Consider the following 143,726-nt stretch of genomic DNA (forward strand, 5'->3'; position numbering starts at 1 on the left):
CTTCCTTGTTAAGGTCATGCAAAGGTCATAAGTAGGGTCGTTGTCTAGGTTTAAGATGCCACCCGTGACATGAGCCAGTGTTAGAGAGATCTTAAAACGAATGCTCCTAATGAAAGATTAATGAAATGATATAACCCTCCGATTAAGGATGGAGAAATTTAGAATTGGACTAATAGACCGTGATAATTTATTCATTTGGTGGAGTTATAATTGAACACATGGTTGTCAATTGGAAAAAGATTTGAGAACTATGGATTGTATTGGGGTTAATATAAAGAAGCACGTGTAATAATGGTAATAAGGGGCACAATTTGGTTAGAATGAATAGTGATGGTTGTAATTCACTTGGAGTGTATAAATTAAGTATTGAGGTAAGAGTAAGCCTATACTTATGTGCATGAAGATAAGAACACTATATTAATTGAGCTTGTTATGCCAATATATAAGTGGTGTTGAGATTTTGAAATATTTTATAGGTGAATATGTGTTGAATAGGTACAGCAGCTTAGAGGGAACTGATGTTGATTTCAATTAAGCGATTGCGAGATTTCAAGAATTAATTAGACCTATTATAGTTCATGGATATAAGCAGGTGAATTAACTCGAGAATGAGTATCAATGATTACTATAATTGATGTGTGGTCATGAAGTAAGATGTTAGTAAACAAATCTGCTCTAAGGATGAGCTTGAACTTTGTTATGCATAGCAAAAGGGGGAGCTAAGGGATTAAAGAACTAGATGTGGAATTGGCAGCTTGAGGTTAAATGACTTGGAAATGTCAAATCCAGTCTAAGTGCCATATGAAGTTCTATAATTGAGATTAATATACGAATTACTTGAAAGATCAATTTAAAAGTTTATTCGATTCAAAGTGTGGCCTATGATACGAATGATCAGTCTTGAAGGTGATCTCCCCAAAGTAAGGAATTTAGAAAATGCTGATGTTTGGATATACTTTAAGAGAGAGAACTTCTACATCCTAAGTTTAGGACAACTTTGATTTTATGATCGCAAAGGCAAGGTGAAATAACTAAGTAAATTATTTACTTAATAAATGTGATTGGTTATTGATGAATAAAGTCAATATCTTAACATTTAGTGGTGTACAATTTGATAATTATGTATTTAAGAGTTATTTGGAGACAATTCCTTCATCAAATTTGCACTAAATGCTATGGTAAAGGCATATCAATGTTAATATGAAAATGTATCTAGGAATGATCTTAACATATCACCAAAGGAGAATTAAACATGTTGAAATTAATGTTCTAATAGTGTGCATATGATTGAAAGCTAGTTTGTAAGTTGTAGTTTTCATGATTATGAAATATATAAAGATTATCAATATATGGGCATACACTTGGAGTTATAATTTACAAGTTTGGAGTATTTAAGATATGATTAAATGGAATTAGCATTAGTTAAGGTACGTAAATCTTTTAATTAATTTCTGTGGAGTATGCATGATAGTAAAATGGAGGAACATAGTGTCGTGATACTATATGGTGAAGTTACTATACAATATGGAAAGAGTATTCTAAAGTGGGATTTATTGATTGTTGACAAGTGTTATAGGATGAGATGAATTTGAAAATATTGACTTTACCTATTATATGTGATGAGCACAAGAGGATATAAATGGTTATGAAACACATGATATATGTCTAGAAGGGAAAGCCACTGCTTGAGAATGATTGATGTGGTGACTTTGAATGTAGACAAATAGCTTTGATGAGGATTTTTCTAATAGTTACAGCGCCGCAGCACTGACTGTCCAACGCTGTAATGCTCTGAATACCTCATGCCTATGATGCATGAGTATGATGGAAGTGGCACAATAATAAACTTACAAATTGAATTTTGGCTATTGGTCATTGAGCTTTATTATTTGGGAGTTTTAAAAATTCTGGAGAATGTTTACCTAAATAAATTAAAAAGCTTCTTTATTGCCTCATGTGTGAGCATATAATAAAAAAAAATTCTTGAGATGGCTACCATGAGATAAGATACCAAGAGATGAAAGTATGAATGAAGAATTACGAGACCGATATAGAAAACCAGTTTATATAGAGTATCATTATGAGAACTTGCAATTTCTATCTTGATTCAGTTAAATGACAAGGGTTAGTAACAACATGAGGCCAATTGTGTGGCACCCTAGAAACCTATGAAGATGAGTTAGGGATTGAATGGATGAGTACGTATTTATATACCTTTAAGATTAAGTGTTTTAAGAATACATAAACATCTTTGAGAAGAAATTTCTAGTCATACATGGCAAGTACGAAATGTGATATTTTTAAAACTTGTTGAGGAGCCTAACGGCTAAGTCACAAGTTAAGTGATCATATGCTGTGAGACATAAGTTTAAGGTAGATATTCCCAAGGAAATACTCAAGAAGAGTTTTGCTACGGATTTTGTGGAAGCTAGCATTAAGTTATGTGGCTGTAAAAAGGAAGCTTTAAGTTGGAAGTGAAATTCATATTGACATTGAAAAGTACGTAGAAGGACTTTATTTCAAGTCTTACAATTTTAAGTACAAACTGCAGATTGGTCTAGGGAGAATGATATCACATTATTATGGAAGAACAGAACAAAGGATGAATGAAGATAATTTGGATAATGAAGCTTGATAATGAAAATTTCCTAAGGTAGTATGGAAACTGGAATTTGAAAATGCATAAGGCATGCATGATTAGAAACAGTCTTAGTTTTTAAGTGACATTTAGTAGGTGAGATGTGATTAATGACATTGTGATGTGAGGACATAGCATGATAAAACTCAAGCATATGGTTGGAAATGATATAAATGATATGAAGTTATACGCAAGTATAATAAGAAGGTTGACATGCACTATAAGAATTATTATATTGAAACTAAGATTGGGATGTGGATGAATAAAGGGGAATGTAGTCCAAGGCATGTGAACACATGGATCCCTATACATAATGAGAGATGTTGACATTTGAAAATGCATGTACATATGTATATATGAAATTGATAATTTGACTAACTAAGGTGAAGAATGGTTCTCAGTAATTGGGAGATTTTGAAATAATGTCTAGAGAGGTCAGTGAGCTAAAGTGTTAACGGGCATGCAATGAACGATTAAAGTTATGAGTAACTTTGAAGGTAAGCCTTGGATTGTTTAAGTTCTTAATGGAACTCTGTTAAAGGAAGGGTATGGACCAATATAAGATGAATGAATCAAGGTTGAGAAATTTGGCGTGGAGCAAATTAATAAAATGATAATTAGGTATACATAAGTAAGTATAATAGGTAATCAAAATCGGTATAATTGAGATGAAGTTATGGTTCAAATTTAATAAGGGTAATAAAGGCATGCTTGGTGACTCAATATAAGAAATCATGATTGTGAAAAGTACTGCTGATCTGGCTTCAAAGGATGATAATTGCCATAAATAAAGCATTTAACTGAACTGAAGGAGAACGAGGTAAATAAATTGAATGTCCCTATAGAAGGAAAAAGGAATAGGATCATAGAAGGAGATTGATAACGTAACATTGACGTGAATTCGAGGACGAATTCTATTTAAGTGGGGGAGATTGAAATGCCCCATACTTTGATATGGTGATAAATAAAGTTGGTCAGATATGAATTGAGGCATAATAAGGTATTTTGGGAACTAAGGAGATAAGATAAAATTTTTGAAATAAAATAATATCTTATTAATAAAATAATAGTAAAATATTAATATTTAACCGAATGTCGAAATCAGTCATGAAAAAAGATCATATGGTTGATCCGAGTAGGGGAGAAGATGTCAAGCCTGACTCTATAAAATACTTGTCATGACATATATGTGATGGGTAGCATGTTTGCATGCTAGGAGAGTCTTGAAAAATTTACAAAAGTCAATATTGTACCCAGAGGTACAACAAAGTTGATTTAAACCTCGAACTAGATCAAACATAGATTTTAGGGTGAAATTAAGAGTTTCACAGTTCAGGGATAACTCAAAATGGTAATTCGGACTTCAAGGATCAATTTGGAGTCAAACCGAAATTTTCACTATCTAGGGCCAAAATGGTCATTTGCCACCTGAGGACAAAATGGAAATTTTTACAAAAGATTTTTTTGGCCCCATTTGACTTATTGGACTATGATTTGAGGCTTATAAGTGAAAATTTTTAATTTCGGTAATTTTCATAGCATATGGGTAAAATTGTAATTTTACCACCCTAAAGGCAAAACAGTAATTTTCCACCACCAGAACACTTGTCCAGCATATGGATTTTATCCAATTTTATCATTGATAATTGAAGGAATTTATATGGTGGAGAGAGAAAGCTTAATAGTTAAGAAATAAAAATAGACCAATGAAATGGTGACACATGGCATATTTATAACCATTAAATATTTAGCTTTAAAATTAATACAAAATCAGCCCATTTCTCATTCATATGGCCGGCCAAAGAAGAACAAAGGAGGAAAGGAAAAAAAACAAGAACCCTATGCGGGAAAATTGAAGAAAAGTGTGGGATTTCAAGGGATTAAGCTAATAAAGGTAAAATTTCTTGATTTTGACTTGTGATTTACACTACCATGCTTTCTTGTTCATTTTCCATACTTAGATTTCATGTTTTTATGGTGAATTCATGGCTGGTTGGAATGGGTATGGAGAGAGAATGAAGTTGGATTGATTTGATTCTAAGTTATGTTAGTGTTTTTAGTTAGTTTATCATGTCTAGAAACAAACCAACAAGAAAAATTTATTTTCTCCCATTACCCATCATTGGTCGAATTTTCTAGGGAGGATATTGCGGNGTGTTTTTAGTTAGTTTATCATGTCTAGGAACAAACCAACAAGAAAAATTTATTTTCTCCCATTACCCATCATTGGTCGAATTTTCTAGGGAGGATATTGCGGTTGAAATTGATGATATTTTATGATATTTTGGTGATATTTGATGTTTGGTGAGGCTAGAAATTAAATGAGAAATTTTGGTGTGAAAATCTAAATTTTTGCTCAACGTATAGACATGTGTGATTATTGACCCGAAACTGATAAATTGAATCTCATTCACAGTCACTGAGGTAATTTAGGTATAATTGGAGTGTAAAAAGTGAGAAGAATTGATTTAGAGTTAAATTGAAGATTTTAGCTGATTAGACCGAGTATAGTGTGACTTAAGTCGAATATCACATGTAAGCAATTAATCGGACATTTTGCATTCCATATCATGCATTAGTAGTCTAAATTAGTTTAATTTTGATTTAGTACCAATGTAATAAGTTTCTCGATTTTGTATTGTGTCAAGGTGGTGAGTTCTCTGACAAGGGTAAGGAAATTGTACCCGATGATCGATAATCGGAGTACTTTAGAAATTAGACTCCTGAAATAGTGAGTAACCTTACCATCAATTTAATTATCTAAAGTATGTTTTTAATCGGTTTTGGTGAAATTTTATGAAAATGAGTTTAAATGGTAAATCTTTGTGTTTTACAAACAAAATGTGTTTACATGAAAAGATTTTATAAATTGTCTTGAAATTGAATAATGATTTTGAAAAATAGAGTAATTGGAGACCACTTGTTATGTTGTAAAATTTATAATTTGAATCGAATGGCTTATGACAATATTTGCATGAATGGCTGAATTGATATTTATGTTGAAATATATGAAATGTGCATTTAGCCTTGGAAGGCTGTGAATTACAATAATTGCCATATCATGTTATTAAATTTTATTGATTGGTGAAAAAATTATTAGCTTACTACAGAAGGCGGGTTTTCGTGGACTAGCCTATTAGAGGGGCACGGTAAACCCCATTATATTTTACCTCAGTTGGAGAAGCAAGTAAGGTAACTTCCGAGGTATAACTTTTAGAGTTCACTTTACGCCAAACCACCACATGAGGTGGAACTTGGCCAACGCCAAGGAACGGCTATATTTTTAAAATAAAAACATGTTTATGTGTACGTAACTTTTTAATAGCCTTGGTGGACTCGATTTGGGATAGCCTTCGGCCAAGGTATCCCTGATAACTGAGTATGAGAATAATTTTTGGTATGAGCCAAGCTTTTAAGAAATTCATAAGCCATATTGATTACTTGATTTAAATAAATTGATTTCATTTGGTTGAAATAAGTTGAAAGATGATAAATTACAGTTTGATGAAATGTTTTAATAGTCTCCTTTTACTCGACTTTAGATATTTTGAATGATGTTTGTTTACTCACTGGGATTTCATAATCTCACCACCCTCCTTTCCACCCATTTCAAGCTCAGAATAGATTGTAGATAACTGATATCGGTGATGACTACAATTGGACTTGCCACATCCAAAAACAGTAAGTTCATTTCTTTTGATACTTTTAGTCATTCGCGAGCTCATGCGTCGCTGTAAATTAAATTTTATACTTTGGTTATCTGTATTATAGTATGAATGAATCTATTTTGCTTTTACGCTGTAAAAATTATTTACGCAGTGTTCTAAAAATATTGTTTTATAAGAAAATAGAATATTTTGCTTAATATTTCTTTTATTTTCTTATTATATCCAAATAATCATAATTTCGTTTTAAATGAAGACTTTAGACTTTTAAACTCATTTTGAGTATGAACTATGTGTTTTGTACTTGTAAATTACAATTTTTGCCAGTTTCGAAATATTTGAGAAAAATGACCAATATATCCCTGTGGGACGAAAATTATTATTTTATTTATTTTAAGTTGAAAATAGCTTAAAATCTCTTAAAACGTGATATTTGGCAACGGTTACTCACAGGGGAAATGAGAAGCTGATATTAAAGCCTTGCGAGATTTCGGTTGACATTCCGGGTAATGAATGTCGATCGGGACGTCGCAGCGGTTGTCACAGGCTCCATGGGATTTCCGGGTCGTGACAAGTGAAATCCGTAAAAGTTGTATGCAAAAGGATTTTTAACAACACAAGTTAAAGAAAAAAGTTCAAAGGAAGATTTGATTTCAATTGCAACCACAGAAATAATTAACAAAGCAATGAAGATAACATTATCCTAACTCTTATTTAATCTTTCTTGTTAAACTTTTTTATATTTTACTAATCTTTGAGCAAAAATTATATATCAATCACTGAATTAAATATTTAAATGCATGATATAAATTTTTGTTACATTAGCAAAATTTTAAAATTTAAATATTAGTATAAAATTATTATAAAAAGTAATTATTATTAAATGCTTAATTTTATTACTAAATTGTTAAAAGAGAGTTGAGGTTTGAGGATGGAAGCTACTTTTTTAGCCACTTAGCCTTTTCTATATGTAACAAAAGAAGATGTAAAATATGGACTCAAATGTGTTTCTTGTGAGGCCATCTTGTTTTTTATGGTACTGTTGGATCATATTAACCTCAAAGCTTTTGTACAGTTTTAATTGATGAGTTAAATGTTAAATATATTCACATGTACATGTATATACACATACATGAATAATGAATAGTAATGAAAACTAAATATAAGCAAATATCAACTATTATTTGATAATAATAGTGTATCTTTCTTAAATAATCCACTAAATAAATAATTTCTATAAGAATCACGATACTAACCTGTAGTTATAGCAAATGTCAAGTTTCTTTCTTTACAAGCTCATCTTTAGAGTTCTTTAGACTTTTTTTAATGAGTTCTTCCAACCCAAATGGTAATTTTACAATGATGGTAATATGGTATTTATTTTAAAAAAAAATTACCTTCAGTGGGGACCTATATGTTTATTTAATAAATAGAATCTCTTTCATCAAGAAGATGCCACTATATCAAAATTAAAAAATTTCAAAAATAATGAATAATTATCATAATTTTATTTCAATAATAAATAACTATCACAATTTCATTAAAACTGTATCACTTATTATGAAAATTAAATATTAAAACCATTCAAAATTGAAAATTCCAATTTAGTTGTCAATTTGAACACAAATTTTCTTCTTTCTTGTTTGAGTGGTCCTACTCATCCTACCTGTATTCAAAAGTAAGAAGAAAAACATTTAAAGACCTTGTGACATTTTGGTATCAATTGCTGACACTTTGACATTAGTTGACTGAGTTTTCAGCCACAAATTGATTGGCTGCACAGTGATCAGATAAGTGACCTTCCCAGCTTCTTCACTTGCCTGATTTGAAGTTAAAACTATAGCCACTCAGCCTTCTTCTTCTCACCAAATTTCAAGATATGCTAGAGCAAACCTTCCACTATTCGGCCTCCTGGCCCTTGCTTTATCAAATTTCCCTAATTTTTGCATTGCTAGAGGCAAGCACTACGACTCTTCTTTCTGTGGAAACATTAACATCAGTTATCCTTTTCGATTAGAAACCCAGCCTCGTAGTTGTGGTTATAATAGGTTTGAACTAGTGTGCTAGAATAACCGCACCATTTTCCCCATGAAAAATGGGAATTTCTATGTCCAACACATCTCTTATAGTGACGAAATCACTCAACTTTTAGATGTGAGTCTTGGCAATGATAACTACTCCATTCCTCATAGATCTTATCCTTGGTACACCCTTTTTAGGAAAGAACTGTTGAAAGGTAATTCATAATCTGACAACAGCAGCATGTGAAGAACAAGTGAAGAGCTTCAACTTATAGTGCAAAACGATGGCGTTTCTTCATCAGAAGTTCTAAGTTTTCAAAGTGTGCCATTTTACTTCTTTTATGTTTTAAGTTTGTAGTACTCAAAACGATGTTGCTCATAACGTTTTTAGCTCTGCTTAGTTAAATCCTATACGCTTCATTATAGTGTCGTTTTTGAGTCTATTTTAAGGCTTAACAACCATGGCTTTCTGTTTCAACTTTTTACTGTTGGTGGTCATTAGTTTGTCTGTAGTTTGTTGCTGTGATCCAATTTATCAAGAAATGTTTTTGAATTGTTAGAGTATATATACAAGAAATGAAATAAAATGATTAGCTTCTTCTAGTAAGAAATTTTCTATTCATATTCTCTGTTTTTAAGCTTTGTTTTTTCGTTGCTTAGCTTTGCAACTTAGCTTTTAATTTTCTTTAATTGGTATCAGAGCTATCAGTGATCTTAAGGGCCTAGGATTTGATCAGTTTGTGTAAATATGACCTCTGGATTCAATGCATCAGCTCCACCAAAGTTCACCGGAGAGAACTATTCATTCTCGAGTGTGAAAATGGAGGTTTATCTCAGAACCTTCATGTTGTGGGAAGCAATGGAGACTGATGAGGAACCAGTGCAAAGGAGAGTTAATCCGACGATAGCTCAGATCAGGCAATTTGAGGAAGACAAAGCTAAAAGGTACAAAGCTCTGTCTTGCCTTCACTCAGCTTTATCTGATGAAATTTTTGCTCGGGTTATGCATTTGAAATCTCCTAAGCAAGTTTGGGATTATTTGAGAGAAGAGTTTTTTGGGAGTGAATGAACTAGGCAGATTCAAGCATTTAATCTTACTCAGAAATTTGAAATGTTAAGAATGGAGGACAATGAAAACATAAGGGATTTTTCTGGGAAGATAATGGGATTAGTGAACCAATTGAGGCTACTAGGGAAAGCGGTTACAGAAGAGAGACTGGTAAGCAAAATGTTAGTGAGTTTACTTGAGAAATATGAGACTAAGGTGTCCTCATTAGAAGATTCCAAGGATCTAGCTCAGATTACTTTTAAGGAGTTAGTTAATGCTTTGAAAGGTCTAGAACAAAGAAGGGCTTTTAGACAAAAGAGTGCATCAGATTTTGCCTTAGTAGCTAAAGCTAAAAATGTGAAAATGAGAGGTAATGGCTCGAAGAACAGTTTAATTGATAAGAAAAACAAAGGAAGGAAGAGTGAAGATACTCAACAGGAGGATCAGAAGAAGGAATTTCCACCATGCAAGCATTGTAAGAAGACTAGTCATACTGAAAAATACTGCTGGTTTAGGCCCAATGTTAAATGCAGGGCTTGCAATCAACAGGATCATGTGGAAAAGGTATGTAAAAATTAGGCGAAAGCACCTGAGAAAGCTGCTGTTGTAGAGCATGCAAATGAAGATGTTGATGAAGTTCTTTTTACGGCTACAATTGATGAAAATTCAAGCAATGTAACAGCTGGTGAGAATTCAAGGAGATCTAATGTTTGGCTTTTAGACAGTGCTTGCTCCCATCACTGGACAGGTAATAAATCTCTTTTCTCTACCCTTGACACAAGCTTTAAGTCAAAGGTTAAGATAGGAGATGGAAATTATCTGAATATTTTAAGAGTAGGAACTGTTGACATTGAAACTGCTTCAGGCAAAACAAGTATCTCTAGTGTGCACTATGTTCCTACTGTTGATTATTATCTGTTGAGTGTGGGACAACTAGCTAAAGAGCATTACAGTATTTTGTTTAAGGGTGATAGTTGTATAGTTTTTAATTCTCAGGGTAAAGAATTGATTACAGTATCTATGAAAAACAATTGCTATCCTTTGAATTTGGCTAATGCTGCTCACTTAGCTTTATATAACGAACTGGATGTGTTTGAAGTATGGCATCAAAGGATTGGCCATGTTAATTACAATACTTTGATTCTGATGTCTTCTAGAAACTTCGTGAAAGGATTGCTTGTTATTTTAAAATCGGATAAGATATGCCAAACTTGTCAGTTTGGTAAACAAACAAAAAAATCATTTCCTATAGAAAGTAGATGGAAGGCTACTAGGAAGCTGGAATTGGTACATACTAATTTGAGTGGTCCCATGAAGACTACTTCACTTAGTGGAAGCAAATACTACATCATCTTTATTGATGATTATTCAAAGTTTTGCTGGATATTCTTCTTGAAGCAGAAGTCTGAAGCTTTGAGCTATTTCAAGAAGTTCAAAACTACTGCTGAAAATTTCTCAGGACAATGTGTAAGAACCTTGAGGATTGATAGTGGTAAGAAGTATACATCTGCTGAATTTGAGCAGTATCTAGAGTCTTGTGGAATACAACATCAGTTAACTATTCCATATAGTCTTCAGCAGAATGGGAAAGTTGAAAGAATGAATAGAACCTTGACAGAGATGGGGAAGTGCTTATTGTACTAGATGAAGAAGCTAGGGGCATTTTGGGCAGAAGCTGTGAATACAGCTAACTATCTTTTAAACAGAGTTTCCCATATGAAATGTGGTTTGATCATAAACCAGATGTTTCCCATTTAAAAATATTTGGCTTCATTTGCTATGATAAGGTACCAAATGTTAAGAGGACTAAGTTTGATCCAAAATCTGTGGCAGCAGTTCTGGTTGGCTACAGTGAAGTCTCTAAAGGCTACAGATTGTTTGATCCTAAACTGAAGAAGATTTTTGTAAGTAAAGATGTGGTATTTGATGAGGGGCAAAGTTGAAACTGGCCTAATAGTGGTGCTGGACAGGTTGATTTTACCAAAACAGCTGATGTAGAGGCTCAACAAACTGTAGCTGATGATGATTCTGATCTGGAGGATGAAAGTAAAGCAGTTAGAGGTACAATAAGCTTAGCTGACATTTATAATAGATGCAATGTTACAGTAACTGAACCAGCAACTTTCAAGCAAGCTCAGCTTGATGACAATTGGAAATTAGCTATGGATGCTGAAATGGAGATGATATCTAAGAATGGGATATGGATTCTTATTGACAAACCAGTTGACAAAAACATCATAAGAGTGAAGTGGATTTACAGAGCCAAATTTAATCCAGATGGTTTTGTAAATAAGTACAAGGCTCGGTTGGTGGTCAAAGGATATGCTTAAGTTTATGGGGTTGACTACATGGAAACATATGCTCTAGTAGCCAAACATGACACTATAAGGATGCTTGCTGCTTTGTCATCCAGGGAGGCATGGACAATTTATCATTTGGATGTCAAATCAGCTTTCTTTAATGGCATTCTTACTGAAGACATTTATATTGAGCAACCTGAAGGTTATGTGCAGCAGGGGTCTAAGATGAAGGTATGCAAGCTTATCAAGGCATTGCATGGCTTGAAATAGGCTCCAAGAGCCTGGTACACCAGAATTGATAAATACTTCAAGAATTAGGGGTTTATGAGGAGCATAAATGAATCCACTTTGTATGTGAAGCATGAGCATAATACTGTGGAACTTATAGTAGCATTATATGTGGATGATCTTCTGGTTACTGGACCAGAAAGCAAGTATGTGTCTGAATTTAAATCTCGGATGAAGGAAGAATTTAAGATGACTGACTTGGGAATTATGACTTATTTTCTTGGCATGGAAGTGGTGCAAGCTACTGGTAAAGTCATACTGCATCAAGGTAAATATGCTCAGGATTTATTAAAGAAGTTTAATATGAGTATGTGCAAGGTAGTCAATACTCCATTGTGCATTGGTGCTAAATTTAGTGTAGCAGATGGTGCTGAGATGGCTAATGGACATTTATATAGAAGCATTATTGGTTCTTTACTCTATTTGGCAGCTACCAGGCCAAGTATAATGTTTGCAACAAGCTTGCTGTCAAGGTTCATGCAAAATCCTTCAGAAGTACACCTTGCTGTAGCTAAAAGAATTCTAAGATATGTTAGAGGGACTGTGAATTATGGACTAGTGTACATGAAACAGGAAAGTAGTCAACTGATAGGTTTTTTTTATAGTGACTAGACAGGTTCATTGGATGATTCTAAGAGCACAGGAGGTTTTTGTTTCTCATTTGGAAGTGTTGTGTTTGCTTGGAGTTCCAAGAAACAGCCACTAGTAGCTCAGTCAACAGTAGAAGCAGAGTACATAGCATGTGCAGCTGCTACCAATCATGCTTTATGGTTGAGGAAGCTATTAGATGAGTTTGGGTTTAAGCAGGAGAAAGGAACATTGATTAATTTTGACAACTTGTCAGCAATTGCCATATCGAAGAATCCTGTTCAACATGGGAGAACTAAGCACATTAGAGTTAAGTACCATGCTCTTAGAGAAGCTGTAAAAGAGGAAGAGATTGAATTGATTCATTGCTCAACAAGTGATCAGCTTGCTTATATATTTACTAAGAGTTTGGGAAGAGAAAGATTTGAATGTTTGAGACAATGTCTTGGTGTTCATCAGATTATGAATTAAGGGGTTGTGTTGAAAGGTAATTCATAATCTGATAGTAGCAGCATGTGAAGAACAAGTGAAGAGCTTCAGCTTATAGTGCAAAACGATGGCGTTTCTTCATCAGAAGTTCTAAGTTTTCAAAGTGTGTCGTTTTACTTCTTTTATGTTTTAAGTTTGTAGTACTCAAAATGATGTTGCTCATCTCGTTTTTAGCTCTGCTTAGTTAAGTCCTATACGCTTCATTATAGTGTCGTTTTTGAGTCTGTTTTAAGGCTTAACAGCCATGGCTTTCTATTTCAATTTTTTAGTGTTGGTGGTCATTGGTTTGTGTGTAGTTTGTTGTTGTGATCCGATTTATCAGGAAATGTTTTTGAATTGTTAAAGTATATATACAGGAAATAAAATGAAATGAATAGCTTCTTCCAGTAAGAAATTTTCTGTTCATATTCTCTGTTTTTAAGCTTTGTTTTTTTGTTGCTTGGCTTTATAGCTTAGCTTTTAATTTTCTTCAAGAACTATATCTCTATCGAACTACCACTGAATACAGCATCATGTATCTCGTAAATTGCACGATGCAGATCAACTGCTCTTCCGTTTATATCGATGCTTTTCGTTGTACCAATACCCTTTCCTCTGGACCTCCTTACTTTTACTTTTTGGATGAAAATATAGCAAAGTCTGATTTCCATGAGTCATGCAGAATTGAAGCCAGGTTCCAATCATGGTTGCCAATATCACTGGCCTCTCTACTTTTGATATTTACACAAAGTTGTTAACGGGATTCCAACTCTCATGGTCAACTTTCTATTATGAGGGGTCAAGGTGAGACTCAATTGTTAACGTGTCAGGATTTTTAAGAATTCCTAAATATTTGGTGCATTTTGGTTTTAGAAAAGTATTTATTACGGATTCAACGGTTTTGACGTGCTTTCTTGAATATTAATTATAGATTGCTATTGTTGCGTCTGCGGGTTATATCTATTCTAAACATCATGGTTGAAACAGATAATTTCCTTGCACCTTATAAAGGTATTCTTTCTTTTGTTGAGTTCAATAATAATTTGATTATTATTGGATTGCCTTTAATTTCCTATAGAGTAGCTATTAACACTTAATTTTCCAATTGGTAATATCTTACCAGGAATCCAAATTTTTTGTCATGCAATTACAGGTACTAAATTCTACACTTTTATTTACTCTTCAATTCTAGAATTATTTTTTTTAAAAGGCTAAATTCTAGAATTATTATGTAGTAGGAATCTAATTAAGATTTAGCTTTACATTTATATTTTCAACCCATAGGAAGTGACTATCGCATTGACTTGAAACTTTACATGCATGATGAGTATAAGTAAATTGTTAAATTTAATGGTTGGTTTATTAAAATATTAATAGTATATGAAATTATAAAAAAATTGTAAAAATTAATTAATTTTATAGTGGTGTATGAGTACCGCATACATGTATACGTGCGTCTCCAAGAGACCACATAAAAGAAGATCCATCATAAATGATTCATAAATAATTTTGAACTACATTAATTGGGTTTTTTTTAATTAGGTATTTTTATGATATTGTGATGTTTCTTGGTCAAAATAAAACTTACATGGAATAAGGTCTAAATTTACCATTCTATTTTGAGTAATGGATCACACTTATCACCATCTTTGAACGAGTGTAATTTTGCCGCTACACTTTTAAATTAGTTAAAAATATGATCAAAAGTTAAAACTAGTGTTAATTTTTGACCATTTTTGAAGTAAATTAAAATGTATAATGGTAAAAATTGCACTTGTTTAAAAATAAAATAATAAATTTGATCCATCACCTTAAATAAACTAGCGTGTGTAAATTTAAATTTTATCCCAAATTATGCTATGAATTTTGTTGGTGAAAATATGGCAGCACATACCCAAGTTAAATTAGTAAATGACATATGTATAACATATAATCATGTTGTCCAACTAATTAATTTATATATTGTTATGTAATTTTTTTTTTGTGAAACAGGAATTATAGGAATTATATTGCTAAGAACACTTTTCACGATAATTTGCTTGATTATATTGGTTATACGCAAATTAAAAAGGAGGCATTTATCAATGGATGACATGATTGAGAATTTTCTTCAGAGTCAAAATAATTTAATGCCTATAAGATATTCTTATTTTGAAATAAAAAGAATGACGGAAGGTTTCAAGAATAAGCTAGGACAAGGAGGATATGGCTCTGTGTTTAAAGGAAAACTTAGAAGTGGTCAACTTGTTGTGATAAAATTGTTAAACAAATCAAAAGCTAATGGCCAAGATTTCATCAATAAAGTTGCAACTATTGGAAGAATTCATCATGTCAATGTCGTAAGACTCATTGGATTTTGTGTGAAGGGATCAAAACAAGCTCTTGTATATGACTTCATGCAAAACAGGTCCTTAGTTAAAATAATATTTTCGACTGAAAGTAACACTTTGAGTTAACAAAAAATGTTTGAGATTGCATTGGGAGTGGCTCGAGGTATTGAATATTTACATAGAGGATGTGAAATGCAAATTTTACATTTCGATATCAAGCCACATAACATTCTCCTATATGAGAACTTTATCCCAAAAGTTTCAGATTTTGGCCTTGCAAAGTTGTATTCAGTGGATGACAGTATTGTCTCTCTCACAGCTGCAAGAGGTACATTAGTATATATGGCTCTTGAATTGTTTTATAAAAATATTGGAAGCATCTCATATAAAGCCGATGTTTATAGTTTTGGAATGATGTTAATGGAAATTGTCAGAACGAGAAAAAATGTGAATGTCTCTGCTGAACATTCAAATCAAATTTATTTTCCATCATGGATTTATGATCGACTCGAAGAAGGAGATATCATAGAGCTTGGAGATGTAACAGAGAATGAAAACAAAATTATGAGGAAAATGGTAATAGTAGCCTTTTGGTGCATACAGATGAAGCCCACAGATCGTCCTTTAATGAGCAAAGTCTTGGAGATGCTTGAAAGTGAAGTTAAGCTCCTTGAAATGCCTCCCAAGCCTGCTTTCTCTTGAAATGTCAACCAAATCATTTAGTGTTGTATTATAAGTAATATTTAATATTGTATGTTAAGCAATGTTTCACTACTTTATTATATTGCTTTTATAATTTTTATAGTAGAAACCTTAAGCTTCGGGCATAATCTTCTCTCTTCCTAAAAAAACAAAAAAAACAAAAACAATATAGAATGGTGATGAAGAAACTATATCAAGGAAAAGAAGGATACTGAGTTGGAGTTTTGAGCGTGCGAACATTTTAGGAGAGTTGTAATGGTATCTTGTAAGTATTTTGTCTATATAAAAAGTCTTTGGGGCATTTTAAAAAATAACCCTCAAAGATAATATGTTTTCAAAAATAACTCTTTTTATAATTTTAACTATTTTTAGTTAAGTTGGATAAAATTATCCTTAATGAAATTACNGGTCAATTTTCTAATGGACTCCAAACTGGACCTTGAACTCCAAATCACTATTCTAAGTCATTCTGTTGGTTTTAAAATTTTCAAATTCCTCTTAGAATTTCTATTTGAACTAGTTCAAGGCTCGATTTAACTTAGTTGTACCACTTGGTACAATACCGTCTTTTAATCGAGCTTGACAGGGTCTCACATTAGTTTTATCCAAAATACCTAAAAATCGAATTTCTCAAGTAGCCACTCACCCAAGCACGTCAAAACTATTGCTTGGTGTCTTGAAAGTACAAGAAAGAGAAATATGAAAATGCGAGAGAAAGAAATCGGAAGCATAGCAGACGAATGTCGAAGAGAGAAATCGATAAAATTTAAAAGAGTGGGATGGTGAGACAGAAAAATCCAAAACACAAATAGGGAGAAATTGTGATGAATTGTTTAATTTATTTGAAATAGTTTAAAGGGTATTTTTATCAAATCATAACTAAATATGAATAAAAATAGTTAAATTTATTTTGATAATTATTTTTAAAATGTCTCTATCAAGAAAGACCATATCTCACAATTTTCTCAAAATCTTTTATTCATGTAAAGGATAAAGGCTTTAAATAGTATTATCTATACAATCATTATATTATTGCAAATAATTAACTTACTTTTTAAAAAAATTAAAAATATTTCTCAGCCATGTTTGGAATTTTAATTTTTTTATTTAAAACATATAAATTATTTGAGCTTTCTCTCTTAATTAAAAAAGTCAAATTGTATTCAATTTAAAAATTTATTTAAAATGATTCGAAATCAAATTCAGTTTAGTTCAAATTACATGGTAAAAATTAAAAATTTGAATCTAAAAATATGTAAATTTAAAATGATATTAATCCAACACTATCTAAGTTCAACATGACTTGAATCTAAAACGAACCGAGCTCATAATGATTCAAAACCCAAGATATATCCAAAACTTATAAAAACTTAAATTTATAACTGCAAAAAATCCCAATTATAATTAAATAATTTTATTTAATAACTAAATGAGTAAATGATTATTTTTTAAGTGAAAATTTTAAGACACACAGGAACCTTTTTCTCGTCAATGCTTCTTCTTTACTCAGAAACAGCTCATAGGAATGGCATGGTCAACTACTCTGCTTCACCTTCACTTCAAATTCCCTCCGGTTTCTTTTCACCAATTGCCACATTCCCTCCCCAAAAAATCCCTAATCTTCCTAAACCCTAACCCTATAATTGCCAATTCCAAACCGGCCAAAATGCAATTCCTTCACAGACCCAACGCGTTTCCAGGCCACGGCGCAGTATCAAGAGCCATGGACATCATCCAATCCTCGCCGCCCACGTGGCTATCGGCCTTCCTCAGCAACCTCGTGATCTTCGTCGTCGGAACCCCACTTTTAGTAGCGGGGCTATCTCTCTCCGGAATTTGCGCTGCCTTCTTGCTTGGCACTCTCACTTGGCGCGCTTTTGGGTCTTCTGGGTTCCTCCTCGTTGCTTCTTACTTCGTTATTGTGAGTAATTAAAAAGCCTATGAATTTTATTTGAATTATGGGATTTAAGTTGTAATTGGAAATGGGGTTCTGATTTTTGTTCCCATTTTTTATAAAGTTTATGCTTTGGAGCACAACTTTTATTGTTTGGTAATATGGCAAAGGAAAAGAATTTTGTTTATGTCAAAAGGATTTCATGTGAAGTAGTTAGTTATTTAAGTGTGATTTGTTTTATTTAAAGAATTGGATTGCACTATGTGAAATAACGTCAAAACTGTAACCAAAATATTATTCCAAAATTTCTTTATTTTCATTTGTTTTCCTCTTGATGGGGGGCAGGTGGAGTCAAAGAGATTTTATGGGTTCTCGCATTTTTAGACTTGTTTGAAATGATATAGTATGGTTTTTCCCTGCCTTCCTGATTATCGCTTGTTTTACTTGCAAAATGAATCTTGAATTAGTTCCTCCTTCCCTCTTCTCATTTTTCCTACCCATATAACCATGCTTGAAAACTATATTACAAAATTCTTGATATAACAAACGGTAATGTGTGACTTTCGAGTTTCTAATTTGAATGGAGAGATAGTTTGGGATGGAAGTGGCATTAGCGTTGGAGGAAAAAAACCTGAATGCCTTTGCATAAAGTAGAACCTATAAAGGAAAGAAAAAAAACCTAGTACAAAACTTCAGAAGATGCTTGATTATAAGGTGCTGGGCTTTTGAGGACCTGAGACTCCATAATACTTTATATTTCTCTAAATCTCTATACAATCTTACAGCTCTTTGTCATGCCTCGAAAACATATTTGGTAAAACCATGCTCAATTGTTCTAATTATTATGCTCAACTTTTGGTATAATCATATGTAATTGTTTATTCCCCCTTGCTTCAAAGAGAAAAAATCTCCCTTCTTGAGCAATTATACTTTCTAGAAATAAATTGCTAAGGCCTTTTTATTAGACTATGATTTTTGTAAGTGATTGTGATTTTCAGCTCTTCTGTTTGACAGTTGAAACATTTATATTTGTTAGGGCACAGCAGTTACAAAAGTCAAAATGGCTCAAAAAGAAGCTCAAGGGGTTGCTGAGAAGAGGAAAGGAAGAAGGGGACCCGGGAGTGTAATTGGGTCAAGTGCTGCTGGTTGTGTATGTGCTTTTCTCACTATATATGGAGTTGGCGGAGAGGCATTTATTCGGCTTTGGCGACTTGGTTTTGTCGCTAGTTTCTGTACTAAGTTGAGCGATACGGTCTCAAGTGAGATTGGGAAAGCATATGGCAAAACGACGTAAGTAATGCATCTCTGTTTGTTAAGGTTTAGGCACTTGAAATTATTTTATTAATGCTTCTCTGTTATTCACTCTAAAGAAAAGGCTATTTTGAAACAAGTGGAATTCGGATCCCTTATGGTTCTTGCTATATTTGAGTGCTATTAATGTCATTGTCATTTATGCTGTTTATAAAGGCCTCTCTGACATTTTATATAGAAATAAAATTTGTAGAGTGTCAAGCTTTGATGGCTTCTTCTTTTTTTTTTTTAATGTTTATATTCATTGCTATTTACTAGTTTTTTTTTTTTTTGTTTAAACCACTCTTTCATGGTTGCAAATTTAGATTTGTGATGTGTAAAAATGAGCAGGTACCTAGTCACAAACTTTAAGATTGTTCCTAGGGGAACGGAAGGGGCTGTCAGTGTTGAAGGAACCTTTGCTGGACTTTTAGCATCGATACTTCTTGCCTTTATTGGTTGTCTCTTGGGTGAGGTAGTAATTGCTATTTTACTTATACTATGTAGATATCTTGTTCTGTTATTCAGGGATGCCTTTTTGTTTAATATTTTCACTTCTTTGGCATAAGACCTGCATTCATTATGAGCATTATTGAATGATCCTCTTAAAAGATGTTTTTACCTCAGAAGAACCTGGAATATATTTCTTTTCTACAACAATAGATTAGTCGGGTAGCAACATGTCAAGATAGGAATACTGGTGGGCTAGTGCCAGGCTGGACTAGTTTTGCACACAAAATTGGTTGAATGGGTATTTAAGAGAGTTAAAGCTATTTTTCTAAGGGCATTCTTAAGAAAAATAGCAGATCCTGATTTTTTTTAAATTGAATTTGACGTTTCAGTAGTTAGGTGTGTACTTGGTTCTTTTTTAAACATTATTTTGCTGGGAACTTAAGTTTCAATTAATATAGTTCAGGTATTATAATTTGGAAAATAGGCTATTATTTTTTAGAGGTTATATTATTCCCAAGAAGCGAAAAAAGAGAATTGAAGTATTTTGAAACTGACTTTTAATGTTAGTGATTCTTTGGGTGTGAGTTGATCAGATTGTCATTCCCTAGATTTGGTTAATCTTTATCAAGGGTTTTCCAAATGCTTATATGTACCCTGAGATTATGCTATTTAATAATATCATTGATGCCACAACCTTAATAAACTTATCAGATTGAGTGATGATAAATTGCATCTAGAAAATGCATAAATTAAAGATGGCCATTTGAATTTACAAAGTTCTACTAAGCTTCTTCTCTTTATTCCTTTTCTTTTCTTCTTTTTTAATCTTTGCAAGTAGATAAATGTACCTGAGGTGGTGATATGCGTAGTAGCTTCCCAGATTGCTAATCTTGGTGAGAGCATAATTGGTGCTGAATTCCAAGGGAAGGAAGGATTTCGATGGGTAAGAAATCATTTGAATAATAGGATGGTGTCTATCAACCTGTTTTCTTTTTGGTTTTTATTTTTAATCTACTGCCTGTGTATCTTCTGGTTTGAACTGTTGTGCAATGAATGGGGTTTGATTTGGATATGATTGTATAGTTTTACGTGGCATCTCAAGTCGATGATTGCATGTATATCATTTTGCTGGGCTCCAAGTATATTTGGGTTAGGCCACACAACATAAAGCTGGTAGTGAGGAAGAAGTATATACCCACACTTTGGGGATAAGAGAAGGTCAAAGAGGAAATTCAGAGAGATCAACCTGTTATTGAACTGCCTGCCAAAAGTTAGCTTGAATTTTAATTTTCATTGGATTAAAATGTAGTGAAATTGTCCATGTACTGGGCTAGTCATAAATAATCCTTTTAATATCTATTATCTAAATATCTTTTATTTGCTCTTCAATTCATAAGGGTGAAACATGATATCTTTCACTGTCATGATTTTTGGCTTTGTGCTTGCAGCTGAACAATGATGCTGTTAATGTCATCAACATATCCATAGGCAGCATTTTGGCCGTCTTAATCCAACAAATACTCCAAAATTGGTGTATGTAAGTTCACCAGATCCTCTCTCTGGAGCTCAGGTAATCTAATGCAGCATTCATCCATACTGCTATCAACATCTGGCAATGTGAAAAAAAAATGAAAAATAAAAGGAAATCTTCAGTGCCATACAGGAGATGAGTACAAGGGGCAATGATAGCAATGATTTGGTTATGTGCAGTTAAGCTTGCAACTAACCACAAAAGATTGTCAATGATGTGGAGCATCATTCCCAAAATCAAGTGTTCCACTCTATATTTGAAGCTTCATAATGCATATCTCTTATATACTTACGATATTCAACAATGTATTCTTTTACATTAATCTCCAACCAGAAATCAAATTAGATGTTGTTATACACATACAGTGATCTTATTGCATTTTCAATTTCGAAGATAACCTTTGGAAACTTCTTTATTTTATTATTACTTGCATTGGATGGAGCAATAGTATGTTAGAGTTTGTGGCTTATTTGAATTTGAATAAAATTCATGAACTAGTTCACTCGCAAATGAAGCTTGTGAGTAGCTAATTTATGAATGATTAATTTCAAGCTCATGAGCAGGTTTCAGACTGGCTTTTCTTAAGTAAATGACTGAAGCGTCAAGCTCAATGAAAGATTTAGCTGGACATTGCTTTTTCCATTTGAACAAGTTGCTATCCATATGAAGGGAAGAGCTTGGCATATATCTGCTTCAGAAAATGGGGAAGTGCATATTTGGGAAATTAAAACAGGTCAAGTCATTATGGGGCCTGGCGATGATATGGGATGCATTAGTGATATGGTGGTGGCTAATGGTATAGCGCAAAGGTTTGAAAGTTGGTAAAAGGGCTAACAGTTCTTGTGATGGATATGTGGTGGATGGGATTATAAGGAGTGGAGCTAATTTTTACCAAAAAAGAGAAAGAATTGTTGATTTGTACCACAGCAAACATCTGCCTTTTGTATTATATCCAAAGGAGGAAAGATTACAAGCAATCATTTACAGTACAAAATACAGTAATAGTAAGAAGATTCTGGTAGTAAGATAGGGTGGATCTTAGTCTATAATAAACGACACTTTATTAAGACACATTGCCAAAGAATTACAGAAAAACCTTATACTTTCTTGACCTTGTTCAGGCTGTGAGTATGAATTATACACAACTGGTGGTGCTAAGAGTTGCATTTTGTCTTCTTAAGCTGTTCTTTCATGCGGCGATGGTAATAAGGCTAAAAATCATACCAAAGCGTAATGCTTATAGCAATCAGATTTCAATTAGAGCCAAACTCCTGGTTCCACCGTTCAAGTTCTTCCCATTTGCTTTTGCTTAAGCTGGGCCTAATAACAGCCATTGCCTTCTGAAAGTCTTCATATCTTAGTGGTCTCACCTGGAATAATGAACACTGGTTAGTAGGTGACCAACGAACAAACTCATGAGATGAACTAAATCTAATGTGAGAAAGATAATTCAAAATCTGAATCTGTCATTCTCATGACAGCAAAATCCTAATCTACAATCCAAGGTTAATTCAATTTTGGCATAAGATAATACAGCCATCTCTTTAATTCATAATCATTTGCCAAAAAAACAATCTTCGGTATCATCTCATGGGAGCAACTTATATTCAATACCTTTTCAACCAATAATTCTCAACGGATCTGTTACTGCTTAGGATCATTCTCTTCCTGTGTGAGGGACTGGGGGTCCATGATACAAGAGCGGGCTCTGAGTGTAGGTGTCATGATGGGTGTGTTCAACATTATTGGACATAGTAGTGGGGAGGAGGGGGGGACATCTAGACTCCTAATTATAGACGTGATTGCTTCAATATTTAGAATATAGTAGAGGAAATATTTATGAACATAGAAACCGAAATACAGCAAATTCATTTACCAAATGAAGCCTTTCCAACATTTTGCTTCTGTATCAAAATAATTCCTATAAACCAGTAGATCCACAATAAAACTGCAATATCTAACTTGAAAGTTGTTGCAGGATCTACAAAACTAATTACTTAGGCATACGATGAGAGCTAACTGTTGTCTTGCTAAACTACCTGATTTGCCTTGACAGTAAGGATATTTGAACCAAGCTCTCTAATTGGCATCATAGCGGCCTCTTCACATAATGCTTGCAGATCACTTCCAGAATATCCTATTCACAAAGAGAAGCCAAAGGATTAAGTTCTTACATTATTCGAGACTGCACCATAAGTACATTGGCTGCAACGTAGCAACCACCACGAGGACCAAGTTGAAGACAGAATATAAAATGCCTTAGCATTGGCCGAAGTCTTAAATGCTAATCAAATATGTCATTTAGATAAACCACTGCCATCCACGAAGCACTGTGCTCAAAAGAATACATGGAGAATTATCTTACCATCTGTCTCTCTCACAAGTCGTTCTACGTCCCGACCTATCACAAACAATGGAAATTGAATTGTCATCTAAGGGCCATGGTTGTGCAGTTAAAAGGGACAGATGACCACTTTGGTTAAATATAATTTAAATATGAATTTGTTACCTCAATTGAGAGAGAGAGAGAGAATAAAAGCACCAAATATATAAGCTCATAGAAATAAAAAGGCATTTTTTACCAAATATTCGTACAAATTACATAACAAGAGCATCTCTCACCAGGTAAGGAAAATGCTTGACCCTTGAGTTTGTGTTTTAGAAGAAGTCTCCTAACATTTTCATCTGGAAGAGGTACATATATCCTCTTAACCTGGTCCAGTGTTTCACAACAGAGTTGCGTAAGTAAATAAAAAAGTTATGTTTATAATGGATCATAACATATACATCATTTAAAGAAATCTCATTGAAATGCCATATCTTTGAGTTACTGGGAAAATCAAGTTGCACCAAGTTCATGCAACAGAATACTAACCAATCTTCTAAGAACAGCATCATCCAATTCCTGAGGCTTATTAGTGGCACCTGCAAATTAACATGTGAACAAGCAATTATATAATACAGATATGCAATTGCTAATGTAAGCCAAGCACATTAGATTAAGCAAAAAAAAAAAAAAGCAGAAGGTTTATAGATTTCATAGTCAAATAGTCACTTGACAAGTTCGGTATTGCACAAAATCCAATTATTTTCTTCTCAATAATTTTTATCTTATGTACCAGAAAATAAATCAATGAATAAATAAAACTTACCAATGACAATTACTAAATCATTAGAATTGGAGGTCACCCCATCGAACTGGATTAAAAACTCTGACTTCAACCGTCTGCTAGCATCATTTTCATTTGCCAACCTGGTTGACATGACACTATCAATCTGTAAACCACAAAAAAAGTTAAAAGAAAATATCAATAATGTCTAAGCAGACACAACATTTAACTGGCTACCATCAGTTAAAATCAAGGATTTAACGCATACAATAAAAGAGGAAATAATAGTATAAAAATAGAGATAGTACTGATGCTAATGATGCCAGTCAAAGGAAATACATAAAATATCATTGAATGTAACATAGGCTCCGTTTAGTAACAGTAAAATAACTTGTTGAAAGAAACTCGTGTAAAACATTTTACTTAGGAAATCTGATATTTACTATTATTTGGATAAACTGTCAAAAATATTTTTGTTATTTGGATCATCCTGTAGAAAATATTTTCCATCATGATCCATCTTCAAAAAATTTTCCATCTTCAGCAATTTTCTGCCATGACACCATAAAAATATCAATATTCAACAATTATGCAAGACATCTAAGATATTTTTTAACATTAAAAATATTATATATAACTAATTGTTAAAAAAATATTATATAACTAATAATATTTATTTAACCCTTATTTATTTCTCATCATATTGTTATACTGGGTAGTTTGCTAAGTAAATAAATCATGAATTTAAAAATAAAAGAAAGGAGAAATTTTCATGTCTGAAAATTTTATTTCCTATTCAGATAAAATTTTTCTTAATTGACCTTAATTATTTTGTATTGCATTAAAGATTGTAGTATTTTCATAAAAATAATTATTGGTGAAAAAAAATAATGAATAAAGAGATGAAAAAAAGGAAAATAGTTGAATAATTAAATAATGCTCTGTTGAGAAATAGTTGAATAAAATAATAATACTTTGCAGGATCCATCCCACAAGGAGGGAAGGCAATATGTGGGATTGATCTGAAAGTTTATGAGATCGACTCCAAAGGGAGGGGAAGTCAAATGGAAAATGCCATACGCCCTCTAAAGGCATAAGACATTTTTCCTCTGGTCAACCAGATTTTTTTGTTGACCTGAAAATATATTACTTCTTGTAAATATTTTCAGGGTAGGAAAATGATGAAAAAATTTTCATCCTTACAAAACAGAGCCATAGATATAATATCACTTTATGAACATCAAAATATGTGTAGAGTGTGCTGAAGATAAACGAACTGATGAATAGTCAGAAGCAACAGAATCCCGACAGGCCCTAATAATTCATCTTTAGTTCAGCATCTTTTATGGCAGAAACGCAAAAACCTAAGATTGACCCAGAGATTGTGGATGTTCAATACCATACAAATGCTGAAAAGCAATAAAAATTATTCACACCAGCAGCAACATAGCCAACCAAGTAAAATTAACAAATTAATCTTAAAAAAAAGTTTTCTTAGCAGTGATCAGCAAATTGAGAGGCAGTGATAGGAAACAAGGAATAATAAACCAGCAAAATGTTCAATCTTGAAGCAGTTTTAAAACATGATAATGGCAAGGGGGGGATGGCTATAAACCATAATGCCATAACAGAAATATAAATCCAATGAGAGATGGGAGAGAACAGCATACTTCATCCATAAAAATTACAGAAGGCTGTTTGGATATAGCAACCATGAAGAGAGTCCGAACAAGCTTTTCACCCTCTCCTACCTAATTGATTATTAAAGAACTGATCAAGAGCACATGATGGAGGAGGAAAGAAAATTGAAGAACATATATTTTTTGTTTTCAAAAGTAAAAGAAGGATATAATAGCGAGGATGGAGACAAACCCATTTAGATGTTAGAGAGGATGCAGAAACATTGAAGAATGTTGCCTGTGATTCTGATGCAACTGCTTTGGCAAGCATTGTCTTCCCATTACCAGGTGGACCAAAAAGAACCAGACCTAGAGATCAACTGTCCAGCAGTTTAGTTCATTAAACTAAGTTTACTGCAAATTTATCTTCCTAATTATGATAATCTTGCAAGAGGAGACTACCTCTAGCTGGCCTTCTAAGGCCAGTGAACAAATCTCGTCTTCTAGTTGGCAGAATAACCATTTCCATTAATGCTTGCTTAGCCTTCTCTAGGCCAGCTGCAAACAATTGAGATAAGTGCATAACTTCAGTGCAAGTGGTATACATAAAATAAAAAAGACGGCAAGCATTAGAGAGCAGAAACAAAAAGAAGGGAAAAATGTACAGCATCTTACCAACATCTTCCCATTTAATGGAAGGACTTCTATCCACTATTGCAGTATTTATCATTTCAATTAACTTCGATTCATAACCATTAGTAGATTCTTGTGCTGGTTTTGAAGTTCCAACTTTATCTGCTTGATTTCTCACCACTGGATTACGGGAAGACTTTTGCAACACATCTCTCCTAGAATTTGATGTTCTCGGTGAAACTGCAGCAGTTTGTGCATGAATTGAGGTGCTCTGCAAATATTTTATATATATTATTAAAAAAAAAGATAAAACAACATTGCTAACTCACAACTACATAAATTTCCAACTAATCAGTGACAGAATAACAATGCCAATTAATGCAATTGCCATCCAATAAAAATAATTAAGTTATCATTTAAAAAATATGTATTGAACTAAGCATGCCATACCTTGTTCACGGATGTACCACCTGAAAAAAGAAGTTGAAAAGATAAGAGAAAAAAAATGAATAGGCTTTTTAACATCCTAAAATACAAGGATTAATTAAAATTTACAAGTATCAAATGCTATTATGCTAACCTACTCGGTGACTTAAAACTTGTAGTCTCTCAGATACTTGGCCTTGCCATTTCGATATCTTTTGCCTATACGATTTCACTTTTTCTTGTTCACTACCACAAAAAGTTGAAAAATCATATCATCATTCATCAACATCAAGATTATGACGCAACAAAAAGAAATAAAAATTCAAATCTAATTACCAAAATTGAAATACCTAGAGCTGATATATGAAGGTGCTGGAGTGGAGCTAGCCTCGACCAATATTCGCTGGGCGTTTCTATAGTGAATTACAGCGTCATCAACTAAACCCCACTCTTCTGATCGAACTGCCTTGTCAATCTCTTCTTTAGCCAAATCGAAGTATCCTTTGAGCTTATATGCAGTGCGTTCGTTTCCAGCTATTCCCTCCATGTTCTGATACGTGGATGAGCTAGGGTTTTCTGTTGATTCATATGGTGAGCTATCATTAGTTGACAGGATTGAGCTTAAAGAGTCCATTATACCTTTGAGGAAACTCATATCTACAAAATAGAAAAAGAAATTGATTAATTCTCCAACAAGATATTAAAATATTTTAAAGAGGATGACCTTTGAGAAAAGAAAAAGCAGATTGCTAATGTGGCTAACCATTTATGAAAACATGAGGGAGTTTTCTAAAGAAGAAGAAAATTCCACCTCTTAGATCGAAATTGGATTTGTTTCAAATTGTATAAGGAATTTTCCAAAATTTAATTGGTGAGAGCGAGAGAGAGGAAAAGAAGAAAAAAGAAAAAGGAAAACTCATGCTGCTTTGTTTACAAGATTCTCCAGGTAGGGAATTGCATTCTACAGCAAAAGCATACTAGACTATTAGATTGCAACCAAAGAAAAAGGAAAAGCATTTTAGGTTTTTAACTAGTTGGCCCTAAAGGTGTTGATTTTTGTTTATTTGTAGTACTTATCCTTACATGATGTTACTTACAACTATTCAACAAAAAGGACGCAAATAAATGTAACCATATAACTCTAGCATTTGAGGGGTTTATGTATGGTTGGGAAATGCAACACGCTAAGAATCATGGTATGAGTTGGATGAAATTCTTTTTTACGAGTGCAGCCTTTTCTATTTCTTATTTCCTTCTATTTTGTTTGAAAATTAGATGACATTTTTTCCAAATTTACTATTAAAAGTTTTTAAATTCTTTTTGTCTCTTAGCAATTTCGATATACCATATCACATGTGACAAAAACTCTACAATTTTGTTTTTTTAATGAAAACTTCAAATTAATTCTGAATGCCAAATAACCAAAATAATTTGCTTGTTTGAAATAATTTAAGGACAAATTTATCACCTTGTTTTTGAAGCCAATAATGGCAAGCTCTTTACAGTAAGGGCCTGAATGAAGCTTGCCTTAAGCCAACTCAAATCCGACCTATGAACACCTTTACGGCCACCGTGGTCTAAACCTTAAAACTGTTGCAATCATATACAAAGTTTAGTTTCAACTTAAGTTTAGGGTCTTTTACCCAATCTAACTAGAGAAAAAAGAAAACTGATATATAAAACTACGTACCATCTCACATAAATTAGATGATCAGTTTGGTTCCTTTCATTATTTTTTGAATCATCTTTAACCGTCATTCACATATTAGAATCCATAATTTATAATAGCATCTCACACTTACGAACAGTTATCATATATATTCAAAAGTAAATGGAAACGATTTCAATTCATAAACACGAATGTATCCATACCTTTTGCCCAACCAATTAGCAGTCAAATAATTTCTTCCAAAACTCCAATATTTGGAGGGAGTTTCGGTCCACGAAAGAATCACTGCCTACGGCGGCAGTGAAGGCGGCGCAAGGACAGAGAACAAGTGAAGGAAGTTTCGGATGTAAGGTTCCGTGAAGAAAGGAGGTGAATTTTGAGGTAACAATCGGTGAAAAGATACAGGGGAGGCAGAGGAAGAGGAAGCTGGGGCCGGCGGACTGGGCTCGATCTAGGTTTTTTCGAAAGGAGGAAAAAGAGAGGGTTTTAGGAAAAACTAAACTGATTAAAATATAGAAGAGGATAAGCTGTTTTTCGAGTCCCGGTGGTCAGCGGTGGCCGGTGGCGGAAGGCGGCTGCCGGTGCCGTATTCTGGGGTTTAAAAGGGGGGGGGGGGGGGGGGGCGGCAAGATCTATTGAGAGAAGGAGAGGGAAATTGAAAGAAAAAAGGTTTTATAATTGAGGTTAAGATAGTTTTTATATATATTTCAAAACTACATCGTTTGATAATACATAGAAGCAAAAATTAAAATATCATTATGGATGGAATTTTTCCATCCCAACGAGTCAATTCCGAAATATTTTTCTGCTAAAAATTCTATCCAAATAAATTTCCTAATAAAAAAATATAAAAAATTAATTTTTTGTTACAATTTTTCACTAAAAACTATTACAAGAACAGCATTTTACACGAAAAATTCTCACGTTATTGAATTCAAATAGACACAAAATGTATTTTCAATTTTATTTTGGATAGAAATAAATTCATCAAAAATCTATAGATAAAGGTGTATTTTCAAGTTATACTAATTTTTTTTTATTCATTAGTTATTTTTCATAAATTCCAAACCTAATTTTATTTTTAGTATTTTTACGATTCCATTTTTTTAATGTGTAATAACAAAAATAAATTGTAAATAAAAAATTACTAAAATTTAAACATTAATTAGACAAAGTGATTATAAGATTTTTTTTATTACAGTTTTATTTTAATAATTTATAGTTTTTATATTTTTATGTAAAAAAAATGAAAAGTATTTTCTTTTCCTATTACATGCAGGATTTACTACAACTAGCATTTCACCGGTAAACTCCTACTTATTTGCTTGGCGGGCAAGCAACTAACTCCCTTCTCTTTATAACTACCACTGAGTTCCAGTTCTTGTTCAGTTGTTCTGATAGTTCAAAAGAAAACCTTTCCTCTCAGCAATTTTTCTCCAATGGCTTCCTCCACTTACCGTTGCAGGGACCTGCAACACATTGTTTATCAGCCTCGGGCTGATCCTGAAATCTCTTACCCCGCTCTCGGTTTCCTTCAAATTGAATTAACCGTCACCCTTCAACTCCAACGCAGGCTCCACTATTGCGTAACCGATCAGTTCATCGATCTTGACGACCAACCCCCTATATTCTCCCAAGAAACCATTCGTTTTGATCTCCGTGCTTTGGATAGCTATGATCGGACTTTCCGAATCCTTGCTCCCATGCTAGTGCGACTCAGAATCAACCCCAACCCCCAGTTCATTGATGAAATCATCCGACAAGGACTAAGCATCGGAACCTCGGAGTCCAATAAGGGACGTGAAGTCTTTCCTTTGCAAGCAGATCTATGGGGAACGTCTGTGGAACACGTACCGGACGAGGAAGAGGAGGATTTGACTGAAAGAGCTCTGGAAGAATCCGCATCGGAGTTTGAAACAAGCAACTATAACATGGTTCCAGCCAAGGAGTCATCGGTGAAGAAGATGCTGAAGAGAGTGCGAGTGGAACCTGCAAAGCGTGGTAAAAAACAGGAAAAAACTATCAAGAAAAGGCGTTTGGAAGCTGAAAACTGTGTTATTTGTTTGGAGGAACTCAAGGTTGGATCAGATGCTTTTCAGATGCCATGTTCCCATACTTTTCATGGCGAATGCATTAAAAAGTGGTTGAAGCAAAGCCACTATTGCCCTGTTTGCCGGTTTGAGATGCCCACAGAGTGAAGTGTTTTGCCTTTTTTGTTTTTCTTGATAAACCTCTTCTACTTTTGGTAACTTGTAAATTGCTTTTGAAGAGGTTTTTTCTTTTCACTAGTTTTAGTTATTTTGTTTCTGTAACAATCCATGGCTTAATGAACTTAAGCTTTCTGTACATGGTGGAAGTCTGCAATACATGGAAAGAATATATTATTTTCTTCTTTTTATTAGTTTTTTGTGTTTGCTTTTCAGTTATTTTAATTGTTCTATTTAGTTTTGATCTGGTTTTGGTATATTTCTTTTACTTCTCTGATGTATTACCAGGTGTTAGCTTCCTCCAGTCTGTGTACTTCTACGTTTTGTTTGATCTAACCCTACATTTGAATGTAAAAAATATTTGCCTGTCCGATGACACTCCAATTTATTGTTTGGGTTTGCAAATACTGAAATATATGCTTAATTTAGATCCTGATTTCCTGTATGTATAGTTGCAATACAGAATAGATTTGGTTCCCAAGTTTTTTACATATATAAAAATAGGGAATTTCTTTCATTTTTATTTTTACTTGATATTTCAATAAAGTGGACAACAATGTTGCATCCACTTTGTGTAATCATGATACGATTGTATCCATTTCCATCTATAGAGTGATAATGCAATGAAAAATGTGAAGAGCTTTTCAGCGTTCCCTTCGTTGATGTCATTTCGTGTTGGATGCAAGAAATAATGTTTGGGATTGAGGAGCAACTTAGAGCTTGAAGCTGTTTTACCGTGTCATTGACTTGTCTGAACTTTGTTTAAGATGTCTAGTGTCATGTTTAACAGACTGCTAGGTCGTTTCCAGCAGAGAGAAATTGTTGGATCCAGGTGTCCCATGTGCAATCTGAGATGTGGGAACCTTTTCCTAGCTAGTTTTAGATACCCTTCTCCGGTTTTGGATAACAGATTTTCACCGCTGCTTTCAGTCTCCCTGTGAGTGGATGATTATAACACAAAGGCAATTGGATGTCGATATCCTTGTAACTGGTCACACCCATCAGTTCAAAGCATATCATAGGGACGCTGACAAGGTCTCAATTTCTGTTGTAATAGCTAACAGGTGGAATGCCATCAGAGGATTAAGTATCGTGAAATATGCAGTTGCATCGATTCACTATGAATAAAATGGCTAACATCTTTCAGGTAGTGAGAAACAATATGATGATCTTATTTCTTTCTGTAATGTAATAAGTAGTTCTTTCTGCAGTTTTCTTATGCATTCATTTTTTCCATGAGAATTGCTATGCTGTATATAATTGACAGAGATGAAATCAACTGGCAAAGTTTGTCTACAATATTTGCAGCTAGTGGACGTTCTTACTATGGTGTGCTTCTGTTCCCATGAGGTGATTTTGTTGATAGCTGCAGGAGTGATAAAGGTCTCACACCCTGAATGCTTTCTCATTCCATATTGTAAATTCATTGACAATAAAGTAACTGGTGCAGAGTTGGCATATAGCTTTCAAGCAACAAGAACACTCTAACAATTGATACACAGCATGTACTTTGACCTCTTGAGACCTTGACTATGGTGATTGCTCGGTTAAACTACTGTTCTTATTGTGAATGGAAGGTAAGTCTAGATTGAAGGAAAGCTATGTATATTGGTTGTGAAGATAATCGTCATTGCTGACTGACAAATTTTCCTTTTTGTTAAATTTCCAAGGGCATACAGTTTGTAGAACAACGGGTTTAATGTTGTTTATAAACCTCTGACAGTATTATTTCCCAAGTTTTTTCCTGTTTCAGCTTTCAGCAAACTTTGGAAAATGGAGACAAGTTAATCTCTGTATCTAAGTAGCCTTACCACATTTTACTTTAGTCTTTCTTCTTCTTCTTCTTCTTTTTTTTCTGACTATCATTTTAACTGTTAAGAATTCCTTTTGGTTCTATCCAATTATATTTATTTTTGAAAAGATTTTTATTCCTGTTTATGCTATTGGGCTTCGTTTCATTATCAATGGTGTTACAAAAGTTTCTAGAAAGAACATCTATGCTATCTTGAGTATCCTTTGGTTTTTGGTTTTACGTGCTTGCGGTTGTGAGTGAGTACCAAATGATGTCTATGTTGACGCTGGACGATGAAATAGGGTGGTGACACATTGAAGGTCAGCTGCTGTAATTATCTGATGTGGATCATAGGTCGCCCTTCTGTGCATTTGTGCAGATTGTAGTTAATAGGTTTCGCCATAGTTGTATCTTATGTAGATATGTCATGAATTGCTTATCAAGAGCACCAGACCATAGTGGCCTTGTCTAATTACAGAACTGAGAAGGCATTAATATACAAAGCACCTTGTATACTTCCCTTTGTGCAAGCAAGTTCATTAAGTCTACCAGATATAATTTCATTAGCTCTATTTCATATTTTTTCTTGTTATTTGGCCTGAATTTAACCCTTTTGCAAGTGCCTGAGACTGTAAGTAAAGTTATTCTTGTACATGCTTTTTATGAACAGGAGTTCAAATATTGCTGCTGTGTTAGCTCAAACTTGTTCAAATATTTTGCTCCTTTACATGCTTGCATGTGGATGTTTGTTTTGAAGCCAAATTTTGTACTTTGCATGAGCCCTTTGTTTTCTTTTTTAAGTCTAATTCCTTAATTTTCAATTGGGAGGTTATGACAAAATCTATTATTATCTAGTCACAATTGCAAACTAGGGAATGAAGGATGGGGATAATAGGGTCCACTTTCACCTTTTTAGCCAAAAACAGGGTTCACTTTAAAATGCTAATTAATTGACATTTAATGGAATAAAGAGTAATATATTTACTACTGCACAAAATGCCAATGCCATTAAAGTAACCATAAAAATTTATTATCAACCAATCATCCAGGTAGCTTTCTGCAAATCACACGGCCATGAATTGCCTTCCACCAAACCACTACCAAGGCCACATTCACATGACAAAAATGCTTAAGCATTTATGGAGAAAGCTGCCAAATTTGATGATTAAAACCACCTTGTTTTCAACGCCTAGGACCCCAGAATTCCCTCCTTAAGGAGGTACTCATTTAACCACTCCCCACCTCACAAACTCACCTTTTATTCCCCTCATTTTATGTCCTCTAGCATACCAGAAAAAATATGTCATCTTCTTCACATCCTATTGTCCTCACCAGCTCCCCTGATGGTCCCATTACTGCCTTTGATTCTGCCTCAGGTATCCCTCTATGTCACTTCTCCGGCAGCAGGTCACCTTGCCATGGCCTTGTCCTTGTTGGAAGTTCATTCATTGCTGCATCTCATGTATCTTCAGAGACGGCTTCGGGCTCTATTCATCTCTACAATTGGTGGTCATCAACAGCCTTGCATAATTTTCCTGTTCCTGAACCCGTTGCACCATTAGCAGCTAGCCCTGATGGCTTGTATTTATTTGCTGGTGGTCTTTCGGGTTGTATATATGCTCTATCTGTTCCTTCAGGGGATATACTTAGATCATATTCTGCACATAGCAAGCCTGTTTCTTGCCTCAGAATAGGTGAAGATGGGTCACTTCTCATATCAGGTGGTGATGATGGTACCATTTCTTTTGTTCCAATCTTTCAACTTGTTGAGGCATCGCCTGATCAGGACTCCAGAGACTTGATGATGCAGGGATTTGTTGCGCATGATGGTTCAGTGACAGAAATAGCACAGTGCAACTCTAGTATAATATCATGCTCGATGGATTGCACAATTAAGTTTTGGGGACAGTTGGATGGAACAAACTTGAGAACAGTGACATTCCCATGTGCAGTTATGGGGGTAGCATTGGATCAAATGAAGAGAGAATTCTTTGCTGCAGGTTCTGATGGATTCATCTATAAGGGGTCACTAAATGTTGGAAGCAAAAAGCACGTGAATCGAGGCCGCGAATTCATCACCTGGCCTCAAAAGCATGACGGTGGGATTGTATCTTTAGTGATGACGAGTGAAGGGAAGAATTTGGTATCTGCTTCAGAAGATGGGCAAGTGTATATATGGGAAATTGAAACAGGACAGGTTATTATGGGGCTTGGCAATGATATGGGATCCATTAGTGACATGGTGGTGGCTAATGGTATGGGGCAAGGCTTGAAAGTTGGTAAAAGGGCCAACAACTCCTGTGATGAATATGGTGGATTAAACGGGGTCGAGCTGAGCAGGTCATTGAAGGACACATTAGACTTGGAAGATGTGTTAAAGGTGGCTGCAAAGGACAGGACCAGAGCCATCGATATGCTTGAGTCTGCAATTTCAATGTATGAAAGGCTCTTAGAGCTCATTCTCAAGGAAGCCAAGAGAGGTCCTGGCAGCAACAGTGAAATAGAAAAGCATGGACTGTAAACTTTCACTCTATGCCATGTAAAACAAATTGAGATATTGCTTCTAAATTTCTCTATGCGAAAGCAAAATGAAGACAAATGAAGTAGTTCAAATATTCCTTTCCTCTCTTTTTGTTCGTTTGGTATGTTTGTTTCTTTGTGATCTGCAGCTGCTTTTTGCGTGTTGGAACCTGCAAGTGCTGCATGGTTATGTTACAATTCTATAAATAAAAGTGTCAACTAAAACGATAAATAGAATGTGGAGAGACGTTAGGGAAATTAGAATTAAACATATACCTAACTAAAGAGAGAGAGAGAATGAAGTACAAGGAAAATGTAAAGAGTACAGACAAAAGAAGAGTCTATGTTGGGAGCAACATTCACATTTTGCTTGTGCATCCCTGTTTCTCTCCCTTCGAGCTGATCGTGTCAATCAGGACAAGGGTTCCTGTTTGATCTGCAATTGAGCTACAATTTCATTCTGCTTTGATTAATTGAATATAAGACACCTTCCAAAGCCATCTGGTTGACCCTGTCTGTCATGTCTAACATTCATTGTCAGAATACAAGAAGCTGTTAGGAGCATCTGATTTCCTCCGAACTTAGGAGCTCACTTATTGTGGCTTGCTTGGAATGGCTGGCACAAGGCAGTAGGATAGTTGATCATGAGGTTCATCATCTAAGTTACGAATAACAAGGATCCAGTCGCCATATCTGTATCCAAAACGTGTGGACATGGGTACATTAGGCTCCCTGTAACATAGTTCATCATCAGTCCTTTGTATAAAAAATGCTTCAGTAAGCGACAGTGCAATCTGAGGGTTGCTTATATATAAAGTGGGCATAAGAGTTGTCTCCATACATTATCATATGCTTAAACTGATGAACCATGGTTGCTTGTTTGCTTAAATTGATCATGGGAAATTCCTCAAAATAATCTGAATATTTTTTATATAAAAACTTATTCGACTCAAAATTCATTCAAGTAAGTTGAACTCGATTTAATTCTAAAAACTAACGACTCAAACCCAACTTAACTTGAATTCAAATCTATTTGAAATCAAATTAAATCCTTACAACTTCACTTTCATAAAGTCTATATATGAGTTAATTTTGATTTTTAATAAGAAAAAATTATGGCATATGTTCTTTGTTTTGTTGCTTATTATTAGATCATAATTAAACTTTTTAGTCAAATGTTGGTGGTCTATCACCTCATTATTTTTTTAATTTTATTTTTGAAAATGAAATTTATTGATTAATCAAACGTGGAATACAGACTCCCATCATGTCATTCAAGAGTAAAGAGGACACTTACACCTTTTCTGGTGGAGAGTCATACAAAGTAATATCAGAATTTAACTCAAATCCCAGATTAGCCATAAAATCAGCAATTTTGTTCCCTTCCCTATACATGCGACTTATACTAATCTCCCAATGCCTATTAACAAGCCTTTAGTTGCTCTAATTACATCTAGATTAGAGCAAGGATGAGCAGAAAAAAAGCTGATCGCTTGAACCACTGCCTTATTATCAATTTGTAATTTAACTTTGCGAAAGCCTCACTCCCAAGCCAGTTGGAGACCTTTGTAGACCCTCCACAACTCCGCACGATAGGCTGAAGTTATATCTAACTTGCATACATATCCCACTAGCCAAGTATCATGTGTGTCTCTCAGAACTCCTCCAGCAGAAGTAGTCCCTACTGCACTCTTGTACGCCCTATCCGAATTCATTGCTATCCATTCTTCTGGCGGTGGTGTCCATCCCACTAGGATCTCCTCTTGTCGACTCAAACCCCCAGTTAGCAAGGGAAGGGTTGTCCATGTGTTATGAGTATCCACAGCCATGCTTTTGATTATACTCAATTGGCTTTCAATGGAGAGTTCACAACCTTTTAACATAAACAAGTTTTGCCATTTCCAAATATACCAGCAAACTATACCAAAAACAATGTTCCAAGGGACATCGAAGGTATAGAGATACTTAAGATTAAGGTTCTTACACAACCAATCAATCAGTGGTGCTTGGAAGAATTGATTAATACCAATTTGAGGCAATATACGCCTCCAAAGAGCCTCTACTACAAGGCAATCTCTAAGCAAGTGGAGACATGTTTCCTCAACACCATGATAATGAGGACATGACGCATCTGACGAAAGCCTACGTCTAACTCTTTCTACATTTGTCAAGATGTGTTTGTGCAGATAAAGAAATAGGAAAAAGCATATTCTTTTGGGACCTTTCCAATCCTAAGCCAAGTTCCACATTTTTTTGTTCTCTACTTGACTAGAATTAGCAGGACTCCTTAATTGCTCATATGTTAAGGAAATAGTAAAATATCCAAAAGGAGAAAGAGCCCAATAAGGCATATCTGGTGAGGCCGATAAGGTGGGGGGAATAATGTAAAGGATTTGATTCACCACTTCGGCTGGTAGGGTAGCTGCTAACCTCTCCTTATCCCAAACTCCATTAGGCATGATATAATCCCTTACCGGTGCACTTGGATTTAACATGAAACCCGTATCTGCTACAAAATTAATCAATGGCACTTCATTTACCCAAAATCAGTCCAGAAATTAACGAGAGCACTATCCCCAATTGACCATCTCACATGTTTGATGAATTCACCCCATAACCTACTAATTGATCTCCATACATTTGAACACCCACGGAGCATAGGATCATATAAGTAACCTGCTCTATTAAAATTATATTTGTTCACAAGAACCCTTACCCAAAGTGCATCAGGTTTAGAAAGTAGTCCTCAACATAATTTTAGAATAAAAGCGTCATTCATCAAAGATAATATTCGAATGCTCATCCCTCCTTGTGACTTAGGTTTACAAAGTGTATTCCACCTCAACAAGTTTACCTTCCTGTCTTGACTTTCACCATGTCACAGAAAGTTTCTACACAAACACTCAATTTTTTTACAAATTTCTAATGGGATAGAAATTGTTTGCATTGTGTATAGTGGAATACTCGAAAGTACTGATTTGACAAGAGTTAAACAGCCTGCATAAGATAAGGATGATGCCTTCCATCCACTCAGTCTGCTTTTAGCTTTATCAACAAGATACTTATAGATGCCAACACTCTTCCTACCTTTCAATAAAGGGACTCCAAGATAATTGCCCACATTTTTAGAATAAGAAAAGCTAGAACAAGCCACTAGTGGATTTAATTACCTCTCTAGATACATTCTATGAACAAAAGAAAGTTGATTTTGCAATGCTCACCTTCGATTTTGAATAGGCACAAAAATCATCCAAAACGTCTTTTATTACTTCCATTTGGACTTCCAAGGCTTCCACGAAAAGTATGAGGACGTCAGCAAAAAAAAGTGAGATAAGGCTAGCCCCTGTCTACTCAAACTAATCTATTTCCACACTTTTTAATCGACAACTTGCCTGATACCATGAGCCAGTCATTCTATGCATAGCACAAACAAATAGAGGGTTAATGGATCTCCTTGTTGCACTCCTCTCGAAATGGAGAATTTATCCAAGTGCCTCCCATTCCATAATATTTGAGAACTACTATTGTTCCAACTCTTAATTAGAATATCAATAATGGTGCTTGGGATTTTAGCTTCCACGAATGAATCATGGATGAATTCCCACCTCAATCTGTCGTAGGCCTTCTCCAAATCAATCTTAATCATCATCCATCCCCTCCGTCCCTTTTTTTTTTTGAAAAGAGTGCACTACCTCCTGAGTAACAATTATATTGTCAACGATATGTCTCCCAGGAAAACAACTAGCTTGCGATTCATCTATCAATAAGCTCATATACGATTTTAATCTATTGGTTACCACATTCATTAAAACTTTGAAAGTAACTGGCAATAAGCTAATAAGTTTGAACTATGAGATATGCTTAGGAGCCCCAGTTTTGGGTATCAAAACAATAAAAGGAATTACACATATTATGACCAATCTCTGCGCCATTGAAAACACCCTGTATATATTCCACTAGTTTTTGTCCCACCACCTTCCACTGTGATTGAAAAAATAAAGCAGGAAAACCATCCAAACATGGTGCTTTAAGGGGTTTCATCTCGAACAACGTTTCTCTAACTTCCTCTTTATCAACCGAATGTCTAATAAATTCATGAGCTTCCTTAGGTAAAATAGGAAATTTATTCCGAATAGGGTATGGTGGGAGATCATTGGCTTCCTTAGAATATAAACTTTGAAAAAAAAATCCACAACATGCAACTGTAACTGCCTTTTATCATCACACCATTCATCATTTAAGATCTTGAGACGTAAAATTTTTAGCTTGCAGCTTTTTTTTCTTCACTCGAAGATGAAAGTATCTTGTATTACAGTCGGCAAACTTCAACCAGTCTACCTTAGATTTTTGAAACCAAAACGCTTCCTTTTGCTTTAGCACAGTTTCATATTCCAAACGTAAACCAAACTCCAACTTTATCAGGTAACTATAAGATCTCAATTCAAGTGCTTTCTCAACCCCACTTAATCTTGCTAATAGTCTCTTTTTTCTATAAAAAAATGTTACCAAAAACCTGTCTACTCCATTGCCTTGCTTTTTCAGAAAAATTCACCAATGCGACATGAATGTTACTTGAATTGTCCCATGCTTACTTCACAAACTCATCAAAGCCCTCATGTATCAACCACTCTACTTGAAATCTAAAGTTTTGTGTCCTGTTTTCAACTCGGGCATCTCTTGTTAAAATTAATAGTGTTCTGTGATCTGAACCTACCCTTGGCAGATGATGAATGACCGCATCACTAAAAGCTAACCACCACTACATATTACACACTGCTTTATCGATTCCCTCAGAAACTGTACCTCTTCGGCAAGTAAATTTAGGACCTTTAGAGCCAAGGTCCATTAGTTCAAATTCATTTACCAGATTTTAAAAGTACAAGCAAGGCAGACTACCCCTTACAAAGCCTTTAGACTTTTCATGTGAAAATAAGAATGAGTTAAAGTCACTAGTTATCAACCATGGTTTTGAAACAAACCTGGCAAACGTCATAAGTTCCTCCCACAAACTGTTCCTAATATACGAGTTCGGATGACCATAAACAGCAGATAAGTTCCAAAAGTTTCCCATTGGATGTTCAACTATAATATGAATACACTAAGCATGATTCCCAATCACCTCTATTTTAACAGCCTCTTGCCAAAGTATCTAGATACCACCCGAAAGGCCAGTAGATTCCACTCTATGTGATCGTTCAAAACCCGTTGAATTAATCACTCTTTTTGCATGAAACCCATTGATCCTTGGTTCCACTATAACGACCATGGAGCAGTTATTTTGTTTCACAAACTCTCTCAGCAAATTGACAAAACTATTATCGCCAGCACCCTAACAATTCCACACCAAAAAATTAAAAGACATAGATAGGAAATTAAGTGTGCGGACCTTAAGTAGGCCATTAATTCACCTTCATGTCTTCACCTAATGTGGTTGAAGACTTGTCAAGATCATTAGGTACAATAGGTTACTTTATTGCCTCCACCACAGCATCTTCGAAAGCTAAATTAAGTCCACTATCTTCTAATAAAATGGATATTGCATTTGAATGCATTGTAGTAATTATGGGTTTAGCTCTAGCCTATTTTTTAATCGACATATCTTGCAATCATGTTAATATCTTCTTATCAGTAGTTTTAAAATTCTTTTCATCAATTGCAACCCCTCCAATTTTTGCATTTCGAGTTGTCAACTTACGTGTATGAAGACCATCTTCCACCTTATTATCCACCATTGTTGCAACAATATGTTTGTTTGGATCAAGTATGATCCTTTGAGGCAATATGTCTCTGTTTTTATTGACATCGTTTAAATCTGCTTCAGTACCTTTTATCACTAGGGAAGAAACTCACTTGCTTATCAAAACATCCATGGACGAAGACTTTTTTTCTACTTCTTTTCCCTCCAATGCCCTCACATACAAACCATTATCCGCTTGGGTCACAACACGGTTCTCATTTCCTTTATTTACCTGTCCTGCCTTGTCCTCTGTTCTATGACTTGTATTTCTCAATTAATCTGTCATATTCACCTTCTTGTTGAAAAATTCAATCTTTTCTTTTCCACCTAAATTATGCTTTAACGTTTGTCTCCCTGTTGCTATGCTCTAATCGGGAACAGCATCCTCTTCCACCTTATCTTCTAGAATCATAAAATGCAACCATTGAGTTTTTTGCTTGCCACCATTCTTTTCCCATAGTTGATACTGCCTGCCCTTTTCATACTTGTTTTTTCTTGTTGATATCAACATCTAAGGATCGAAAAGAGATGGTTTCAATTGTGCAGTGTCACCTTTTTTCGGGCTATGAACTGTTGCTGGTTGTTCACTGTTCTGTTGAGGACAAACCTCTTGAACATGTCCATAGATACCACAATGGAAACAAACCCTTGGTAAACCCTCATATTCCACCTGTTGCAGACGTCCATTAAGAAAGAACCTTAGGCATAACAGTTTTGAGAGATCAAGTTCAACAAGAATACAAGCAAAATTTCCCCCATTTTTTGAACATTTGTATTATAATCTATCTTTATCAATTTACCAAAGATAGTTGAAATCCTACTCAAAATAGATTTATGGTAGAAATGTAATGGCATTCTAGGGAATCTAATCTAAGCTACAATCACTATCAAATCTTGTGTCTCTCTGTAGCAAGAAGGAGACCAAGGTCTCACAATCAAGTATTGTCCCTGCACCATCCATGGCCCATCCAACAATGCCTTAAGATAATCCTCTTCCAAGGAGAAATTAACCAGATAGTTCTCTTCATCAAGGTCAACCACTTTGTATTTACCTTTGGGCGACCATAAGGAAATAATCCTATCACAAAGCACCTTGTAAGAAATAGGACGGCCTAAAAGGAATACCACAATTAATCTACACAATTTTCTAGCAAGCTCCTGTTGTTTTCAATCTGAGATATCAAGGGAAGGTTCACCCTTACGAGTCCCAAATGTGTAATCTGCATCAAAATCCCGCTCAATCTCTGATGGCTCACTACTAGAATCTTCCATATTGGTGTCTTCCAATCCGATCTCACCATCTGAATCCCTATTGTCCTATAAAAATAAGTCTTCGCCTTCAAATGACATTAAGACATCCCAGAAGGAAGGATTATAGTGGATCCCTGCTTGATCCCTTCTTGACCATCCTTTTGATTCTGACCTTTTTTCCTGCTCCGATCATCAAGAATCGAAGGGGAAGAAACCTTGGAAAGTAAATCTTCGGTGGCTGCTTGCATTTCTTTTTTTTATGTCTTGGAAGTATAATTAAATGAAATGATAAACAAGCCATTTAATTTCATTATTTTTTAAATTTATTATTACTTTTTGATAAATTATTTAATAAGAGCATATTCTATCACATATATAAATAATATGATTTTTTAAATATTATGCTTCCTTATTGTTAATTACTTTGAAAAATGTACATTAAATTCAATTTATTGAGCTATTCAAAATTTATTAGTATTTCTTATATTTTATGAGGTCTAAAATAAATTTAAATTATTATCATAAGAGATATTATTTTTCAAATAAATACCATAACATCATCATTTAATATTTTTGAGAGCATATAATATGAAAAATATAATTGTATTTTTTTATAAGTGAAAAAGATATAATTGTATTAATAACTTATTTTGTGTGTAAACAAATATACACACAAAATATGTTTTAAATTCATATTTTAGTTATTTCATCTTTTATAGAATCTATATGAAAAAGCTATATTTTATTGAATTGCTTAGATTTCATTAATTGCTTGTTTTAGTTTTTCTTAATGAGACTTCTAAAAAAAATCAATTAATGTCCTAAAATATTGATTATTCACTCATAGTTATCAAATAAATATTTTAAATCTGTCATCACCTTATGAGATGTAAAGTTAATCATTCAAATAGATTAGATAATAATAAAAAACACCTGAAAGATAACAAATAAATATAATGACAAAAGTAGTCATTCAAATTTAATAGCAAAAAAAAATAGATAATAAGAAAATCAACATTTACGAGGAAAAAACAATCATTTAATATAGTTAATTAAAATATATAAAGTAATATTTTGTTATGTTACTTACTATTATATATTATATAATAAACAATTCTTTTATATTTTCTTATTAAGTTAAATTGAGATTATTTGAAATGGAATTTTCTAAGGAGTGTATGTACCTACAACACGTGCCCTTGTTGGCACAACACATTTTGCATGTTTGAATATATTTGCTTTCTTAACAAATGGCACAAATAGATTAAATCACATGTTGATGGATGATCTTCAAATATTCTACCACTTGTTATTTTGTATCTATCTAATCACCTCATTATAATAGAGTTTTTCTATCCCTATAAATAACCACGTTCAATAGTTTTGGTAGTCTAACTATTTTTCCCTTCAAAATCTTAATCTTATCATTTGCTTTTTTTAATTTCACTTTGGTTTTTTAATCAATATTATTTTCTATTTATGATAAAGATATTCTAAGGCTAGTTATGGATGAATTTTACCTAATTTTATTATTCGCCTATCTAATTAGTTCTTGAAACTCCAAAATATCTTTTAATCAAAACATAATTTAGGGAGAGTGAATAACTATTACAACTTTTAAACTACGAAAATAACATCAAAATCCAATCATAAGTTTTAACAAAAATAATATATAATATCTAGATGAGTTATTTTGATAAAGAATACATGTTATATTTTTGTTTGAAGATTGGATATCTAAGAAAATCTTAATATTAATAGTTGATCAATTCAAAATGTGATTTCACATTATCTTTCTCAGTCGACACACTATTATTCTTCATATCACAATCATTTGCAGTTGTTATCATTACAAATATTATTCTTTAAGATTGTGGAAATTGGTTGTTGTATCACGATTGTAAAATAAAGTATTTAAAGAAGAATATTTTGAAATTGAGAACACATGTCATATTTTGATTGAGGACAACAAGGGAAATTCTGAACTTGAGAGCAGAATATTAAACATGCCTAACTCATTGTTTTCATAATCCTTTCTGCTATTGAAAAGGTAACTAGGTAAATGAAAAGGTTAAGGATTCTTTGTCAAAATCAGCAGTGTAAACATATTTTTATACAACAACTAAATGAAATGAAAAGGTTAAGGGTTGTTTGTCAAAGTCAACACTATAAACATCTTTCTCTACGACTTTCTATCCTATAAGACAATTTCATTAATCACCCTTAGCAAAGCTGGGGATTAACACAAATTTAGTCGAATTCTACAACTTTATCATCATTCTATCAGAATGAAACAATCAAATGACAATGAGAAAATATGATAAGGTTTTGCTCCCTCTAAAGTTATGATTGTTTTGAAGAAAAACGAAAGCAGTACAAAGCATATTAACACTAAAAAAGCATATGTGTTGAGCGTGTATATTGAAAAAATAGTTTTTCGAATTTAAAGAAGAACGAAAGCAATTCAACTTGTATTACCACTAAAAGAAGCATATGTGCTTAGCGTGTATATTAGAAAAAATAGTAAACACGTGTTGAGCATTTATTTTATTGAGCTTTTACTATTTTACTTATGGTAATTAGGAAGTTAATTAGTCTATACTAGCTTTTGTTTTATTTTCATTTTTCCCTCTTTTTACAATAAACTTGACTTTACTTTTTGACTAGTGTATATAAGCTAGGTTCTATAATTCATTAATGAAATATATAGAAAATTATTTCACATTTATTCTCTCAAGCTTCCGATACTTCTCACATAGTATCAGAGGGATGTTACAATATAGGAATTCATCAATGCAAATCTTCTTCGAATCTATTTGAGGTTTTGCAATAGGTTCAACTCATCAATTAGTTTAATTCTTGTTTATCCTTTGTTTGATCTGTAAATCATATGTTCAATTTTGTAGATCTAGAATTGATAGGAATTTTGTTAATTTTACTTGGAATTTATTTTTCCCTTAGTTGTTTGGAATGTCGATCTGTTAATACTTGATCTCTCCATTGCTAATTGAAGTTTTAATACTTTGCTCATGGCTACGGATTCACAAACCATGGCAAATAACTCATCAAACCCTAGATCTACCACTTCACATATAGAAGATCTACAATCCCCTTTGGATGTTCATCACACTAGTAATCATGGATTAGTGGCAATTAACCCTAAACTTACCTCTAGTAACTACAATGCTTGGAGTACTAGCCTTGGCAATAATGAATAAGGAACAATACCTAAACCAAGTATAACATATCCTTTGTTTAGTTCCTGGACTGTATGCGATAACTTAATAGTGGCATGGTTTTTAAACTCTGTTACACCACCAATTTCATTGACTATTTTCTACATGGATAATGCCTTAGAAATCTGGAATACTCGTAAGCAAAATTTTGCACAACTTGATGACACTCATGTGTGCAATTTACAGTACACTTTAGGCAATATAAATTAAGGAACTAGAACAATGGATTCATATTTCATTAAGTTGAAAGGTATATGGGAGGAATTAAGAAATTTTTGTCCATTACCACACTGTGAATGTGGTAAATGTAATCTAGCTGGCTTCAACAAATACTTGAACCAATATAAAAAAAATATGGTTTTTAGGTTTCTCAATGACCTTAATGAAAGCTTTTCTACATTAAATCCCAAATAATATCAATAAAGCCTCTTCCAAAACTGGATAAAACATATAACATGGTCTTAAGAGAAGAATCTCAAAAAAGCTTATTGATTTATTCAAATCCAGCAATAGTCATCTACTATGATAACTATTACATATAACAAGAAGAAAACTAAGGCAGAATTGATATGTAGTCATTGTGGAAAAAAGGGCCACGTAAATGAGGAGTGTTATTGGTTAATAAGATTTCCTAAAGATTTCAAATTTACAAAAGGTAAGGATAATTTCGAGAAATCAAAATCAGTAGTAAATAGTGTTTTTGCTTGAAATTATTATTCTACAAGAGGTTAAGATCACAATGATGAGCTTATTGGTACAAGTTCCATGTCTCAGATGTCACTCGTTAAGCATCAAATTCAAAAATTGATGACTCTTCTCAATGAAAGTAGCATAAGTAGTGAAGACTGTAGAAACAATTCATCAAACACTCAGCAAGCAAAACCTTATTTAGCCAACTCAGCTTTTGTAGGTATTGTTTCTTGTCATTCTTGTTTCAATACTGCAAATAACCTTCCACCTAAATATAAAAAGGTTAATCAATTCATGATTAAACAAAATTCTTGGGTTATGGATATTGATACTATTGATCATATATCACGCTTTTTAGCTAGTTTTAATTCTGCCAAACTAGTCAAAAAATTGTTATGTTCATCTACCTAACAATGCCAAAGCTATTGTGACTCGTATAGGGATAGTCAAATTGACTTCTTTATTGACTTTTAACAATGTCCTCTGTGCTCATTCCATTTCAATCTTGTATCAGTAACGAAACTTACCGCTTGTCAAAAAGCTTATGCCCTTTTCACTAATAAATTTTGTGTTGTTCAAGATCTCTTTCCATGGAAAGACTATCAAGATGAACAATATCTTTCAAATTTAGTTTTGATAACCTTGTACATTTTCCATTTGAGTCTTCTGTCAATACTTGCAAAATAATGTATAAACAGTTTGACTTGTGTCATTTTAGGTTAGGCCACATACCTTTGAGTAGAATACGTGTCATCCATAAATAATGTCCTAACACTAATTATTCAAAAGACTTAGTTTGCGAAGTCTGTACTTCTGTCAAAATGAAGAAATTACCATTTCTTGTTCATATTAAGAACATAACTTTTACTTTTAAACATGTGCATACAGATGTATAGAGACCTTATGTTCTTCCTACTATGAAAAATCAAAGTTATTTTCTTACTTTGGTGGATGATTTTTTATGTTTTACATGGATTTTCTTGATGAGAAATAAATAAGATGTATCAAGCATATTACCTTCTTTTTATAAATTTGCTAAAAATTAGTTTTCAACTTATATAAAGTGTTTTAGAACAAATCATAAAAGAGAGTTTAATCTTACTGGATTTTATGCAAAACATGGTATTGTTTATCAATTGTCTTATGTAGAAGCATCTCAACAAAATGGAGTTGTTAAGAGGAAGCATCAACATATACTTGTAGTAGCTAAAGTCTTAATGTTCAATCTTCTTTACTTGTTCCTTTTTGGGGAGGAGATATTCTCATTACAACTCACATTATTAATAGAATACCAACTAGAGTCCTTCATGACAAATCACCTTATAAATTACTTTATTCCAAAGCTCTTTTTCATGATCATTTTAAGGTATTCGAATGCTTATATTTTGTGTCTACATTAACACAGAATATGAGGAAATTTGATAGAAGAACAACTAAATGTATATTTTTAGGTTATCCAAGTGACATTAAAGGGTATAAAGTATATGATATTAGTGCAAACAAGTTTCTTGTGTCCAATAATATAGTTTTTCATGAACATATTTTTCCTTTTCAGTCATCACAGCATACCATGGATCATTCTACATATTCATAAGCACTTGGTATGCATGACTTCAATTTTCATATTTCAACTCCTAATATTGTGATTTTGCACCAAATCACCATTCTTCAACTGAGTCATCCTCATTGACACCTATTACATCCTTTGACACTTATTCTCCATCAGAATTTATCAATGAACTTCATCATTCATCTGATCTTATTATTAAAAACAATCTTGCAAAGCCTATTACTGAACCTAATAGTCTTTTTACTGATGTCATTTCATTACCTAGTAAAAGTAGTAGACCTAGACATGCACCAAAATATCTTGAAACTTATCAAACTAACCTTCCTACTACTACTCATTCAATCTTTTCTCATACTATCACTAATTTTCTTTCTTGTCATAAGCTATCTTCTACACATAAAATCTTTACTACTACTTTATCTCAAGTTCATGACTCTAGTACTTATAACCAAGTTGTTAATTACTCTCACTAAAAAGATGCAATGCAATGTGAATTAAAGGCTTTGGAAGATAATGAAACATGGAGTGTTGTGCCTCTACCTTTTGATTATTATACCATAGGTTGTAAATAGGTGTTTATGATTAAATGAATGTAAAGGGTACTGTAGAGAAGTATAAAGCACAATTCGTGGCTAAGGGATATAATCAAAGAGAAGGTTTTGATTATCAAGAAACCTTCAGTCCTACTACTAAGCAAAACACTATTAAAGTTTTTCTAGCATGGCAACTGCAAAGGACCTTTCCTATCTCAATTAGACATTATCAATGCATTCTTGAATGGAGATCTAGAAAAAAAAATAATTTATATAGATTGCCCCCAAGGTTATCTTGTTCAGGGCGAGTATCCACCTGGTTCCAAATTGGTTTGTAAGTTGCGTAAATCTCGTTATGGTCTTAAGCAAGCCTCAAGATAGTGGAATTCAAAATTCATTGCTTTCCAATTGAAGTAAGGTTTCACTCAGTCATTATCAAATTATTTTTGTTTACTATGACAACACCTAGTAGGCAATTCCTTTCATTACTGGTATATGTCAATGAATAGTAGTTGCAACTATTACAACTAAAGCTACAGATCATGTTAAGGAATATTTGAGTTCTCAATTTAAGTTAAAAGATCTATGAGCAATGAAGTAATTCCTTGGACTTCAAATTACAATGAGTCCAGAAGGAATTTCTATTTCTCAAAGGAAATACACATTAGATCTTCTAAGAGATTATGGTATGCTTGGTGCAAAACTTATGACAACTCTTATTGATTATAGTCACAGGTTTAGCGAAATTACAAACAGAAAAGAAGTTGCTTATCCAATAGGATATAAACAATTAGTAGCAAAGCTTTTGTACCTAACATTCACCAAGCCAGACATTTCCTATGATGTTCAAGTATTATCACAGTTCATGGATAGACTAAAGCAAGATCATCTATTAACAGCATATCAAATGCTTAAATATTTAAAGTCAACTCTAAGACAGGGGATACTTATGAAATCATATTCAAATTTGATCATATCTATCTACTTAGACAGTAACTAGGTAAGTTGTTCTAATACGCGTAAACCAATCACAAGATACTATGTTTTTTGGAAGCTCATTAATTAGCTAGACGTCTAAAAAGCAATCAGTCATTGCTCAAAGTTCAACAGAGGTAGAGTATCGATCTATGGCTTCTGCTTGTTGTGACGTCATATGGTTAAGGTATTTGTTCTCTGATTTTGGCATTCATCAAGAGGCAGTAATTAAATTATTTTACGATAATCAATCTGTAATTTTTAATTTTCAAAATTGTATCTTTTATGAGTGCACAAAACATATAAAAATAGAGTGTCATTTTATTAAGAGAAGGTACTTGCAAGCATGATTGATCTTGTGCATTTTTTTTACAAAATGGCAAATCATAGATACGCTTACCAAGGCATTGCAATCAAAACAATATTATAAATTGCTAGGCAAAATGAATATTCATGATATTCATGCTCTGCCATGAACATTAATCTCACGGGGAGTATTATTTTTGAATGAAGTACAGTGGAAATTGGTTGTAAAATCACAATTGCAGAGTAAAGTATTTAAAGAAGAAGGAAAACACATGCAACTCGGATGACCAGTTAAAAAAAGCATATGTGTTGAGCATGTTTATAGAAAAATAGACACGTATTGAGTATTTATTTTACTGAACTTTTACTGTTTTACTTATGGTAATTAAGAAGGAAGTTAGTTTGTAACTAATTTTTGTTTTAGTTTCATTTTTCCTTCCTTTTACAATAGATTTGACTTTTGACTCGTGTTTATGAATCGGGTTTTGTAACTGAATCATTAGTGAAATATGTAGAAAATTCATTCACATTTGTTCTCTTAAGCTTTCGCTACTTCTCACAACACACTTCTCATAGATTCTCATAAAAAGAACATTCTTGTAGCCACCCCTGACTTGTTTCCCCTCAAATCATCATTAGTTTTTTGATTGACTTGAGTTGAAAGGTGTTCCCCTCTACTTTCTCAGACTTGTACATACACCATATTCTTCTGTATTTTTAAGTTTGAAAAATTGAGACTTGAAGAAACATTGATACAGTGATACAAGCTCCGACTCTACTTCTGTTATTTGGACTTAAAGAAGACAACTATCTAGTTGAGCATATTTAAATATAAACTTCAGTATTTTTGAGATATTTATGTTTCTTACCTCTTCAGTTGGGAAATCATGTTTGCAATGGTTACATTTAATTTATTTATACTTTAGTATGAATTGTCTCTTGGTGATTGAAACTTTTCAAGTATTGCAAATGTTACAAAAATAATTATAGTTCCTGCGAGTAACATTTTCAGTGGCATTGGAAGTAATGAAGAGAAATAATGAATTGACTTTGGAAGATTGAAAGATATTTTAGCTATTATGAAATTAGTGAAATGAAAGGATGGATTCATATAATAAAAAAACAAAATGTTATTTGTTTGGTTAAAAGTTATTTTAGATATTATCGTTTTGATTAGCATGATAAAGAAAATAAAAAATGAGTTGGCTAACAAAATAAGAAAATTTAAATGTGATAGAAAGACAATTAAAAATTGTGTAAAATGATACTCTAATAATGTTTTGCACGATTTATTACTAATTTGATTTTATTTAACATTAGTATTGAACAAGGAACCATATAATCTATCATGGTTATTTCATATGAGATATAAAAGTAATTTATGACATAAAAAAAGTTCTTTTTACTTATCTCATGCTAATTAATTTTAGCTTGTTGTTCATTTCCTGAAATCTTTCTTCATATTGTTTGTATTTTTAAAATAATTTAAACTAACCCTTGTAGATATAGCACATTTTACATACAAGTTTTGGTAAAAAAAAAAAACCATTAAACATTCTATAAGCCTTTAATATCTTACTTTTTAGAAAAATTTGTTTATAGTATGTTCTCGTAAAATATTATTACATGATGAACCTTAATTATCTCCTTACTATTAAACGTGTTTTGATATGCTTTCAGGTATTCTCAAGTTGGAAGATAAATTTTTAAAAAAACTGCTCTTTGGTGTGGGCACTAAACAAAGTGTGGTGAATAATTGGGCTAATATGCTTAATCGTAAGGTCGTTAGGCTCCCTACAACTTACCTAGACTACCACGTAGAGCTCTCTAATCTTCAATTAGTATTTGGTAGCCAATTATTTAAAGGCTCGAAAGGAAGCTTGTTACTTGGAAAGCTAAGTCACATTCCATAAGGGAGGCAAGATCACACTTCTACAGTTTGTTTTAAGTAGTCTCTCCTTATTCTACATGTCCCTCCTTCACATGTTGATGAAGGTACGAAACAATATTAAAAAAATTCAACGAAAGTTTTTGTGGGGTGGACCAAACCTTGTTCACAAGCTGCATCATGTTAATTGAGATACAATTTGTGATTATCGAGATTTGGAAAGCTTATGGATATTAGCTTAAAAGACAAAGTCTTGTTGAACAAGTGCTTTAGCGTTTTGGCAATGAATCGGAGGGTACTGAAAAAACAAGAATTGATAAGAACAGTTTCATTCCAAGGCTTGGTAATGACGCTAAGGGCTCAAGTATTTGGAAAAACATTATCAAACCAATTGAAGGGGATGTGAATATAGTAACTTTACCATGAAAGGATTGATGGATATCCCTAGGTAATGGATACTGCATCAACTTTTGGAATGAATAATGGATATAGGGCCTTATTCTCAAGAATGCTTTTCTTAGAATATACACCTTAAGATCAAAAAGGTAGGGAAAATTGCTGACTTTGGGTAATGGAATAATGATGAGTGGTGCTAGTATGTACAACTTAGAAGAGTTGTTTTAGGATGGAAAAAAGGCCAATGGGAGGAGTTTATGAATCTTATTGTTGGGGGGGGTCATTGGGAGAAACTTTCAAGGTAAAGTGATACGAAAAGGTACCTTAAATGGTGAGTACTCTTCTAAGAAATTTTGTAGAACTGTTTTGTACAGAAATTCTACCCATGCTGGACAGTGGAAGTTGATTTGGCCAGGCCTAGCTCTTTTCACAGTGAAAATTTTTTGGTGGCAGCTTGTGCGAGGTTGCCTATCTATTAAAGAAATTCTAGCTAATAGGGGATCATTAGAGAGGAGGTTGTTGTTTGTTTTGTTAGAATTAACTTGCATACTAGGCATATTTATTTAGGATTTTAAATTTGTAGACAACTATTGTTAGTTTTCTTTCTTTACATGTTAGTGGCATTAGTTGTCAGTTCAAATTTCCTGTTCAGTTATTGTTTCTCTCTTTTTTACTTGAGCTTTAAAAAGGCTAAAATGTTTTGATAAATATATCTCTATTAGCTTCTGTTTTGCTGATATTTTTATTCTAAGCCTTTTATCAACTTTATCCTTTCCTTTCTAAATTTGTTCACATGGTATCAGAGCACCTAAAGGTATTAAGGGATCTGTGAAATTTCTTTTTTTCCTTTTACCTTCAAAATGAAGAAAAACCAAGCTCGAACCTTTGAAACCCAAAACCAACAAAAAAATTCAATGGTTTCCTCCAGCTTTAGTTCACCTTCACCACCTGTTTTTACTAGTGAAAACTTTCCATATGGAGTGTTAAAATGAAGGCTTACTTAAGAGCTTTCAATTTTTGGAAAGTTGTGGAAACCAAGAATGAGTCATCGAAGTTAAGGAGAGATCCTACTGCTGCACAAATCAAGCAACATATGAGGAAATTGCTAAAAGATACACGACATTATCTTATATACACTTGGCTCAAGTTGAAATTGGAAATGGGGAATTTTTTAAGATTTGTGGAAGAGGCACAGTTGAAGTGGAAACTGCTAAAGGTATAAAGAAAATTCCTAACATTTTTTATTGACCAAAAGTGAGCAATAACTTGCTTAGTGTTGGGCATTTACTTGAAGAACATTATTCACTTGTACTTAAGGACAATTTATGCACTGTATTTGATCGTAGTGGTAAGAAATTATTCTCTGTTGGCATGAAGAACAAGTGTTTTCCTTTAGATTGAAGGAAATACATCATCAAGCTTACCAATGCTTAACTGATCAGACTGAATTATGGCATAAAAGGCTTGGTCATGTGAACCATGATTCCTTAGAGCGCATGGCATCATCAAATCTGGTTGAAGGTCTTCCTGGCATGATCAAGACAGGACAATTTTGTGATACATGTAAGTATGGGAAACAAACCAAAAAAGCTTTTCCAAAACAGAGCACATGGAAAGCGGCTGACAAGTTGGAGTTAGTGCACTCAGATGTAGGAGGTCCTTTCTCTGAGCAATCATTCAATGGCAGTAAGTACAATCTCACCTTCATTGATGATAAATCTAGATTCAGCTGGGTTTATTTTCTTAAGCAAAAGTCTGAGGTGTTCAATTGCTTTGTTAAGTTCAAAGTGTTTGCTGAAAATCAAGCTAGAAAATCATTTAAGGCACTCAGAATAGACAATGGAGGTGAATATGTCTCTGATGAGTTTGAAAGATACTTGGTTAAGTGTTAAATAAAGCACCAGCTAACAATTCCCTATAATCCACAACAAAATGGAGTAGCTGAAAGAAAGAATAAGACTTTTCTTAAGATGGCTAAATGTTTAGTTTTTGAAAAAAAACTACTAAAAATTTTCTGGGCTTAGGTAGTTAACATTGCCAATGATCTGTTAAATATCATTTACACTAAAGCCCTAACAAATGAGACTCCACATGAGTCATGGTATGGTGTTAAACCATCGGTGAGTAGCTGCAAGGTATTTGGATGTATAGCATTTGCACATATTCCATAATGTAAGATATCAGTGTTTGATGTATAGCATTTTATCTAGAGTTTCCATCCTTCTCAAACTTAGTGAATCAAGTAAGGGCTACTGACTCTTTGATGTAATGAGAAGAAAAGTTTTTACCTGCAGAGATGTGAATTTTGCAAAAAACAAAAGATGGAATTGGATCTCCAAAGAAATTGAGTTGTCAGATGACTTGAGAATTGTTGATGACAGTGAAACTACTTCTGAATTAATAAATGAAGAAGATAAAGATGACTTGCCTGTTCAAGGAACTAGAAGCCTTCAAGAAATATATCAGAGATGTCATGTGGCCATGATTGAATCTTCATCATATGATGAAGCCTTCAAATCTGATGATTGAAGAAAGGCAATGCAAATTGAGCTCGAGATGATAAAAAAGAATAACACGTGGCAACTTGTTCAAAGATCAACCAATCACAAAGTAATTGGGGTCAAGTTGGTCTTTAGGACCAAAGTAAATCCTGATGGCACTATCAATAAGTTGAGGGCTCGATTAGTAGTAAAAGGTTTTGCTTAGGAGTATGGTATTGATTATACTGATACTTTCGCCCCTTTTGCAAGACATGACATTATCATATTATTAGTTGCACTTACAGCTAAAGAAAGGTGGCAAATATGGCACTTAGATGCTAAATCAGCTTTTGTAAATGGCATACTTGAAGAAGATGTTTATATTGAGCAACCACAAGGCTTCACAGAACCTGGAAAAGAAGACATGGTTTGTAAGTAAAACATGGCACTCTATGAAGCTCCTTAAGCTTGGTATGGGGGTATGGGCGAATTGATTCCTACTTGTGCAAAAAGGGTTTCATCCGTAGTGACAATGAACCAAAATTGTACACAAGAGATTTTGGTTTTCAGCAGCAAATTGTAGTCTTTATTTATGTGGATGACATACTTCTTACAAGTCCAAATAGCTCACCTATGGCTAGATTCAAACAAGAAATCATGAAAGAATTTGAGATGACAGATTTGGAGTTGATGACCTATTTTCTTGGATTGAAAATTATTCAATCTGATGAATGGTTTTTTATCCATCAAAGGAAGTATGCTTTCAATCTACTGAAGAAGTTCAGAATGAGTGAATGCAAGCTTGCATCCACTCCATTAGTTGCAAATCTGCAGCTAACAAAAAAAGATGGCTCGGGTGCTGCAGATGCTACATACTACAGAAGTATTATTGGTAGTTTACTCTATTTAATAGCTTCCAGACCTGAAATAATGTTTAATGCTAGCTTAATGTCTAGATTCATGTAATCACCAACCATGAATCATTTCTTTGCAGCAAAAAGGATATTAAGGTACATCAAGGGAAGCATTGATTATGGAATCAAGTTTTCCAAAACTTCAAGCAGTGAACTAAGAGGATATGTTGATAATGGTTGGGCAGGCAATATTGATAACTCAAAGAGCACCTCTGGTTTTGTATTCTCATCTGGAAGTGGAGTTTTTTCATGGCATTCTAAGAAACAGGAGGTGGTGGCACTGTCATCTATAGAAGCTAAGTATATCTCAGCATCATCAGCTGCCAACCAAGCTATATGGTTAAGGAAGATATTGCTTGATTTGGGAAAGCCACAACTAAATCCTACTGTTCTTTAGATTGACAATCAATCAACTATTGCATTAGCCAAAAATCCTATTCAACATGCTCTCATCAAGCACATCAGAGTGAAATATCACTCAATCCGAGAAGCTGTGAAGAACTTGATATTGTAGTTTGCTACTGCTGTTCAAATGAGCAATATACTGATATCATGACTAAGAGTTTGTCAAATGATCAGTTTATATGTATGAGATTTAATTTACGTGTCACCAAATTAAATCTCAAAGAGGTTTGTTAGAATTAACTTGCATACTAGGAATACTTATTTAGGATTTTAAATTTGCAAACAGTTACTGTTAGTTTTTTTTCTGTACATGTTGTTAATGGCATTAGTTGTCAGTTTGTATTTCTTGTTCAATTATGGTTTCTCTCTCTTGTACTTGAGCTTTAAAAAGGCTAAGATATTTTGATGAATATATCTTTATTAGCCTTTGTTTTGCTAATATTTTTATTCTAAGCCTTTTATCAACTTTATCCTTATTCTAAGGCCTATTATTCTCACTATTGATAACCACCATTAGCCGCCACCGGTTTCAAGTGCTACTAATATTGTGTTTTGTCGATTGTTTTCTATTTGTTGCTATTGTGGTTCGATTTGCTGCTCTTGCTGCTGGTTTGGCTTCCCTCTCTGGATGTTCCAGATTTGGATATTACGCCGCCCCTGGTGCAGGTACTAACCTCTGGTGCCTTTGTTTTGCAGTTGTTCTTGAGCTGATTGGTGGGTATGATGACTTGTCTTACCTTTTACTCATTTTTGTTTATTGACTTGGTTTATAGCCGTTTGGTTGTCTTTTTGTATGATGGTTAGCCTTGCCTTTTGCCCACTTTTGTATGTTTATATATATATATATAGGGGTTGGGATGTTGTGTTCAGGTTTATTATGCTAGTTGCTATGGGATGATGCTTTTATTATCTGTTTATGTGAACATTTTTGTTCTCTAAATGTGATCCCATAAGCAACTAGCTTTTTGTACTTCTCCTGTAGCCGTGCTGGTATTTTTTCTAACCAGATAGGGGCTGTCAATTGTAAAGTTCTTATACAATGAGTCTTATACTGTCTTTCAACAAAAATTATTATATGATGAACACTATCATCGTAATAATAAACCCATGCATAATTACAATTATTTTGTGTCAGCATGAGCTATATGTGTGGTATAATTATTAATTTTAAAAATATCTCAAAGAAAATATTTCTTTATTTAATTATATATATATATACGAGTCAATTAAATAAAAAAATCAAATTAAGCATTCGGTTTTATAATAAATGTTTATATTCCTTAATTAAATAGTCGAATTTAAATCTCCTTTTTTTATTAAAAAAAAGTCACATTTAGCTTGTAGCATTAAACTTTTTTATATCGAATCAAGAAATTTCATTAAAAAAACAAAAAAGCCATTAATTCATGCATAAGCTCACCAATATAATAAAAATAAGCAAAATCTAACAAAAATCCAAAAAAGCCACATTTAACTTGCAATATTGATTTAATTAAATGCATTGTCATTGTCGATATATTATTGATTTTCTTATTTATAATTAAATAGATAATACTCCATATTATCATTGAATATTAAAGATTTAACAATGAACACACTTAATTTTTTTTTTCCACTTCTATCAAACGAAGGCCCTACAAAATATTTTATTATCCCTTTTGGGATTGAGAGGGCTTCTCAAGTTAATTGGAGTATACTAGTAATTTGAAGAAGGCATGTATTCCCCTCCTAAACCTCTCTTCTTGTCTCTTCCATTTCTTCATTTTCACCATGCCATTTCGAGGGAGAAATTATTAGGAGTATATCTCGTATAATTATTTATTATAATTAATTAATTACAAATATAAATTATTTAAAGTCTATTAGCATATTATATGCAACTCACATTTTATAAGTGGTGAATTTTGATATAATTATTTATTATGATCAAATAATAATTATAAAATCATAACAGAAAACATTACAAGTGAAATATTTTTGAAATTATTAGGTAACCCACTCCCACCACATTAGCCATAATCCACACAATAACAAAGTATTTTGCTTAAACATGTGTAAACAATTTATTTAAAGGCTTTCATTAAAAAATTTTTGATGGAATTTTATTTTAAATTTACTCACTTCCAGGGCTTTTCCACAATAAGATTCCAATGGATTGGTGAAGAAAGACCCAAGCACTTTTATCATCAAAGTCATTGTTGCCTTTTAAAAGGTTTTTGAGCAAACCCATGTGTAGCACATTGTATATACCTAATCATAATTTGTTAGTTAACACTTGCATATTCATAAGAAGTAATAATTCAATATCATAGTGTTGTTACACCAAAATCATTGTTATTTTCTCAATAAAAAAAATGCAAAAATATTTCCAAAAGGGTGTCCTCAAAGGATATCTCAAATTTAGAACTTGAGAACTTTTTTTATGAGATTATGAGATTGCATATTCTAACATTGGAAAAGAGAGGGTGAGATTATGGGAGATGAAGAGTGTTGCTTACCTTCAACTCAAATCCAATGGACTTTCACATATACAAAAAAAAAATTAAAAAACAAAATGATGTCTTATATAAAACTCCATAAACCATATATTTTGTTTCTTGATAGAGAAATTATCATGATTACCCTTGTCCTTGAAAAATCTTACATATGATTGTTTCTCAAGTACATATCTAAATATAATGAATGTAAACCCTAATATATGAAAAAAATTTGAAGTAAAACTGGGTTTATTTAATATATGAAAATGAGTAGCATTTTGGACTGAGATGAGCTGCTACAAAAAATAGTGCTTTTTTTATATTGAAAAAGAGATCCTTTTTTTACTCAATCCTTATTTGAAAAGAAAATGCAACATTACATATTTTTCTTTTTATTTTTTTATTATTTATAACTTTATTTGGTTTGATAATAATTTTATGAACTGAATTGGTTTCCAAAATTAAATATGTTTGTTAAGATATTTTTTTATACATAAAATATGAAAATATGAAATTTATATTCGATCTTTTGAAGTAAAACGGTATACATCGTATTTCACTAGAATCTTATCTTGAAAATTAATATTAATGAAAAACTTAGAAACTCGATATGTATAAAGACAAATGAAGTTATATATTACTTACATTATTTACATGTTAATTAACATTAATCAGAAAAAGAAAATAAACATTCTTCTAATCTAATATTTTTTTTCTCCCTCTTATCCAAAGAAAAAGAAAAATGGGACTGCAAATATTTAAAATTCAAATGGGCAAAGAAAAGAGAGGACATTCCTTTGCCCATAACTACCTCCCTCTTCTTCAAATGCAATCATCATGTTCCTTTGCACTTTTCTCCCGACCCGCCACACCCGGTTAGGAATGTCACAAGCACTAATATTTCGCCACGTAAGAGATCCATTTTGTCTTTACCATTAGGCGCCGTGATCACAGCGATATCGAAATGCTTTGAATTTACGCGGGGGAGGGGGAGATTGGCTGTCAAGCAGCTGGATGGTGTCACCCGCGGGTCCCTTTATTTGTGCGTTTACATTTTTATTTTCTTGGCCTCCTTTGAGTTTTGACTTGGGGGCCCTATTGAAGTAGAGCATCTAAGTATTATTCAATAGGGGACCAAAGGTTTTGTATTTTATTCATTTAATTCAAATAGACATTCATACCCTTACACTAATAAATTTATTTCTTTTTCATTAATTGTTCAACTATATCACATAATTGCTACTCTTCCCAAATCAAAAGATAATTGAGTTAATGTTTTCTTAGTTTAATTTGGGACTTAAAACTTTGGCAGGAAAAAAAACTTATATGTTAATCTCACAATACATATGTCTAACAAGTAAAAGGATTGTAAAAATTTATATTTAAGTTACTTATTTGATTTGATGAATATATTATTCAATCTATTTAATTAATGTACTTTCACCAAAATAGGGAGTAAAGTACGTCCCATATAATATATTTTACATTAATAATAATATCAAAAAAAAGTTTTTAATTATTCAAAAAATTTTAAATAAATTTTTATTCTTTTATTACATTCAATTAAGTTTTTGTATTTTTTTTACTTTGTAAAAAAATTTTATATTTTTATATTAAATCAAATATATCTTTATAATTAATGGTTTCATTTTTATGTCATATATCATTAATGTAGTATGTGGACATGTTATAGTAGATGGAAATATAACATACTAATGTGACATGATAAAATGATTATATAACAATCTCACCCTTCATGTCAATGCTACGTTACCACCACATGAGTATAAAAATGACAGATGTTATTTTAATTAATATTAATTAGTTAATCGTTAATCACTAAACTCATTTAGTTTAAAATAAAAATACAAGAGTTTAATTGAATGTAATAAAAGAATAAAAATTTATTTAAATTTTCTTAAATAGTTTAGAGGTTTTTTTTTAAAAAAATATTATGCCTTTTAAATTTGATTCTTTTTCCTTTACTTTGATGAAATTGTTGATATTGGTCAACTAATAAACATCAATTTTTTCGCACAAAATGAAAAAAAAATAAAGAAGAACAAACTTTCAATTGTTGATTGTTCATAATTATAAGTTATAATAATTTTTTATTTTTTCACAATTTACTATATCTATTTACACGTAAACACAATTATATGATAGACAACTATTGTTTATCCGTGCTTGGAGAAGTTATTTTTTTTGTTTTTATTATAATTAAACACAATATATAATACAAAGTACACGTCAAAAGTAATTAATTGACTAATAAAGAAAAATACTTGACCAAAGTATTGAAATAAATGAACAAAATGATCCCAAAGACATTGTTGCATTCAATAATTGGTAACATTCTTTGATAAGTACATCATACTTGTTGCACCAAAAATGCGAGAATAATCCATTAGGCATCCCCAAAAGTTGGTGAAGAATCCATTCCCAAAATAAGAAAAAGAAAGAAAAACCATTTATGAATCATGTGCTACTACTACTACTACTACTAATAACCCTATATAGTTCTATTCTTTTTTTAAATTTTAGCTAAAATTAGAAAAAAAAAAAGAAAATGGAAAAGACAATGGCAATTGCGTTAATGTAGGTAAAAATTAGGGTATTATTGAATCAATAGGTGTAAAGCATTGCCAAATCTCCTTTGCAAGTAACAGTCCAAACCATGCAACCAAAACCCTTACTGTTGTCTTGTCGTGTAAGCTGTCCTCTACGCCACCTGTTCTCTTCTTCCTCTTTAAAATAACTCACTTTCTTGCTCTGGCCAACTCCTTGCTCAAAGGCTTTAAAATTTTTTCTGCTTTTTCCACCCTCTCACGGCCTCAGTACACGCGTCAGTAACGAGGGATAAAAGAAAAAAAGGGTAACTAGATTTTCTTGAGTTTCCTAGGAACCAAACACCACCTGCTTCTCATCTTTTCCACCAGCCCGACTGAAAAAGTTTTCATTTTTTTTACTCGAACTATCTATATCACGGAAGTCCTTCCAAACCCAATTTTTTTTCCTTGCATTATTTTTTTTTTTTTGCTTCACGTTATATGATTCTTTGTCTGGCTATATTGGCTTAAGATCAGCAAAATCATGGCCGTCGATTCGGCTGACAGGAAAGAAGTCATCTTGAAGATTAATGACAGGGGCAATGAGAGTAATATTCCTGCTGCTGCCGCTGCAGCCACCGCCACCGGTGGAGGTAAGATTTGGAGAGAATCAAGCTATGATTTTTGGAAAGACAGTGAGAAAATCAGCAGCAACTGGAAAAAGGAGAATGCCAACATGAATGGTACTGGAAGTAGTGCTAATAATAGTAGTAGAGAGAGTGAAGGTTTTGATTTCATGCGAAGCAAACAAGCAGCCATAGAAGATCCACCGTCTAAGCTGATTGGTCAGTTTTTACATAAACAAAAAGCTTCAGGTGAGATTTCATTGGACATGGATTTAGAAATGGATGAACTTCAACAAGAGCCTCCTCATCATGGCACCTTATTGCCTACTGTCGCTGAATCACCTTCACCTTCAGCAGCCGCTGTTCCCAGGGTGTCCTTTGAAAACAACGCTGTAAGAAGAAGACAGAGTAAAGGGTCAGCATCTCCAGGGAAAGAAGAGAGTAGAGACTCTAAGGAGGGTGATGGGGTTGTAAAGTGTAGTTCAAACTCTTCTTTTAAAAGAAGTGAAGGTGGTTCATTTCAAAGGAAGTCAAGTTTGTTGGCAACAAAGACAAAGTCCAGGTTGATGGACCCTCCTACACCGGAAAAGGGGGAGCCAAGGTCGGCGAAAGCCACAGTGGGCAAGTCAGGACAGATAATGAGATCTGGGTTTCTTGGCAAAAGTATGGAGGAAGAAGAGGATGATCCATTGCTTGAAGAGGATTTGCCTGATGAGTATAAGAAAGATAAGTTAAGTGTCTTGGTTTTGCTTGAATGGTTAAGTTTGATTTTGATTGTTGCTGCTTTCGTTTGTAGTCTTACAATTCCTTATTTAAGAGCGAAACGTTTGTGGAGTCTTATGTTGTGGAAATGGGAAGTTTTGGTTTTGGTTTTAATATGTGGTAGATTGGTTTCAGGGTGGATTATAAGGATAATTGTGTTTTTTATAGAGAGGAATTTCCTTTTGAGGAAAAGGGTATTGTATTTTGTTTATGGAGTGAGGAAAGCAGTTCAGAATTGTTTGTGGCTGGGGTTGGTTTTGATTGCTTGGCATTACTTATTTGATAAGAAGGTTCAGAGGGAGACTAAGAGTGAATTCCTGAGGTATGTGACCAAAGTTTTGGTTTGTCTTGTGGTGGGTGTGATGTTGTGGCTAGTGAAGACCCTTTTGGTAAAGGTGCTGGCATCTTCTTTTCATGTGAGTACTTATTTTGATAGAATCCAGGACTCATTGTTCAATCAATATGTAGTTGAGACTCTTTCTGGTCCACCGTTGATTGAAATTCAAAGGGCAGAGGAGGAAGAGGAGAGAATTGCAAATGAAGTTAAGAACCTACAGAAAGCTGGTGCTACAATCCCTCCTGGGCTCAAGACGTCCACCCTTTCATCACCTCACAGTGGGAAGGTGATAGGGAGTGGACAGATCCAGAAAAGTCCCCGAGGAAAAAGCCCTATGCTTTCACGTATGCTTTCTTCTGAGAAGGGAGAGAAGGATAAGAAAGGTATAACAATTGACCATTTGCACAAATTGAATCATAAAAATGTCTCTGCTTGGAATATGAAAAGGTTGATGAATATTATCCGCCATGGAGCTCTTTCCACTCTAGATGAGCAGATACAAGATTCAACTCATGAAGATGAGTCTGCAACACAAATTAGAAGTGAATATGAGGCAAAAGTTGCAGCAAGGAAAATCTTCCAGAATGTTGCTAAGCCGGGATCCAAGTAAGTCCATCAGTCCCATCTACCATGCAATATATTGTGTGTGTAGCTCTGCCTTAAATACTTCCATTCAATTTTAAATTTCAATTCACTTCATTACTTATTGATTGTTTCTTGCTTGAAGTTTTTGTTACAATTGCATTACTTTAGTTACATTGGTGTTTAGACGATATAAGGGGAGAACTTTGCTGTTAAACAAGGCTGCTAGTTCAGGCAGGAACTTTCAAGGGAAATCCATTATTTTTGTGGTTTTCAAAAGTCAAGTGAAGCATGAAAGCTTTTGTTCCCATCCCCAAACATATTACATCCCCCGACCCCCAACAACAGAAAAGGAAGTGTTAAAATAAAGAAAGGACATCATTAAGAATGTATGCTTCCAAATCATTTTGATGACGTCAGCACTTCTTCATACAGTGGAAATCAACTTCCATTTTCGTCAAAGCCTCTTTGCATCTCCATGTTCCTCCATTTTATGTCACCCTATGTGACCAATATGAGGCAAAAACATATGATTCCCAGCTGAACAATGTTGAAAATGGAGCAAGAAGGATCATAAACCCAAGGCATGACCAAGGGAATCATGGTGAACAAGAAGTACAGTGTCAATATAGATATATATTGTTGTGTTTTGTTTGATTTGGTTAACCTTCGTGTCTTTCCCTTGGGTTACAATCCTAAAGTTGCATTGCTTCTGTTGGATCGGGTGGGGTGTGGCATGTATAACAATTGTGTTTTCTCTTGTTTGTTAATTATTGTTTCTCTGTTGATGGATTCATTTTAATAAGAATGGAAGACAAAAATACCAGTCCAGAATTACAATATGACTGATGAGTTGCAGGTTTGGTGGTGATATAATATTAAGTGTCTGGCTTGAGTTCTTATAAAACTTATACCAAGGAGGTTTTTTCATTGTCTTATTGCTTTTAATTGTCTTCTCAGGTACATCTACTTGGAGGACATTGAACGTTTTCTGCAAGAAGATGAGGCTTTCAAGACTATGAGTCTGTTTGAAGGAGCATCTGAAAGCAGGAGAATTAGCAAGAAGGCCCTCAAGAATTGGGTGGTAAGAATTGGGACGCAATGCTTTGCTGTGTGATTTACTTCTAGCATATTCTCTTTTGCATATATGTAATCTGTTGAAGACATATGCACAATGTTATATTTTAAACAACACATAAAACTTAGTTCTTAACCATCCCTACTGGATGCATCTCAAATTGAAGTTTAAGTGCTCTTTAAATACCTAATCAAATGTTAGATTGTGGTCACATATTTATCCCTGTATGTTCCAATGGGTAACAATTAAAGTGTTAGAAAACTTAGTATGGTAAAGGTAACAAGATAATATGATGTGCACAAAACTAAATTAATTGATATCTTTATTGAGTTTTTAATCGGAAGAATGTTTGTATCATATTCTGTTTAGAATGTAGTGCAATCTCAATAGATCTTTCCTACTGATTCTTTTTGAGATATTAGAACTTACCGTGCTGGCTTTATTGCATTAAAATCTGAGAAAAAGAAAACCTTCTGTTTTTAAAGCATTTGTTATTTGTTTCGGACTACAGGCTACAGCAAAGCCCCATCCCCCCTTTTTCTTTATCCTGCATGAACCCAATTACTAAAACAGAAGTTGCATGTACAAGTTTAAGATTTTCTTTGTATGCATGCAATAATGTGATGCATTTCAATCTCTTAGGTGAATGCTTTTAGAGAACGAAGGGCACTTGCCTTGACACTGAATGATACCAAAACAGCTGTGAACAGACTTCATCGGATGGTGAACGTTCTGGTCGGCATCATCATGGTGGTTATTTGGCTCCTCATACTTGGAATTGCCTCCAGCAAAGTTCTTGTTTTTATTAGCTCTCAACTGCTTCTAGTCGCATTCATATTTGGAAACACCTGCAAGACAGTATTTGAAGCTATTATATTCTTATTTGTTATGCACCCATTTGATGTGGGTGACAGGTGTGAAATTGATGGAGTTCAGGTACTTATATAAGCATATGAATTTTGTCTTTCCTTTAATCTTTATGATCATGCAAATTCTGTTTATTCTCAATTTTTATCAAAATTCTTGGGGACTCAAAAGTCATATTTAATGAATTTCAGATGGTAGTGGAGGAAATGAATATCTTGACTACTGTTTTCCTAAGATATGACAACCAGAAGATCATAATTCCAAACAGTGTCCTGGCTACTAAGGCCATCAATAACTACTATCGTAGCCCTGATATGGGAGATGCAGTTGAATTCTGTATCCATGTGAAAACTCCTGCAGAAAAGATTGGTCTGATGAAGCAGAGGATATTGAGGTGAGTAGAAAAAGATTTAACTGTTTTTCCTTGCTTTGCTTTCATTTACAGGAGTCTTTGTTGTTAATGTTTGGCAATTTGTTGTTGTGTGATCATGGAAATAGCACTTTGGTGATATGATATTTGTGAGTTACTGCCTCTATTTACTGAAGTTATTTTTTGGACTAGATATTTTGTTAATATTGATATATGTGGTATATTTGAAGTGTCTAAGATATACAATAGAAAGATTATTTGGAATACCTTGAAATGAAATGCATTTGAGAATCTTAATTGATAAAGATCTGGCCTCTTTGAGTAAATCGTCTTTCTTTGCTGTAATTTGGTAAGTTTATTTGATGCGGATGAGCATGAAGGAAATGTATGCTGGCTTTGTTGCATCTATGGAATGTACTGGTAAATCACATACATATGCTGAACATGTCTGATTCAATAAATCATTTGTTACTGCAGTTACATCGAGCACAAGAGTGATCACTGGTACCCAGCTCCAATGATTATATTTAAGGAACTTGAAGAGTTGAACAGAGTAAGGATAGCAATATGGCTGACACATAGAATGAATCATCAAGACATGGGAGAGAGGTGGGCAAGAAGAGCTCTCCTGGTTGAAGAGATGGTTAAGATTTTTAACGACTTGGATATTAAGTACCGCTTATATCCCATTGACATCAATGTCTGTAGCATGCCTCCCGTGGCATCTGACCGCCTTCCTCCTAAATGGACTGGACCTGCCAGCTGAACAAGATAAGAAGCAGACTATACAACCCATCTTTGTACTCGGAAAGACCCATTCGGTGCAGTCTCAAAGTTGGGAGTTGAGTTTACTGCCTTGTAACATTGTTTCCCTGATGGTTATAGCCTATAGTGAGATAAAATTTTCATTTAGATGATTAGATACTAAACTACTTCTATGATTAGTGTATTTTTGGTAGCTTGAAGAAGTCAGCAGTGCTTGATGATACTTCCTAATCGTGTTTTCGAGATCTTTGACTTAAATGGCCGGTGTATGTAGATTGAATCCCATTCTGTCCTGTTTGGGATTGCAGAGGCATATTAATAGTGAAACTTTTACCTGTATCATGATTCCATTTTAATTTTTAATTATAGGAAATGGTCCATTTTCATTCCTACAGACAAAAGTCAGTTGTTCCTGGCTTTTTCTAGTGTGATGTAAACCTGAAACTCCTGGGCTTTTGGGGTAAGGCTTCATTGCAATATTTATGAATAGTTATAATTTCAGTTGCCTATCATCCAATGATTATTGAAAAACCATTGCAAATAGAATGATTTCTTTATCATGCTCTGTTACTATCGTCATCATCATGTATAATAAAGTGGGGTGCCTTATTACAAATCTCGGAGTCAAGATTAATATCTTGCTAGCGAATCCAATTAATTTCCCAATCATTACATTCTCTGTCACAATCCTTGGTACATAAGGAATGGAGTACAACATACAGGGGCCATTACCCCCAACTGTTGCCAGCTGCAGTTATATTGAGAACAAGAACAGGAAATTTCTCTAGTGTGGTAAGAAGGTTAGTTTCAGGAAGAATTCAAATCTCGTTCTTCGGATAAAGAGATATATACACTCATCATTCGAGTAGTAAGTTCTAATCCCCATTTTTTATACAAACAAAATATGGAAATTTAGAAGAAAAAATACCCATGGACACTTCAGGCTTAAACCAGACTTACTGAGTTTGGGCTTGAAATGGTTTCGGATCAGTATGTTTCTATTGTTTCATGTCTAGAAGTTCCTTTGTGCATTTGCCAATGAGAACAAGAGCAATCTTTACATCGACCCCCTGGTCCGAAGTCAGATCGTGCGGACTTTAATTTAAGCAATAAGCCCTCCTATTTTGTGAACGGAATTAAAACAGGAATGCCAGAGAAAGTAAAAGAGATCACATGCAACATGATTTCAAGCTGTCAGTATCCCAAAAAACCTTCTAGGAACAATGTTTCAAGCCTTGTGGCTCTTCTGATTTCTAACTCTGCTGTGCCCAATCAGTTGCAAAGATACTTGTCCAGGGGTGGCTTATTAGCTTCCAACTTTGAAGCCACAGCACGCAAATCCTGGTTTAGACTTGGGAGAGAAAAAGAAGTTTCCTCGTGAGGTTTCACGAATAATATCTCTAGCAAGACTATTTCTTTATCTTCAAGGCAAAGGGATCGTACAAGATCTGCTTAGCAAGCACGATCACACAACGTCCACCAGCAAGTCACATGCAAAAGGAGCAGAGTATTTTGAAGCAAACATCTTGAGAGTGAAAACATAACATCTTAACAATCAAGAACAAAGTCAAAATATCACAGACAAATGCAATGCATATGTTCCACGATACAAATATGAACAGATACTATCACCATAATGACAATAAGGTGCCATGATTCCCAAATGCACACTGGGCATTCACAATAGAGAGCACACATCATAGGAAAAATATAAAAGAGAACTGTTTGTTATAGTGCTCAACATGGCCTACTCTAGATCTTCAAACACAACATAGCAATTTTCAGTAGACATGGTTGAACACCGTGGTCTTGTGGTAATCATCACTAATTCCAGTTCCAGACAGCAGGCCACCATCGAAGGTTAAACCAGAAACAGTAAAAAGTTCTCACTGCTCTTTGCGAAGATCATAAAAAATAATGGAAAATTCAAACACTAGACTTTATTTTCTGGCTGTCTGAATTTTAGAACACAGATACCAATTAAGTTGGTCAAGGTTATATTGTGAATCATGAAGAAATACAAGCTGTTAACGGAAACAATACTAACTCCTTCAATTAACAAGCTTTTTCTAGTACACCTTTTCTGCTTCAGTTTTACCTTATCAACCCAAATAGCAACTGCAGAATGAGAAGAATCTACATTGAAAAATGTGGCTTAGCCCAAACCGGAAGCAAGTAGCTCAAGCCACAACAGGTACTTGGAAGGACAGAGACCTACATACATAATACAGTAAAAACACACCTGAGAAGGTGGATCTGAAACTGTTGGAAGACTTAACTTGTGCAAAAAACTTTAGAAGATGATTCTAAATTTGTCGCTGGCGTTTTGGAGGGGAGCCATGACACCGAGAATGGAAAGGATTTTTCACAATTGAGCTGCATATGTCAGGCACAAAAACCACACCATCAGATTGATTGTGAGAATCTTTTGGCCAATATAGCCCTGAGGCTGTAGGTGGCGAAGGCACTTGCGGTACCGCACAAGAGGACTCTGGCACCTGACCCAAGCACTCATCATCATCAACCTCTTCCTCAGCAGATCTCAAGATTGATGAGCTGTCAGACTCTCCACGCCTGCTGCTATCAGCCTGGCAGAATCCAGCAAAAGTAATCCAGAATTCTTAGCTGCATAAGGCAGACCTTTTAAAAGATATACAGTACTAGAACAATAGAACTCACATGACCACACTGTATAGCTAAATTTACTGGTATAGCTAACAATTAGTATAACATGATCAAAAAAAGCACTGTTTTTTTCTTTTCAAAGAAGATTTTCATACAACTTAAATTTTCTTCTGCTATATGTTCTGCCAAAAACATTTAATCCTCCAATAGCAGTAAGTTTAATGACTTCTGGCTCAATGGTTGCTAAATTTCTTTTCAGTCTATGTATATGGGACTGAGTAAGGACAGAGAATAAGAAAAAAGTAGCATGTATATGTTGAGAATGGAAGGCACTCTGCCAAACTCTACAGCCAGAGTATCACCTCTCTCCCACCATACTTCATACTGCAACTTAATAATACCAAATCCAAACTAGGAAAATTGATAGTACATCAATGATCAAGATGCATAGACTTCTCCATTTTAAAAGTGTCAAACTAGTAAGAACTAAGAACCAGCACACATCAAGCCTAACAGGTAAAGACAGAACTAGTTAACTTTGCAAAAATAAGTACTGAACAGAATAGTTGACTGTGTGACCAATAGATAAAAGCTTAGTTCTTCATTCGATGCCATGTAACAACCAACTTTACCATGGCAAGGTCAGACCACAAATATAAGCTAACTCCCAGTGTAGAAGGATGTCTAATGTGGGATTACTTAATTACCACCCCAGTAAAAAGAACTTTGTATATCTTCAGAAAAACACAAATTATCGTTAGAAAGATGGTAGAATGTTAAGAAGATGGGTGGCATCCACACCAAATGGGAACTACATTATACAAAGTACAAAAACCACAACTATAAGCATACCTTAGATGACACATTATCCATGTAACCATAGCTTTGATTAAAGTCAGTTAGCCCAAATAAATCATCCATTTGCCATGATTGAATGCTTCCAGCTGCAGAACCCCCAGCATACAACACTTGAGTCGGCACACTGTTCCCAACTCCAGCATTTGCCAGTAGAACCTCATTCTGTCCACCAGTCAATGCCATTGGAGTCCCCCTTCTAGATGTAGAATTAGATTTAGCTTCTGAGGTCTTTTCATTAGAGGGTGATTGGACATTGGAAGAAGATGCACCAGGGTCTGTTGTTTCAGGACCAACTTTTACTCCAGTCAGCAGAAATCTCTGATGACCAGACACATACGTATTTGCTGTATGTATAGCAAGATCACATTTTCGGCAGAGTAAAGCTCGATCTTGTAAACAAAAGAAAAATCCAGATGTTTCCTGTCAAAAAAGGTTAATTTGTCAACATTAATTGATCATAATAGGGAGGGCTTATTCCAAAACAACAAAACCAAGAGATGACAACTAAGCCATAAAATCAAGTTGTTTGAAACTCAACCCTCCAAAAATTCAACTCCAGAAACACCATATTTCCCCATCCTCCTACATCTTGGTTAAAAAGATACTAAATTTCAATGAACAACCATCAGCAATTGAATTGCATTAAAATGCACCAAGTTTTGCATAAGACATCATTTAATTCTCTTTCCTACATATCATGTTAAAGGCTGCTTCTTCTGAATCATTAAGTAACTCCTGAAAATGAAGCGCAGTTGCTTGGCAACTCCTCTTTCTTTTCCCTAATGAGCTTCCTCAGCTACAAAAGGGCATGCTGTCTAAGGTCGCTCTCAAATAGTCAGGAAGCACCATTACACAACATAAGAAAACGAAGTGTAGCAGCACAAGTTCTAATAGATAGAAAGCAAAAACGGCCAAAAGCATTGCTAGGCCATATAGATGCAAAGGAACATCACAAATTTGAGACAAAATGACCAGTGAAGAGCTATTTGTTTTGATTAAACAGCCGGCTACCACAATAATTGTCGTACACGACAAGGTTAGAGTTTCAGGGCAATAATGTCCAATGAAGCAACAGACAGATCACAAGGAAAATGGACTTCAGCAATAGCTGTGCTCATTTTTAGCACCATAATAAAAATATAACCTAAGATTGCAAGCCTCACCAGGTATCATTTGGTTGTTGCTTTCGGTAGTTGCGTTTGCTTCCCTAGAAGCAAAAAGCAATTTACATATCTGAAGAATTAAAAATTAAATACATAATTTTACTTTTACATAAACTAAATGTTACATTTTAATCATTGGCTTATTTTTAATCAACTATAAATTTGCTTTTTACTATTCGCTTAGGATTCTTTAGCAACTTTCAAAGGGAGTATAAAGCAATTAAAAATAGTCCAAAAAATAGCAATTAAAAACAAAAAGCAGTAAGTAATAAAAGCAACAACCAAAACAGAACCTAATTCATTTCCCAAAAAATCAAAACTTTGCAATCATTTCTTAATTTGATCAAAGTGAAGATCTTCAAATATAAAACACAAAATGTTTTTCCCCAATTCAGTTTCTCATTTCTCTTACAGAAACTCTTTGTTTTCCCCTAATTTTCCTTATTCACTAAGCCAATTCCACTTAAAATTTGAAAATAAATCCAAATTTCACCTTACCTTGTACCTAAAAACTTTGACCTTTAAACAATATAAATTCCAAAAATAAACATAAAAGAAGATTCTTTAAATTTTCTTTTCTTGATTAGAAAGTACCTGACAAATGTCACATTTAGGCATGTGAGAAGACGAAGAAGAGAGCGGGACTCGCTGGTGCTTGCTGGCCAACTTGTTAGCCGCGTGGACTTTCTCGTCGCACGCCCAACACAGCGCCGCCTCGTCCGCACAGCATAGCACCTTCGCCTCCGCCGCCTCGCACACGTTGCACTGTATCTTCATCTCTCTCTCTCTCTTAACAAAATTACAATTTTCACAAATTTTCAGATTTTTTTTCCTCCTTTTAAGAGAGAAGGGATTATTTCTGGTTTAAGTGAGGAGGGAGAAAAGAGAAGCCAATGAAGGGATTCTCCCCTTTTTCTTTTTCTTTTTCCCTTTTTTTTTAATAATTTCTGAGTTTTAATATTTGGTTTGGTTGCGTTTTATAAGGGGCGGGGAGCTTGGGAGGATATTTTTTGAGGCTATGATTGGAGAAAGGTACACGTGGAAGATTTGGGACTATGTCCTTGACTCGGGAGACCAGACCGCCTCTCTGGCTCTGTCGGGTTCCGACCAGTAAAAATAAAGTTTCTAGACCCCTTTTTTTTTTGCTACCTCTTTTTATCCAAATTGAATTTTTATAGAAAAAAATGTTTTAAAGAATTACACCTAAATGTACCAAAAAAAGGTCAACATCAATATTTAAAATAAAAATATGTAGAAAAAATATTTTAAGGAGTTTTTTTTCTTTCATGAATTAAAAAAATTGCAAACTTTTATTTTGTGGAAATCAAAAGTAATTTTTTAAAATTTTAAAAATTTTACTATTTTATGATTAATTAAAAGGTAAACCAAATTTTGACTTATTGGCTTTCTTATTTCATGGTTATTAGTAGTAATATAAAGAGCTATTTTGTGAAAAAAAATATAGAAAGTCAATTCTCGTTAACCATAAAAAGGTTGTTAACCCTTTCTTCTTCTTATGTAGAGTGATGATAAAAAAGTCTAATTAAACATATTATAACAATAATTTATATAAACAAATTATTGAACCTTCTATATTATTTTAAGTATATATATTTTAACAAACTATAATTTTACCTTACAAAAATTTTAAAGAAATTAGCTTATAATTTAATAGTAAAACCAAGAAAAAAAAGTAAAACTACCAAAAAATTATCTGTGTTAAGTATAATAAATAAATACTACGAATGAAATTATCATTTATCATACATCTGTTTACTTATTTTAAAGTTTTATTAAATATTTTTAATATTATTCGGGATAAATATCATTGAATTGCGGCTGATGATTGCACGAGCTCTCTGAGTTGCCTGCGGTTTCTCTGATGGCGTTTGGAGAAATCCGTGATTCACGAACCGTGGTGGTGACAATGAAGCGTGGGCCCAAGGAAAATTCCATAAATTCCCCGGCATCTCCAATAAATAGAAACCTCTCTTGCTTTATTTCAAAATTGGATGACAATTTTAGTCAATGCCAACGTTGAAATTTGTTTCATTCGGTGTTCATTGTTCAACATTATGTTCCTCAACAACCTTAATCTTGTTTCTCTCCCCTAAAATTGAGGAAAAATGTTTCAATTATGGTTTATCAATGTCGCAATATAATTGGTTGTTGAAATTTGAGTAGGTAAGATTTTTATGTTTTTTTTGTAACAAAGTGTGGATAAGATTATTTTAAGTCGGATTATTTGATAATTGGAAATTATGTCTGTCTTTACGTTGAAAAATCACGAGTCACACCATTGAATTTAAACCAATATCAAAACAACACATCAAATCACAATCAAGACTTATTTTATGAAACTAAGATCTTAGTAACGTAATATGATAATTTACATTAAATTGATACATATTCACATATTAATTATAACAACTCGATATCAAACACCACTAGCATAGAAATTTTTTTTATCTAAATCACACGTATTCAAAAAGCTTAAATTCAAGTGATTAGATATCTGATGTGAGATAAGACATCATAGTCATATATTTAAACATTTAACTTATTAATGATTTGTTTATATAATCATTATTCAAAGAATCAAACTTGAATTTCCTTCTTCTCGAATAAAAAAAATTCATGATTTACAAAATGCATCATTTGGTATAGCATTGTAGTAATTTTGAAGTAAAAAAAAATCTGAAATCAAATGATTTATACCTCACATTCCCAAAGGGTTGTTAACTTAGAAAGATGAGTGGTTTGTATTTTGTAGCCCACGACTTCATATATTTCAAAATAGATTAATCACTACAAATATCACTCAAAAGTTATTTATTTTCAAATGTATTACTAGTAAAAATCTAATTTGACTTTCGTTTTTACATGAAAATTTATACATACTTAATATCCAATTTAACCTCTTTTTGGGTACAACATTATTCAATTAAACTTAAGCAAATTTTGAAAAATTTAATTTAATACCCGATATTTCCTTAACAATTATTATTCTTCTTTAAAAAGGTTTGAAACTTAAGGTCTCAACTCTTTTAAATTATTGCAGTGAAGGAGTTTAATTTTAAAGAAAATTATAAGAAATAATCCTCCACACAAACTCAATTCAAAAATATTTTTTATTATAATTTTAATTATTTTTAATCAATTTTTGACATGACTTAACAGTAATGTTTTTTAAACAACTTCAGTCAAATTAAATAGTTTTGATTTCCTCTATCCCGTCATCCAAACAAAATTTTAAAATTAAATCTCGATTTCTCTCTTCTGCCAAATATTGTCTATTTCGCCATCCTAAAGAGTAGAGATGACATCAAAGTATGTGTTTTAGGTTCTTTGGTTTATTGGTTTATTTAAAGAACCCTAAATTTGAGGGGTTGAAATTGATTAAATATATTTGTAAATTAAGGTACTGTATGACTTTGGCAATTTAAACTTGGCTGCGAGCAGGTAAATCAATTAGTTATTAGGTATTGCATTACTGGTTTTAAGGTATTGTGTCACTAGTTTTTAGGCATCATGTAACTTAATCATTGCGTTTCTAATTTTTAGGCATTGCATAACCAGTTTTAAGTATTACGTAAATGGTTTTTAGGCATTACATGACTGATTTTTAGACAATCATGCAATGCCTTACTAATTAGTTACGTAATGCCTTACTAACCAGTCATGTAATACTATGTCAACTAATTACGTAATGTCATATCAATCAGTTATGCAAAATCTAAAAATCAATCATGCAATATCTAAAAATTAGTAACGTAATATCTAAAAACTACTCACGCAATGTCAAAAAATTGATTATGTAATACCTAAAAGTTACAAAAACTACTTAATTCCATTTAACAAAATCAATAACTTCAAATAATACACCATATTTCATTTAACAACATAATTAACGAATATGCCTACTTGACGAAAAATGCTTAAAATGTTCAAAGATTTTTCTTCATGTATCAAAAATCATTCCAAAATGCTTAAAAATACTTAAAACGTTCAAATGTTTTTCTTCGTATATCAAAAACTATTTCAAAATACAAAAAATGTTTAAAAGTTTTTTTCCTGACAATGAATACTTTAAAGATGAATGATTTGGTGAGAAAAACTCAAAGAATATAAGTCGATTTAAGATGCAGACCTAAATATATAAGTAGGTTTCATTAAGACTAATTTTGTTTAAAATTAATTTCTCTTGATTAAAAATAATTAAAATTATAAAGAAAACTATTTTTAAAAATACCTTATATATGAGGGGTGTCTTTGAAAAGAACCCTTAATTTTAACCTTTTATACCATCAAACCTTGTTTTCAACTCCTTCACTGCAATAATAAAATGAATTCACGTACCACTGATTTCGTATTTGTTGTGGTTGAAAATTAAAGAATGATACCAGAAAATGCAAAAATCTGATTATTTAGCATTCACGTACGCCACGTTTGAAGTGTGTTGCCCATCTTGCAATTACAATACATTTAAATTGCTGCCTAACCTCCTACAAAGTAATAACGTAACATAAAATCGAACAATAAAAAGAGACCTACCCATCTCGGCATCTAATTATGAGTCCGGATACGGTTTTTGAATTCTAACATTATTAGTTAATCGTGTTACACTTGTATTTATTCATATAATTATTAATATTATATGTTTATATAATACGATTAAGATAGTGATAACACAAAATAAAATTGAACAATACAAAGAAACTTACACATCTAACTATCTAATCATGAGTCCGTGTACCTTTTTCGAATTCTGACATAATTAGTTAATCGTATTATGCTCGTATTTATTCATATAACTATTAATATTATATATTTATACAACACAATTGAAATAATAATAACATAAAGTAAAACTAAACAATACAATGAGACTTACCCATCTAGCCATCTAATCATGAGTTCGACATTCTTCATTTAGACGAGAAGTGGAAAATTATTATTTAAAAACTGTTGTCATAAAGTATTTCTATTATGATGATCAGATGATTAATTGTTTTGAGTAAATATAATTAATTTTAAAATTTTTGTCAAACATGAAATTGTAACTATTTTGAATTTGAAATATTTTGATGGGATTATGAATTACGATATAAGCAAAAGAGAACGAAAATAATTATTTTGGAATGTTTATAAATCATACCGTTTTCAAATTATCAATATAATTGTGATTAATTTATAAAATATCATGAATTTCAAATTGTAATTTTAAAGTATTGTTTTATTTATTAGACTTGATCCAGCTAGTTAGATATTCTTGTTACATGCTGGACTGTTAAGCTCATTCTTTTATTAACATTTTTATGGATACCGAAAAATGAATATTAGGGATTAATGCACTTAGAAAGAGTGTGCATTTAAAAGGATATTATCTAGGGTTAGATTTTGAGATTTAATTAGGTTATATTTTATGGTTATTATGGATTTTGGTTTTAAGAATTTTTGTTTATAGACTTTATCAACATTTTAGCTTGGCCTTAATAGACTTTGAGGTACTTTGTTTAGAATAAATGATGTAGTTGGAAGATTTATTTTAGCCTTCAACATTTTAGCTTGGCTTTAATAGACTTTGAGGTACTTTATTTAGTTGGAAGATTTATTTTAGCATTACATGCTCCCAAAGGTCACCTCGTGAGTGTGTGGCATTGTCACAATTAGATGTAATAGTTGGTGTTTGGGTATTTTGACTATATTGTGTAATATATTATATTAATAGTTATACTAGTAAATATGAATATATCATGATTCCTAAACACAAATAAGAATACTTTTATTAAACGTGTAAAATGATACGACATGTTTAACATATTTATTAAATAGATCGGACTAAATTTTATAACTCTTTTAAATGATTAAAATAATTAAAATTTAAATATCAATTTTACACAATAAATACGATTAACACAATAACCATGTTCCACACAAAATAGATTAACATGATTAAATTAAGATGTATATAATTACAAATGAAATACAATTTTATTATTCAAGTTTTAAAACTAATAATCATGAAAATAATTATAACAAAATAATAATATCCATAAAGCATAATAAAATCCACTATGATTATCAATCAACAATAAAATCCATCACGATCATCATAACCATAATAATACAAAGCATTTATAAGGGGTTTAAAAGGTTCATAATTAGGTCAAAAACGTGTTGGTAGACATGTTTACATGATTAATTAAATTAATAATAAATAAATTTAGATTTATGATAAAATAATTAACTAAACGTGTCTTAAATAAATTAAATAAATTTAATACGTTTAAGATATAAAAATTTTCATATATCAACTATCGACATAATTAACATACAAAATACGATTACTTTAAATTAAAATTTATTTAACTCCCTATCTTGTTATCGTGTCATATATAAAATTGTTAAGTCAAGCCAAGACTTAGATTTGGGGTGTGGCAACTTATATTTAATAAAAGTTATAACATAAAATAAAATTAAACAATAATTTAGACCTACCTATCTAGTCATCTATCATTATTCCCACCTTCTCCATTACGGTGTGTGGTGGAGACTAGGCGTGTGGTGCAATGAGGAGCCCCGACCACACGGTACTGAACTTCCCTCCATCACCTTTTTTGTTCAAAACTCCATGAAAGTGAAAATCTTGCTTATGAACAATGATTTAAAAAGTATTAAAAAGTAATGAATCGAAAAATAATGAAGAGTCAGATCACATTGTGCACGATATTTTAGAAACTCTCTAATTTAAAATAAGTTTGATAAACCTCAATTATCATTTTTTTTTTTGTTTTTGGAAATAATACACATTATAACCATTACGTTACTTTTAATCATTGAATTTAATTTTATAAAATTAAGTCATCAAGTATTTATTTCGGAGAAGAAGAAAAACACAAACTCGTTAAGGAATATATATTCGATGTATAATTCTTAATAGATTCATTAATTTTATATTATAATTTTTTATTTTCTTGCATAACATAATTTTTGATTGAACGAAATAGGTAATTAGTACTAAAATAAATTTTCAAGTGACTTGATTTCTAAAAATAAAAATTCAATAAGCCTAGAAGTAACATTTTGAAAAAGTTTGATGGCTAAAATGTCCATTTGTTATTATTAGTTTTTTGGTTTAAGTATAATTTTGTATTTATTTAGATAAATCAATGCACATTGTTTATCAATAATCTACTTTAATAAGTGTATATAAATTAGCTTAGGAGAACGGAATGAAGTTGAATTAATTATATATAGCGAGTGCACTCACTAATTTTTAATTTATTGCCTACATTAAAAATTTATAAGCCACAACATGTTAGATTAAAAAAGATTATTAAATCACTGCTGCTTCTTAATATTTGCGGAGGCAGACCTATGCATTAAAATTGCAAGTACAAGGGTTGAAATAAATGTTCAACTAACCTTGGCTCGAAACCCATTGCCTTTTAATATGATATAATATAATAATTCAAAATTAAGTGTAAATTTTAATTTTCCCTCACTGAATTGGGTAAAAAAATGTCTCTTCTTTGTATTTTTTAAAAAATAGAAAATATTAAAAATTAATGTAAAAATTAATCACTCTTACTTAAAAGTATTATGCTAATAGAGGTTTAGAGAATAGAAAGTTTTTGAAAGAGTAATCTACAGCTTTAGTTCAAATGGCCACGTTCTTACTTGGTTATTCTCATCAGATTCAAGGTAATTAATTTTACCGTTTTACCCTTATCAAGTTCCCCGTTTCTCATATATTTGATCCTATTTATGTAATTTCAACCGTTGACGAGCTTATTCGAAGATTCAAAAACTCCAGTAGTTTTAAATGGAAAAGTTCGCGCCAAAGTTCATATCTTCGTCTCAGAGCTTTCACGAACACAGAATAAAAGCGAAAAAGAGGCTTATTTTCCTCTGAAAAATATTCAGGAAATTTGAAGGTAAAACAAATGTTTCTCCGATTTTAACTTTTCTTTTGTTGCTTTCCCGATTTCTTCCTCTGTTCTCCGTTTTCATCTCTGTTTTTTTTTCTTTTTTTTTTGAATTTTTTCTTCATTTATGATCTGTTAATTTGTAGGGATTTGATCAAGCTAGAGAATCTGCGGTTTTGGGAGTAATATCCGGTCAACTTGCGGATAAAACGGTAATTATAAGTCTGTTTGGTTGCAAAGAAAAGTTAGGAAGACGAAAAAGAAAATTTTGAAATCTCGAACTATAGGTTTTCTTTTTCCTTGTTTGGAACCTCATAAAATTATAACTTCCGTTGATTTGATCGGGCCTCATAGTAATATCAGAATCGAGATCAAAACAAATATTAATTTTCCTGATTAATTGAAACTCCGCGAATTTATAAGGATTTCACGTTTTTCTCCTAAAATCTGATGATATATTATCAAAACCTGACTATGAATAATTTCTGAATTACTTATTCAAAAATTGGGCTGGACTGGTTAGAATATTGAATTTTCCCTACAAATTTCCTGAAATTTTAAAGTTTATGTAATAATTCAATTTCTGGTGCTTATCCTACTTGTTTATAACTTTCTCTGAGAACAAAAGCCTGAAAAATATTTAAATAATTTAAAATAAAAAAGAAAAATATTGTGAACAACAGAATGCATGATTTTACTTTTGTAATAAGAAGTGTAGTTAAGTTTATTTTCATTTTTAGATCAATTACTATGATTTTCATTCAAGCCATTTGCTTATTTATTTTATAGCAACTTCTTACTTCTTAGGAAGCAAATATAACAACCAAACAGAGCACAAGATTCTATTGATCAACACCATGAAGTTCCTCTTACTGGGGCCAAAGCTTTGTTCCTTTAATTCATGAAACAACAATCTGTGGCATTCATTGACTTGAACTGTATATGGAAATACATACTCCTACAGAATCTTGCCCTGATGGTTGGTTGTGATATGCAGATATAGTTTCTGTATCGACAAATACTATCAATTGAGATGAGATGCAACGCATGCTGGCGTGAATTAGAAGGGCGAGCCGTTTCCACTACCTGTGGTCACCTCTTGTGTATCCTATTGCATTTCTTTATTCTGCCATTGCAGAATGTATACATTTTATATCTGTTTCTTTCCATTGTTTGAGATAAAGAAATAGTTGATACATTGCCAAGATTCCTTGACATTGTAAATAGGCACTGAAGATGCGAGCAAGATCCTTAGCAATGATGCAGCTTGTCCCATTTGTGATCAAGTTCTCTCTAAGAGGTAAGAATTTTATCTGGTGGATGTTGGTCTTTGCAATGCTTTCTAGAATTTTGCTTTCTAAAACTAAGGCATTAGTTTTCACAATAAAAAATGAAAACAAAAAAGAAATTGGATGTTTATAATATGTTAATAAAGACCTGTGTCTAAACGAAAAAATATAGTTATTTGGCAACGATGGTCTGTCTTAGACTTTTCTTTCCTCTTTTCACTAATTTGTAGACTGCTTACAGAATATATAGGTGACTGTTGTTGTTAATTTGTCATCAAGCACCAGGGTTAGGATTGTTCTGCATTGCTTTTACTTTTACTTACTTGTATGTTGTATCTTATTAATCTCAATTCTACTCAACTCATATGGGGTTAGGATTGTTCTGCACTGCTTTTACTTTTACTTACTTGTATGTTGTATCTTATTAATCTCAATTCTACTCAACTCATATGGGAATTTTGATTCTCAGTCTTATGAAACCTGTGGATATCAACCCAAATGATGAATGGATAAATGTAAGCAAATGCTTCACTTGGATCATTGTATGCAGCTTGTTTTTACTGATTAAAACATCTCCCTTGTTAAATTTACACCATGCTCTAGTTTTTCTTTGTCTTCCATTGTGGTGCTGCTTTGTTATTTGTCTAATTGTTTTGCTGCTCAGTAACATCATGCATTTTATTGCAGATGGCAATGGCTGGCGTGTCTCCGCAGATATGTATCCTTCATAATCTAGACTATGTGATTTTCCGTTTATGTGGTATTTTTGTTCTGAAGCCTCATTGTATCAGACACTAGAGAGCTACCAAAATAGAATAAGAAGAGGATCTTGTTAGTTGTTTTTGATGTTCTGTTTCATTTGAAAGAGTTTGCTATTAAGAGAGAGAATGGATTCTGTTCTATGAGAAAAAACCTTACAGACATGCATTTCCTTAATGAATTTAGTGATGAAGAGTTCATACAGAAGTGTGATGTTTTACATTGGGCAAAAGGAATTAGAAATGCAGTACAAGATGAACAGAATTGTAGCTCAGTGCCGCCAGAAATGTGAGGCAATGCAAGAAAAGTTCTCAGAGAAACTGGAGCAGGTGCATACTGCATATCAGAAAATGGCCAAGAGGTGTCAGATGATGGAGCAGGAAATTGAGAGTTTGTCAAAGGATAAGCAAGAGCTCCAAGAAAAGTTTTCTGAGAAATCAAGGTCAGTCTATATATTTTTTCTTTGAACTCGTTAGTTCTGTTTCCCGAAGTTTATTTTATGCTTCTGTAACCCTGCTATATTTTGCATATATCCAAAATACCAGACAGAAGAGAAAGCTTGATGAAATGTATGACCAGTTAAGGAGTGACTATGAGTCAATGAAACGGTCGGCCATCCAACCTTCAAATAATTTCTATGTTAGAAATGAGGCTGACTTATTCTCAAATCCAGCTACTAACATGGTGGATGGCAGAGACCCTATACGAAGGGGTAATTATGTTCTTTTATTTATTTGCGTATACTAATAACTGACAAAAGTTTTAATATTTTTCCTTAGTTCCTGTTATAACATGATTTGAGTCAGCTGCCTTGTAAGTCATTTTTCTTAATTATTTCCCTACCCAGTTAACTTATTTGTTGCAGATTGGTCGATCTTTTCTCCCAAAACTCCAGGGCCGCGAGAGGATGTATGGCCTGCAAGACAGAATAGTTCGAACTCTGGTCATTTTGACATATCCGGTGGCTCACCAGCAAAACAAGCAGCCATTCCGGTTGATGTTGGGAATAGAAGGGGTGGCGCTCACCCTGCTTTTGGAGCTGGTGGTGTTAACCCGGCAATGACACTAAGGAACCTGATAATCTCTCCTATAAAGCGGCCTCAGCTCTCTCGTAATCGCACTCAAATATTTACGTAAGCAGAAAAAATATAGGTATGCTCAATTTACTTTCTTGCTCATTTGCTGAATTTTAACGAAATCTTCATTTTCCAGATTGTAGGTTCCAAAGTCATGAGCTTATCCTCGGCTAGACTACTCATACTGATAAGGTTACTTTGATCGTAGTCTAAGAACAAAGCAATAAACTAAAACAACATCAATGCACATGTCAGAATCACAAATGTAAAGAATTGCACTGTTCCTTTTTTGCTATGCCGACTTGCATGATAACTTTGTGTGGATGAAGCAGCTGTCGACATCAAATAGATGTAGAATTTGATGGACAAGCAGTGTTAAAGAAACTTTACATTCTATAATTAGCTTTTTGTTTGACAGTAAAAAGAGAAAAAAATATATATGGCAAAGTCAATTAAACCATTGTGTGGGAGCATGAACTTGGAAAAAGAAAAACATTGGTACCTCATTGTCATTGCCAAATTTTCGATGGTATGTGGATATATAACAGGACCATGTAGTATTCATCTTTTTCATGATTGCCACTTTATGTCCTTGATTGATTTTTCTAAGGAATGGAACCCTCCTGAAGAGTTTGCCCATTAAAGCAACATTCATGCAAGGTCTATCTCAAGGAACTGTTTCAGTTGATGAATTGGTAAGATCTTTTTGCTTGGCAAATTGTGCTATTGTGATGAAATGTGTGGCTAGGCACTATACTCTTTTCTTATACCATGCCTGTGAATGGAACAATTTCCTTTTCTATCAAACATATAGCTGGAAGTTGCTGGCAGATTGAGACCCCTAAGATGGTAGCTTCCAAATTACCAAAATCATTTTTAGGCTAAGGAATTAATTATCCTTTGTTATCCATATGCAAAATATCTCAAAGTAAGACACTTTCAAGTTTTCTGAGTGGAGAATGGTTAGGCCCCTTGTCTGGGAGGTTTCTTGGGAAGTCAACATCATGTATTTTCTTACTTATTTAGCATGTGTTTCCTTTTTGTGGCTAGTGCTAGAAGTTTCCATAGTGTTTGATTTGGACTACCTGAGATGTGTGCGTGGGACATAGATTTGTTGCCCTTTAGGAGTCTTGTCCCGACAGAAGAAACCTCCTGCTTTGGCAAAGAGACTTTTTTTCTGATTTGGTTGATGACAAGAATTTGATTTTGTGCTTTGATTAGTGACCGAAATATAAGACAAAGACATTCCAAAAAATCAAAAAGTGGAGCCACCCAGTTGCCCAAAAAGCAAAAAGTGATTGCTGCCCTAAAAATATCTCAGTCAGATAATTTATGTTTACAATTGCAAAGTATTATTTACGTAAACAATTTTTGGGGCACATTATCCGTTAGGTCAAAATCTAAATTATATCATTCTTCTGACAACTCAATGTCGAGAATGTAAACCTTACGAGTTATGATTGTAAGTACTGTTGAAGATCTTTAGAATTTCGGTTTAAGCTTATACATAAGCCTGAAATTCCCCATAGAACTGAGAAATTAAACAATAAAATTGCTCTATGCTTCTTCCTCCTGTGGCAGGAAGTTCAGATTATCACTAAATTTTCTTCTAGAATGTTAGATACAATGGAGGATGAGTCCCTTCAAAGTTGAAATAATTTTGCATCTGAAAGAAGAATCTTACAACTGGAAAGAAACCGACTGATAAATGAAGGAACAAAAGGTTTCTGAGTTAAAACTCACATGGCAGGGTGTGGTGACTCACGTGAAGAGGCTTTTAAGTCAGGGTACATATTAGAAACATAATCCCATTTTGCAGGGTAAGGGTAATTTCTTTTGTTCTCTTCCCTTAAAGCTACACTCATATGCTGCTAATGTTTAATATCCACAAGGCAGAAAGGAGAAGAAAGAAAGTAAAAGTATTCAGAGTATTACCTTTATTTGTGCATAATATGGACTTCAGACAAATACTACAAAGATTCAACATCAATCTACCTCCAAAATGTTTAACAGAAGGGGACACACCTTGCCAGTTCAGCCCACTAATATTCATAATGCACGAAACATGGTGTCCACATTAGGTCTCCTACTCAACCCCACATGTTATTCTGAAATACTTGAGGGTAAATTCACATTTGTGGCTTTCAAAGAATCAAAGATTTGAATTATGTATGAAGAAAAGGAACGATTGTTCTCTATGTGTCCCTTCTGTATTTACAAGAACGATGATTTAGTCATGGCTAAAAAATTTTAAGGTTTTTTTATAAGCATTTGCCAGCTCTGTACATTGAGTTTTATGATGACAAATGAGGAGCTAAAACAACTTGCAAAACTGGGGCCTTAGAAGATATTTCAATGGTATCGCCACTTTGGATTGTAAAGAAAACATAAGAGCCATCAACATATATCGAACCCTCTTTAGAAAACCATGCAGCATCGATGGACTGGTCTGACTTGATTAATCCATGCATTAGGCCAGAAATGGCTCCTCCAGATGCAATAGGCTCTCTTACCATATATTGGAGATCTTGAGACAAAATAGGCATTGCAAATCCTCCTGCTGAGAGCATGGCAGCTGTTGATCCTGCAGCAGTTGAGACTCTGAGACCACTTGATCTGCAGTTAACTAATGGCGAACATGAATTGTCATCCCTTTTAATTCTGCCAAAATGCAAAATGACGATTTTAAAGCATGTAAAAGTATGCATAACTGGTTACTGACATATCCATGAAAATTCCTTACTTGAATGAGAACCGAGAAAGTGTTGCAGGACATGGGTGTGCAATCAGAATGTCATTAAGAGCATATGTAGGCAGAACTTTTGAATTTACAGATACTGATATCCTTGACAACTTAGAGGGAACTGTCTGACCCTCTAGAAAGCTGTCCAGTACCTGAAAGAAATGTCAGACATCTAAAACTACAGCAAGAGCTTTTATGTAAAAAAGAACACTATGCCCTATGTCATTTCTAATGTATGAAGAACCAAGCTAGTTAAAATAAATCGTGCTAAAATACAAGGGAACTCCAGTAGAAATACTTTGCATGGGAAAATGATAAAGCTTAAATTCAGCACAGGAATGTAAGTTAAGAACCTACCACTCTTACCTAAGGTCCCCCTTTAACTTCTTAAAATGGTAAGTTAAAAGTAAAAAGCTTATTCTCAAACTTAAATAGGCACAAGATTTTACTCCTTTTCAGAGTCAAATGATATTGGACGACAAATTTGTCACTAAAGAATTAGTTCTTTCTGTAAACTACCTCTAAACATGTCATTTCTCTGTCACCCTATATATGCATCTTTACCTGTTCAAAGTTTTTCACTGTTGCTGCACATAAGTAGCCAGTGCTTCTATTAGCATCAAACTCATTACTGAATTCTTCAACCTACACAAAAGAAAATATAAATAATGGGCATCACCAACTGAGATGTATCAATACCAAGAAATGAAAAAGAATTTCTCAATTGATAGACAGCATGCAAATTGAAAGCTTGGCCAGAAAAATGAACTAACCTCTTCAGCTTGTGTAGGATCAGAATTTACTCCAATAACTGGAACTGTGTCATCCATGAAATGGCTGGCCTGCAAAAGAGTGCCATCACCACCAACTGTAACAACCAAATCCACATTACGAATTGGTTGCGATAAATCGTTACGAAAAATGGGTTGCCAATCAACTGACTTTTGCTGTAAAATTTTCTGACATAAGTCTATGGCCTCCTTGTGCACCTTACTTCTATTATTAAGATAATGGACAACCTGTAACATCATGAAGAGAAAAAGTGAGTGTAAATAATAAGAAATTAATTCCAGTGCTAGGATGGAAAGAGAGAGAGAGAACTAAATACAACAGTTATAGCAAGTAACCTCAAAACTTTCTCTTTTACTCTGTCTCAATGATCCTTAAACATAGTAGTTCATAAATGGATGAATGATGCAAGTAATAAATAATAGAATCCCTTTTTCTTTTGGTGGGGTGGGGGATGCATGCAAAGGAAATCCAAGTCTTGGAGTTTATGTAAGTCTTGGAATCCATGTGGTCAGCCATAGGAGCAAAAGATCTATCAGAAATGGTGTCAACCTAGGTGAGATACAATATGATACAGGGTGTGTTTCTGTCATGATATATATGCATATGATACAGGGTGTGTTTCTGTCATCATATATATGCATTATTATGGATGGAATATGAATGTATTATACAAGAAGTAAAATTATTTAAATTATATGTTACATTATTTATGTAAGAATAAAATATAAATAAGTACTGTAAAGTGAAGTTTGAGAGGCTGGGTGAGATCAGAAGCCTGTTATACCATCAGAAAGAAGTTCTAGAAAGAGTTGGGTATTTGAAACCACAGAGGTTTAAAAGAGAGAATAATTCGACAAATATGTCAGTGGTCCAGTGGTTTGACAGGTTAAGAAGACAAAAGGGTATGCATGTTCTATAAGTGAGGCATGAAATTTTGCTCTCAAAACTTTTGACTATAATTATTTTTGGGCTAAAACTTTCTGTATTTTAGATTATCATATTCAAATCCACACTTGGCCATGGATCACCTATTGATTCTCTAATTTGCAAACTGAAAGCAATTTTATCTTCTTGTGGCAACTAGTATTTGTCAACCAATTTTTTTGATAAGCTAGTATTTGTCAACCTGGTGTAACCAGTAATCATGACGAGGGCTGACAAAAAAGGGGAGGATACAAAAAAGCAGGATTTTGGGCACTTAACCTAAACTTTTCCAGCTAGAAAGATGAGATAATTTGTGGCAACCAATGGCCAAACAACTGATGCTGGGGCAGTTAATATATAGACAACAATGAGAGGTTCATAAAATTTCAAAACCTCATGGGATGGTTTCGTGATTCTTGAAAATTGAAATTTACAAGTGGCAAAGGTGTTACATTTCCTCCCTTTTACGCTGAAAAGTTATCCAACTATTAAGGGACTAAAATCTTGGTACCTTGCAAGGACTGATAGAATCTAGATCATAAAAGAAACTTGTAACGTTACTCACCCACCATGACTAAAGGTCATCATAACCATATAAGAACGCAGGTAGAGAGCTTAAAGGAAATGATGGAGAAGATTTGAAACTGTAATTAAGTATTAAAAAAGGATTACAGATTGGACCTAATCACAATCATCCTAGAGTGTAGATGATCACATATTCATACTCTTTAACAATGGTCATTGAAATTCTTTTTTAAGCCCATAGACGAAATTTATATCACCTCAGCTGTTATGAAAAATCATTTCCCCGTCCCATCCACTCCTAAATTGGAAAAAGAATAGATGACAGAGAATAAAAGAAGGAAACTGTTTAGGACCAAAAGATAATTAATAAAGCACTGAGAAGTGAGAAATGGATTGCTGAAGGATAGACCAGAAACAATGCTGAGAAAGAGTAGGCTTTGAAGACAGTGCTTGAAAGTTTGGAGTACATACTCCTCTATTCCTGGTCATCCGTGAAAACCTAAAGAAAAAAGCCTAGCTCAAACTAAAGCAAGCCATTCCGTCATTGCTGACGGCATGACTAATTCTAACACAAAAGCTAGTTGTTGCGTTGAGAATGCTTGATAGGCTACCAGAATTACCTGGAAACTAAAACGACATGATAAATACTTGATAATAAATTGGCAATCATAAAGTGCACAAAGAGAAAAACCCACATTCAACAAAACTCTACAAATCTTGTGCCTACCAATGAAGTTCTCCAGGGAAAAGAAGCTTTCATCTTTCAAAAGAAATGAATCAAGCAATAAACACGTCTCTAATACCTTCTCATAAACATATTATTAGCAACTAAAGATTAAATAAACACTCAAGTTTAGCCATTTTCATCAACGCTAAGAAAGCCAAAAAAATGAGAAAGAAAACCAAAAATAAGACAAACCCAACAACGGAAACTTCTCAAATATTGAAAACAATACGTAAAGTAAATACAATCTATTACTTTGACATTTCATCAAACACCATGATTGCTAATGTTAAAATAATAATAAAAAAAAAGCGGAGGAAAGCTTGAGAGAGTGAAATGAGAGTTGAGTTTTATAATACCCGAGGATTAGTGAAGAGAGAGGCCGGGTTCGATTGGGTAGCATGGTAGACATCAAATGGCTTCAACAGCAACAGAAGTTTTCTTATTGCCATTGTTTTTCTCTTTCTTCTGTGTCCAAGAAGAAAGCTTGACAACGTTGTCGAGGACTGGAAAACTGGAAATTTCAGTTGGAAAGTGGAACGACCACCACGCTTCAGAGGAGTCCATGGGCTAGACTGGACGCCTAAGCCCAAAGCCCACTCAACATAATGGCGGGCTTGAAGACCCGTTATCGGGCTGGACTTAAAAAAAAAGTTTTAGGTTCAATATTTTATTTATGTATTTTACATTTTGGTGTAGTTTTTAAATTTCACTATAATTGTATTCGAGCATTGTACATCGATAAAATAATATATATTGTAATAATTGTGTTTAATTTTAAATTAATTAAAAAATAATATTTATAAAATAAATAAAGTACTTTTTGTTTTATCTTTTCACTTGAATCCCTGCAACTTCTTTTTTGTTCACATCCAAGTAGTCTTTCAAATCTTTTCACATTCAAGTACCTTTCAGATTTTTACCGACTGTTAAATCTTTTTTCTTATTTATGTAAGCATCTTTATTCGTCAACTGCTCTTGCTAAGTCAGTACCCTTCCATAGCTTGCCATTTTTTTCTATTCATGCAAGTATCACTGACCAAATTCCTAACTGCTCTTGCTAGGCCAGTACCTTCCACAACCTGCCGCATGTCACCGAAAGGGGACCACGACGTGACCAAACTTTAAAGTAACTTTGAATTTTCCATTTGTATATGTATATTGTTATAGATAAGACGATTCATATAATTATTTTATTTATATCTAACTTTAAATAACAGTATACAAGTGCCCTAATCTGATTTTCTGGAATGTTTCCTCTGCTTGTGTTTGGGCATGTTCCTCAAAGTAAAGCAGAAGAAGGGATAGAGAATAAGCAAAGGACCAAAGGGTGGTATACATTAAACATTTACCAAAACTGCAAAACTAGTGCATAATGTTTGTAGTGAAAAGACAAATTCATTAGACTATTCTTGCACTCTCTAATAGCAACCGACATGGGCAACCGGCAGTAGTTAGTAGGAGGAGGTTTTCTGATTGATCATATGCTTGTTGTTTAGCCATCTGTTAAACTTTTGCGTGGCTGCTTTATACTTTTGTACAGATTTTGGTCACGGCTTGTCTCCTCCCCTGGTTTGTGGTCTGTAAGCTGCCTGGGTTGGGGTTGTATACGCCAATGTAGCTGCTTCAGGTTCTCTTCCACCTGATCAGGTTATTGGCAGTGCTACCACTACTGTGTGGTAGCTTAATTTTGTACCACCACTACACACTGGGCACTGCCAGCACAATAAGTATCTCTGCTATGCATACCTAGCGGAAGGAAAACATAGCTCAAGTATCATTGCCAAGAGCATAATAGCCTTTCCTTCCTCCTTCCTCGAGAGCTAGGAAGGACCATCCTCTTCCTTGCTATATTTTTGAAGGACTTTACCCTTGACATCCCTTTGAGGTTGGTACATCAAATTTGGCTTTATATTACAACTAATAAACTTTTTTCGATCCTCTCAATAAATTATTATTATTTTTTAAGTAAGGTTTTATAGGACCATCATCATCTTACTTATTATCCTATCCAGTTCATTTTTTTTTGTCAATTTTTTTAAATGTTTCAAAATTATGCCCATTTTTCTTTTTTAAACACTTAATATTTTAGGTTTAATTTTCTATATTCTAAATTTATTTTTCATGATTTTTTACTTTACTTTTTGACATTAACAAACAATATTCTAAATTTATAAAAAGAATTTAAAATTGTAATATAATCTACACTAAAATCAATGTTTTTTTTCTTAAATTCCTTTATAGCAAAACAAAAAAACGACAAAAATAATGTGATTAAAGGAGTATCAATTTGAAAAACTTTAGGGTTGTGTCTCTTTGAGTTTGGTTCATTAAAATTGTTATTATATAATGACTAGTTAACTTTATAAGAATCAATAAATTATTTTTTTAGATCTCTAGAATCACATGATACACATTTTGATAATCTTTTATGCTTAAAAACTTATCCATTATCACATACTAGCTAATTAAATTTATTTTTCTTAATAATTTTTTAAATTGTATAATCATGTGATAATATAAAAATTATAATAATTCACTATTCTTTTATATCTTGCACAATTACTTTAATATGAATTCGTTGGCTGGAAAGTGGACACTTCATTATTGTCAAGCACCTTTTCATTTATCAGTATCATTATTATTACTTTTTTTTTTGGTAAATTTGAATATTTTGATATGTGGTCTCTTGTAAAAATTATAGATGCATGGTTTAGTCGGGTCAAGTCGGTTTCGGGTTCAGATCATAAATTTTATTGGATCCTATTCAGGTCAAGTCATTTTATTGTTTGAGTTATTTCCTTTGTCAAATCATTTTGGATTTTAAATGTTTTGTTTATTGGGTTAATTGAGTTTCAGATCTTTTCAAATTCAATGAAGTTGAATTTAATTAGATTATTACACATATCAAATCATTTTAAAACATAAATAATTATGCATCATGTTATTTCGATTCCAAATCATGTTTTGTTTATACTAGTCCTTATGCCACAATCTTGTGCGTAGACATCAATCAAAGCATGTACTGCCAATTTCTTTGTGGATTATTACAAAGGGATGAGGTCTTAAGGGTTGGTACCAGTTTTTCTTATGTTCTGGCTCGAGCTATCAGGTTTTTAAAAGATTACTGGAGAGAGCTATGTGATAATATAAGAACAGGTGAACTTAGCGATTGAATCACCGACCATGGCTGCAGAAATGCTTTGTCGCTAATCCTCAACAAACCAAATCCACAACTGGCAGATTCAATAGAAGGCGCATGTAGTAGAAAATCATGGTAAGGGATAATTAATTAAAGAACTTCGGCCTAGAACAAAGTTCGTAGATGTTATCATAACGGGTTCTGTGGCCCAATGTATTCCAACGCTTGAATTCTATTGTGGTGGGCTCCCTTTAGTTTCATCATATTATGCTGCTTCTGAAGGTTACCTTGGTATCAATCTTGAACCACTGAGCAAGCCCTCTAATATCTCATACACACTCTTCTTCCTAATATGGCATTCTGAATTCATTCCTATAAAGTAAAACCATACAGAATTTGCGGATCAGCCTCAGCATTTGGAAGGCGTTTATGGTCAGGATTGCGCAGAAACGCAGGACAAAAAGGAAGAAACTGAACCTGTTGAGCTGGTGGACGTGAAGCTCGGTCAATGTTATGAAGTTGTTGTCACTACTTTTACAGGTAAGCTCTTCACTGCTCTTGTGATCATCTTGTATGTCAATTAAGCTTTGCAGCTTCCCCTTTTAGTCCCGAAGGAGCTCATGGAATAAAATATTATGATTTTATTTCTCATAATTATTTGAAAACTTTTCACGCCTATACAGATACAAAATTGGAGACATTCTCATGGTAACTGGTTTTCACAACAATGCTCCTCAATTTCATTTTGTGTAAAGGCAAGGTGTCCTTTTAAGCATTGATGTGGAGTGAACAAGGGAAGATGGCCTGTCGAAGGTAGTGACACAGGCAAAGCTCCTGATTGAGCCACTCGGCTTCATTCTGACCGACTATACTAGCTATACATGCTGATACTTGTTCTACACCAGGGCACTACGTATTATTCTGGGAGCTTAAAATGAAAGGAAGCCATGATCCTCCGGAGATTAATCCTAAGAAAACAGAGGAATGCAGCTACACTGCGGAAGAATCACTAGATTATAAATATAGAGTTCTGAGGAAGGACAAGAGGATAGGGCCATTAGAGACAAGGGTCGTAAAACATGGAACATTTGATGCTCTAATGGACTTGTTCATAGAAAAAGGAACTTCTGTGAGCCAATACAAGACACCCCGGTGCATCAAATCTGAGGAAGCTTTGAAGATAATGGATGCTGGGGTGGTTGGAAGGTATTTTAGCCAAAAGGCTCCTTGGGAGGAAACTAAATAAACGGCATATGAGTCATGGCATATCTCTTGGTGTTTTCCCCAACTTCACTTCTAAGTGTTGTACTTGGAGTCGCTTGCTATTTTAATGAGATTCAATTACAAGTGTTGTACCGTTGTACCTGCAACGGGACATTATAGGTAATTAAGAGTTGAGATAATTGATGAATAAAATAAATAGAATTTTAAAGTTTGAACAAAAGACTTTGTATAATTATGATAATTGATGAATTTCATATTTTAAAAATTCTATAACACAAGTTATATATTAATATTTAATTGTTACCCTAATAAAGACTTGATTGCAGAAGAATGACATATATATAGCCTTCCCTTCCTCGAGAGCTAGCTAGCTAGCTAAGGACCATCTTCTTACTTTCTATATTTTCCAACAACTTTACGCTTTATTTCTCTTTGAGTTTGGTCCATCAAATTTGGCTTTCTGTTGCAACTAATTAACTTTATTCGATCATCTCAATTTATTTATTTATTTTTTAACTCAAGCACTTGTATATATTTTATTGTCACGTTGATAAAAAAAAAGAAACTTATCATTGCAAAGAGCATTATCTTACTTATTACTTATTACTCTCATGGTCTCATTTCCTTTTTAGATGTTCCAAATTTATGTCCATTTTTCTTTTATGAACACCTAATATTCTTCCTTTTTCAATATTCCAAATTTATTTTTTTATATTTTGACATTGATAGATGCAACATCAATTTATTAAAAAAATACACACTAAAACCAATGTTTTTTACTAAATTTCGTTAAAGGGATAAGATAATAATAGCAGGAGTATATTTTTGAAGAACTTTACACTTGTGTCTCTTTTGAGTTTGGTCCAATAAATTTGCCATTGTATTGCCACTACTAACCTAATAGAACTGGATAAATTTATTTATTTTTTTACGTATCTTTAGAATCACATGATACATATTTTGATCTTTTTAAATGTTTAAAACTTATGTTTACTGTTTTATATCATATAAAAATACATTAATTTATATTTAGATTTTAAAAGTCGAAAGATTCTCACATGATTGTCTATTAAATATAACTTCATTATGACATGCTAGCTAATTAAATTTATTTATTTTAATAATTTTTTAAGTTGAATATTATTTAATCATCGGCGAATATATTCCTGATGCCATGGAGGGGCCTATAACAATTTCGACTGTTATCCATGGTGCCACTATGGTGGCAACGGGGATTTTTTTTTTAATAGAAGACAATTATATAAGGGGATTCTTTTGTTTTCAAAATAATGAAATATTAAATTGAATTGATAAATGTGTAAATTTTGAGTCTAATTTATATAGACATATATTTAGATTTTTGAGATTCGAATTGTTTAAGATTTCAACTCAATTTGTGTTTGTTTTATCACACAATCATTTCGAATCTCAAATTATTTTGCACCTTTAAAATTTTGAGTCTAATTAATATAGACATATATTTGATGTTTCTTACAGCGCGTTTGGTTGGCTATTCCCCCTCTATTCCCATGCTATTCTGTTTCCCTTGTTTGCTTGTCAAACAAAGAGGCGGAACAGGTATTCCGGAGGAATAGAAATTCCTCAAATATGGCTTTGGGGTGGGAATGGCTAATACCCGCCCCCCTCCCCTCCGGTATTATCTATTCTGTGACCGAGGGAATAAGTTTAAATTGTAATTTGACTAAAATACCCTCAACTGTTTAATAAAATCACCACTTTATCCCTATAAAAAGTAATTTTTTTTTCTTTCTCTTCCTCCTTCCCCCATCTTCCTCAGCAGTTTCAGCCTTCCCCCAAAAGCCTATTCTCTCTCAGCCCACCGTCTTCCTCTCCTCCATCAGCCGCCCTTCCCTCGTGTTCATCTCCTCTCTCAGCCAGCCGTCCTTCCTCCGTCTTCATCTCCTCTCTCAGTTGGTCGTCTTCCTCTCTCTCAGCCGCGGGTCTTCCCCTCGCTCTCACCCGTCCGTCTTCCCCCGTCTACCCCTTCTCTCTCTCTCAGCCACTCTCTCACCCGTTTGCCTTTCCCTCTCTCTCAGCAAGTTTGCAACCGTCCTCCTCCACAGCCACTGTCGTCCTCCGCTGTTGTCATCATCAAGTTCTCTATAGTTGGCCATCAAATAAACCACGGTGATGTTGGAGTGCTTATTTGATGATGGTTGTAGCCAAATCTAGCCATTGGAGCGCTAATCTAGTCACAGGAAGCGCCAGATCTGGTGGCTCCATTGGCCAGATCGATGCTTCAACGGCTAGATATAGCCAGGGCCAACGCCAAATTAGCTCTCCAACGTTCGAAGAGAAAAAGGAAAGATGAGAAAAAAATGAAAAATGAAAAAAAATAAAAAAAAATTATATCAATTAATAAATTATTAATTTTTAATGAAAATAGAATTTGAAAGATTAAAAAATAATTTAATAATAAATTATTGATGTTTAATGAAAATGTAATAAATTAAAAGATTAAGACATGAAAAATACAAATAGAGAAAAATGATTCAAATTGTTAAAATTAAAAATCATACAACTAATTTAATAATAAATTATTCAATAATTTAATAATAAATTAAAAATATTAATAATTTATGTTAATAATTTAATAATAAATTATTGATATATAATGAAAATAGAATTTATTTTTTGTTTTTATGAAAATAAATTTTATTATAAAAAATGATAGTTTTGTCATTTTATCATTTATTCTTAGATTATTTCAAAGTTATTCTCACCAATCAAACATTAAAATAAACCATAATAGCAATTCCTATCCTATTTTACTACATGCTGGGTTCAAAGAAATGATTTTCTTCTTTTTTTAAAAGGGTTTATGAATTTGCATTTAATCTATCTAAAGACATAATTTACATTTTTTTTAGGAAAAAATTGAAGGCCATCTTTTTATTTTCAAAGATATGATTTTCTATTTTATATATCCAAAGACATAACTTACTTTTTTTTTTAAAAAAAATGAAAGGACTATCTTTTTAATTTCAAAGACAAGCATCTATTTAATATATAAAAAAAAACATGATTTTCTATTTCTACTAGTATTTTCATTTTTTTCCCAAATATTTCTTCTCCAATATTTTTTCTAACACAAGTGTAAATGATTCATAATATGTGAAGAATTGACTAAAAATAAACATCTATACACAAATTTAATTGATTATGATGGATAAAAATTATTATATTATATTTTTAAATAATTATCTATTTATAAAAATATGTGACTAAATTATAATTATTTTTAATAATTGAGAGAAAATATAATTATGATGGATAATTACCTTTTGAGATAAATTTGTATTTAAATGATAATAAGGATAATTTTAATTTTTTATGAAAATAATTGTTAATATGGTTAAGGGTATTTTTGTCTTTTTATCATCTATTCCTTTCTTATTCCAATCATATTTCTACCAACGAAACACTGTAATAAGTCATAATGACAATTCCTGCTCTATTCCATTCACAATACCAAACAAAATAATAACTATTATATTCTATTCTCACTTTATTTTATTCCAACAGAATAATAATTTTATTCCATTCCTGACTATTTTGCGAATCAAACGTACTGTTAGTGTTTGAACAATGCTCTTTACACTCAGCCTTTTAAATCTTACAACTCTAATTACATATTGTCCTATTGAGACTCCTCTATGTTTGTAGCTTACTCACTTGACCACCAGAAAAACCTCTCCTCCTGGAAAAAGAAGATATTGGAAACTGATCCCTCATCATCTTAAGTATTCACTGTACTTTAACCATATTTACTGTTTGCATTTCCAGCTTCTTAAAGAATATAAATGTCTCAGCATATGATAATCATGGAATAAAATATAATTTTTTCCACTTCCTTTCCATCTAATTTAATTTTCAAATATACAGCTTTTTCATACTTTGCACCTTTATAAAAGCTGTTTCCAGCTTTCCTCGCACCATTGTCAATGCCTCATGCAAAGTCTCTTAGTTTTACAAGTCTGTTTTTCTCTAAGTATTTCTTGGTTTTTATTCTCTCTCTCGGTTTCCTCATCCAAACTCTCTAAACATTTTTGCAGTAATTATATATATATATATATGTTCTTTTCTATAGCCCCAATCATAAGCTTTTTAATATGTTGTGTTTTTGTTTTCAATCAGCTGACAATTCCGAATTCAGTATCTGTTCCCAACCACTATGTCAAACAGTCTTGCCTCCTGGAACTACAAAAGGTAGTCATTTTTTGCTTCATTGTTTTGATATAATATAATAATATTTAATTGCTGTATCACAGTAATTCTCTGAACTCTCTTATCTTTGTGCTAATAGACCTATGATGTTAATTCTTTCAATTGGATTTCTCCTCTCCTTTCAGTTTTGATCTGATGGCACCAAATGACGGTATCATTGAAACTGGCTGGAAGATGATAGAGGATTTGACTACAAATGCTTATCAAATACAGCAACAGTTACTGGAAGAGATACTGGCTCAAAATGTACATACTGAATATCTTGACAAGTTTCTCAATGGGAGTTCTGACAAGAAACTTTTCAAAGAGAAAGTTCCCATTATCAATTATGAAGACATCAAAACTTACATGGAGAAAATTGCTAATGGAGAGCCATCAGATATCCTTTTAGCTGAACCCCTTCTTGAACTCACTCTAAGGTACAAACCATGTTGTAATTTCTTAATCTATTTTTTTTTTTTGGGTACTTGAGAATTGTTGGTGTGTCTAATCATTACAAAGGTTTGAACATTTGACCTTGACCCCATAATGAAGAGTTTAACTTGTTAGCAGATTCTAGGTGATTCAAATTCCATTTGGTTTTTGGTTATTGTCTTGAATTGCTATGCAAAAACTTCATCAAAGTAATTTTACTGCACTGCCTTTAATTCAGCTCTGGCACCTCGGGTGGAAAGAATAAGATAATGCCTATGACAGCTAAAGAATTGGATAAAAGAACAATCATTAGAAATACTCTTCCTTGGTCTGTGATAAACAAGTAAGTTACTAAGCTTCAGTTTCATCCTTTTCGGTTGAAACAACTTTTGATATAATGAGTAATACTGTTAATAAAGATCAATCTAGGTTGACAAATACTTGTCCTTGCTTACCAATATTCCAGGTTTGCGGATGGCTTAGAACAGGGAAAAGGAATGTACTTGTTTTTTGTCATGCCAGACATGAGAACTCCATCTGGTTTGAGGGCAAGACCTAGTCTAACAAGCTGCTTGAAGAGCAGTTATTTTCAAAAGCAGATATCCAGTGTTTACACTAGTCCTTATGCGACAATCTTGTGCTTAGACATCAATCAAAGCGTGTACTGCCAATTTCTTTGTGGATTATTGCAAAGGGATGAGGTCTTAAGGGTTGGTGCCAGTTTTGCTAATGTTCTCGGTCGAGCTATCAGGTTCTTAAAAGATTACTGGAGAGAGCTATGTACTAATATAAGAACAGGTCAACTTAGCCATTGGATCACCGACCCTGGCTGCAGAAATGCTTTGTCTCTGATCCTCAACAAACCAAATCCACAACTGGCAGATTCAATAGAAGGCACATGTAGTAAAAAATCATGGGAAGGGATAATTAAAGAACTTTGGCCTAGAACAAAGTTCGTAGATGTTATCATAACGGGTTCTATGGCCCAATGTATTCCAACTCTTGAATTCTATTGTGGTGGGCTCCCTTTAGTTTCATCATATTATGCTGCTTCTGAAGGTTACCTTGGTATCAATCTTGAACCACTGAGCAAGCCCTCTAATATCTCATACACTCTTCTTCCTAATATGGCATTCTATGAATTCATTCCTATAAAGGAAAACCATCAAGAATTGGCTGATCAGCCTCAGCATTTGGAAGGCGTTTATGATGATCAGGATTGCAAAGAAACGCTAAACAAAAAGGAAGAAATTGAACCTGTTGAGCTAGTGGACGTGAAGCTTGGTCAATGTTATGAAATTGTTGTCACTACTTTTACAGGTAAGCTCTTCACTGCTCTTGTGATCATCTTGTATGCCAATTAAACTTAGCAGCTTTCAGTTTTAGTCCCGAAGGAGGTCATGGAATAAAATATTATGTTCCTCATTATCTGAAAATTTTCAGGCCTATATAGATATAAAATTGGAGACATTCTCATGGTATCTGGTTTTCACAACAATGCTCCTCAATTTCGTTTTATGAAAAGGCAAGGTGTCCGTTTAAGCATTGATGCGGAGAGGACAGGGGAAGATGGTCTGTGGAAAGCAGTGACACAGGCTTTGCTCCTGATTGAGCCACTCGGCTTCATTCTGACCGACTATACTAGTTATGCTGATACTTGTTCTACACCAGGACTCTACGTATTATTCTGGGAGCTTAAAATGAAAGGAAGTGATGATCTTCCGGAGATTAACCCTAAGATAACAGAGGAATGCTGCTACATTGCGGAAGAATCACTAGATTATTTGTATAGAGTTCTGAGGAAGGACAATAGGATAGGGCCATTAGAGATAAGGGTGGTAAAACATGGAACATTTGATGCTCTAATGGACTTTTTCATAGCGAAAGGAACTTCTGTGGGCCAATACAAGACACCCCGGTGCATCAAGTCTGAGGAAGCTTTGAAGGTAATGGATGCTGGAGTGGTTGGAGGGTATTTTAGCCAAAAGGCTCCGAAACAGGGGTAACTAAACAAATGGCATATGTATCTTTTAGTGTTCTCCCGAAGTTTTCTTCCAAGTGTCGTGTTGTGCTTGGAATTGTTTGATATTTTAATGAGATTCACTAATCAATAAAGTTATTATAAAATCTCTCCTTCACGATTTGTGTGTCTCTGATTAATCTTTTTATCAAACAAATTCAACTTTGATCAAAAACAAATTGAAGATGTCCAATTAAAAGCTTAATTGATTTATAGAATAAAAGTATATAAAATCTTTGCAAACAATATGGGAGAATTTTACTCAAAAAGGACTTAAATACTGCCCCTGTTTTCATATATGTTTGATGTTCGCTTGCACAAGAAGAGCTAATTCTCTTATTATCTCATAATTTTCATCTCGTTCATCTCATAAATTCGAGCTTTATACTTTCAAAATAAAGTTTCAAACTGTAACAAATTAATTATCTCTTGAACCTTAACACAAGTATCTTATTGACTAAAGTAATTTCTATCATATACAAAATGAAAAAAAGAAATAATATCTAAAAAAATCTCTAAACTATTTAATAAAATTTAAATAACTTTTTATTCTTTTAATGGGTTTAATCAAACTCTTATACTTTTATTTTAAACCAAGTACGTAGTTATATTTTTATTTTGAACCAAATAAGTTTTTATAATTAATAGTTGATTTAGTCAAAATGACATTTGTCATCATATGTCCTATAATGTTGATATGACATATTAACATGCCATAATAAATGATGACGTAACATATCAATATAGTATGATGACATGGTTATGTGGCATTTTTTACTCTTATATCAGCGTCAAGTAGATATAAAATAATAAATAGTATTTTAATTAATGACAATTAATTTACCGCCATTAGTCGTAGACGCATATTTGATCCAAGATAAAAGAAAGAAACTATTTGAATTTTCTTGAATAGTTAAAGAATTTTTTTTAGTAGTAAGCCAAAAAAAAACAATTGCTATCAATATGACTATAATTAGTAAGAGGCATATGATTTAGGGGTATTTTAAAAAATAGTCCTTAAAGATAAGATATTTTTAAAAATAGCCTTCTTTATAGTTTTAACTATTTTTAGCCAAGTTGGACAAAATTACCCTTAATGAAGTTACACGCTATGATGTTACACGCCATGTATAAAAATCTGTGACAAGTCCTGGTTAGCGTGTTACACGCTATGTATAAAAATCTGTGACACGCCATGTACAAAAATTTGTGACCAGCTATGGTTAACGTGTGACACGCTATGTACAAAAACATGTGACATGTCATGTACAACGTGTTACACGTCATGTACAAAAACCTGTGATAAGCCATGGTTAGCATGTGACACGCCATATACAAAAGCTTGTGACAAGCCATGGTTAGCGTGTGACATGCCATGTACAAAAACCTGTGACACGTCATATACAAAAACCTGTGAAACTTCAAATCCTCTCAACTTTTTTTTTTTGACAATTTAACACAGATTAAAGTGTTTCTAACATGTTTTCATAAACCAAATACAAATGTTTTTTTATCTAAAATACCTACTTTGACTAAAAAAAAAATTCTATGAAAACTTAGATTTATAAATTTCAAAATTTTGAGTTTATTAATATCTAGGTCTCGAATTGATTCAATTAAATGCTATTTTATACATTTGTGATGATTTCTACCATTTTAGTTTTATCCAAAATACCTAAAAATCAAATTTCCTAAACATTCACCCACCCAAGCACGTCAAAACCATTGCTTGGTGTCTTGAAAACGTGAGAGAGAGAAATCTGAAAACGTGAGAGAGAGAAATCGAAAGTACAGCAGACGAATGCTGAACAGAAAAATTGATAAAATTTGAGAGACTGGGATGGTGAGAGAGAAATCCGAAGCACAAATGGGGAGAAATGGTAATTGAATGGTTTAATTTATTTGAAATAGTTTAAAGGGTATTTTCGTCAAGTTATGATTAAATATGGCTAAAAACATTTAAATTTATTTTGATAGTTACTTTTAAAATATTTTTATAAAAAAGGTCATTTTTCACAATTTTCTCTATGCGATTTATTAGTGCTAAATAGGGAGAATATTAACTGCCATAGGCACAATGGAGTGAACATAAGGATTAAAATAATTTAGGAATAATGCTTGAATAAGCTCCTACATTATCTAGGAAAGTTTCAATAAGTTCTTATTCTTTTATTACGTTTAATCAAACGATCGTATTTTTATTTTAGATCAAATAAGTTCTTATGACTAATAATTGACTAATTGTCATTAGTCAAAATATCACTTGTCATTTTATACTATTTATTGCAAAAGCAGCACGGGGGCTAGGTTATAGCACTGACATGATGTTAACGTGGATGGTGAAAAATGTGGCATGGTTACGTTATCATGTCAAATTAACATGTCATATTATCATCAATTATGATATGTCAACATGTCATATATTTTTAATTATAATATATTAGCATACCACGTCAACGTCACCTAATTTAAAATAACAAATAACATTTTGATTAAATCAATCACTAATCATAAAAGCTTTTAACTCAAAATAAAAATATAAAAATTTATTTAAAAATTTTGCCAATAATTTATTTGAATTCCATATTCATCTGTCAATATTTAATGCATGTAGAAATGAAATATATGAACAATGAGAACTATTGCAGAGAGTTTTAGAAATTGATAGAAATTAAAATATTCCTTTTAAAATGAAAAATGGAAGATTTGAACTAGAGTTTCAACCATTGAGTTAAATATTTTAATATAAAAAAATGAATAAAAAATTATATGGAGTAAAATATATATTAATGTTACAAAATTTTTATCTTGAGCATGAAAATTCATATAAGATAAATTCAATTGTGTACTCAAATCACATTTAAATAAAAAAACTAATGATGATTTTTTTATGTCAAACAGTCAAATTCTTGGACTCAACACGTTATATCATTTCACCATATAACTTTCTTGAGAAATCTTAGTTTTAATTATTATTTTTTATTTTATAAAATCAAACCATCAAACTTTCAAAATTCTTTTATCATCCCAAATAGTGGAAGCTTAAAATTAAACCAAGGCATTACGTATTATTCTGGGAGCTCATAATGAAAGGAAGCCATGATCTAATAGCAACCGACATGGGCAACCGGCAGTAGTTAGTAGGAGGAGGTTTTCTGATTGATCATATGCTTGTTGTTTAGCCATCTGTTAAACTTTTGCGTGGCTGCTTTGTACTTTTGTACAGATTTTGGTCACGGTTTGTCTCCTCCACTGGTTTGTGGTCTGTAAGCTGCCTGGGTTGAAAGTGGGGAGGGTAGAGCCGCTCGATGATCACTCAGGTTTTGTTCTCTCTCTCTGTCTCTTTATATATATATATGTAAATTGACTTGTATACGCCAAAGCTGCTTCAGGTTCTCTTCTACCTGATCAGGTTATTGGCACTGCTACCAGTGTCTGTGGTAGCTTCTGTACCGCCACTACACACTGGGCACTGCCAGTAGTACAAGTATATATGCTTGCTGTGCACGCCCAACGGAAGGAAAACATAGCTCAAGTATGATTGCAGAAAGCATACCGCATCCTCCTTCCTCGAGAGCTAGGAAGGACCATCCTCTTCCTTGCTGTAATTTTGAAGAACTTTACGCTTTATGGAACCTAATTAACTTGATTCGATCCTCTCAATAAATTATTACTATTATTATTTTTTTAAGTAAGGTTTTATAGGACCATCATTTTACTTATTATACTATCCATCTCATTTTTTTTGTCAATTTTTTTAAATGTTTCAAAATTATGCCCATTTTTCTTTTTTGAACACTTAATATTTTAGGTTTAATTTTCTATATTCTAAGCATTGCAAAGGTTTGAACATTTGACCTTGACCTTATAATGAGGAGTTTAACTTGTTAGTAGCAAATTCCATTTGGTTTTTGATTATTGTCTTGCTTTGCTATACAAAATTGTTCTTCAAAGTAATTCTACTGCCCTGCCTTTGATCCAGCTCTGGCAGCTCGGGTGGAAAGAATAAGATTATGCCTATGACAGCTAAAGAAATGGATAAAAGAACAATCATTAGAAATACTCTTCCTTGGTCTGTGATAAACAAGTTAGTTGATAAGCTTCAATTTCATTATTTTTGGTTGAAACAACTTCTAATAAAATGAGAAATACTTTTAATAAAGATCAATCTAGGTTGATAAATACTTGTCTGTGCTTACCAATATTCCACATTTATCGATGGCTTAGAACGAGGAAAAGGAATGTGCTTGTTCTTTGTCGTTCCAGACATTAAAACTCCATCTGGTTTGAGGGCAAGAACTATTCTAACCAGCTGCTTGAAGAACAGTTATTTTGAAAGGCAGATGTCCAGTGTTTATACTAGTCCTTATGCCACAATCTTGTGCTTAGACATCAATCAAAGCATGTACTGCCAATTTCTTTGTGGATTATTACAAAGGGATGAGGTCTTAAGGGTTGGTACCGGTTTTTCTTATGTTCTGGCTCGAGCTATCAGGTTTTTAAAAGATTACTGGAGAGAGCTATGTGATAATATAAGAACAGGTGAACTTAGCGATTGAATCACCGACCATGGCTGCAGAAATGCTTTGTCGCTAATCCTCAACAAACCAAATCCACAACTGGCAGATTCAATAGAAGGCGCATGTAGTAGAAAATCATGGTAAGGGATAATTAATTAAAGAACTTCGGCCTAGAACAAAGTTCGTAGATGTTATCATAACGGGTTCTATGGCCCAATGTATTCCAACGCTTGAATTCTATTGTGGTGGGCTCCCTTTAGTTTCATCATATTATGCTGCTTCTGAAGGTTACCTTGGTATCAATCTTGAACCACTGAGCAAGCCCTCTAATATCTCATACACACTCTTCTTCCTAATATGGCATTCTATGAATTCATTCCTATAAAGTAAAACCATACAGAATTTGCGGATCAGCCTCAGCATTTGGAAGGCGTTTATGGTCAGGATTGCGCAGAAACGCAGGACAAAAAGGAAGAAACTGAACCTGTTGAGCTGGTGGACGTGAAGCTCGGTCAATGTTATGAAGTTGTTGTCACTACTTTTACAGGTAAGCTCTTCACTGCTCTTGTGATCATCTTGTATGTCAATTAAGCTTTGCAGCTTTCCCTTTTAGTCCCGAAGGAGCTCATGGAATAAAATATTATGATTTTATTTCTCATAATTATTTGAAAACTTTTCACGCCTATACAGATACAAAATTGGAGACATTCTCATGGTAACTGGTTTTCACAACAATGCTCCACAATTTCATTTTATGAAAAGGCATGGTGTCCTTTTAAGCATTGATGTGGAGAGTACAAGGGAAGATGGCCTGTCGAAGGCAGTGACACAGGCAAAGCTCCTGATTGAGCCACTCGGCTTCATTCTGACCTACTATACTAGCTATGCTGATACTTGTTCTACACCAGGGCACTACGTATTATTCTGGGAACTTAAAATGAAAGGAAGCCATGATCTTCTGGAGATTAATCCTAAGATAACAGAGGAATGCAGCTACATTGTGGAGGAATCACTAGATTATACGTATAGAGTTCTGAGGAGGGGCAACAGGATGGGGCCATTAGAGATAAGAGTGGTAAAACATGGAACATTTGATGCTCTAATGGACTTGTTCATAGCAAAAGGAACTTCTGTGAGCCAATACAAGACACCCCGGTGCATCAAATCTGAGGAAGCTTTGAAGATAATGGATGCTGGGGTGGTTGGAAGGTATTTTAGCCCTAAGGCTCCTTGGGAGGAAACTAAATAAATGGCATATTGGTCATGGCATATCTTTTGGTGTTTTCCCCAAGCTCACTTCCAAGTGTTGTACTTGGAGTCACTTGATAATTTATTGAGATTCAATAACAAGTGCTGCACCGTTGTACCTGCAACGGGACATTATAGGTAATTAAGAGTTGAGATAATTGGTGAATAAAATAAATAGAATTTTAAAGTTTGAACAAAAGACTTTGTATAATTATGATAATTGATGAATTTCATATTTTAAAAATTCTATAGCACAAGTTATATATTAATATTTAATTGTTACCCTAATCAAGACTTGATTGCAGAAGCATGACATATGTATAGCCTTTCCTTTCTCGAGAGCTAGCTAGCTAGCTAGCTAAGGACCATCTTCTTACTTTCTATATTTTGGAACACCTTTACGCTTTATTTCTCTTTGAGTTTGGTCCATCAAATTTGGCTTTTTATTGCAACTAATTAACTTTACTCGATCATCTCAATTTGTTTATTTATTTTTTAACTCAAGCACTTGTATATATATTTTATTGTCACGTTGATTAAAAAAAAAAAACTTATCATTGCAAAGAGCATTATCTTCCTTATTACTTATTACTCTCTTAGTCTCATTTCCTTTTTAGATGTTCCAAATTTATGTCCATTTTTCTTTTATGAACACCTAATATTCTTCCTTCTTTTATATTTTGACATTGATAGGCGCAGCATCAATTTATTAAAAAAAATGCACACTAAAACCAGTGTTTTTTCCTAAATTTCGTTAAAGGGATAAGATAATAGTAGAAGGAGTATATTTTTGAAGAACTTTACATTTGTGTATCTTTTGAGTTTGGTCCATTAAATTTGTTATTGTATTGCCACTATTATCCTTGTAAAACTCGATAAATTTATTTATTTTTTTACGTGTCTCCAAAATCATGTGATACACATTTTCATATTCTTTAACGCTTAAAATTTATATTTACTATTTTATATCATATAAAAATATATTAATTTATTTTTAAGTTGTAAAAGTCGAAAGATTCTCGCATAATTGTCTATTAAATATAAGTTCATTATGACATGCTAGCTAATTAAAGTTATTTCTTTTAATAATTTTTTAAGTTGAATATTATTTAATCATTGGCGAATATATTCCTGATGCCATGGAGGGGCCTATAACAATTTCGGCTGTTATCCATGGTGCCACTATGCTGGCGACGGGAATTTATTTTTAATAGAAGACAATCACATAAGGGGATTCTTTTGTTTTCAAAATAATAAAGTATTTAATTGAATTGATAAATTTGTTAATTTTGAGTCTAATTAATGTAGACATATATTTAGATTTTTGAGATTCGAGTTGTTTTAGATTTCAACTCAATTTGTTTTCCATTTATCATGGAATCATTTCGAATTTCAATTTATTTTAAGTTGAGTATTGGATCATTTCTGATTTGAATTTGAGTTAGACTATTTTATTTTATTATTAGGTTATAGTCGGTTTTGGTTTTGAATAGATTGAGTCAAGTTTCTAAAATTGGATCAAATTTTACCAAGTATTGGTTTGGTAATTTTATGACAAACACCCAATCACTTAACATTCACACGATTAGAAACGTTAAAAAATCATACACATCAAAGACAAGAATTTTAACCCGGTTCGACACAATTCACTTTATCTACATCCACAAATGAGAGAAAAATCCATTAAATGTAGAGAAGTTTAGTCAACGTGCAAGTCAATATCACTCGAAGCTAAAATCCCAATCAATCTCTAAACACAAACACTAAGACACAACAAAAAATCTAAAATCTAACTACAAGTACAAACTCATGTACATAAAGCACTGTTCCTTAACAATTCTCTGTGCACTCAGCGTTTTAAATCTTACAACTCTAATTACATATTGTCCTATTGAGACTCCTCTATATTTATAGCTTACTCACTTGACCACCAGAAAAACCTCTCCTCCTGGAAAAAGAAGATATTGGAAACTGATCCCTCATCATCTTAAGTATTCACTGTACTTTAACCATATTGACTGTTTGCATTTCCAGCTTCTTAAAGAATATAAATGTCTCATCAGCATATGATAATCATGGAATAAAATATAATTTTTTCCACTTCCCTCCTAGCTAATTTAATTTTCAAATATAGAGCTTTTTCATACTTTGCACCCTTATAAAAGCTGTTTCTAGCTTTCCTCACACCATTGTCAATGTCTCATGCAAAGTCTCTTAGTTTTACAAGTCTGTTTTTCTCTTTAAGTATTTCTTGGTTTTTATTCTCTCTCTCGGTTTCCTCATCCAAACTCTTTTAACATTTTTGCAGGAATTACATATATATATATATATATATAATCTTGGTTTCTTTTTTTTTTTATTTGGCCAGAAAAATATTTTAGCGTCAAGGAGAGAATTAATGCTGTTGAGAAGCTGCTGATTGAAGAGAGAGAGCAATACCTGAATTTGGTTAGTGTTGGACTCAGTTTTTCACATTTTCCACCCTTGTAAAGAATTCTATTTTATGTGCTCCTTTTGTATTGTGATATATTGGAATTTTCTAATAATTAATATTATACATTATTTCTTTTTTTGTTATAAATTAATTCGAGGTGAATTGACATGAAACCTTCAAGGGAAATCAGATTTCATACTCGTTTTTAGCTGCCTAAATAATTTTCTATGCACTCATAGAGATTGTTGGGAGTTTTGAGCTTACAATTATACATCTATAAAGAGATGAAGTTTAGGCTCTTTGGAATTCTTCATATTAAAAGTGTGTAATGTCCCAATGCTTACATTGAAAAATTGTAAGAGAGTCCTTAATTAAAGTGCTTCTGTAGGCAAAAATCATGATGCTCTTTAAGGTAAAGTGGAATATATTACAGTTCTATTGTTGATTCTATATATTTTTATATAAAATAATAATATTATAATTGATTTGGAATTTTAATTATTGTCGATTTTCTTTTCACTTTTTATTTTACGTTATGAAAATTTTTCAAAAATAAAAAATAGCAAAAGCAATCACCAGAAATGGAATCATAAATAGGAAAGTAATGTTTAGATCTTCCCATATTGTTTGAAAACTATATATATATATATTGAAGTTAATGCTTGCATGTGTCAAGTGGACAAAATGACAAGTGACAATCCACTTGAATATCATACATGTTTGTATGTGCTTTGCTTAGTGTTGAAGACCACTACGTGTAGCTATGCATGGTACTATGACAATCATGTTTTACACTTGTTTCTCATGTATTAACGAGTGCTATATTTATTGATAATATGTGTTAATGAGCTGTATATATATATGTTGAATATGAATGAAACTAGTGTGGCCTTCTCTCTTTGTTTATCTCTGTTTAAGAGATATAAAACAGAGACTGCATCCAACAGCCATTTTCTCTCTCTCTCCCAAAATTATAACAATATATATTTATATATATATACATGTTCTTTTCTATAACCCCAATTATAAGCTTTTTAATATGTTGTGTTTTTGTTTTCAATCAGCTTACAATTCTGAATCAAGTATCTGTTTCCAACCACTATGTCAAACAGTCTTGCCTCCTGGAACTACAAAAGGTGGTCATTTTTTGCTTCACTGTTTTGTTATAATATAATGATTTTTAATAGTTGCATCTCAGTAATTCTCTGAACTCTCTTATCTTTGTGCTAATAAACCTATGATGTTGATTCTTGCAATGCGATTTCTCCTCTCCTTTCAGTTTTGATCTGATCGCACCAAAGGACAGTATCATTGAAACTGGCTGGAAGATGATAGAGGATTTGACTACAAATGCTTATCAAATACAGCAACAGTTACTGGAAGAGATACTGACTCAAAATGTGCATACTGAATATATTCACAAGTTTCTCAATGGGAGTTCTGACAAGAAACTTTTCAAAGAGAAAGTTCCCATTATCAATTATGAAGACATCAAACCTTTCATGGAGAAAATTGCTAAAGGAGAGCCATCAGATATCCTTTTAGCTGAACCCCTCCTTGAACTCACTCTGAGGTACAGACCATGTTGTAATTTCTTAATCTTTTTTTTTTTTTTTGTACTTGAGAATTGTTGCTGTGCCTAATCATTACAAAGGTTTGAGCACTTGACCTTGACCCCATAATGAAGAGTTTAACTTTGTTAGTAGATTCTTGGTGATTCAAATTCCATTTAGCTTTTGGTTATTGTCTTGAACTGCTATACAAAATCTTCATCAAAGTAATTTTGCTGCACTGCCTTTAATTCAGCTCTGGCACCTCGGGTGGAAAGAATAAGATAATGCCTATGACCGCTAAAGAATTGGATAAAAGAACAATCATTAGAAATACTCTTCCTTGGTCTGTGATAAACAAGTAAGTTACTAAGTATCAATTTCATCCTTTTCGGTTGAAACAACTTTTGACATAATGAGTAACACTGTTAATAAAGATCAATCTTGGTTGACAAACACTTGTCCTTGCTTACCAATATTCCAGGTTTGCGGATGGCTTAGAACACGGAAAAGGAATGTACTTGTTTTTTGTCATGCCAGACATTAAAACTCCATCTGGTTTGAGGGCAAGAACTATTCTAACAAGCTGCTTGAAGAACTGTAATTTCGAGAAGCTGACGTCCAGTCTCTATACTAGTCCTAATGCAACAATCTTGTGCTCAGACATCAACCAAAGCATGCACTGCCAATTGCTTTGTGGATTATTACAAAGGGATGAGATCTTAAGTGTTGGTGCCAGTTATCCTTATGTGCTCGTTCGAGCTATCAAGTTTTTAAAAGATCACTGGAGAGAGCTATGTACTAATATAAGAACAGGTCAACTTAGCGATTGGATCACCGACCTCGGCTGCAGAAATGCTTTGTCGCTAATCCTCAACAAACCAAATCCACGACTGGCAGATTCAATAGAAGGCACATGTAGTAAAAAATCATGGGAAGGGATAATTAAAGAACTATGGCCTGGAACAAAGTTTGTAGATGTTATCTTAACGGGTTCTATGGCCCAAAGTATTCCAACACTTGAATACTATTGCGGTGGGCTCCCTTTAGTTTCAACATATTATTCTGCTTCTGAAGGTTACCTTGGCATCAATCTTGAACCCCTGTGCAAGCTCTCTAATATCTCATACACTCTTCTTCCTAATATGGCATTCTATGAATTCATTCCTATAAAGGAAAACCATACAGAATTGGCTGATCAGCCTCAGCATTCGGAAGGCATTTATTATCAGGATTGCGTAGAAACGCAGGACAAAAAGGAAGAAATTGAACCTGTTGAGCTGGTGGACGTGAAGCTTGGTCAATGTTATGAAATTGTTGTCACTACTTTTACAGGTAAGCTCTTCACTGCTCTTGTGATCATCTTGTATGCCAATTAAACTTTGCAGCTTTCCCTTCTAGTCCCCAAGGAGCTCATGGAATAAAATATTATGGTTTTATTTCTCATAATTATTTGAAAACTTTTCAGGCCTATACAGATACAAAATTGGAGACGTTCTCATGGTAACTGGTTTTCACAACAATGCCCCTCAATTTGCTTTTATGAAAAGGCAAGGTGTCCTTTTAAGCATTGATATGGAGAGTACAAGGGAAGATGGCCTGTCGAAGGCAGTGACACAGGCAGAGCTCCTGATTGAGCCACTCGCCTTAATTCTGACCGACTATACTAGCTATGCTGATACTTGTTCTACACCAGGGCACTATGTATTATTCTGGGAGCTTAAAATGAAAGGAAGTGATGATCTTCCGGAAATTAATCCTAAGATAGCAGAGGAATGCAGCTACATTGTGGAAGAATCACTAGATTATGTGTATAGAGCTCTGAGGAAGGACAATAGGATAGGGCCATTAGAGATAAGGGTAGTAAAACATGGAACATTTGATGCTCTAATGGACTTTTTCGTAGCAAAAGGAACTTCTGTGAGCCAATACAAGACACCACGGGGCATCAAATCTGAGGAAGCTTTGAAGGTAATGGATGCTGGGGTGGTTGGAAGGTATTTTAGCCAAAAGGCTCCGTAGGAGATAAATAGGGGCATTTAAATAAAATGGCATATATGTCTTTTAGTGTTCTCCCGAAGTTTGCTTCCAAGTCTTGTGTTGTGCTCGGAGTCGTTTCATATTTTAATGAGATTCAATAATCAATAAAGTTATTATAAACTCTCTCCTTCACGATTTGTTTGTCTCTGATTAATCTTTTTATCAAACAAATTCAACTTTCATTAAAAACAAATTGAAGATGTCCAATTAAAAGCTTAATTGATTTATAGAATAAAAGTATATAAAATCTTTGCAAAGAATATTGGAGAATTATACCCAAAAAGGACTTAAATACTACTCCTGTTTTCATATATGTTTGATGTTCGCTTGCACAAGAAGAGCTAAGTCTCTTTTTATCTCATAATTTTCATCTCATTCGTATCATAAATTCGAGCTTTATATTGTAACAATTTAATTATCTTTTGAATCTAAACACAAGCTTTTTATTGACTTAAGTAATAGCTATCATATACAAGAAAAAAAAGACATAATATCTAAAAAAATATTTAAATTATTAATAAAATTTAAATAAATCTTTATTCTTTTAATGGGTTCAATCTAGCTCTTATACTTTTATTTTAAGTCAAATACGTTTTTATTTTTTTATTTTGAGTCAAATAAGTTTTTATAATTAATAGTTAATTTAGTCAAAATAACATTTATCATTTTATATCATATGATGTTAATATAGTATGTTAACATGTCATAATGAATGATGACATAACATGTTAATGTAGTAGAATGACATAGTCATGTAGTATTTTTACCCCTATATCAAAGTCACATAGATATAAAATAATAAATAATATTTTGATTAATGACAATTAATTAACCATTAATTATAGAGGTTTATTTGACTCAAAATAAAAAAAAAACTATTTGAATTTTCTTGAATAGCTAAAGAATTTTTTTTAGCATTAAGCCAAAAAAAAGCTGTTGCTATCAAAATGATCGTAATTAGTAAGAGGCATATGATTATTAGTGCTAAATAAGGAGACTATTAAATGCCATAGTCACATTGGAGAGGACATAAAGATTAAAATAATTTAGGCATAATGCTCAAATAAATTCTTAAATTATTGAAGAAAATTCAAATAAATCTTTATTCTTTTAATACATTTAATCAAGTGCATGTACTTTTATTTTAAATCAAATAAGTTCTTATGACTAAATAATTGACTAATTGTCATTAGTTAAAATATCACTTATCATTTTATATCTATATAGCACTAACACAACACTTATGTAAATGGTAAAAAATACCACATAGTGTTATTATCGTACCAAATTAGTATGTCACATAATCATCAATTATGGCGTATCAACATATCATATATCATCAATTATAATATGTTAACATACCACGTCAATACCACACAATTTAGAATAACAAATAATATTTTAATTAAATCAATTATTAATCATAAAGGCTTTTAACTCAAAATAAAAATATAAAAATTTATTTAGATACTATGCTAATAATTTATTTGAATCCCATATTCATCCGTCAGTATTTGATGCATGCAAAAATGAAAATATGAACAATGAGAACTAAGCAGAGAGTTTTAGAAATTGATAGAAATTAAAATATTCCTTTTGTAATGAGAAATGGAAGATTTGAACTAGCGTTTCAACCATTAAATTAAATAATTTAATGTAAATAAAATAATAAAAAATTATATGAAATAAAATATATATTAATGTTATAAATTAAAGCAGTCAAATTTTTAGACTCACACATTATGGCATTATATATTTTCATCATATGATTTTCTTGAGAAATGTTATTTTTAATTATTTTTTTTGTTTTATAAAATCAAACCATCAAACTTTCAAAATTCTTTCATCATCCCAAATGGTTAATGCTGACTTGACAAAAATAAAAAATTGTAAGATAAAAGGAAATATGGAATTCTTACATAGCAACTATGACTTTTTTACATCAAAATTAATTGGATAATGAAAGAGAAAATAGGGCCCAACGTCAAGCTCAAAAAAGATCAAACCACACCTAACCCGCCGTGATACGTCCGGGGCGAACCTAACCCAAATATTAAAAAATTAAACCAAAAAAAGAAAACCAAACCCAAACTAACCCAAAAGCGGATCCAAATCCTCACCCGGTCCATTTCATCCTTTTCCTTATCTGATTGGTTCCCATAAAACGATCCGATTATTAAAATAAAAAGTCTGAGCGACGTTGACCCACCCAAAATCTTATTCGGATCTTGGCCCAAGTTGTCCTCCATAATCCAAACTCGGATCCAATCCCTCTCTCTTCTCTCCCTCCCTCCGTCCCCTCCTCCCTCTCTCTCCCGTTTCTTTTTTTTTTTGTTATCAACAAGATCCAAACCCTAATACCTTCTCGGATCCTCCGACCGGGCTTGCCTGTGGAACCAAGCTTTTTCTCTGATAAATAATCGGGGTAAGACTTCCTATTTTAAAAAAAAAAATTGTACTTTTTTTCTGATTTTTTTCTTTTGTTTTTGGCTGGGTTTTGTTGGTATTTAGTATTATGTGTTTTAATTGTGCGTATTTTGAGTAGACCCATTTGGATATTTTGGTTAAAAAAACATTTGGGTATTTTGATGGGTTGTTGATTTAAAAGCGTTGTTTTTTGAGAATTGTTCTTCTGAGTTGAGTTTGAATTTGATGCTTTTAAGCTTTTATTTTTGTTGGAGTTTTCTTATATTTGAATTTATTTTATCTGAAAAAAACTTTTTCTAATTGAATTCAATTAAAACCTTCTTGTTCTTAGAATTGAATTGAATTTGAATTTGGTGGCTTTTGATTTTTTTTTCTTTTTTTGTTGTATTGTTACTAATATTTAATTGGTTGATTTTGATAAGACCATTTGTTTGGTTTGATAATTTAGAGCAGTTTTTAGCTTTTTTCTATTTCGCGAAAAAGAAAAACCCTTTTTCTTGTTGGGATTTGGCTAAAGTTTGCTTTTTATAAGTGTTGCTTTTTTTGTGCAGTTGGTGGATTATTTTTTATATTTTTTTGTGTTTTGATTTTGATTAACTGGCCATATATTTTCTGGAAGGCTGTAGGTAAACATCTTTTTGAGATAAAAGGATAATTGCCCATTTGGGTACAAAGATATCATTCTTATTAGGAAGTATAATTTTTCCCAAGTTATTGCAATTTTTTAAGTCTTTTCTTTGAATTCATGAAGTTTAATGATTTTCAGTTGAAGGGTAAATTGAGGAAGTTTAAGTTCAGTTGGTATGTACTGGAGGTTTAGCTAACTCTTCCATTATGAGCTCTTATTATGGCTCTTATTCTCTTTGTTCAATATCATCAAAGTCACTATGGTCCGGGTCTTTTTATGATGAGATAAAGTGGCTTACCCATCATTCCATCAGGAAAGCAGTACCAGCTTAAAAGTAGGAGAGATTTTACTTTCAAAAAGCAGAATAGGGAGAATTTTCATCCATTAAGATTTGAAAGATATATCAAATATTGAATGAACTCTTTAATCCTCTAGTGGAAGGAGCCTTTGTGTATGGGTCCACTGAAGCGAATGAATGGCATGTAAAACCAACGCCAGACAAACACAAAGGGGCAACTTAGTTGGAAATAGAGGGCTAGAACTAGGATAAAGTTGAAACATTTGTCTCAAGTTGTCTTGAAGCGTCTCCTGATTTGTCAGGTTTGACCTGTTAAAATCTAAGAAGACCTATAAGTTACTGATTAGAACAAATTTCGGCTTTTCAATGTCTTTTTATTGAGAGAGTTGCAGACTGGGTAGAAGAGAAGTGAAATAGAGAGATTTTACGGAATGTTTTTTCATTTGATAGAAATTTCAGAAAATCATGGGTTAAAAACTCTGTTATTGTAGTATCATGGTTTTCTCTGCATGTCACTTGTTTACAATCCAAACAAACAGAGATATATTGAATTTCAATTCATATCACTTCTCACCTGCAGTTTGATTTATTTTCTCTGCCTTCTTGCAGTTTCTCTTCTTTTCTTTTCTTTCTTCTCCGTTCCTATCAATCCTAGTTGCAAATTTTCAATATAGCATTGTTTTTGCAAAATTGAGGGCAACTAGAACGATATCAAGGCAGCACCAATTTGCATGTTGCAGCGCTTTTAGAATGAAAACGGCATTTTTTTCCTATATTACTAGTGCTTATCACTAACTTACAACTAATATTTACTCCCAATGTTTATGAAGACCTGATTACATAATTATAACTGCATTTCCAGACCTGCAAAATTCAATGATATCTTTGTTTTGTTTTTTATGTTTCATGTTCTGAATTTTTGTTGTGAAATAATAGGTATTTCTTTATTTCCATAGGCAACTATTTTGTCATTTGACTTCACTTTAATATGCAGACTTTGGGTCATCTGAAGCCTATGCAATGGAAGTGGCTAATGAATCAGCTATTAAGAAACCAAAGAGGTTGACTTCTGTCGTATGGAACCACTTTGAAAGGGTTAGGAAAGCTGACGTATGTTATGCAGTATGTGTTCATTGTAATAAGAAATTAAGTGGATCAAGTAATAGTGGAACCACCCATCTGAGAAACCACTTAATGCGGTGCTTGAAAAGATCTAACTATGATGTTTCCCAACTACTTGCAGCGAAGAGAAGGAAAAAGGATAACACCCTTACCATTGCAAATATCAGTTATGATGAAGGGCAAAGAAAAGAGGATTATATTAAGCCCACTATTGTTAAGTATGAACAGGATCAGAGAAAGGATGAAGTTTTCAACCTTGGAAGCAGCCGGTTTGACCAAGAGCGAAGCCGGTTAGATCTTGCCCGCATGATTATATTACATGGCTACCCCTTAGCCATGGTTGAGCATGTGGGATTCAAGGTATTTGTCAAGAATCTGCAGCCATTGTTTGATCTTGTGCCAAATAGCACCATTGAGCTGTTTTGTATGGAAATTTATGGGAAGGAGAAGCAGAAAGTTTATGATATGCTAAGTAAATTGCAAGGCAGAATTAACCTTGCTGTTGAGATGTGGTCTTCACCAGAGAACTCTAATTACTTATGCTTGACAGCGCATTATATTGATGATGATTGGAAACTACAAAAGAAGATTCTTAATTTTGTCACACTTGATTCTTCTCATACTGAAGACTTGCTTTCTGAAGTAATTATGAAGTGTCTGATGGATTGGGACATAGAGTGTAAGTTGTTTGCCATGACTTTTGATGATTGTTCTACTAATGATGATATTGTCCTGAGAATAAAGGAGCAGATCTCTGAAAACAGGCCCCGTCTAAGCAATGGTCAATTATTAGATGTGCGCTCAGCTGCACATGTTCTAAATTCACTTGTTCAAGATGCTGTGGAAGCTCTTCAAGTGGTGATCCAAAAGATTCGAGGAAGTGTTAGATATGTTAAAAGTTCACAATCAATACAAGGGAAATTCAATGAGATTGCCCAACAAACTGGAATCATCAGTCAGAAGAGCTTAGTTCTTGATTGTCCTATCCGGTGGAATTCAACATATGTGATGCTTGAGACTGCTGTAGAATACAGGAATGCATTCTGTCATTTGCCAGAGCTTGATCCTGACCTTGCTTTAAGTGATGACGAGTGGGAATGGGCAAGTTCCGTTACTGGCTATTTGAAACTATTTATTGAAATCATTAATGTCTTCTCTGGCAACAAATGTCCTACTGCGAATATATATTTTCCTGAAATTTGTCATGTTCACATTCAATTGATTGAATGGTGCAAGAGCCCAGATAATTTTCTTAGTTCATTGGCAGCAAAGATGAAAGCTAAGTTCGATAAATATTGGAGCAAGTGCAGTTTGGCTTTGGCAGTAGCAGCTATCTTAGATCCCCGATTCAAGATGAAATTGGTGGAGTATTACTACTCCCAGATTTATGGCAGTACTGCTTTGGAACGAATTAAAGAAGTGTCTGATGGTATCAAGGAACTCTTTAATGCATACTCTATCTGCTCAACTTTGATTGATGAGGGTACAGCTTTGCCTGGCAGTAGCTTACCTAGCAGTAGTAATGATAGTAGAGATAGACTAAAGGGCTTCGACAAATTCCTCCATGAGACAGCTCAAAGTCAAAGTGCAATATCAGACTTGGAAAAATATTTAGAGGAGGCAGTCTTTCCTCGTAACTGCGATTTCAATATATTAAATTGGTGGAGAGTTCACACACCAAGGTATCCAATCTTGTCAATGATGGCACGTGATGTTCTAGGAACTCCTATGTCAACTGTTGCACAGGAGTCAGCATTCAATGCTGGAGGTAGGGTGCTTGATAGCTGTCGAAGTTCACTGACTGCTGATACTCGACAGGCTTTGATATGCACACGAGATTGGTTGTGGATGCAATCAGATGGTGCGTGCATTATCTTTGATCTCTTTGCACAATCATTTCTAATTCATTATATATATCTAACAATATCCTATTCTTATTACTGTAATAGACCCCAGTCCATCTTCTAGTCATTATGCTCTACCCCTTTATGTTGAAGCAAATTGATCTGTCCTCGGTAAGCCTCCGTTAAATTCTTTCCTTTATATGGCTGTGAAGAATATTATTTCGAGTGCCCTTATTTTGATGGTTTCATCATGCAAGGTACATGAATCTGTCTTAAGCTGATACAATGGTGGCCGATTGGGTTGAGCACTTAGTCCTTGGTCTCAAATCAACTGCTATTTTCATGTGCATATGTCGGTGTGGGTAAATTGCTAATTGCTTATGGTATTTAAGTGTGGCTTTGCTATTATAGTTTTTCCACTAGAAGCTTAAATGTACATTTTAGGATAACAAGGCTTAAAGCTATGGCTTAATTCAAGCAACAACTCTCTATTGTGCTTGATATAGTTATTTGATTTCAAGTTAGAGTTGAAATAGAAGTTGTATAGAGAGAGCTTATTGTATTCATATTTGGTTTCCTGACTTATCACCTGGGCAATAACCAGAGACCGATTTACAAGTTGAAGAAAGTTTTCTAATTTTGACTTTATGGAAATTACCTTTCATATCTTTTGTCAAACCTTTTTCTTTCTGGGTGATACATATAAGAAAAGAATAAGAAGGCCCAAATGAAGCCCATTGGTGGAGTTATTATGAACAAGATAAAGTTGCAACTTGGTTTGTAAAAGTGATAATTTCCAATATCTATGCCCTACCTTTATGCCTTGTTACAAGGACAAGGGGTTTCTTCTCTTTTGTTTGCCTGCCTCTTGTTTACATGTTGCAGCAGACATGCACACATGGAATGTAGAAAGAGGGAGGGGATATGATTCTTTGGTCTAGAATCTCTTAAGCACATGGGGTCTCTTTCTGGACACTATTTTTACTATTCATTGGACATACCACATTAATTTCCGGGATTTATTTATTGCCTTTATCAATTTTCCACGTCAACATTGTATCCATTTTTGCAGCCAATATCATTTTCTCAACTTTTTCTCTTTTTCCTTTTTATTTTTTTGAATTTCTTTTTGGTACACCAGAAAATTGATTGGATTTTCGTAAAATAAGCTTCTTTTTAACTCTTTTTTTTCTCTCATAAATATTTATGTCTAAGGAAAAAGTTTTGTCACTTGTCTAATAATAAATAGGAAGAGGAATGCACCCATTGCATGACAAAATAAATTAATGGTATAATTGCTGACTTGTTTTGCCTTGTAATTTCCAAAGAAAAAGTAATTCATGGACAGTGAAGTTCCCTTGTACAATAAAGTTGCTTACAAGCAATAGAGGCAGTAGCAATTTGGGCTAGACATGAAGAGCACTTGTTAATCATAATGCTCCATGTTTCCTTATCATATCTTCTTTTTTTCTACTGGGTTGAAAATAAATGATCATTGTCAATTTTCTGTCCAAAGGGTAATGAATTTGTTCATCTTTTTGCCTCCTTTCATCATCTCAAAATCAACTTGTTGCCTTTACCCAATTAGCTCTTTAAAAGGAGAAAGACAGAACAAAGGGGGAGTAGAGGAGGGTGTTCTTACACTCTCCTAGCTCTAGGTCCCTAAGTTGCCAATGTACATAATGCACTTTGGATACCAAATGATCAAAGAGTGGAAACTTATCAAGGACAAGAAAGAAAAAGAAAATTAAATATTACAATTTGTGACATTTTTTTTTTATCTTATGTCCGAGTATTTGATTCAATGATCTACATATGATAAACATTTGAAGTATTTGAATGTGTAAAAAATTTTAATTAAGTACTAAAAGTATTGAAAAAAGAGACAACAACTCAAAAAATTTATCTTGTTTTGAATTATCGAAACACCATAATTTTTTTTTTTCCTTTCCTTTTTCTTTGAGAATTTGTTTTGGAAAAAAAATGAATAAGAAAAAAAGGGCAAATTCCTGATTCTCATATTGAAATATATAAGAACACAGCATAGAGAACATTTTTTTTTTAATAATTTATTTTATTTTCTACTAATGAGGTGTAAATTTTTTTAATGTCATAATCAATGAGATTAATGAAGAAAATGGTCCCAATTTCATCCCATCACCCTTTACTTTCCATTTTTCACCAAGATAATGAAATCTTGGCATCTTATAGGAATCTTTTAGGTATCGTGTTACTTTTCCCTCCTTTACGGTCCTTTTTGATTAGGAATAATAATGTTAATTAGACTAATAATAATATATTCTTCAAAAACTAATAAGAAGAAGGACTATCACTCTATATATGAAGGGTAAATTTTCAAATTTTAAATTAAAAATTGCGAGTTTATATAATTGCACTATATATCGATTTAATAATTTTATTAATTTACTAATTTTCTTAATTATACCCAAATAGACATGTGGAACAAATTTATAAATTCAAACTCCTTCATCTTTGCATTAGAATGATTTTTCTAATAATACTAATAATAGTAACGATAAAAATATCGGTAAGTAATTAAAGATATTTATATAAACTCATTTATAGAGTTTAAAAGCTCCGTCGTCATCGTGTATTAAATATTGATTTTAATTGATAAAAAAATTATTATACAAATTGATGGGAAAATTTTTTAATTTTACGACAGTTAAAACAATTGACACACATGTCTATTAAGTTAGAATTAAGAATAATTAATATATTAACATAATTATTAAATAAATATGCAAGCCCATATATGAAATATATACTAAATCCCCAGTTGATGAACGTGTTGGTCGAAGGAGCATGAAACAGCAAAGCTGCAAAAATCTTTTAGAGTACGGCGAGGGAATCCCAAAAAGCCGATGCGAATGCTACGTGCATGAAAATTTTTCTATCTTTTTAAATCAAACAATTTCCTCCTATCTAGTGTTGGGGTCCGTTCTGGCTTCCGTTGTCTCTTGACAGCTCTTTGCTCTCTATCAAAAAGATTCCAAATCAACTATAATATGTGGTGCATATTTAAGCGGCATCTTTCCTGCACTTTCTTCTTTTTATTATTTTTCTGTTCATCAATTTTTTATGTTTAACCTATTTTTGGATAAATCGCATAAAATGCTCAAAACTTTGTAAGTTTTAAGTAATCTTTTAATGTATGGTTTAATTTTGAGATATGAAGGTGCTGGTTAAGATTTTAAATTAAAATGTGAATAAAAGAATCCTTTAATGCAAAAAGGAATCGGATGTGGGAGAGTAAAGAAGACAAGCTACCATTATCATAGTAGACAATGCATTGGAAATAAAATTTGTGTAGCTGAGAAGAAACAAGGTAGGGCAGCAGTAGGGGGTGGTAGGGTGAGCAGAAAGAGGTAGATAAAATGAGGGGATGGAGGGAGAAGGCAGGGGTCACCCCCCCTCTAGGTAAGGTGAGCTATGTGGCTAGCTTTTGCAGCAGAGTGATGCACCAAAAGGAACAAATCCAAGGCAATCTGTACGATACCAACAAGCATTCTTTTTTCCTCTATATTTTAAGTGGATTATGGGAATCTCGTGGATTTTACAAGCTAGTGGTGGTGGTGGTGACAAAAGTGAATTTTCACTAAAGCTTTAAAAAAAAGCAGCAAAAACTGTATTTATGAGGCTGAGCTCACGTGACAGCCAAATAGACATAAAGTTGTTCAGAAAAAAAAAAAAAAAGAAAGAGGAAAAAAGAGACATTAAAAGGCATAAAGTTTAAGCTGCTGCTGTGATCACCATGCATATGTTTTGGGACAAAACCTATAGACTGCCCATTAGAATTTCTTTTTTAAACTTTTTAGAAGTCTTAATTTGTTTAATACGTTGAAAATGTTCCTTTATTAATTCTATCACACATTAAATTAGGTTTTATTTGGTTCTTCTTTGTGGCTCAGAAAGTAGTGGTTTCTGACTTCATGAGCAAAGCCATGAGTAGATTTGTCTGTTAGTCAGCAAAAAAATATTGTGTAATAGTGTAGACGATTGTTCCTTTTTGATATAATATTGGAGATAAATTTTGAATTATTGAAAAGGATTTAAACAATTTTTTATTTTTTATTACTTTCAATCAATCTATATAATTTAATTTTAAATTAAATAAATCTTTATAATTAATAGTTAATTAATTATAATTAATTAAAATATTACTTGTCACTTTATTCTCACATGATATTATCATAACGTTGAGATAAATAATAAAAAATATCACATGATCATATTATATTAACATCTCGCATCAGAATCATATGGTATAAAATGATAAGTGATATTTTAATTAATAATAATTAAATAACTATTAATCATAAAAAATTTAATTAACTCAAAATAAAAATATAAAAATTTAATTTAAAAAATAAAATAAAAATAAAAATATATTTCACTTTTTGACCTTACCCGTTTAATAAGAACAGTTAAATCAAGCATCAAAAGAAACTGTTCATCTTGGCTGCTAAGGAGTGCATTAATTAATTTAGAGAACATTGCAAACTTGTTTTTTAACTTTGACTATATAAAACATTTGCAAAGTGACTGTCTAATCCTATCAGCTTTGAGTAAACATCAACAAGAATCTGTTCATCTTTGGTGGTGTGGCACTGAGTTTGGTGTGATGGCATCCAAATCCAATTACAGCTTGTACAACTGGCATGGCCCATAGATTGCTCATTTCAATCCAATTACATCTTCAAAAACAATCTAGAAAGTTTTTTTGTTTTCTTTTCTGATTTGGTCAATTTGTTTCTTTGTAACTTTTTTTTATTAAGTGGGAGAAGAGAGATTTGAATTTGACTCTTTAGAGAAAGAATCGTATACTAATTATTGAGTAAAATACTCAAGTGTTTGTTTTTTTAACTTTATTTGCCTCTCTGTGTTCTTCTTTAATGTTATTTTATTTGATCATAATCACATAGTTTAATTACTTATAAACGATATCAAATTAATATAATAATAAAATTAAGGATATTTATGTAACCCTCTTCCATACTATATATTAATTCCACTCCTTATCCTATGATGATTCAAGCGCAATTATATTTTCTAGCTGAAATTTCAAGCTTTAACCGTTCAATATCACATCACTAGGGACTTATGTGAATGTTTATTTAAATAGGTTATATTTATTTATTTTTAATTGAAAAATTAGACTTTGAAGTTTTGTGGTAAAGAGATATGTAATTAGGTAATAGATAGAAACATCTGTAATAATTGGTTTGGTAAATATAAGGAGAAAAGAATTCAATTGAAACAACAGAGATAGGATGGGCCAAAAATAAGAAAAAAACAGTCTTAATTGGTATGTATATAAAGCATTTTAGGGTTTAATTTTCTCATACCTAATTAAATTTATAGACACGTGAGAAAATGCTTCCTAGTTAAGAGTGGGATTGGTAAATTGGGTGCAATAAGTTTTAATGCAATGATTAATATACTAATTTAAGAATGTGTTCAATAATTCGAATTTGAAAGTAAAAAGATAAAAATAATGATATTGTGTATAAATAATATAAAATTTTAAAAAAAAATTAATTTTCTACATTCGAATTATTCAAATTGATACTTTTGGAAAAAATTTTAATATTTTTTTAATTTAATCGTAATTATATCATGTATTATCTTACGTGAAAATAAGAATATATGATGTTCAAATTCTCACTCCATAAATTCTCAATCCCGCCGTAATGGCTCTTCATAATGAAACGAGCTTAGCAATAAAATTAAGAGAAAGGAAGTCAAAGCAAAAAAAAAAATAGTATATATAGCAATAATATTATTGTTGGTTTATATTTGATGCATTGATAATATATAGTTTATATATTCTATCAGTTCATCAAATGTTGTCACTTCATTTATGAGATAAAATTAAATTTTTATAAGAATTTAAAATTAAATATTAAAAGTTTCTTGATGATTAATTAAACAAAAATAAAATAGTTTCATTTTTTCTTGTTCTTCATTAGACATCCAAAATAAAAATTGTTTATAATATAGAAATTGCTCAAACCCTAAGAAAGATATTGGGAATTGGTAAGAGGATTTCAGGTTTTTGTTGAAAGAATAAGAATTCAAATAAAAAACCACATCTTTCTAAAACCCTAAGAGAGAGAAATTGTTTAAACCCTATAAGAGGTGGAGGAATTTGGTAGGTGATTTTGGATTTTGTTAAAAGAATAGGAATTCAAATTTAAAAATTAATTAACAAAAATTACTAACGTCAATGAGTGAAAATTATCTTGAAATTTTTAATTATCTTATTACTCTTGAAGTTGCGTAATTTGTCAAACTTAATTTTAATGAAAGAAGAAAGAGAGAAAAAAAAGATGATTGAGTTGGAGAGAGATAGAAAGATGAGAACAAGAGAATAATGATTGTGAGGGAGTTGAAGAGAGAAAAAAAAGAAAAATTTTTATTTTTTATGTATTTTTAAAAGAATCTTTTAATATTTAATTTTAATTTAATAATAATTTTTAATTTTATCTCGTTAATGAGATGGTAGTATATAATGAACCGACAATTTATAGAAGATCGTGCACAACAAGTGTAGGCAAGCTCGTCGTGCATGAGAGGTTGGAGGCGTTGAGAGAGCCCTACACGGGAGAGCTTTGCACGCAAGACTCCTTACGCATAAAAGATCTTGCGCAATGTAAAAAAAAAAGGAAATTTGATTTTAATATTTTGGACAAAAAATAACAATTTTAAAATATTTTCTTATGTTCTAATTTAAAAAAAAAAAAGGAAAGAAGAAGAAAACTTACTTGCTTCGAGGGATCAATACAAAGAGAAAATCAATACTTTGCTTTTATAGGGCATAGAGAATCAATGTTTTTAAGGTGAATGTTCACTTTCCTTTTAGGACTGATTTACCCCATTATCTTGAAATAATTGGTTTTTCCTTTTCCTCATTCATAGAAAATATATTATTAATATTTATTTTCCTCTTTATTTTGAAATTATTTTTTTTCCTTTTCCTCATTCATATAAAATATATTATTAATATTTACTTTCCTTTTAGGATTAATTTACCTCTTTATCTTAAATTTCTTGGTCTTTTTTCCTTTTCCTCATGCATAGAAAATTTATTATTTTCAATAAAAGAAATTCTATATAAGGGGAAAAACAAAACAAGTAGCCAAATAATGTGCTGCGAAGAAAAGTTGGTGCACAGCAATGCTATGCGACCGTCGTGCAACGATGCCATGTCATGCGGTAGGTCTTACCGCGAGTAAAGAAGATTAATGTATTTGAGAATACCTATGCCCATGATTTTCAAAGTCATGGAGTTAAATTTATTTATTCTTATAACTCATTTTATTTTTCACTTCTACTATACTAATAATACACGAGAATCTCTCACGTCGAGAATTCTCTTGCACGAGACAAAACATAGATACTGATTTTTGGTTATTAACATGTTATGTATCTCATATTATAAGAAGTTGTTTTAGAGTAAGCACATTGTTATACAAAAAGCAATAATAGACAGTAGAATAAGTGGTACTATAACTATATAACACGAGTAACAGTAAAAATAACTCGAGATAAGTGTCATAGTTTTAAAAAATTTATATTATTTTTATTTATATGTTTATAACATTATTTTTTTTTATTTCTATCAAAAGAACTTGTATACTTAACCATATATGTAATTCGCAATTAGTTCAATAAGTTATTAAAATTCATATTTTTGGTCAAATTAGATATTGAATTTAAAATATCTTATTTTCGAGTCATAATTTTTTAACTTTCGGCCAAATCATTTTTTATTTTGTAGAAAAGAGAAATCTGTTTAAAGAAATTAAAAAAAGGAAAATAAATAATGAAAATGATTTGAAATTAAAAAAAAAAAAAGGAAAGAAGAACAAATTCCCTCCAAATGATTGGGCATAACCAAAGCGAAGCAAGCAGCAAAGGCAAAAAGCCATCCCCCGCCAAAACGCGTAGCCTTTTCTCATTCTCGCCTCTGATTCTCTCCAATAAATACCCCCTCTATTCTCTCCAGAACTCTCTTACTCTGTTTTCCTTTCCTTTTCTCTTTCTCTCTTTACATGTGCTTCGCATTTAACCTTCGATAGATTTCGTTCTTCGAATTTCCCTAGCATTAGCGGTTTCTCCAAGTCTCTGGCTTCTCGTCCACTTTGCAGGGTTAGTTTTCTCTTTCTCTTTCTCTCTCGATCTTTTCTTTTTCTGTTTGTTTTGTTTTGAGTTTGAGTTTGGAAAACGTGATCAGTTTTGTGTTACAAATTTCGAAAACTTGTCATACTATTCGCTCGATTGTCATATCTTCGTTTTGTGATGCTTTGTTCTTTTTAGAATTTGCTTGAGAAACGAATTTTTTTTCTTTCTTTCTTTCCTGCTCTGTTTGGTTGCTGTGAAGCGAGGGAGGAGAAATTAGAGTATGTCGAAAGAAAATTTTTGAGTCCTCGTTTCAATATTGAGCTTTCCTATTCTCTCCAATAATAATAATAATAATAATAATAATTATTATTATTATTATTTGATTTTTTTCTTGGATTCCTTACTTTGAACTGTTAATAATACTGTTAAACGCTGATCACTTTTTCTTTAAGTAAATTTCAGTTCTGAGTTGAAAACTATTACTAGTATCTTTTATTTTATTTGTTTGTTTGCATGATATATTGTTGTAGGAAAGAGTCTCATTCATTAAGGTAACATTGAAAATTATGTGATGTAAACTTATTATTATTATTTTATAAATTTTTAAAAAATAAATCATATTATCTTATTATTCATATAATAAAACATTATATAAAAAATTTAGAAAAAAAATTAAAAATAGCTCGAGTAGACTCGTTATAGATATAATCATATATATATATATATATATACTAGTAGTATTTAAAAAGTATTGTAGAGTGTTAGACTTGGTGAGGTAGTGTATAATTCAGGGTGAGTAACTTGAGTCGAGTATTAATATATTCAAACTCGGCTTGATATACTACTCAATTGCTTGAAGTCGAGTCTGACTCGACGGTGATTGAGTCGAATATTAGATTTTTTAATATTTTCAGTTTAGTGGCCTGCAGAGCTGGCTTGACTTTCTTAGATTTTAAGGCTGCCATAAAGCACGAGACAGGTTCATTAATTTAATGACAGAAGGTCTCTGGACTTTACTCATGTATGTGTACTGTTGATACTTAAATTTCTAGAACAGATGGTTGAAGCTGTTTAATGAGCAGTACGGATTGAAAGGAATGAAAATTACCACTCTGGTTTAAATTCTGCTATTTGCAGATGGGAGTTTAATTGTTGTGGGAATTGACACTGAAAGCATGTGGCTCAAGGGCAGACTTCATCCCAACGTAATTGAATAGATGAAACTAGGTGTATTTTCATTTGGAATATATCTGATTTAGAATTTATGTGAATTTGAAGAAAGTTGAACATTAACTCAGGATACAAGTGAGGCACTGTAGATTAGCAAAAACAATTGCTTGAAGATATAAAATTAAAATAAAGGATAAGCACAATAAGCAGTTCTATAAAAGCTTTTCGCAGACTTGGTCATTAATGTGGTTCTGAAGGAGCTAGCATTTTTCAGCAGTTAAATCATAGCTGGCTTTTCAGCCAATTGAGCTTGAGACTTCCTATTTCCAAATAGCATAAACTGCGAGAGGTATGAGACCCGGGAGATTGTGATGTTAATTTTTAACTACCCTTTTAGATTTTGCAGTATAATTTTAACTTTTGGAAATCAGCTCAACAATTGTAGTTTAAGGACTATACACCAGAAGGGATAGGGCCAAAAGCATTAGTGAATAAAATGACAATTCTTTTTGCAAACTTGGCTATTATGCTCTCATCTAGCCATTCTGAGAATGTGGATAAGATGACTCTAATTTTAGTTGGTCGGATTGCAAGCAAGAGAGTAAGAACTCCGATGGAATTGAAGTATTTACGTGTCTTCATTTGGTATGTAGAGATGCCTTCACTCGTTAGACTAGAATAGTATATATTCCACCTGCAACAACCTGAAGTGGAAAATCAGAAACATCTGCAGGTTGAAAAAACAGAGCACCATTTCTCTTATCAACTCGCTGAAAACTTGAATGGTGAAATCATAATGGAGGTAAAGCTACATTTATCTTCTGCATTATATGTAGTTTGAGTTTCTTCTGTTATTCACTCTGTTTTTCTCTTTGTTAGCTTTTGCCATATGTTACTCAAAAATGATTTTTCCTATAAATTTGCTACATGACTAGCAGCATTGCAGAGAAAGGCCTTTGTAAAAGTTACCGTCTTATAAATGGGTTGGAATGTTGTTGTTTAACGTGGTTAGATCAGCAGATCTATTTCCAGGAGAAAGAGAGGAAAATGGTGAGGAATTTCAGAAACAGAGTGTAGTAATTTTCTCCATTAGTCTCATTACAAAAAAGCTTCTTAAGAATTTTGTCAAAAAACTAGCTAGCCAGCCCTTTGTTTGAATCTCATTTTTAGACGTTTTGCGAGAAGATATTTCCTTCGGGCCACATTAGATGTAAAATTCTTTCTCAGGCCCTAACATAAAATTTCAGAGATTCTTTTACGGTATTTTGACATGGCTATGAGGTCACTGTTGTTCCACGAAAGTGTTTGCCAGACTGGATGGCTAGTATCATCTCATCAGGTGATTTGGCCAAGGTCCCTAGGCAAGCAAGGAGTCTGTGACATAAAATTTTACGGGACCCACTAATTGTGGGTACCAACCCTTCATGCATGAGTGACAAATTTAATGGCTCACTGAAAATTCCCTGGCGACCATGTATATTTCCACGGGCTTTCACGCTGTAGGATCCCTATCTCTCTCTCCATCTCTGACCACTAGCAATAATACCAACTCCACTTGCCTTCGTTTAGCAGAGAAAAGAGCAAAGCAGCATGCAAGTCCTTTCTGTCAATTTCTGGTCTTTGCTGCATTTCCTTTTCTCCCTCTCATTGATTTAGTCACATGTATTATGGTTCTTTTTGGGAACCTGTCTATCTTTACTTTTTATTAGGATATCATTCATCATTCAAAATGATATTTAAACAAGATATTTCTGTTTGCTCATTGTTACACTTTTGAAAACCATAAGGTGCTTCCTTCTAGCAAGTCAATGAAGGTCTTCCTTACTTCCTCCTAGACCGTAAGTAATGGCATTTATTGCCTATCTGTAGTACTAGTATTAACATTTTTAGCAAGAAATTTCTTTGCTTGTGTTTTCGATATGCTGAATCTTAAGAATGCATTCTCTTAACTGTTTCTGTAGTTTCTTTCCTTGTTTCCTTTGACTGCAACTGGTTACCTAAGGTTTAGTGACAGAATGACTTGATTTGCATTTGGTGAATTGTTATTCTAGCAAGTCTAACAAGTTTTATGCTTTGAAATACCATATTATTTCTGACTTTTTGCTTGGAATATGCAGAACGTCTTACCAGGTTAGGTGTCTCAGCCTTCTAATCATACAGTAAAAGTTGGTGGCAAATCATTTTCCATCATCAGGTTAGGTGCCAAATAGATTCCTAATATTTACTCTCTGATAATATTGCTGAAGCCGTTATCATTCAATCTTTCTTTCAAAGAATTGGATTAGAAATACGTGCAGACCAAGCATTTGTTTGTCTCTTTGCTGCTTTACTCCAAAACATGTCCCTTCTTGGGTTGTGTCAATGTCCAAGGTGGGAAAATGTATTTTTATTCAGAAATTTCCACTAGGCAAATTGAGAAATGGTTGCCCCATTTGTTTGTTCTCCCATAGGCCAAATTTGCCTTTTCTGGTGCCTGCAGTTGAAGGTTGCTAGGATCACCACTCAAGGGGTACCCGTAGTCGTAGCTCCTCCACTCATCAGGGCAGCGGTTAACATGTCATCGGCAATGAACATTTCTCATTGCTTTTGTTCTTTGGTCTATTCAAAATTGTCATGATTTAACTGACCTAAATGCACCAAAGAAAATTGTTACCGTCCTTCGGGTTGCTTAATTTTCCATGCAGTTGCATATCATTTCGATAAGGTGCATTTTTTAGTTGCTGGGTCATTGCAGTTTACTCGACTTCATTCCTCTTTTGCACGGAAGGGTATAACCAAAACATCACATTTCCCTTTATGAAGTACCATTTTAAAATCATCAGAAAACCTTTTCTTGTTCATAGAGAATTGTAGAATTACACCAGGATGATTTGATAGGGGTATAAAAATGGGTAAAATTATTAGAAAAAATAGAAAAATAGTAAACACGGATGTTTTAAAAAAAATATTACCGAAGTTATTGCAATAAGATGATTTAGGATAATAGCAGTGAGATTGACAGTAATGCGAATGGTTTCCACGGTGTGTTACCCGACTAGAGCCTTTAGAGTGTTGTGTTTTGAGTAGAGGTAGGATCAACACAGCATATTAAAGAACAAGCATGAACAACAGAGCAAGTTAAAGTATTTTTTTCTTAACAATTGGCTCTACTTCTGATATGCATTGACTTAGTATATACATAGCAAAGACTTAACAAGCTTTGAACAGAAGTTAGGCACAATATTTCATACTAATTCTTACATAAGTCATTCCCTAAACATAGCTGTCATAAACTTGATAGTATGTAGCTGTTATAATTCAAAAGTAACTAAGAATAGACCTTCGGTTAATAACATGATTTGAGAGGGTCTTCAATGCAAGTCTTAATTCAACATAAAGATACTTAGTACGAGGCGTAAATTGTTGGAAATTTTTCTTTCCCAAAAAAAAAAGAAAAAAATTATAAGATAATGAATGTGTTGAGTATAATGATGACCAATTAAATGTAGTACAAAGTTGAAAAATCTGGAATGACTCATGATTATCATGTATGGTGCTTTTCCCGTGCTTACTCGTGCCACACATGTTTTCTAGGTGTACTAATTTATTTTTTTTTTATTTTATGTGTTTTGTTTTGGAACCGATGATATATTGAAATCTTCGTATCAATTATACATTGTAACATACGCATAATCATAGACTAAACAAAATGTTTCTCCCCTTACAATAAGAGCATACTTAATTTGACCAACTCAGTTTTTTATTTACTATTTCTTTGACGTCTTTGAAATTTGTTGGTTGTTGCATGGCACTTCAATTTGGGTACTGTTTTGATTATTAGGATTTCTTGGTCAATTATGATGAATTAACCACGTGTTTCCCTTTAAAAGAGGGATAAGAAAAATTATGTGTTTCATTAAAACTGTAACTTACATATAAAAGCCGAAGATTTGGGTTGGAACGAGGTGTAATGATGGGTAACGACTTTATTTTTGAATCGGATTTTTTTTTACTTTTAATTTGCATGCATATGTCAACGTTATTACTTTCTATCTGCATCTCATCAACTTTTTTTTTTATATATTTTTAATAGTCATTAGTCACTTTCTTCCATATTACACGAACTCCAAACAGTTATGTACTTGTCAGATTAGTTTTTCTTTTTTTTTTTTAATGTGACGGCTCTTGTTTTCTCTCTATTTTTCGTTCTAAAAAATGCCTTCGTTTTCAAGGGGTAGTACATTCGATATCTCGAGCCTTTGACAACTGGAGTAAAGGACGCTGGGTAAAGCCTAAATCTGAACTTTTGTTTCCTTGCTTTGAAAAGAAAAAAGCGATTAAACTTTTGTTTTCGTTGTTGTTTTTAGAAAAAAGGACAAGCTTGAATATTGAAAATAATAAGCAAAGAGATTTGATGGGTTTTATTTGAATTTATTTTAAAAATACTTTTCATATATAAAGTGTTTTTAAAAATAATATTTTTTATAATTTAATTATTTTTAATTAAAAAAAATTAATTTTGAATAAAATTATTTTTAATAAAATCAATCTATTTATTTAGATTCACGTATCAAATCGACTTATATCTTTTGAGCTTTTTTTATCAGATCATTCATCTCCAAAATATTTTTCACAAAATTTTTTTTTTTAAGTATTTTGAGTATTTTGAAGTAACTTTTGATATGCGAAGAAATTTTTTTGAATTTTTTGAGCATTTTGAAATGATTTTTGATATATAAAATTTTTTTTAAAAATATTTTAAGTATTTTTCGTCAAGTAGATATATTCGTTGATTATGTTGTTAAATGAAATATGATGTATTATTTGAAGTTATTGACTTAGTTAAATGAAATTTGGTTATTTTGATGGTTTTTAGGCATTACTTAACTAGATTTTAAGTATTGTGTGATTGATTTTTAGATGTTGTGTTTTTTATTTTTAGACATTACATGGGTGGTTGATAAGATATTGTGTGAATGATATTTAAGTATTATACAATTGATAGATAGGGTATTGCGTGATTGGTTTTTAGTTGATTGATTGATTTTTAAGCATTGTGTGACTTAAACAATGCTTAAAAATCAGTTACGTAATACTTAAAATCAGTTATACAATGTCTAAAAATTAATCTCACAATACTTAAAAATCAATGATACAATATTTAAATATCAGTAATGCAATGCCTAATAACTAATTGATTTACTTATTCACAGTTAGGTTTAAGTTGTCAAAATTATTCAATATTTTAATTTATAAATATGTCTAATCAATTTTAACTTTTCAACTTTGAGACTCTATGAATATAAATCAATAAATTCAAAAAATTAAAACATATACTTTGATGTCTTTTTGGGATAGCAAGAAAAAGCTAGATAGTGTGATAGGTAGTATTTGACAAAATAAAAAAATTAAAATTTAATTTTAAAATTTTTGTTTGGATCGAGGATAAAGAGAATTGAAATTATTTTAATTTGTTTGAAATTGTTTAAAAGATATTATTATCAAGTTATGTCAAAAATTAATTAAATATAATTAAAATTATAATAAAAGATATTTTTAAATTAGGTTATGAAAAGGGTTAGTTTTTACAATTTTTTTGTTTTATTTTTTTTGAAAATGACAAAAATTTAGCCTTTGTGATTAAGGAATAAAAGGCAAACCTTTTTCTACAAATTGTTATCTTTCCAAAACAAAAAATATACCCAAATAAATCAAAATTGAAGCGGTTCAGATTTTATTAGAATTTTTATTTTCCGATAAGACCAGGAAAAATGCTTATACGGTCTTACCCGATGAGGACCCACCAAGAAACGTGTTGGAAAAAGCAGAAGATTGATCCTAAGTGCTTTCGTCATCGAATTTTTTTTTTAGTAATCATCATTTAAATCCTGTATTAAATTAGTTTGTTGATTGATTTTCGCATTTTTTTTCTTGCATATTCTTCCGAGGTTTGTGTTAGTAGTATTTTACTACACTTTTCTGGTTTAATGTTGGTAAAAAGGCCTTTCTCTTTTCAACTGCATCTTGTATTCTCTCTGGTGTCACCTGCAGCTGCATGGCTGGCTTTATGTACCGATATAAAGGTTTCACAAGAATTGTGTTCCTTCCTTACTTTTTCTCTTGCTATGATAAACCTCTCCCACCCACAACTGGGCTCTGGAAAATTCGTTCTCTGTCTCATTTCCTCACCACCTTTCTTATCTAATCTTGGCTGCTTCAGTCTTACTCAAGACTAAAGTCAAGTATTGTAGCAGAAAGCATAACTAGGCCAACTTTTCCATATAGAAATCTTGGTTTTCTGCTTGAAGGATTCGGTATTAAAGGTGGAATTCGATATTTTCTTGTTTCACTTTTTGCTGTTTTTAAGTATGTTAAAACTATGTTAAGGCAGATTCTCTTAGTTTTACTTAAACTTTCAATGTTATATATTAATCTGAATGATGGGTTCTTGCGGAATCTTGAACAATGAAGAGAAACCAGGGAGCCCTGTGGATGTTATTTTCTCTATTGCTTCTGCTCTGCTAATGTGCCTTTCTTGTTATTTTCCCTTCTTTGGCTCTTTGACGACGTCTATTCATTTTCCATGCTGGAGTCTGTTCAAAAAGAAATTTTGGGCTTTAATCAATTAGAGTTCCATGGTAGACCCCATTTTTGCCATAAATTCTGTGGATCCATTTTCTTTATTATCATTGCCTCTTGGTTTTTTTTTTTTTTTGGTATCTTGTTTAAAATTTATTCCATGAAATTTAAGCGATAAAAAGATTATAACTGCATTAGAAATCTTAATAACTTGTTTTACAAAGTCACTGGCAGCATAATAACGTTTCCTTGGTATCTAAATTAGGGAAGAAACAGTTTTTTCTGTGGCTTATTGTGATTGCTGAATACTTAATTTACTTAAAACAAAAATGTAGGACATACAATTGGACTGAGAGCTCATAAAATTGGTATTGGCGGTTGGGTTCTAGAGTGAGCGTATGCCTGAGAACAAGTACAACGGTAATTCGACCCATATACCAACTCGTCTCGAACGCCTCTTGAGGGAAAGAGAACGCCTCTTGAGGGAAAAAGAGCTAAGGGAGCAAAGGAAAAGCAGCAGGGCTTCCCATTCAAATGAGGTGATTGATAATCATAGGGGGGTTGAAGTATCTGAGAATGGCCCACGTTTTAGAGAAGGTGACCACTCTGGGGTTGCTTTGGTCGAACAATACTTGGAAGAGGCTGCAGCTGCAAGGGCACTGGTTGAGGGATGCGAAAGACCAGATGGAAGGCCTGAAAGGCAACGACTGTTGGTAGTGGCCAATAGGCTTCCAGTTTCTGCAGTTAGGAGAGGTGAAGACTCATGGTCTCTGGATATAAGTGCTGGAGGTCTAGTTACTGCTCTATTGGGTAAGCTATTGACTACCTTGTGGACTTGGTTCATGTGTCAACATTTTTACATCTTATAGGAATCTAATCATTTTAGATTGAATTTTCCAGGTGTTAAGGAGTTTGAGGCAAGGTGGATTGGATGGGCTGGCGTAAATGTTCCAGATGAGATTGGACAGAAGGCACTTACTAAAGCTTTAGCTGAAAAGGTATTTAGTTGCCCTGGAAAGATTCTTTTTGGAATTTAACCTGATTATATGTGATATAGGCCATTTAAACTGAAGGCACTTATGATTGCAGAGGTGTATCCCTGTCTTCCTTGATGAAGAGATTGTTCATCAGTACTACAATGGTTATTGTAACAACATCTTGTGGCCTCTTTTTCACTACCTTGGACTTCCACAAGAAGATCGCCTTGCTACCACAAGGAGTTTCCAGTCTCAGTTTGCTGCATACAAGAAAGCAAATCAAATGTTTGCTGATGTTGTAAATACGCACTATGAAGAGGGTGATGTTGTCTGGTGCCATGATTACCACCTCATGTATCTTCCAGAATGCCTGAAGAAATACAACACGAAGATGAAAGTTGGTTGGTTTCTCCATACGCCATTCCCTTCTTCTGAAATTCATAGGACACTGCCATCCAGATCTGAGCTGTTGCGTTCAGTTCTTGCTGCTGACTTGGTTGGGTGAGTTTCTGCTGAATTGTTGCTCCACTGAGAACAATTAAATCTTTCTCCTGACTTCTGTTATTCCACTCTTTATTACCATGTGTGATCTGTTTTACTCGTTTAGAACATAAGTTATCAATCTATCTTGATTGATGAAATCTGAATTTTCGTAGTATAGCTGGATAATTTTTAGTAATAGCCCTATCTAACCCGCAATTTTGCTATGTCAATGATTTCCTTCATGCGTATGCCAGATCCAATGTTTCACAATTTTGAGTGGAACGGTAGACCTTTACATTGGTAGTTCTATTGCACTCACATTTTCTTAGCCTTGTTAAATATAATGATTTTAATCTGCAGATTCTCTAAGTTTTGGGCTGTTGTGGAAATTTGTTTATTTAAGTTATTATAAGTAACATGTGCAATAGTTTAAAACAAAAAAAAAACGAAAAACAAGATTATGTGGTTACAGAGTTGCATGACCTCTGACAATTGAACTTTCTGAGAATCTTCTTCAAAAAGTGATGTTAATTATTGAAGAAAAGTTGACAAAAGAAAAACAAATAATCCTATATTCTTAAGATGTTGTTTGGACTTGAGATGGATTGGGTCTGATTCTTATAGATTTTCATGTTTTATGAATCATTTGACTTTGAATTGGTTAGTTCCCTTTGATTATATCATCTGAGATTGTGTTCTTCATGACTTATGTCATTATTTTCCTGGCCTGCAGATTGACAATTATTTATATTTTAATTTTTTTTCCTTCTTTTTTTCCAGTTTTCATACCTATGACTATGCTAGACATTTTGTTAGTGCTTGTACTCGAATTCTGGGACTTGAGGGGACACCTGAAGGGGTTGAGGATCAGGGGAGGCTAACTCGTGTTGCTGCTGTATGTTTGAATTCCTTTCGAATTTTTCACTTGATTGTTCCCATGCCTTTATTTTCTTCCCAGCCTGTTGCATTTTGGCCTGTACAGAAAATATTAGTATTAAAAGTGTTTTTCTTGCAAAAGAATTGCAATTGAGGGTTATACTTATTTTTGTGGTTCTTTAATTGATTGAAACTTCAGTTTCCTATTGGGATAGACTCAGATCGTTTCATACGTGCACTTGAGCTTCCTCAAGTCCAGGAACACATCAAAGAATTAAAAGAAAGGTTTGCTGGAAGAAAGGTAGATGCTGTATTTACTTTGTGGCATCTGTATATTCTTCAATTTTGTCATCCTACCTCCTTTTTAAGCGAATACCCATGGTATAGTATGATTTTTATCCAATTCTCTCTACCACCCTTTGCTCCAAATGCACCCTATTTCCTTATCCGTTTTAACCGAAGCTCAAGGTAGCTTATAGGAGCTTAAAATTGAACTCCAGCTGTGTATTTTTCAGTTAACCAAGTTTAACTGGCTTGTGTCTGGCTCCATTGATCTATTTTTCCCTTTACAGTCGAACATTTTCCGTTCTTTCTCACACACACACTCACACTTTCTGTATCATCAACAAGACTTAGAAATGTTTTGCCTGCTTATCGATACATGTTTGTGGATCCCTATGGAATGGAAAATTTCTTCCTTCTATTCTTTTTTCTTTTTGGTTTCAATAGAAGTCTTTTGTAGCCTTTTATTGTGATTTTATTATTTTATTTGTTCTTCAGTGTGCTTACTTGAAACTGTCTGGACTTGCCAGGTAATGCTTGGTGTTGATCGTCTTGATATGATTAAAGGAATCCCCCAAAAGATATTGGCATTTGAAAAGTTCCTTGAGGAAAATTCTACCTGGCATGAAAAAGTGGTTTTGCTGCAAATTGCAGTGCCAACAAGAACTGATGTTCCTGAGTGTATGCTATTTCCTCACCTCGTTTGTCTTGTTTCTAAGTATGGTGCTCTAAAAATGTTTATGTATAAATCACATGTATAGCATATATCTGGAGTTAGTGTTTCCTTTACAAGATAAATAATCCATCCTACCTAAATTGCTGTCACTATTATTTTCTTAATATTCTTTTGACTTTCATATTGGGTAGTAGTTGGTGGGTCTTTTTATCTGTAATCTGCCATGTGATTGTGTATTTCCTAACCATGGGGGAACCGCCTGATGTTGCTCGCTGAGTAAGTTTGACTAAGCATATCAGTTAGCAAATATAAGCTTTAAAGAGAGAGGTGCTGGCTACAACATGAGCTGTAGATTTTCATTCCCTTGCCATACTGAATATGAATCTGATATCCTTAATTGCATGCCAAAATAAGTTAAGAAATGTCAACTAATTTATAATGCTATAATTTTCCTGGATGATTAGCCCTAGGTCTGAACTCGGAACTAGGAGATTTTGTAGGAGGACACCTAACCGTTCTGTCTTTGTATTTGCTGGAGTCAAGTTTTGACATTTAAATCTTCAATTCTAATTCCTCAATCCCTTACCTGATTTATATTTTGCTTTCTGACCAAAGTTGAAGCATTCTGCTCTCTACAGTGATACGGACTCTTTAAGAAAGTTCCTTCTGTTTCTTGGTCCAATGAAAAAGAATTTGATATGGTTTGCTATTGAACGCTAGAAGTGTATGCACAAGGAAGGAAGATAATGTTATAAACTTGTCTAGCAGATTTCCTTGGAGCACTCATGCATGCTTGACTTGGCCATATTACCGTGTTTCTTCTTCTCCTTGATTTCTTGTTTTAATTTTTTTTAATGGCGAAATCATGTGGAAAAATCCTGATTACATGTTTGGCTGAATGTAATCATTTCTTTTATCTTGCTGTTGTCACAGACCAAAAACTTACAAGCCAGGTTCATGAAATTGTTGGCCGTATTAATGGTCGATTTGGGACATTGACTGCAGTTCCAATCCATCACCTGGTCCGTCTTTGAAATCCTTACTTGATAATTAATGCTTGGGATGCTTAGTTTGTAGTATCATCTTTTAGCGTCCTTGATGCATTAATTTGAATAAGTTTTCCTGTAAAATTTTTGTTGCCTTATATCTTAACGTATTCTATTTATCCTTTTGTCATTCTTTATTGAACATAATGTAATATATTAGAAATGGTCAAAAACAGCAGAGTTGCTGTTGTTCAGCTGGGGGATAATATGGAACATCTTGACAAAGTAAATGTTAAAAGAGTAGCACTTTGTTTGGGAGTTTGCATGGAGGAGAGTAGAATAGTGTAGAGGAAACAATTCTCCTTTTCCTTGTTTGGAAATTAGAGTAGGCTTGAGGATTTATCGTAATTGAGTTTATCCAAAATCAACAGTATGCCCCAATTTTGAATCAATACTAAAATAAGTTTTGGGTGATATTGTTCATGTCCAAATCCTCTATCCAAGAACTCAAAAACACAGGGCAGTACTTTTGTTCTCTTTCGCTCTATTCTCCTCTCCTCTAGTCTCCCCTTCCAAAGATGCTGTGAAAGTTGACTATAAGTTTTTGTAGGCATATTCTCTGTCCTCGTAGTTTGGTTATGTAGTGTTGTGCCTTGGGAAGATAGGTACTCAAAATTGACAAAAACTTTGAAATGCACAGGAAGTACTTGCCTTTTGTGGATTCTGTGAGAGAACATTATTCAAACTTTTATTGTTATGTGAAGTTGCAAGACCTAGAATGAGAATTATTGATGTACTGGAGAATGATATACACTATAAACGAGTTATGATGTCAAAATTTCAGGTTGTGTATTTTTATGGTATCCTGAACTATAATGTATCTTAATTTGTTATAATTTCTTAGTTTCATCTGTGGGTTTCTACCAGTGTCTGTAGTTTAGCCTGTGTTCTCACACAGCAAGATAGATCGTGTTTTATGTTTTTTTTTTGTTGTCATTAATTTTTATCGACTGGGTAATCTTCTAATGCATTTTTTCTGTGTCTACAGGATCGTTCTCTTGACTTTCCGAAACTCTGTGCATTATATGCTGTTACGGGTACTGATTCAATTGGTTTCTTTTTTATTCTTAAATTTGCCAAATCGGGGGGTCAACTTACTAGCCATGAACTGCATTTACAGATTTTGTTATGAAGTTAGTGTTTACAAACTTTATCTATCATGTTTTATGGGTCGAAACAATTTCAATCCTGCAACCTTAAAAGTTAAGCTTATTCCCCAAGTTTTTGACTGCAGATGTTGATTGATGTGATCATAAATTAGCAAATGTGGTGAATAGTATCTGCAGAGTCTTTTAATTATTTCTCAGTCTTTATTCTATGTGACATGTGAACATTTATAGAATATTGGCTTCTTTGCACCATGTGGAGCTCATAGGGTGATAGTAAGTTGGTTATGAACTTTTACTAATTTATTCTAGGATATGGCCTTCTTAGTACTAAAATTTTCATCATGCTGTTTTTCAGTTGTGGTTTTTTTGTCTATAAATATAATGGATGAAATTCCCTCCTTTCTTCAGATGTAGCACTTGTCACATCTTTAAGGGATGGCATGAACCTTGTCAGTTATGAGTTTGTTGCTTGCCAAGATGCAAAGAAAGGGGTCCTCATTCTCAGTGAAGTAATTACTTACTACTTAAAGTTTTCACTGCACATTTTTTTGGCTGAATGAAACTAACTAGTCCACTGTGCTTGATTTTCATGTTGTATCTTATAGGTTAATGAATATTTGTGTTATCGGAACTAATGATTACAGTGCTTTCCTTTCGTTACTGAAAAAGTTGTTTCTAATTTTTATATCCTTGATGCATCTTGCAGTTTGCAGGTGCTGCACAGTCTCTGGGTGCTGGAGCTATCTTGGTAAATCCTTGGAACATCACTGAAGTGGCTGCTTCAATTGGCCAGGCTTTGAATATGCACCCTGAAGAAAGGGAGAAGCGACATCGCCACAATTTTCATCATGTGACAACCCACACAGCTCAAGAATGGGCTGAAACATTTGTAAGGTATGTATATGCTATTTGTGTCAAATTTTGAATAAATATTTTGTTTTTTTTTCTCTCTTGTATTTAAGAGTTCTGAAACTCTCCAGAGTACATTGATCATATAGGTCAGGCAAAATTTACCTCAATATTAATGGTTAACTAGTTACATTTCTTTTTTTATGAAAAGCGTTAACTAGTTACATTTCAACTTTCAACATACATTTGAGTGTTAAAATATCCCTGCTACATCCAGGTTTGGATTTTTTTTTTATGAAAATCATGGAAATTATATAATTACTGTCAAAAACAATGTTTTGCTTTTAAAGCTTCTCCAGAAGGTGAAAGTTGAAGCAATTATGCTTTTCTCACATGTTCAAGTGCATGTAAAATTTGGGAATCTACTGCACTTGTTTACCTCTTTGCACTATGGTCCTTCTTCATGTTTATACAGATGTTGATATGGTTTGGCTAAGGTCAAACCTTAACCATTCGCTTCGCATTGATGTACAGTATGACAAGATGTAATCTATTTTCGAATCTACTTAGCAGCAACCTTTTTTTTTTTTGAATCAGTCACATAGGAAACTAAATTGCCAGGTTTATCTTTCTAACAGATAGATGGACAAGAAATGATTTTGATATGAGATTTTATTTATTTATATATAATTAAGTTCATTAAAAAATTAATAAGTTACTCAGTTTCCCAGTAGTGATGATTATTACATTTCCCTTTATTCATGTGGTCAGCCCATTTTGCTTATTCGTTAGCATTGGATCAATACATAGGAGAAACTGAGGTTTTCTTATCCCTGTTGGTTAACTATGGGTGTTTGTTATTGCCAAGTTGTGCCTCTTCACCTACTGGTCAGTTGCTTCTAGATTAGGTGCCTTAACAACCGTGTAAATGCTAGAGATTTTAGATGCAAATTCTTTGTGTTCACTCCTAAGATCAATACATTAAACAAATGAAGTAGAAATCTTATCTTTTTGTACTCATTAAAATTTATGTGTCCATCTTGTTGTGCTAACCATGTCATATAAAAATTACCAGGATTCACAGAGATTTGAGTTTCTGTAACTACTTTGCAGTGAACTGAATGATACCGTTGTTGAAGCTCAACTAAGGACAAGCAAAGTGCCTCCTGAGCTTCCACAAAATGATGCAATGGAATGTTATTTACAGTCTAGCAATCGATTGCTGATACTGGTATGTTTGTTTGATCTAGAATCTTAAGTTATCTTAAAGTGCCCCTCAGCTAGAAAAGCCATTATTCAAAGCATGCAAATATAAGATACATGTGAAGCCCATGGATGTCAACAATGGCTGCTTTGTTGAATAACTATTATTATTTGCATGTGTCTCTATATGATTATTGGATTTGGATGAGCTGGTGCATAGGGCTTTTCCTTTAAGTTTATGTATCTTCTTCCTTGTGCCTGTATTATCACCATCACATTGAAGTGTTAAGGATGATTTTGTCTAGATGGCTGTTTCTTGTATGTAATACTATTGCAATTTTCTTTAGCCTTTCTAGCAAAGCAGATTGGTGCACAATATTGTAGTTCTTTAATTTGTTCTTTGGTTTAGCACATTCTAGAACTTAAACCAATGACAAGTAAAATATTTACTGAAGTTGTTTAACAACTGGATTTCTTGTTATTCGATTAAGAATTAGTAACAGGTAAATAGATATGTTACTAGTAAGCAGTGTAACATTGCTATTTCTGTTTTAAAGCTCTGATGAAAATATGTGTTCATACTTGTAGAATTTAGTCAAGGAACTAGGGTTTTAGATTCTATTGCTGAACAATTTCAAATAAGCAATCTGTTTTTAAAAAGTTTTCAACAAGAGCTAGAAGTCATCATTGAGATGGGAAAAGGGAGTCACTGACTATTTGCCTACTATTGGGAGTGTCATCAAAAAAGTTTAACATGAATGATTGGTGAGGAGATACAGTAGTCTGTTCTTTTTCTTTCTAAGGTGAGAATAAATCTTCTGCTTTCATTCTCCAATGGCTGGAATAATTTTTGCTGTTTTTCTCATCACTTGATTTTTTTGGGCAGGAACTAAGGCTACCAAGGCCATTTGACGCTTGCATTATCTATGAGAAATATTATGATTAAGAAGTTGGAAAATAGGATTAATATCCTTTTAGATTCACAGTTACTATCCTCTCCCATGGGGGTTAACTAATATTTGGCATTTTTTGTTAGCATGTTTCATATAATCTAATCATTGCCATCACCTATTATTAACGTGGTAATCTCAAGTTGTCTACTTCTGCCGGTGGTAATTGTGTTTCTTATTTACTGATTTTATTGATAAATCCCCTGTGCTAAGTCCATCATACCTGATTTTCAACAATTTGTTAGCTCTATAGTTTTCTTTTTCCCATTTGATTCTTTTCCTGGATGCATACTATGCTTTCCGTGTTGTTTCCCTCATCTTGGGGATGGTGCAAAACTCAGGGTTTTAATGCAACATTAACTGAACCGGTGGATACTCCTGGGAGTAGAGGTGATCAAATCAAAGAAATGGAACTTAAATTGCATCCGGAAATAAAAGTACCCTTAACAGCACTCTGTAATGATCCAAAGACAACAGTAGTCGTCCTCAGTGGGAGTGACAGCCGTGTCTTGGATAAGGTATGCTTGGATTTGTTTCTTTCCTTTCTATCTAAACCTTCGCTTGTTCTCTATCAAAACCAACTGATTGCTCTCACAGAACTTTGGGGAGTATGACATGTGGTTGGCCGCAGAAAATGGGATGTTTCTACGCCATACAAAGGGAGACTGGATGACAACCATGCCAGAGCTCTTGAATATGGAATGGGTTGACAGTGTGAAGGTAATTGTACTTAATGTACACTTCATTGAGTTTGTCTTTTCCAGCCTTATCTAATGATGCTGATGGCATCTTGGCAGCATGTTTTTGAATATTTCACAGAAAGAACACCTAGATCACATTTCGACTTCCGTGATACATCACTTGTATGGAATTACAAGTATGCAGGTAGTTCGCTTGTTTGGTTTCCTAGTTTTTTGCTTCCTTAATTCCAGCCGTGTCTGTCTGTTTGTCCCTTCTTCATGTTTTCTTGTATGTTATTTTGTCTGTAGACGTTGAGTTTGGAAGAATTCAAGCAAGGGATATGCTGCAGCATCTCTGGACTGGCCCAATTTCTAATGCATCTGTTGATGTTGTTCAAGGAAGCCGATCAGTTGAGGTGCGAGCAGTTGGTGTTACAAAGGTAACTGCTTTTTCACCGTACATAATTTTGTCTAATTTACTTGAATATTTTTAGTTTAATGGCATTGGAGATGCCTGCTTGCCTATTTGACAATTTCATATTAACTCAGGGGGCAGCTATTGATCGTATTCTAGGAGAGATAGTTCACAGTAAATCAATGACAACACCAATTGATTATGTCCTTTGTGTTGGACATTTTCTGGGGAAGGTAATATTCTCATCAATCTTGAGACAAGCATATTCTTATTCAAACCATGTGAAATACTTCGAGAGGTCTCGTATTAGTATACGTTGTTAAACATACCTTTTTGGAAACAAAGCAAGCTGAACTCCTCTCCTGATTTTTTTTTTGGGTTAATTTACTTGTTATTTTAGGACCTAAGTTAACACTTTTGAGGTTTAAGTTATGTTCTAGGATTGCAAACAAACAGGTTTAGGCTTGTTGGGTTTTTTTAAAATCTTGTTGGGAAGTGTAATGTTTCGCTTTAGTTGCTAGAAAGAATTGGGAGAACATGCATTGAATTGAAATATCCTTCTTGTCCTTTACTGACGAGATAATTTCATCACTTCACCAGGACGAAGATGTGTACACCTTTTTCGAGCCAGAGCTGCCTTCTGACGTGACAAGTATAACAAGAACCAAGCCAACTGACGGGCCAAGGTTACCTGCAGAGAGAAGAGCTGCTTTGAAGCTTCCAGCAAGCAGAAGTGGGGCAAAATCATCTCAAACAAAGACACAGCGACCACAGCCGGCTCCTGATAGAAGAACTGGCAATAATCATAGTAGTGGGAGTTTGCGGCGTCCATCACCGGAAAAGATTTCCTGGAGTGTACTCGATCTCAAAGGAGATAACTACTTCTCCTGTGCTGTTGGGCGGACTCGCACATGTGCTCGATATCTGCTCGGGTCATCAGATGATGTTGTCTCATTTCTGAACAGACTGGCAAATGCCTCTTCATCATGCAATTCGTTTTCAGGTTTACATGAGTAAACAGGAGTCTTCCTTAAATGTTGGGGACCGATCCTCCACCCTTCTCAGAGCAACTCTCCGGGCTGAAGAAAACTCTTGTTAAATCACTTGCATAACAGAAAAGCTTAGTATTTTTCAAACTGAAATTACATGAACCACAGCATTGTTGTCAGTTCATAGATGTTGAAGGAAACCAATTCTATAGTGACAATTCCTGCATCCAATTAATTACACAAGCACAGTTGTTTTACTAGCATTTCAAAGCATTTGAATGGTATTCACTTGAGATTTTGATAGAACACGGTATATGCTTCACATGCCAACTCTAGTATCCAACCATGATGTAAAGGAAGATAGGCTATGGTACAGAAATTATTGACTGCTCAACTGACATGAATTCAACATATTGCTCAAGAAAAAAGTATTTTCAACTTTGTAAATGATTAAAAATTTAAATATTAAATAGTAATTAGATTATTGTTATTAGTAATTAGATTATATGTAAATTATTGTATTTTAATAGTTATACATAAATATTAAATGTTTGGTATGATTATAATTTTGAAATATAATAAACAAAGAATTCTCAATAGAAGTAAATTATTTTCAAAGGAAAGTAGATTCATGGAATTATAATATTTTTATGTATATACATAAAAATAAAATTTTATTACAAATTTATTGTAATAATTGAAAATTATAAATGTTAATTACATGTTTGGTGCTTGAACTATACCGAAAATATCGATTTGGT

General features: G+C 33.0%; 12 protein-coding genes and 2 pseudogenes across 26 annotated transcripts; 11 read left to right on the plus strand and 3 right to left on the minus strand.

Annotated features, from left to right (window-relative positions):
- Nucleotides 17,531-21,623, plus strand: LOC18594384 (protein VTE6, chloroplastic). Its single transcript, XM_007021910.2, has 5 exons — nt 17,531-17,969; nt 18,979-19,232; nt 19,584-19,707; nt 20,524-20,628; nt 21,134-21,623. The coding sequence occupies exons 1-5, from the start codon at nt 17,574-17,576 to the stop codon at nt 21,224-21,226; spliced, it is 972 nt and encodes a 323-aa protein (XP_007021972.2). The 5' UTR covers nt 17,531-17,573; the 3' UTR covers nt 21,227-21,623.
- LOC18594385 (spastin) lies at nt 22,129-29,271 on the minus strand. 3 transcript variants are annotated; one of them, XM_018124873.1, is made up of 15 exons: nt 28,877-29,271; nt 28,473-28,594; nt 27,355-27,580; nt 27,159-27,250; nt 27,029-27,048; nt 26,621-26,849; nt 26,408-26,503; nt 26,199-26,314; nt 25,997-26,077; nt 24,369-24,492; nt 24,092-24,141; nt 23,839-23,929; nt 23,582-23,617; nt 23,256-23,353; nt 22,129-22,586 (listed from the first exon to the last, which is right to left on the minus strand). In XM_018124873.1, the coding sequence occupies exons 3-15, from the start codon at nt 27,549-27,551 to the stop codon at nt 22,470-22,472; spliced, it is 1,347 nt and encodes a 448-aa protein (XP_017980362.1). In that variant the 5' UTR covers nt 27,552-27,580; nt 28,473-28,594; nt 28,877-29,271; the 3' UTR covers nt 22,129-22,469. The 3 variants fall into 3 exon arrangements, with proteins under 3 accessions (XP_017980362.1, XP_007021974.2, XP_017980361.1); XM_007021912.2 differs by having other exon boundaries at nt 27,355-27,661; XM_018124872.1 differs by lacking the exon at nt 28,473-28,594 and having other exon boundaries at nt 27,355-27,661.
- On the plus strand, nt 30,002-30,871 carry LOC18594386 (E3 ubiquitin-protein ligase RDUF2). The gene has a single exon (XM_007021913.2). The coding sequence runs from the start codon at nt 30,113-30,115 to the stop codon at nt 30,869-30,871; it is 759 nt and encodes a 252-aa protein (XP_007021975.1). The 5' UTR covers nt 30,002-30,112.
- On the plus strand, nt 33,973-35,280 carry LOC18594387 (protein ROOT INITIATION DEFECTIVE 3). The gene has a single exon (XM_007021914.2). The coding sequence runs from the start codon at nt 33,973-33,975 to the stop codon at nt 35,191-35,193; it is 1,221 nt and encodes a 406-aa protein (XP_007021976.1). The 3' UTR covers nt 35,194-35,280.
- On the plus strand, nt 60,750-66,378 carry LOC18594390 (mechanosensitive ion channel protein 6). Of its 2 annotated transcripts, XM_018124843.1 has the most exons (6): nt 60,751-62,707; nt 62,813-62,930; nt 63,867-63,990; nt 64,627-64,920; nt 65,043-65,245; nt 65,699-66,378. In XM_018124843.1, the coding sequence occupies exons 1-6, from the start codon at nt 61,144-61,146 to the stop codon at nt 65,985-65,987; spliced, it is 2,592 nt and encodes an 863-aa protein (XP_017980332.1). In that variant the 5' UTR covers nt 60,751-61,143; the 3' UTR covers nt 65,988-66,378. The 2 variants fall into 2 exon arrangements, with proteins under 2 accessions (XP_007021979.2, XP_017980332.1); XM_007021917.2 differs by having other exon boundaries at nt 60,750-62,930.
- Nucleotides 67,895-71,573, minus strand: LOC18594391 (B-box zinc finger protein 22). Its single transcript, XM_018124907.1, has 3 exons — nt 71,227-71,573; nt 69,464-69,889; nt 67,895-68,574 (listed from the first exon to the last, which is right to left on the minus strand). Exons 1-3 carry the CDS (start codon nt 71,407-71,409, stop codon nt 68,293-68,295), a joined length of 891 nt encoding a protein of 296 aa, XP_017980396.1. The 5' UTR covers nt 71,410-71,573; the 3' UTR covers nt 67,895-68,292.
- Nucleotides 78,498-82,321, plus strand: LOC18594392 (E3 ubiquitin-protein ligase CCNB1IP1 homolog). Of its 7 annotated transcripts, none has more exons than XM_018124905.1 (10): nt 78,498-78,572; nt 78,710-78,775; nt 79,561-79,666; nt 79,791-79,863; nt 80,322-80,367; nt 80,540-80,570; nt 80,798-81,053; nt 81,157-81,323; nt 81,459-81,763; nt 81,824-82,321. In XM_018124905.1, exons 3-9 carry the CDS (start codon nt 79,597-79,599, stop codon nt 81,746-81,748), a joined length of 933 nt encoding a protein of 310 aa, XP_017980394.1. In that variant the 5' UTR covers nt 78,498-78,572; nt 78,710-78,775; nt 79,561-79,596; the 3' UTR covers nt 81,749-81,763; nt 81,824-82,321. The 7 variants fall into 7 exon arrangements, with proteins under 7 accessions (XP_017980394.1, XP_017980392.1, XP_007021982.1 ...); XM_018124903.1 differs by having other exon boundaries at nt 81,459-81,744; XM_007021920.2 differs by having other exon boundaries at nt 81,477-81,763.
- On the minus strand, nt 83,639-87,935 carry LOC18594393 (NADH kinase). Its single transcript, XM_018124902.1, has 5 exons — nt 87,755-87,935; nt 85,204-85,449; nt 84,995-85,075; nt 84,431-84,582; nt 83,639-84,348 (listed from the first exon to the last, which is right to left on the minus strand). The coding sequence occupies exons 1-5, from the start codon at nt 87,845-87,847 to the stop codon at nt 83,982-83,984; spliced, it is 939 nt and encodes a 312-aa protein (XP_017980391.1). The 5' UTR covers nt 87,848-87,935; the 3' UTR covers nt 83,639-83,981.
- On the plus strand, nt 90,362-91,783 carry LOC18594396 (annotated as a pseudogene).
- Nucleotides 95,957-98,429, plus strand: LOC18607925 (indole-3-acetic acid-amido synthetase GH3.17). The gene is made up of 5 exons (XM_018124326.1): nt 95,957-95,991; nt 96,135-96,428; nt 96,662-96,766; nt 96,890-97,743; nt 97,867-98,429. Exons 1-5 carry the CDS (start codon nt 95,957-95,959, stop codon nt 98,427-98,429), a joined length of 1,851 nt encoding a protein of 616 aa, XP_017979815.1.
- Nucleotides 102,427-104,212, plus strand: LOC108662767 (annotated as a pseudogene).
- LOC18594401 (indole-3-acetic acid-amido synthetase GH3.17) lies at nt 107,939-110,346 on the plus strand. The gene is made up of 4 exons (XM_018124883.1): nt 107,939-108,218; nt 108,452-108,556; nt 108,680-109,530; nt 109,664-110,346. Exons 1-4 carry the CDS (start codon nt 107,974-107,976, stop codon nt 110,215-110,217), a joined length of 1,755 nt encoding a protein of 584 aa, XP_017980372.1. The 5' UTR covers nt 107,939-107,973; the 3' UTR covers nt 110,218-110,346.
- LOC18594402 (zinc finger BED domain-containing protein RICESLEEPER 1) lies at nt 112,420-117,218 on the plus strand. Its single transcript, XM_007021937.2, has 4 exons — nt 112,420-112,660; nt 114,583-116,571; nt 116,660-116,725; nt 116,812-117,218. The coding sequence occupies exons 2-3, from the start codon at nt 114,609-114,611 to the stop codon at nt 116,713-116,715; spliced, it is 2,019 nt and encodes a 672-aa protein (XP_007021999.2). The 5' UTR covers nt 112,420-112,660; nt 114,583-114,608; the 3' UTR covers nt 116,716-116,725; nt 116,812-117,218.
- On the plus strand, nt 124,588-143,268 carry LOC18594403 (alpha,alpha-trehalose-phosphate synthase [UDP-forming] 1). Of its 6 annotated transcripts, none has more exons than XM_018124837.1 (19): nt 124,588-124,729; nt 127,990-128,066; nt 132,766-133,240; nt 133,331-133,428; nt 133,520-133,908; nt 134,671-134,785; nt 134,966-135,067; nt 135,579-135,729; nt 136,658-136,746; nt 137,759-137,807; nt 138,288-138,388; nt 138,586-138,773; nt 139,842-139,959; nt 141,223-141,399; nt 141,479-141,601; nt 141,679-141,766; nt 141,871-142,001; nt 142,111-142,209; nt 142,577-143,268. In XM_018124837.1, exons 3-19 carry the CDS (start codon nt 132,829-132,831, stop codon nt 142,991-142,993), a joined length of 2,847 nt encoding a protein of 948 aa, XP_017980326.1. In that variant the 5' UTR covers nt 124,588-124,729; nt 127,990-128,066; nt 132,766-132,828; the 3' UTR covers nt 142,994-143,268. The 6 variants fall into 6 exon arrangements, with proteins under 6 accessions (XP_017980326.1, XP_007022005.2, XP_017980330.1 ...); XM_018124838.1 differs by lacking the exon at nt 124,588-124,729 and adding an exon at nt 126,606-126,674; XM_018124839.1 differs by lacking the exon at nt 124,588-124,729 and adding an exon at nt 127,686-127,710.

The sequence above is a fragment of the Theobroma cacao genome, chromosome 7 (assembly GCF_000208745.1).
Source record: "Theobroma cacao cultivar B97-61/B2 chromosome 7, Criollo_cocoa_genome_V2, whole genome shotgun sequence".
In the NCBI taxonomy this organism is placed as follows: Eukaryota; Viridiplantae; Streptophyta; class Magnoliopsida; order Malvales; family Malvaceae; genus Theobroma; species Theobroma cacao.

Excerpts from the sequence above, each read along its gene's own strand:
- LOC18594392 (XM_018124903.1), top strand. The coding sequence starts at position 79,597 with ATGAGATGCAACGCATGCTGGCGTGAATTAGAAGGGCGAGCCGTTTCC. Across the intron at positions 80,571-80,797 it reads TGGCGTGTCTCCGCAGATAT|TGATGAAGAGTTCATACAGA; the intron begins GTATCCTTCATA and ends TAATGAATTTAG. Across the intron at positions 81,324-81,458 it reads CAGAGACCCTATACGAAGGG|TTAACTTATTTGTTGCAGAT; the intron begins GTAATTATGTTC and ends TTCCCTACCCAG.
- LOC18594391 (XM_018124907.1), bottom strand. The coding sequence starts at position 71,409 with ATGAAGATACAGTGCAACGTGTGCGAGGCGGCGGAGGCGAAGGTGCTA. Across the intron at positions 69,890-71,226 it reads CTAAATGTGACATTTGTCAG|GAAACATCTGGATTTTTCTT; the intron begins GTACTTTCTAAT and ends CTTTTTTGACAG. Across the intron at positions 68,575-69,463 it reads TGGATAATGTGTCATCTAAG|GCTGATAGCAGCAGGCGTGG; the intron begins GTATGCTTATAG and ends GGATTCTGCCAG.
- LOC18594384 (XM_007021910.2), top strand. The coding sequence starts at position 17,574 with ATGGCATGGTCAACTACTCTGCTTCACCTTCACTTCAAATTCCCTCCG. Across the intron at positions 17,970-18,978 it reads TTGCTTCTTACTTCGTTATT|GGCACAGCAGTTACAAAAGT; the intron begins GTGAGTAATTAA and ends TATATTTGTTAG. Across the intron at positions 20,629-21,133 it reads GGAAGGAAGGATTTCGATGG|CTGAACAATGATGCTGTTAA; the intron begins GTAAGAAATCAT and ends TTGTGCTTGCAG.
- LOC18594386 (XM_007021913.2), top strand. The coding sequence starts at position 30,113 with ATGGCTTCCTCCACTTACCGTTGCAGGGACCTGCAACACATTGTTTAT.
- LOC18594385 (XM_018124872.1), bottom strand. The coding sequence starts at position 27,659 with ATGAGTTTCCTCAAAGGTATAATGGACTCTTTAAGCTCAATCCTGTCA. Across the intron at positions 27,251-27,354 it reads CCTTCATATATCAGCTCTAG|TGAACAAGAAAAAGTGAAAT; the intron begins GTATTTCAATTT and ends TTTTTGTGGTAG. Across the intron at positions 24,142-24,368 it reads TGATTTAGTAATTGTCATTG|GTGCCACTAATAAGCCTCAG; the intron begins GTAAGTTTTATT and ends GTTAATTTGCAG.
- LOC18594390 (XM_007021917.2), top strand. The coding sequence starts at position 61,144 with ATGGCCGTCGATTCGGCTGACAGGAAAGAAGTCATCTTGAAGATTAAT. Across the intron at positions 63,991-64,626 it reads AGGCCCTCAAGAATTGGGTG|GTGAATGCTTTTAGAGAACG; the intron begins GTAAGAATTGGG and ends TCAATCTCTTAG. Across the intron at positions 64,921-65,042 it reads GTGAAATTGATGGAGTTCAG|ATGGTAGTGGAGGAAATGAA; the intron begins GTACTTATATAA and ends AATGAATTTCAG.
- LOC18594387 (XM_007021914.2), top strand. The coding sequence starts at position 33,973 with ATGTCATCTTCTTCACATCCTATTGTCCTCACCAGCTCCCCTGATGGT.
- LOC18594401 (XM_018124883.1), top strand. The coding sequence starts at position 107,974 with ATGATAGAGGATTTGACTACAAATGCTTATCAAATACAGCAACAGTTA. Across the intron at positions 108,219-108,451 it reads CTCCTTGAACTCACTCTGAG|CTCTGGCACCTCGGGTGGAA; the intron begins GTACAGACCATG and ends CCTTTAATTCAG. Across the intron at positions 109,531-109,663 it reads TGTTGTCACTACTTTTACAG|GCCTATACAGATACAAAATT; the intron begins GTAAGCTCTTCA and ends AAAACTTTTCAG.
- LOC18594393 (XM_018124902.1), bottom strand. The coding sequence starts at position 87,847 with ATGGCAATAAGAAAACTTCTGTTGCTGTTGAAGCCATTTGATGTCTAC. Across the intron at positions 85,450-87,754 it reads CTCTCTTCACTAATCCTCGG|GTTGTCCATTATCTTAATAA; the intron begins GTATTATAAAAC and ends ATGATGTTACAG. Across the intron at positions 84,349-84,430 it reads CTTTCTCGGTTCTCATTCAA|AATTAAAAGGGATGACAATT; the intron begins GTAAGGAATTTT and ends GCATTTTGGCAG.
- LOC18594402 (XM_007021937.2), top strand. The coding sequence starts at position 114,609 with ATGGAAGTGGCTAATGAATCAGCTATTAAGAAACCAAAGAGGTTGACT. Across the intron at positions 116,572-116,659 it reads GTTGTGGATGCAATCAGATG|ACCCCAGTCCATCTTCTAGT; the intron begins GTGCGTGCATTA and ends TTACTGTAATAG.
- LOC18607925 (XM_018124326.1), top strand. The coding sequence starts at position 95,957 with ATGTCAAACAGTCTTGCCTCCTGGAACTACAAAAG. Across the intron at positions 95,992-96,134 it reads GCCTCCTGGAACTACAAAAG|TTTTGATCTGATGGCACCAA; the intron begins GTAGTCATTTTT and ends CTCTCCTTTCAG. Across the intron at positions 96,429-96,661 it reads CTTCTTGAACTCACTCTAAG|CTCTGGCACCTCGGGTGGAA; the intron begins GTACAAACCATG and ends CCTTTAATTCAG.
- LOC18594403 (XM_018124837.1), top strand. The coding sequence starts at position 132,829 with ATGCCTGAGAACAAGTACAACGGTAATTCGACCCATATACCAACTCGT. Across the intron at positions 135,730-136,657 it reads AAGAACTGATGTTCCTGAGT|ACCAAAAACTTACAAGCCAG; the intron begins GTATGCTATTTC and ends CTGTTGTCACAG. Across the intron at positions 141,400-141,478 it reads ACAGCCGTGTCTTGGATAAG|AACTTTGGGGAGTATGACAT; the intron begins GTATGCTTGGAT and ends TTGCTCTCACAG.